This window comes from Sorex araneus, chromosome 1 (genome assembly GCF_027595985.1).
Source record: "Sorex araneus isolate mSorAra2 chromosome 1, mSorAra2.pri, whole genome shotgun sequence".
NCBI lineage: Eukaryota > Metazoa > Chordata > Mammalia > Eulipotyphla > Soricidae > Sorex > Sorex araneus.
In genome coordinates this window covers 46116377-46250686 of record NC_073302.1, presented here as the reverse complement: position 1 = coordinate 46250686, position 134310 = coordinate 46116377, and the positions used below count along the sequence as shown (strand labels likewise).

The window sequence follows — 134310 nt, the reverse complement described above, 5'->3', positions numbered from 1 at the left end:
TTTACCCAACTTCAAACTGTACTAAAAAGCAACAGTAATTAAAATAGCATGGTACTGGAATAAAGACAGAACCTCAGAGCAATGGAATAGAATTGAAAATCCAAGGACAGATCTACAGGTAGTCAGTTAATCTTCATTAAGGAAATAAATTTTGAAACGGAGAAGAAAAATCTCTTCAATCAACATGTGGTTTTCGGAAAACTGGTAGCCCATATACATAAAATTAACTGAACTCTAACGCTTTGCACAAAAGTCATATCAAAATGTTCAGGTGAAAGACCTTGATAACAGACTGGAACCCAGAAGGCACATAGAGGAATATATAGACAGAACCCACTAGAGCATTGAAATTGGAGGACATCTTTAAGGATGAAATACAACTAACCAAGCAAGTGGGAGCAATGATTAACAAACAAGGCTACATTAAATAAATTTTCCCAACTCAAAAGAAACGATGACCAGAATAGACAACCCAAAGACTGGAAAAAACTCTGTCCACCACTCATCTGAAAAAGGGTTAATATCCAAAATACATAAAGCACTGGTAGAACAGGAAAAAAAAAATCAAAATCCCATCAAAAAATGGGGAGAAGAGATAAAACAGAAATTTCCTCAAAGAATACAACTTGCCAAAGGCAGATGGAAAATTCTATGTATCCTTAGTCATCAGGGAAATGCAAATCAAAACAATGGGAGGTTACCATTTTACACATAACAGACTGGCACTCAACCAATTGAAAAAAAAAAACCAAAACACCTTAACCAAATAAGAACAGCTCAATCAAAAAAGAACCACCAGTGATGGTAAGGATTTGGGGGGAAAGGGATCCTCATTCTGTTGGCGGGAAGGTTGACTGACTCAGTCTTTGGGAAGCCAATTCAAAAAATGTTGCAATTGAACTTCCATAAGATCTAGCAATCCCATTTCTCAGAATGTACCCCAAGGGTCCAAAAACACGATGTAGAAAAGCCATCTGCATTCCTATAATAACTGCAACCCTATTCACAATAGACAAAATCTGGAAACAACCCAAGTGCCCCAAAACAGATGACTGGATAAAGAAACTATGGTTCATATACACAATGGGGTACTACTTGGAAGTAGAAACTATGGTTCATATACACAATGAGGTACTACTTGGAAGTAAGAAAAGATAAAGCCATGCAATGGCTGTTGATGCTATGTGGATGGATCTGGGGAGTATCAAGTTAGTCAGAGAGAGAGGAACAGACACAGAATGATCTCTCTCATATGTGGGATATAAAAAACTTTCATAAGGGAATAACAAAGTCCAAAAGGCAATAGAAATGAAGAATAGAACTGTTCTTCAGAAGGAAGCATGCCGCTGGATTGGACATGGAAAGATAGATTAGGGAAGGGAACATTAGGACAGTGGTGGAGAGAAAAAGTGCCTGTGAGAGGCAGGACACTGGTGAATGGATTGGTGTTGGAACACTCAATACCTGAAACTTGATAATGAATAACTTTGTAATCCTGTAATACAGTGACCTAAATTTAAAAATTATCTTATTTCAAAACAAAATATATAAATATGGCAAAGTTTTAACTGTATAAACTTAGACCAAGCAAGCTATAGGCCAGAGCTAGTTAAACATTTTTCACTTTTGATCTATTTTCATCCAAGAAATCTGCCTTTGAGCCATGCCCACCAGTGCTCGGTGCTTACTCCAGACTCTGACTCTGCTCAGAAATCATTCCTTGCAGTGTTCAGAGGATCATATGTGGTGCCAGGGGTCAAACCAAAGTCAGTCACATGTAAGACAAGTGCCTGAATGCATATATTATCTCTCCAGCCCCCCAAGGAAAAAAAATGTATCTGATCCTGAGGATACAGAATAGGTAATAAACCATTTATTGATAAAACATATAGAAATGTATTTTAAAACAAATTTTTGTTGTGATACTAAAAATGGCCATGACACACACTTTAAGAAGTTAGACTATATTGCCCCCACAAATTAATACATTAAAATTTACTCCCAAATGTGACATTAAGATGGGACCTTTGGAAAATTGTCATGAAGATGAAGTCATCATTAGGGAGACCCCCCCTTCTCACCCCAAGATCTCCCTTCCTTCTGCCACAAAGGACCTAAGGAGAAAAAAGCAATTAAGAACAAGAAAGTGAGTCTTTAAGAAACACTTAAAGATGCTGGTTCCTTTTCTGTAGAAAAATACATGAGAAATTAGGAAGAAAATAAATCAGTGGATTGGATAACATTTCTTAATTTCAACTGGGTAACCTATCTCAAGATGTCTAGGAAGTGGGGCCAGAGAGGTAGGATAGTGGGTAGGGTGCTTGCTTTGCATGCGGCTGACCAATTCCTAACATCCAGTATGGTCCCCTGAGCCCTGCCAGGAGTGATCCCTGAATGCAGTGTCAGAAGTAAGCTTTGAGCACTGCCAGATGTGACATAAGAAACAAAATGTCTAGGAAGGATGAGATATTTTAGTTGATCCTCTAGACATTTTGTCATTTCTTCACAAAATGACCTCAAATAGTTATCGCTGCTAAGGAAATTGTATCTCAAGAGTTTTGGTTTTCTATTCTATCATTTGAAAGAGAGGTAAAGGTGGTTATTATTTCTATTGACTTTTTGGATCACACCAAGCAATGCTCAGGGGTTACTCCTGGCTCTATACTTAGGAATTACTCCTGGCAGTCCTCAGGGGACCATATGGGAAGCCAGGGATTGAACTGGGGCTGGCTGTGTGAAAGGCAAACACCCTACAGCTGTACTATTGCTCATGTCTCCTAGATAAAGGTTTTATGCCTTATTCTTTACTTATATATTTGGCTAGATACAGGGAAAAAGTAATCAACCATGCTCATGAAAAAGAATGTAATAGGTTAATACTTATGAAATAGAGACAAAACTGCATAGTTCTTTTTCAGGCAACTTCAAAATGATATTAACGCAAGACTTTTATCCCTGGAGTGGATTTGGTAACACATATTAAGTCTAAGATGTGTTTAAGAACTGTTAACCATATATAACATGTAACCAAAAAAACTAGTAAAACACTTAAAATTTACCATTTGGTAGGGGGTTGGTGGGGGAAGGGGGTCTGGAAAAAAAAAAAAGATTTACCACAACATTATTTACTAGGTGAAAATGGGAAGCAATACTAGATAATAGAAAATCAGTATATCATGTTTATTAAAATTTTAGGCAATTAGGCTGGAGAGATAACACAGTAGGTAAGCACTTGCCTTATATATGGTTGAGCTGGTTTGATCCCTGGCACCACACATGGTTCCTCATAACTGCCATCAGTGTGTAGTTCCCAATCCTCCCCCAAATTTAAAAAAAAAAAAAATCAACCCTCATGCTATTGAAAAATAAAAAAAAAAAAGCTTAAACATCTATTGGTACATATCTACTGATATGCCACAAGACATTAAGAATGGTTCTCTCACATTAAGAATGGTGGAATTACAGGCAATTTTAATTCTTTTTGTGTATGTCTTGTCCAGCAAATGTATTCATTTTTACAATCAGAAGAAAACAAAGAAAACCACATAAAATTAAAAAAAAATTAAATATCAGTAAGCCGTCTTTCAATGCTCTTATTTTTAGTATATTCCTTTAGCTAAACTGCAGACTGCAATAGTTCACTATAAAACATGAAGTGATACAAAAATGTTTTTACAAACAACTCACATTCTGGAAGTAAATGTTTTACAATTTACAACCCAGTACATTTAAAAAAAAAACATTTATTTTGGAACACACACTATCAGGTGTTGCTCCTGATAGTGCTAAGTAGACAATGCTGTGACAGGGATAGAACCCAGACCTCCTGTATGCAATTCAAGTTCTATGCTCTTTGAACTATCTTTTCAGCCCAATCCCTTAAAGAGTAAACTCAAGATTCTTAACCAAGATTTACAGCTCAAAGATATCTAATATTTTCAAAATCCTACCAAAATTGCTTGTACTTGTAATCACATGCTAGACTTTGTATATACCACAAAAGCACTGTATAGCAGTGGAACCAGAAGGACCAGGATCAACTGTTTTGGGGTCACAACTAGTGATGCTCAGGGCTTACTTCTGACGGGGATGGGGGGGGCGTGTATATGGGGTGCCAGGGATCCAACCTGGGTCGATCACATGCAAGGCAAGAGCCTTACCCACTGTACTCTCTCCGGCCCCTGAATCAACCTCTTATTTTTGCCATTTAAAATTGTCTTGACAACCTAAATCCCAATTCAAAAAAATAAAAATAACACTAAAGGGTCCTACTGAGACCACAGAGTATTTCAAGTTTGGCTACACACCAGAAAGTCACAATTTAATATATAGTAAAGTACAAATCCTCTTGTACTTTACCTACTTGCTTTGAGAGTTCAAAATTTTTTCTGGATTTAATGGTTGTTTTTCCCAACCATTATGTTAGTTGTCAGATACAATTCTGTGATTTCCTTTTCTTGAAAATATAGCATGCCTGTACTTTTCTTTCCCCTCCTACCACGATTCATTTCATTATCCTTACTTTCATAAATACTGATACCACTCTTCACTTAAGGGGTTTTGACAATTTAACATCAAAATGATAATCACAGTGCCTGGACCATGTTAGGGGCTCCAAAATACTAATTTCACATGAAAGGCTCTGGACATGCAAATGGCTTTGTTTGATAGATGTTTTCTTGCACAACTGCCTAATAAGTGCAACACATTCTAAACCCCCTTTAAGAATAAAAATGACCAAAAAATAAACAAAAAATTAAGACTAATGAACATTAACATTACTTCTAAGAATGAAGTATAATAAACTGAGTCATATATCGACGTACAGTTAACTTGAAGTCAATCTGAATTGATACACAACCTAACACAGCTGAAGTCATTTCCTTTTGCTTCATCTAAAAATGATCTATCAAATACATTTTCTATTTACAAAATTATTTATATGTAATATAAATTATATACGAAATACTATATAACAAAAATCATAAATTTTTTGTAAAGGCGTCATCATAAAATAAGACTTTGAACTGAGTCTGTACTGTTGAAGGAAATCAGGAATGAAAATGCATAGAACAAAAAGTAGAGATAACCAGTAAGTTAACAGTTTAGGGCACAAGAGAAACTATATTGCATAAATAAAAGCCCTTGTGCCTGCTCCTGTGCAGCTAAGGTATTATGCCACTAAGATTGTTGATTATAGTTCATTCTTAATTTGTTTACAAGGTCTTAAAAACCTACCCACATTACACAGGAAAATCTCACAGTCATCAGTGCAAAAATTTTATTATTCCTTTGTTTCACCCTCCCCCTTACAAGATCTGAAACTTTTCTTAATCCACAGCATTTTTATTTTCATCATATCATCAGTTATGTAAAATGTGAGGAAAAAAACACTAATCAATTTAAAATCTCAGCCCTCTTCCCCAATGTTACAGCAAATTTAGGATAAGTCTACAGCATTCACTTACTTTAGCTGGTTCTGATACTGAGGCATATTTTTTTATTTGCGAATCAACGCCTAAAGATTTGGCTAATTGTACAGCATTTGTATCATCACTGATAAGTGTCCCAAGAGCCACAAGAAGTCTAAAAGTGGCTTCGAGGTCTTGTACAACTTCCAGGATTGTGCTAATTACAGATAAGCACTGAGCTTTCCCTTCAATGTTATGGTCGTTATGAAAACAAACAGAATAGTTCAGGGCCAATGTAGCAAGAGCAATGTGAATGTTCTTATTGCTCCCTGATTTCAGTTCTATTGCGTGGGACATTAGTGATTCCCTCTGGGACATCATGAGCTTTTGTCCTGCCTGGCCAACAAAACAATTGCAAAAAGTCCTGAGAGCAAGCAGCTGGTTTGCTGGCTTTCCTTTTGGGTTCAGAAGATTGATAAGGTGACTGCTGAACTGAGCCCCTTCCTTTTCATTGCAGAAGTTGTCATTCACACTGGGATGCTTAATTGACAACCGAAGAATGTCAAGTGCAGGAAAGACAATATCTGTTAGGAAAAAAAGTTCATTAACACTTATGAAAATTCAGAAAATTCCTATGACAATTACTCAATCTAAAAAGACTTTTTGTTTTTGTTTTGAGGTCACACTCAGCAGTGCTCAGGGGTTACTCCTGGCTCTGCATTCAGGAATTATTCCTGGAGGTGCTCGGGGAACCATGAGATACAGGGATGGAATATGGGCAGTCATAAGCAAGGCAAATGCCCTACCTGCTGCACTACTAGCACGAAGGATTGTACTTTCTTGATACAAAATGAACACACTACCATTTCAGATGTTAAAAATCACGAACCAATCCCATATGGTCCATAATCCCCTATGAGAGGTTCAAGTACTTGCCTTTGCACATGACCAGCCCTAGTCTGATCCCAGGTGCCACATGGATGGTCACTTCACACAACAAATCACTGCATGTGGCACCAAAACCACCCACTCCAAGGAACAAAAAATTTTCAACACAAAGACTTAAAAAGTGGTTTATGACACTGTATGACTGAAATGCAAGCACGAAAGTCTGTAACTGTACCTCATGGTGATTGACTATAAAAAATTAAGAAAAAAAAAGTGGTTTATGAGAACTAAGTAGACACCACCTGGATGAATCTATTAGTTAATCTTAACATCAATAAAATACATGCAACCTGTATATCAAGAAATACAGTGGCATCAACTGTAAGAGATATGCCTCATAAACCAAAGAAGAAAATAAACCAAAAATACCACTGAACCAAAATCTAATCATAGCAGGTAGGAATGAGAAACAGAAGAACAAATGAAGTGATCAGTCAAATCCATTACTACAAATTATGCAGCTGAATTTCCCACATTTGGGGAAATTGCATGAGTCAGCACATCAGGAGTGCAATGAACAAGATATGTCCTGAGAAAACCACCTTCGTGATAATGGTATCTCCCAACAAGGTAAGTATATGAAAATTTAATATTTAAGTGAATGAAAAAAAAAAAAGGTGCGGGGAGGCAGGGAGTTGGCATTAAGGGGTGGAAAGTATGTGTGGATCCATAAGTATCCACAGAATCTCCGACATTGCATGTACCAGATTATCACCAGGTATTAACACTAATGCCCCCAAGGACTGCTGGGGAAAAAAGGCAAAAAGCTGTTAGCAAATGTTGGTATCCTAGAATTAAATGATCACAAAGAATTTGTTGGATAGCTTGTTGACAAATGCCCTGAAAATATACAAAATGGTACCTGTATGGCTATATTAATTACCTTCGGGTTCTCTTACAACATATAACCAAATAATACCATGGATTACAGTGGTAGAGATTTCTTTTTGTCAAGTTTTTTACAATGGGAAATATGACTCAGTCAAAATTTTATTCAATCTAGAAACTCCAGTAATTTAGAAATGTGAAAGTGTGCTTTCTACTTTTTCTCAACATCTTATTTTTTTATTTTTTGAGCCACAGCTGACCATGTTTAGGAGCCACTCCTGGCAGTGCAGGAGATCCACAGCGTGCAAGGATTGAGCCAGGGTTGGCACTGTGCTAGTCAAGGGTTGTAACGCCTGTACTCTCTCTCCAGCCCTTTACTGAGACAGAAAAACTATTAATATACCTTCAGGCCAGTTAATAGCTTTCCACAAAATCTGCAGTTGCTGGGTCGTGGGTTTTTCTGAAGAACTATCACATATTAGAGACAGTATTTTTTCAAGAAGAATCAAGTCATCCTCAGTTAACTTCTTTTCTTCTGGTGCAGTTCCATTAAGTTCCTTCAGTTTACCTAGAACCCCAAACCAAAACTTTCAAAATTCTCTTACTGTATGCAATTAGGTAAAGATTATACATAAAAAACTAACATTTTATGTAAAATAATCAATATGGACCATGGGGAAGATCATAAAGACAAGACTCAGTAGTATTTCCAGAGGGCCTACGCAGAGTCACTAATGTCAGGGCCTTGTGATTGGCACTGCTTGCAGCATGGCTCAGTCCCTGGGGTTTTCCAGGGATAAACCTGGCAGAGCCTGGGGTCAAATCTGAGGCCCTTGGATGCAAAGTACATACTCTAGCTATCTGAGCCACCTCTACATCCCATAAAGAACTGCACTATAACTACAAATATTGTAAAAGGTTTTCAAACAAAATCATGTCATATACATCCACACATATCTTAACCCCTATTTTTCCAGTGATTAAAGTTTGTATAATTTTAAGAGCTTTCAGTCAACGTATGCCAACTTTCTGACTATCGATGAAATAATCAGTCAAATGTCTTTATGTAGTATATAATTTGATTCCTTATGTGTACATTTGATATCAAATTATCTAAAAAAACACTTAGTGGAATACCTATTTACCATATTTCCATTTCATACGACAATTTCCTTCACCTTTTTCACATGTACCTTCAATATGGACATCCTTTTCCTCAGTGACATTTCCCCAAAATACTTACTTCAAAGAATAAAAGATCAAGAGTTTTTAAAAGTTTGGGAGAAAAAAATTTTTTTTCAGAATTTGTGTTTTTTGAATAATCTTAACAGAAAATTTCCTCAATATTCTTTGGTACAAAAGATCTTATTGTATATTAAGATTTCAGGTTTCAAAGGACTGGAGAGAGATCCCAATGGGCTGAACATGCATGCATGCAGGAGACCCAGGTCTGATCTCTAACACTGCATGATCCTGAGACCAGAGCAGTAGTACAGTGAGTAGGGCATCTGTCTTGTGCACAGCCAATCTGGGTTCGATCTCTGGCACTCCATATGGCCTGAGCCCACCAGGAGTGATCCCTACGTACAGAGCCAAGAGTAAGCCCTGAATATGGTGCTTTGTCCTCCTCAGAAAACCCCAAACATCATGGTCCCAACCAAGTACTGCCAGGTATGACCCTGGAACACTGTATAGGGAGCAGAAACTGAGTTCTACTTTGTGTGGCCTCAAAACTAAATAAAGAAAAATTCAAACAAATGCAAAGAGTGGGGCTGGAGAAATAGTACAGTGACCAGGGTGCTTGCCTTGCACACAGCCAAACTGGGTTTGATCCCTGGTACCCAATAAGCTGGCCTGAGCACCACCAGGAGTGACCCCTGAGCAGAGCCGAAAGGAAGCCCTGAGCAATGTCAAGTGTGGCCCCAGAATTTTTATTAAAAAGAGAGATAAATGCAAAGAGGCTTGAAAAATAAAGTGTGAGTGTGTATTATTTATAAAATATAGCACACTAATGATTACAAATTACTACAAAGATTACCACCAATTTTTAAGGAAATCACATATTTTGGTATGAATATTATCTTTATTTCAACTAAATTTCTGGGGCTAGTGGAGCTTTTACTCTAGAAACACCTATTTTGTTTTGAATAAACAAGTTAATAAAAGCCGACTGAGAAGGTCCTTTTTAAGTGGCGGTGGTGATTTTGAAGGTTAAACCTTGAGTCTCACACATGCAAGGCAAGGGCTCTCTTGCCGGTTATATCCATGGTCTACAGTAGTTTCATCCACTCATTCAGCTGTCACACCAAGCAGTACCCTCAACTACTCATCTCCATGTTAGGGTTGCTGCTCAAGGAACTCAGGGGACCATGCGGTGCTAGGCCTAGAACCTGGGCCTTCACATGAATCACGTGCTCAACCCACTAAGCAATCAGTTTTATTTTTTGGTCCTTTTGTTCTTAGCCCATACTTGGCAATGCTCAGAGGTTACTGCTAGCTCGGCACTCAGGAATCACTCCTGGCAATGTTTGGGGACCACATGGGATGCCAGGGATCAAGCGTGGGTCATCCATGGAAGGGAAGTGTCCTTCCTGCTGTACTATATCTCAGACCCCATCAGTTTCATTTCTAATGGCTAATTTAGTCTGTTATTATCTGAAGGTTCTTTAATTTTTAACTTAAGCTTTTTGGAGGTGGGGACTGGCCATTCCTGGCGGTGCTCAAGGATTATCTGTGGCAGTGCTCAGGGGAACACTTGTAGTGCCAGAGACTAAACTGTGTCCATGTATATGTAAAGCAAATGCCTTATCCTCTATCTTCCTGGCTTATTATTAATTATTACGAGGCATTCAGGCAGAGTCTCTTGCCCATGTTCCTGGCTGTCTCACCAGGGCCGCTTGGAGAGGGTGGGTTGAGTTTCCCTCCCTGCCCCGAGCAGAACCCCAGCAGCCAAAGACCTCTGGAACCCAGCCACAGCCATGCTCAAGGCCCCTCTCCACATGTTCAGATGAGCCTCACACATAAAGGAACTGGAAGAGGAACGCAGGTGTGCGGGATCTGGAGCTGAGATCTCCAAGCCTGCTTGGATCAGGACTGGGCCTCCTCCACCAGAACCCCCCATTTTCCAGTAGCTTGGCAGCCATACCTACAAAACCCTCACACCCACCCCCCCACAGCTGTGTAATCCCATCAACGGCCAAGATACACAGACTATAAAACAACACTCCCAGAATCCTAGTTCTCCCTCCCAGAGAACCTGGCAAGATACCGAGAGCATCCTGCCTGCAGAGCAGAGCCTGGTAAGCTCTCCATGGCCTATTCGAAATGCCAAATACAGTAACAATGATGGGTATCATTCCCCTTAACCTGAAAGAGCCTCCAATATGGCACTGCTGGGAAGAACGAGTAAAAAGAGGCTGCTAAAATCTCACGGCTATAACTAATGGAGACTTACTGGCGCCTACTCAAGCAAATCGATGACCTACGGGATGACAGTATTACAGTGAAACAGTGAATAAGCCAGGAAGATAATTATTATGAAGGCTTGGAGGCCACACTTATTAGAGCTTGGGGACAGCCCCTTATTATACCACAGTATGTCTTCAGCATGAAAACTCCTGAAATAACATCTATAATAAATTATTAAAATACACTTACCTAATATTTGTGTAGGGTTTGCCTGATCAAAACTGACAGCCTCCTTTTTGGGGAAATAAATATTCACTGTTTTAGATGTAGCTGATCGATAGGCACTATTTCCTATTTTCAGAAGAGAAAATGATGAAAATCATTTAATTGCTTAGCTTTTCATAATTATTGATATATAATTATTCTGTTCACCCAATAAAATAACAATCAACATGAGAAATTAAAGAAAATAATTGTGCACAAGATTCTATTATTTACTGTATTTTTTCTCATAAACAGGTTTGAAAATTTAAATTTAGATACAAATCAATGTCTTTTAATAGTTTTGATTGTTTGCTTTTGGGCCACACTGGCTGTGCTCAGGGTTTACTTCTAGCTCTATATATACTCCTGGTATGCTTGGGTATTGAAGCCGGGTTGACCTTGTGCAAGGCAAGTGCCTTACTTGCTATGCTACCTCTTTGCCCCATCAATTTCTAATCTCTAAATTCTTCCATAAATTTAACACTAAATCTAAATTATAATAATTTTAAAAAGAAAATAAAAGTTAGGAAACTTTCCATTCTCATCTTCTTTAAGACATAATGAACTATTTTATTCTTTTGTTTTGCTTACTTCAAGTATGCATTGTCATTGTCTCAAAAGCCATTTTCTATAGCATTTTAGCAAATCCTTTCAAGTTATATATTTCTCAAAGATCTAGGCTCTTAGTTTTTGATACATTTTTTACTTCCTTCCAACTCCCTTATCATGGTTTCCCAGGACTTGGGCCTATCAGGATTTCACTGGCTCCTGTGGCAAGGGGCATAAGATAACCTGACTCAAGCTTACCCTGGACAGTTCTTTAAGCCACTGAGCCATCTTCTGTGTCCTCTCCCAAGAAGGCTTCCAAAGAGGATTGCTTCGGTGTGGGCAAGCGTTATGGAAGTTTGAACTAACTCGTGGCCTAAAACCACTGACTCATCTCCCAGGGCCACATTTTCCCTATTTACACTATTTAAACACTACCTCATACAAAAGGCAAATGTTCTACCACTGAACATCATTCCAGGCCACCAAAGTATTTTTTGTGTGTTTTGCTCCTGGGCCACAATGTCTGGTGCTCAAGTGTTACCTAGGCACAGGCACTATTGTCTCAGCTTACCACAAGGGACATACAGTGCTGGGAATCAAATCTGGGCCTTCTGCTTGCAAAGGTATGTGCTTTCTCTATGGTTCCAAAGTACCAGGCAAAGGGCAGTTAGGACTGAGAAGGGACTGTTATGACATTCATCGTTAGAAATGATCACTCTGGACAAGAAATAAGTGTTGAAAGTAGGTAAAGGGATATACATGATAACTTTTCAGTATCTGCATTGCAAAACCATAATGCCCAAGGGGAGGGGTGAAGGGATCGAGGTGGGGGGAGACAGAGACAAAGGGAGAGAGGGAGAGAGAGGGGGGGGGGAGAGAGAGAGAGAGAGAGAGAGAGAGAGAGAGAGAGAGAGAGAGAGAGAGAGAGAGAGAGAGAATAAAAGAAGAAGAAAAATATGCCTACCATAAAGGCAGGTGGGGGTGGCGGGGGGAAACTGAGAACACTGGTAGTGGGAAATATACACTGGTGAAAAGACAGGCATTGGAACATTACATGACTGAAACCCAATAATGAACAACTCTGTAACTGTGTATCTCAATACAATTACAAAAAAGAAAAAAAGAATTCCCCAGGTATGTAACAATAATAAAATTCTGAGAAAACTTGAGAAGCCAGATTAAGGTAAGTTTTGGTCTTGATTTACTTGACATAGAAAGTTCTGAACCAAGAAAGAAGCTAATTTCACAGTCTTTCATTCTGTGAAAGTTTCAATAAATTGTTTTGTTTGTTTGTTTTGGGGCCACACTTGTCAGTACTCAGAGCTTCTCCAGGCTCTGTGCTCAGGGCTTACACCTGGTGTAGTACTGAGGATCAAACTCAGGTCAGCTACATGCAAGGCAAATGTCCACCTGTTGTACTATCATATCACTGTGGCCCTTCAATACATTTTTAAAAGAAGAAGAAAAAAAAAGAAACAAAAATATGTACCTGTAAAGGGATCAACTCCAGGCATGGTAGCTCCCATACTTGCAGAACCTGGCACGTAACGACCACTACCTAAAATACAACAATACTACAATAGTAAACAAAGGTAACTGTATGACAAAGTTCAAATTGCTCATGCTGTACACAGAATACGTTATTTTAATATTAGTCAAACTATGGCATTTTATACACAGAGGAAATTGTACATTTAATCCAGAGAAATGCTCTGAAGGGTACCCGACAATGTATAATACCCAAAAACAATAGTCAGAAAAAGTAATTCTGAAATGACAAAATGAACATTAGAGGTCTCATACATTATAAATACAAAGTTTAATAAATTACAAAGCCATTAGTGGATTAGTAAGAAAGTAAAGAGAATAATAAAAATGAAACACTACGCTACTGAAATAAGGACATAGGAATGTTGGCAAAAAGAACTGTGAGACAAGTGAGAAAAGGAAACAGTTTGGGATGTTATGACAGTAGCCTAGTCTCCTGTTAGAGATAAACTTGTGGCTGTCTCATTAGACAGGGAAAAGAAATTTAAAAACAAGTGTTGGGAGAAGTAGGACATATTCACAGTCTCGATTACCCTTTGTGGGGAAAAAAGAAAACAAGCTACTTTTCAAAATCATGAACATAAAGTTTAGCCCCTCTGGGTTTAAGAGCTAGGAGTTCGTATTGCTGGTGTGACTCAAGGAGAAAAAACAAACACAGATGTAAGTAAGGTTAGTTAAAATAATTTTAAAAAACACTAAGTGGATTTGTCAAGATTTTTCTATACGACAACTGGCATGCAAAATTCATCTCATATTCATATATTCATTTAACTATGAGAAACATTATTATTCACATTGTTTTAGAAGAGTAAGGCAATAAAAGGCATTGAAAGGTAGTGATGCACAACATTTTCCCAAATATTCTGTGACTTCTGGAATAAATCATCTGGTCAACAAACAGATTTCTAGAACCTGCCCATATCATAACAGCCTAGTGATTTTCCAATTGGCTTCACTTCGGAAACTCAGGAAACTTTATAAACTACTTAACAGCAAACCACACTCACTATCATTTCATCAAAATCTCTTACTGATAGACCAATGTATCAATATTTCTGATGTCCTCACAAATGTGTGTGCATAATCCCTGTGGGTAAGACCTGATGATAAGTATTTAAAATACGCATTCAGATTAGACATTTGAGAATCATATAAATAAGGAAAAGAAAAAAAAGAATTAAGACAATTACTTAAGCTGTAATTCAGATGGGAAAATTTTTTGGCCCCCATATTACTGGTAAAATTGGGGAAGCAACATCAATAGTCGCTATCATATAGTGACTGCTTATATATTCCAGCCTTTGCTAAACATTTAACATATACCATACCATATAATTCATAATGACTCAATATACTATTGCTACCTATTTTTTAACAGTGTGGTTTAGATATTCTAATAATTTTAATTTCCCTTAGAAATGTAGTATGCTACCTTGCCCTATCTACATAATCACTACATCTTCAGATTTACTGACACTGTGCAACCACGAGACATGCTCCTATTATGGAGGCCCAGGAGTATTCTTGATTTTGTTGGTATTGTTTGAAGGTTGGTATGTTCTTTCTGGTCAAAAGAGATTTCTGCCAATGAGAGTCGGGATCTCTGTTGTTCTAAGTTTCAGAGCATCACTGTGCCTGAATATGCTGGTCGAGAAAGCCGTCCTCTATCTACTCTTCTGATCCTCACTATCCGTCCAAACTGCACTGTCCTCCAAAACTTGCTTCACAGCCACTGTACCATCACAACACTTAGCTTCAGTTGGTTATTGTAAGACACTGGTAGCCAACGCACAGGGTGAAGCTATTTTCATCTGAGCTCTCAATTCATTCAAGGAGAAAAGAAGTTCACGGAGAGCAACTGACCCAAGGCTGTGTGCCAATTAAATCTATGGCTGAGACAAAACTGCACATTGTCACTTTAGGAGCAATCTGGAAATTTAACAGGTTCCATAAATGTATGAATCTCTTCCCAACTTGGGCATATTGTTCAGGATTGCTGGCTGAAGATCCAGCCACAGCATCATAAATTATACCCAAAGCTATTCTGAAAATAAAGAATTCTTCGGCTGCACTGAAGTCCAAGTCTGACAATTTTTTTCCAGTAGTGGTGATGCCGAGGCATGCATACCTTGGTAATTAAAGTCACTTTGAGGAGATACACCAACAGTTCCAGGGCTTCATGGAGGCCACTAATAAGTTAGATTAGGAAGACTAGTCCTGGATAGCTGTGTGGACTGCCTCCTTCCATGCTAAGGCAAATATGCCTGGGCAGACTTCTTGATTGCACTGCTGCATCCAGTATCAGGGACTCAACATGGATCCTCTGTTCGTGAAGCAGCTCGCCAGTGAGAGCACTCATGCTGTGTCTTGGCTGATGGGTTCCCCTATTATCTAATTTCACAGATAAAAAAAATAGGCTCAGACAGGTTAAGCAACTTGCTGACTTCTCATAGCAAGTAAATGGTAGAGCCAGAGTTTGTACCAAGTCTGTCTGACTCTAACACCTATGCCTTTAACTACTCTGCTCTGCAAGAAGTACCAATGCAGAAAACGATGTGCTCTATTAATATTTAAAGTCATGAGGAAAGCTACAAAATCCCCCAGGAAAAGGTAAAAACAAAAACAAAAAAAACAAAGGAGAAGTTAAAAGGAGATCCGTCAATACAGATAATAGGCAATTATCGGTTATGAATTACATTTCAAAATGTAAAACCATACAAATGCTATGAAGTTATCGCAGAACTGTATTGAATCAAAACTGCATCCCACCTGTGAAAGGGTCTGCTCCTGTAGGCACTGTGTTAGACGATCCAGAGGAAGAGCCTGGAACATACCGACCACCACCTGTGCACACAGAGGAAAAGCTGATATAGGCCGAGTATTTGAATTTCACAAATGGCTAAAAGCTCTCATAAGGAAAATCTAAGTTTTTTGGTTTTTTTTTTAATAAAAAGTTTATTTTATTGAATCACCGTGTGGAAGATTACAATGCTTTCAGGCTTAGGTCTCAGTTATACAATGCTGAAACAACTATCCCTTCACCAGTGCCCATATACCACCACCAAAAAAAAAACAAAACACCCACACAGTACACCTCCCATCCCGTCCCCCCACCCCCTACCTTGTAACTGATAAATTTCATTTTACGTTCTGTTTACTTTGGTTACATTCAATATTTCAACACAAACCTCACTATTGTTGTTAGGAGTACCCCACTAGATTCAGACCTACTGTGAAGATAAATAAGGTCGCGCGGCCGCGCAGGAAAATCTAAGTTTTGAGAAAAAGAGAAGAGCAAGACCACATGATAGACTAATAGACTGGAAATCATTTAGTTCAAAGGACTAGTGAGAATCTAAGATTTCAGTGGGTATCTCAGTTCCATCTTAATGTTGATACAGCTATGACTTAGCTCCTGCACTTACACATTACGATAATTAGTAATTCAACAACAAAAACATTTTTATACGTGGTCTCTGACCTATGAAATATACACACAAAATCAACACTTATTCCTATTCAAACCCACTAGAATTCCCACTGTCATTGTTGCAATAAAACTACAGGCATTAAATGATAATCTTTTATAGATCCCTTATATTCATTAATTCATGTGTCAAACATAACATTCAGTATTTTGGATCCAGCGGGGAGTAAGATTGCTTGCATCCACCAAAGCTTACAAAGTACTGGAGAACAGAATTATAAATGGGAATGCCACAAAGGAAAAGGATTTCTACATATACATTTACAAAAGTGTGATGTGTGTGAATATGTTTTGTTAGAACCTTTAGGAAAACAATCAGAGGCTGCCGTAAAAGGATAGATGCAAAAATGCTTATATTTCAAAGAGCAAAATAAAAAAAGTCAAACAGTTGCCATATTTCCCAAGCTAACTGATTTATTATCAGATGTCTGCCCTAAAAAACAGCTTACATGATACTATATGTAATCTATGTTTATGCTTTTTGCTATGAAGGAGGGACTGAGCCATACCTACATGACTGAACCAGCTGTTCTCCAGTGCTCTGAACCACCTCTCCTACCTATACATGCTCTTTTTTCTCTAAAATACCCCTAATGGTGGACTTACATTATTTATAGTGCAGAAATGCTAACTGTGTATTAGATAAATGCTCCCGTTCATGTTAAACTTCCTCAGTGTAGTAACTGCATCGTGGAGGTGATAAGTGGAAGACTTGCAAAAATATTTGGCGGCAAAGGAGAATTAACAGCTTTTTTTCCTCAACTCCCCAGGAAAATAAGGGCATAATGCATGTTTTGGGGTATGGGGGAAGAGCAGGGCGTGGGAGAGAGATTAAGTGGCAAAATGTTCACAGTTGAATGTGGGCCAACTGAAGTTGACAGAGGGGGGTGGCAACTTTTCTATAAGTTCAAAAACAAAATTTTAAAATGGAGTTTCTTGAGTGGTCGAAAGAAAATACCATGATTCAAGTGCATGCCGGGCATGTGTATGACTTGGGTTCACAGGGACCCCGAGCATTGCTGGGAGCGGCCCTGGAGACCCCAGACATGCTGGATGATGCCGGTAATCCCCAGCACTGCAGAGCCTGAGCAGTGCCACCTCCTTGGGTTTGGCATTGGCCCCTGGCCCACTTGGCCGAGACTCACTGGATGGCCTCCCCCGGGCCTCCCGTGCAGCACATTTTTGCTGGGGCGGGATGGAGCCTCCCCATGGAACACTGTAATTTCCTAGTACCTCACTAGATCATCATCTCTATGTAATGCTCCCAAATCTGTACTTTTAGCAAGCTTTCGAGATGATGAAGCACTCTAAAATTTCACCTGGACTTGAGGGGGGGGGCATCTGAAAGTCTCACTTTCAGACTAGAAAGAGTATACAGAGGTCCAGATTCTTGCCTGGCAGATGGTTGGCCCCAGTTTGACCCCCAGCATCACTAGGCACTGCCCATTCTCACTCCCGAATCTTACTTTAATCATTTTATAATAACCCATTAAGCATTTTATGTTTGGTTTGGGGGCCACCCACCCAGTGATGCTAAGGGTTTCCTCCTGTCTCTGTGCCCAGGGATCAACCTGGCCAGGCCCTGGACCATATGGGGTGCCACAGATGGAACCTGGGCTGACCATATGGAAGGGAAGCAAATGCTCTATCCACTGTGGTATCTCTCCAGCCCCTATTAAACATTACAGTTATGGGGCTGGAGCAATAGCACAGTGGATAGGGCATTTGCCTTGCACATGGTTGACCCGGGTTTGATTCCTCCGTCCTACCTGGAGAGCCTGGCAAGCTACTGAGAGTATCTCGCCCACATGGCAGAGCCTGGCAAGCTCCCCGTGGCGTATTCGATATGCCAAAAACAGTAACAAGTCTCACAATGAGACGTTACTGGTGCCCACTTGAGCGAATCGATGAGCAACAGGATGACAGTGACACAGTGACAGTGCAGTACTAACTCAGTCTCTAAGATTCTAAGTCAGCCTACAGGTGAGATCAGTTTTAAGATGTGAATGAGCAACAAATGTGAATGAGCAACAGAATTATGAACTAGGAGAAAAAAGTAATTTGAGAACATAAAGTATTTCAAAGAGGAAAAAGGCAGACCTATATAAAAACTTAAGAGGGAAAGAGGGGGCTGGAGCGATAGCACAGCGGGTAGGGCGTTTGCCTTGCACGTGGCCGACCTGGGTTCGATTCCCAGCATCCCATATGGTCCCCCAGCACCGCCAGGAGTAATTCCTGAGTGCAAAGTGTAACCCCTGAGCATCGCCAGGTGTGATCCAAAAAAGAAAAAACAAAACAAAACAAAACAAAAAAAGGTAAAGAGGATATGGGTATAATGACAACAGGAAAACATTAGCAACAAAGTGTAAATTTCAAATTGTACCTATACCTAAGAGGAAGCATTTTACTTCTCCTGTACCTTGTCTTCAGTTCTCAGAACACAAAACAGAAAAATTCTACTAGGATTATAATTTATGAACTGGTATGGGAATATAATCCTACTTATAACATTTTAGACTCTAAATAGAAGCTAAAAACAACCAACAGGTTCAGTGCTAGATTTTCTACACAAATTAGCCTCATGTGAAAACTACTTCTATTTAATAATCATGCCAAAACAGACCCCCATTTGGGTAGCAGAGATGAAACCCAGCATATTATTAATGCAAAGCATTCATTCTACTGAGATGCACTTCACCCCCCGAGTCATATAAATGCCCTACCCCCTCTGACTTAGGGCCACACCTGGCAGAGCTTAGGGGTCACCCCCAGCACTATTCAGAAAACCAGAAAATCACGTGGTGCTGGTAACTGGTAAAGCACTCACTCAGCTTCTGAGCTATCTCTTTGAAGTAAATAAATAAATAAAATGAAATGTAGCACTGTGAGACTTCTTGTTACTGTCTTTGGCATATCGAATATGCCACGGGTAGCTTGCCAGGTTCTGCCAAGTGGGTGGGATACTTTTGGCAGCTTGCCAAGCTCTCCGAGAGGGACAGAGGAATCAAACCCGGGTCGGCTTCGTCCAAAGCAAGCGCCCTACCCGCTGCACTATTGCTCCAGCCCACAATGGAGAAATTACTGGTGCCTGCTTGAGCAAATCAATGAGCAACAGGATGACAGTGACTGACTGAAATGTGGCAACAGCGCCTAAATGAAAATTGTGGGGTGAGGGGGAGTAGGGGCTGAAGAAGTAGAACAGAGATCCAGTTGCATTCCTTGCATACAGCTGACCCAATTACATCCCCACAATAAAACTGTCAGAGTAGACCGAGTAACCCCGGGCCCTGCAGAAACGGAGTCAGACCTCATTCTTCGGTGCTCACGTTGAAACCTTGCCCAGTAGGGTGAGCACTGCCAGGACAGGCCCACAGCCCTCCTCAGCCTCGCTTACAAAACACTCTTGAAAAGTAAAAACGTGCTGTAACTCTTGGTATTTACACAAGCGTCTAATTCTAGTGAGTGTTAAAATGCATCAGAAAAGGGAAGAAATACCAACATTTATGGAAAACAAAATAAATCCCAACTTACCTGTAAATGGATCTGAAAAACTGGTATTCCCAAGTCCCAACATTTGACCCTTTGTGTTATCAATAATAAATTTAGCCACTTGATCCAAAAACATAGGATTCAAATCATTCTTCTGTAAGAAGTTGTATGCTGTTAACCAGGGGTCATCACTGATGTTATAAGGCAATTTATAAGACGGTCCACCTTCATTAACATCAATTGAGAAAACATAATCAAATTCCTTAAGAGGAATATAAAAAGGAGATAAATGATTACCAACTTATCTGTTCATATATTTTCATGGCATACATACACAGATGTCATATGGTCATTAACAATTAAACTCTCTCATTCTTGTCCATACTGCAATACTACATTCTACTTAGCATATAATGACAATATTAGCAACTATCTGCACTTGTTGCAAAATTCTTATTTCACTGTATGTGGTATTGAGGAATCTTAATTCCAAGGCAAAAGAAAAATTTGCAGTGGCTGATTTCAGGTCAATAATATTAGTCAGTAGTAGCTGATTTCCAGAGACACATTTTCAACTATAAGTTACCATGCCCCAGTAACTTAAAAATGTTGGGGTCATCAACACCCTTCATGCGCTGTCAAGTTCAATATGATCATTTAAGTATTAGACTAAAGATGCCACAGAAAGTCCTACCCCCAATGGTTGGGAGTAGCTTATCCACAGTAACACCTAGACAAAAAATGACTAGGATGTCTAGCAAATGCAGCTCTCCCTCTGTGCAGAAACTTTCATACAATTAGGAAAGAAGAAAATCCTTCACACAAATGAATCATGCAGAAAAAGGGGAAAGGAAAGAAAGCCTTTAACATTTTAAAACAGAGATTCCCAAATTCAGCTGCCTTACCGCCTGCTTTCCATAAAACACACATAAATAATAATTTAGTTATTATTATTTAATGATAATAAATAAATAAATAAATAAAAGCCGTCCTTGGAAATCTACCTTCTTTAAGGTAACAGAAAATGTCTCCCACCACAAGATCTTCAAGGCGGTTCCTGTGTCCCTCCCACTCAAAGCTGGTACTACATATTTTAGAGATATATTTAATGATAAAGATGAAGAGAAAAATAAAAGGCAACATACTTTTCCTTCATATAAGACTTTTCCAGATGTTTGTTGATTAGCGCCTGATGAACCAACAACGTCACCGATTTTTATCCACCTTCCTTCACTAACACTCCACTGATAGGCTTCAACTCTGTCTCCATCTCTGATTAGACGAGTCTGACCTTCTCTAGAACCTTAAAATAAAAATTCAAGACTCAAAGAATGGTAGGAGTAAAATTCAGAAATAGCTAGAAAAAAAATAACGTTAAGATTTATACAATGGGACTACATGTCTTTTGTCTTAAAAGAAAATTTCATTAAACTGAGAATTTTATATTAAAACTCTACTAGACAGAGCAAGAGCAATAGTACAGCAGGTAAGGCGTTTGCCTTGCATGTGGCCCACCCAAGTTCAATCCCCAGCATCCCATATGATCAGTTTTATCTTTAAAGTATGAATAGAAAACCAAATGATCTATCCATTTCCATCACAATCTACCAATCAATACAAGCCACCATGGACCAGTCAGACTGATTCAATGGTCCTTGTGCATTCTATACACAGAAACCTATTGCAAAGTTTAAGGAAACTCTAATTTGTCCTCCATCTCAATTAGTTACAGCCTACAAGGGCAAATACTGGATGTTCCCTTCATCCTCTCTGACCTCATCTCCCACTTTCCCTCTCCTTATCCCATCATCCCCTTCAGCCAGGGAGTTTGCACTGGCTATTTTTGTTACGTATAATACCCGTCACACAAATATTGCTCCATTACGTCCATAAGAACTTGAGTATTGCATTTCAGCAAGGTCTTAAGAGGCAGAAGTAGCTGATTTCCAGACACATTTTCAACTATTGCATTTAAGCTTTTAAAACAGCCATAACCCTTTAATTCTCCCATAGTTCTTATCATGTGACAAATTAGCATGCTCACTCGTTTTAACTATTTATGTACTGTAAAGTTTGAATTTGTTTTGTTAATTCCTGGCTCTGTGCTCAGGGATTAATCACTCCTGGTGGGGCAGGGATAATATAAGGGATGCTTGGTGATAGAACCTGGGTCTGTCCTGTACTGAGTGCCCTGCTCACTGTAGTATCACTCCAACCCCGAAACTTAAATTTGTTAAAACAGACTTTTGTCCTGTTTAACCTACTGTATTCTTAGAGTTTAGAACAATGCTTGACATGCAATAGGTACTTAGTAATATGTATTTATTAGAAAAATTACTTTTGCTGGTGTCATGGTTGTTAAACCCAGGGTCTCATACAAACAAGTGCTCTATTACTGAGCACTGATTCTAACCTCTGAAGTACAAATGTTAACACAAAGCCAAGGGCTGGAGTGGTAGTACAGAGGGTAGTATTTGTCTTGCATGTGGCCTACCCAGGCTTTATCCCTGACATCCTACATGGTACCATGACCACCACCAGGAGTGAGTGCAGAGCCAGGAGCAAACCTGAGTGCCACCAGGTGTGGCTCAAAAAATAAATAAATAAATATAAAAACCAAAAAAAGGGCGTGGGGGGGTTTGGGGTGTGAGGGGGCGGGGTGGAGCTATACTGGGATTCTTGGTGGTGGAATATGAGCACTGGTGAAGGGATGGGTATTCGAGCATTGTATAACTGAGATTTAAATCTGAAAACTTTGTAACTTTCCACATGGTGACTCAATAAAAAATTAAAAAAAAAATACCAAAAGCACAAAATAACACCAAAATAAAATAGAACAACAAAAAAACAGCAAAAGATATAATGTACAAGTTTTACGTCAAAAGATAAATAATGCATATTTGGCATTATAAAAATTTTGATTCTTAGGATGTCACAGAAAGACCTAAGAATTCTCAGAGATCCCCAAACAAGCTCTGGAAACAACCAATCAAATGCAAGATTTCATTGGTGACAATGGCCACCACCTGGTATTATTACTATTTTTTTTAATTGTGAGGTTTATGCAATCCCAAGCATGGCCTTGAATCTGTGAGGCCTATTATATTCTATCACCGGAGCCATACTCCCCACCCCATCCTCTGATTTTAAACAAATGACTATAATTCTTTGATTATTCTACTTTTTTTTTTTTGCTCTGTTCAATCAAAAACTACTGAAAACTTAGTGTCTTCTAAGCACCTAGTACACTTGTGCTGAATGCTGGGAGATTTGAAGAATAAAACAAAGATTCATTTTTATGGTGAGCTTAGTATAAAGTCTAAAATAGAAGCAAAATCATGATTTTTCATAATAATTGTGCACGACAGTGAATGTTCTCAAAAATCAATACATGGAAATACAAATAACAATTACTAGTAAAACAACCATTCTTTAAAGCCTCACTAATAATTCCAAAACACAAATATATAACTTTTTCTGACAATCACAGATAAGAAAATATTTACCAGGTTCATTTAGATGTTCCCTCCCAGGAAGCTGTTCAGCATTAATGTCCCCTAAGTCACCAGTTTTGGAATCAATGGTTGCCTGAGAGAGTTCTTTTTCAAAAGCCTTGATTTCCTCAGCACTTGCAATTCGATCCTCTGATTCTGTAAACACTCTAATAATACCATCACTGAAAGGTTAAAAAAAAAATTATAAGGGACTATAGGAACACTATAGGAACACACTATAGGAACATTATCATATCTGACTGCTTTTTTGCCAAGTATAGCACTATACTAATCTAGTGAAAATAGAAGTTTTACAGGGAAAAGTTGGTAGCAAAGGGCAGGAAAAATATATATATATATATTTTACAATATTCAATTCCAATTAAAATAATTAACACCTTAAAAATCCAAAGGTAAATTGTATATTGTTATTTTCGGGGGGTGGGGGAAGCGCTGGGTGCACACCTGGCTGTGTGCGGAGCTTAATTTTGGCTCTGTGCTCAGGGTTTACTCCTTGCAGGGGATGCAGGTGATCAAACCCAGGCTGGCCATATGCAAGGTAAGTGCTGCACTATCTCCCCTGGCCCAAGTGTACACTTTTTTAAACAGTTCCACAGATTTCATGGCATAAAGAAAAACAGTAGCTGGCTTACTCAGAAGAGCCTAAATTATCCACTAAAACACTTAAAAAATAGCAGACAATATTCATTAAGAAAACATGAAACTTCACTATGCCATTTACTAGCAATAAAAACAATTATTTTGTTAAAAAAAAAAAGCAACTAAAACAAGTGAGGGCCAGAGAGAGAGCACAAAGTGTATTACAATTCAATCCCCAGCACCACATATAGTCCTCTAACACAGGGCCAGGGATAGTCCTGGAGCATGACTGGCTGTGATCCAAAAACTACCCTCTCACACACAAAAAGGGAGTGTCGGGGGTGATGAGACGGGTTTGGACTAGCTGGCAGTCTTCAACCTTTATTCTCAGAAAATTACTTCATTCCATGATTATTTAATTCTAAATTCTGGGACTGGGGAATAAGTTAGCTATACTCAGCTGAACTATCCCTACCCAATCTACAGAATGATGTCTTCCTTAGTTCGTTAACAGCAATTTTACTCTTTCAGTAGGAAAATTTTTCAATATAAATATGCCTATGAGCAAAGGAGCTTGGTTGGAGAACCTGACAAGCTACTGAGAGTTTACTGCCAGCACAGGGGAGAGCCTGGCAAGCTTCCAGTGGCGTATTCATATGCCAAATACAGTAACAAAGATGGGTCTCACTCCCCTGACCCTGAAGAGCCGCTAATGCGGCACCGTTGGAAATAACGAGTAAAGAGAGGCTGCTAAAATCTCAGGGCTAGGATGAATGGAGACATTACTGGGCCCACTCAAGCAAATTGATGATCAACAGGATGACAGTGATGACAATAATACAGTGATAAGGAGCAAAACTAAAATTAGAAGTGAATCTCTTCGATCTATCCTCTTGACCCTGACAGTATCCTGTCTCATTAGATAGTATCCAGAGCCATCAGTCCTTATTTCATATCTCAACTACTATAACTGTCACCAGTTATTAAAAACTACATATGAATTAATCTGCAAGTTCTTATTTAGTCCTCTCACTTTTTGAAGAGCTGCAACTTTTAAGCCCCAAATACTAAATATAAACAATGCTTAGCATAATTAATCCCTACCTTAACTACTACCTACTATTCCCCAATATCAATGCTCCACCATTTTCCTTCATCTTTTTTTAAAGATTTTTTTATCTGCTTATTAATAAAAATATGGAAGGCTTCATCTTTCATATACATCATTTTCACTCTCATTCACAACTTTATAAAAATTTCCATTTTCTTTTGCTCAAATTTCAATTCTCACTTCTCAGAAATGTTCTCCACACTAATCTTCCAAATGTATCAGCTGCACGTATGTATCATTAGTGAAAAAGCTGTTATAACTATTATTGTTTTATTAACAATTTATCAGCTGAGATAATTTATAACTATTAGAGATAATTTATCTCTATTATCTCTTAAAAGCTACCAAAGGCCTAAATACATTATCAAATGCTGGACTGGAATATAAATACCTTGCACCAACCACGATATCACCATTGTCCAGCACACAGCAGCACCATATAGACTGAGCAGGAAGTCGAATTGTTTGAGTACATTCTCCATGTTTCCAGATTCTCAGAGATCTGTCTTCTGCTGTTGTCACAAAATCTAAAATTAATGAGTACAGGAAAAATGAGTTTAAATAAACAAAATAAAGTATTTATTGCATATCTTACATACTCTTCACTAATAAGTTACACGAAATCTTTTCAGACATTCCCAAGAAAGTTTTACAGCTAAACCATCAAACCTGAATTAATGTAACAGAGGGTAGTCTTACCTTTACAATTTGGAAAGACAGATATGCTATAAATATAATTTGTATGTCCATAATATACTTCAAGACATTCGCCAGTGATCTGCCACCTTCTAATACTAGCATCATTTGCACAGGAAAGAAATTCTGTTTCACTCAAAATTGCCAAGCCCCTTACACAGTCTTCATGTCCTGCATTAAAAAAAAAAAAAAAAGTCAACAAAGTGACTTATTTGATCACTAAAATGATTAAACAACAGTGGGTAGTAAAACTGAATTTTGAATTACAGATAAGTTTTTTTCTATAGAAAACTGGTAGCAAAATTAGAAAATTTAGATTTATGTGGACTGGAGTGATAGCACAGCGGGTAGGGCATTTGCCTTGCATGCAGCCGACCTGGGTTCGATTCCTCTGTCCCTCTCGGAGAGCCCAGCAAGCTACCAAGAATAACCCGCCCAAAGGGCAGAGCCTGGCAAGCTACCCATGGCGTATTCTATATACCAAAAACAGTAACAAGTCTCACAATGAGACGTTACTGGTGCCCACTCAAGCAAATCAATGAACAATGGGACGATAGTGCTACAGTGCAAGATTTTGTGATACTTTTATCACCAAAAACGGCATTTTACATATGTTATCTTCTCTGAATTATTTTATATTTTTGTGTTGTGAAGTGGTAAAGTTTTTACAAAACTTATTTAGAAAGATGTGAAGGGAGAGAAAGGGAGAAGTACATATTCGAAAGAGAACACTGACTTCTCCAGAATGGAAATAAGCACGCAAAGAGATACAAGTTTAAGGGAGAAAAAGGCTAGAAGAGCAAGACTCTAAATCATTTCATAATATACAAAATATTTATCCCCACAATTTTCCATTTTTACCCAGAAATTATTTTTCAACTTTCCTCCAATGACAACAGTAATTAGGGCTAGAAAGATAGCTCACAGGGTGAGAGTTCACGCCCTGCATGTGAAAAGCCTAGGGTTTAATTCCCTGAACCAAATGGTTCCCTGAGTGCTAAGAGTAACTCCACCATCCTAAAGCAATGAGCAAATACAAAGAAATGAGATTAGGAAAGTTGCTTACACTGATCTTACCTGAAAAAGTTCTCTCACATCTACCAGCTTTCCATAGTTTAATAGTTTTGTCTGCTGATCCAGTTAACATTAAGCCTTGTTCAGGTAAGATTTTTACAGCCCATACTGCAGCTGTATGACCCTGCAAGTAAATTGGGTATTATTAGTGCCTACAAAATCATCATATTTAACCCTCTTAGTTCAAGATTGCAACACAGGTGAGCGCTGCCAGCAGCACACTGGAACCACTAAGCAAATGATTTTCAATTCAGACTTATCACTGCCATTTTCAAAAGCATTTTACTATTGTTACATGGGATCATGACCAGAAAGATGCACAAAGAATGACTGTACCTGTAAGGTCATCATGCATTTGTCATTTAGCCAGACTTTAGCAGTGGTATCCCATGAGCCACTAAGTAATGTCCCAAATTTTCCAGATGAAAGACTACAAACTAAAGAGAGAAAAAGGCACAAGTTAACATATTATGATAGGAAACTGTTCAATCTGATGAGTAATTAAAGATGGCAACTTAAAATCTATCTTAAGAATAGACTATCAGGGAATGAGACCAAGCAGAGCCACTCATAATCTGAGGAACTGAAGCAGGGCTTCTACAATCACATTGGCAGGAATTACAAGGGGCTCAAAGTAACACATGGGGAATAAATGGAAACTGTGTTCTTGACACGTGGGACATGTAAGTATATACAAGTTTTAACAGAGCATAAATTAACACATAACAAAATACAATCCAGCTCCCTTTGACTTCTCTTTCCATACTTCAGAGATCAGTTGTTATGTTTAGATTTAAAATTCCTGGGGCTGGAGCAATAGCACAGCAGGTAGAGCGTTTGCCTTGCATGAGGATGGCCCGGGTTCGATTTCCAGCATCCCATATGGTCCCCTGAGCACTGCCAGGAGTAACTCCTGAGTGCATGAGTCAGGAATAACCCCTGTGCATCACCGGGTGTGACCCAAAAAGAAAAAAACAAACAAAAAAAAACAAAATACAATCCATAACCCTAAGTGTTAACTAACCTAACCCTAACCGTATTCTGATGACCATAATCCATGAAAAAACTACCACTTAACCTAAATTTAAATTTAATAATCCCACTTTTTTTACCTGCATTTTAAACTATGAAAACTGAAAAATCTAACACCTAGACCTAACCCTAAAACTAATCTTAATGGTAAACCTGATTTATGCCAACCATGATAAACTCAAACCTAAGCATAGCAATCAAAGGTGAGCAATCACCCAATACTTAAATTGCATTTTTAATTTTGAACACAGCAGAAGTTAACACCTAATCCTATAGAATCCCTAACCCTAGCCCTAGGCCTAATCCCAACCCTAGCCTAAAGTACATCTGACTGTAACTGGTGTCAAAAATTACCAATTACCCTAAAATTAACAATCGTCTTACACATAACTTTAATTTTTAACTAGAAAAAACGTACACCTACACACTAAACAAAGGAACCCTAACCCTAAATCTTTAATAATTACAACCTTATGCTAATCATAACCCAAGTACAGGCAAAAATATGATATTTAGTTAAAATCTAATATTTGCCCAATATTTTACTAGCATTTTAAACTTTGAAAACAGCAAAAGTTAAAAGGTAAGCCCACTACATGGGGCTGGAGCACTAGCCAGTGGGTAGAACATTTGCCTTGCACGTGGCCCACCTGGGTTTGATTCCCAGCATCCCACATGGTCCCCTGAGCACCGCCAGGGGTAATTCCTGAGTGCAGAGCCAGGAGTAACCCCTGAGCATTGCCAGGTGTGACCCAAAAAGAAAAAAAAAAAGGTAAACTCACTATAATTTCAAACCCTAACTTTGGCCCAAGTCCTAATCCTAACCCTAACCTATAGTAAACCTAACCATAATCAATGCCAAAAACTATGAATTAGATTGAATTAGATTAAATAGCGCCACTATTAACATGCAATTTGAACTCTGAACATATAAAAAGCTAACACCAAACCCCTACACAAATCTAATCCTAACCCTAACCCTAACAATCACCCCCACACTTAATTTTTAACTGTGAAAATCCTTCAGATTTTATTTTGAAACCGCCACTTCCACAGCCCAGAAGACATTCAAGGTAACCCTGACCTTATGCTAATTATGACCTAAGTCCAGGCCTAAACAAAAAAATTATACAAGGCAAAGGACCTACTGCTGTGCTTTCGCTCCTGTCCTCCACGTACTAAGTAGTTGAAAAAATCCAAACCAGAAAGGACATCAAAATAATAGTGCAGTGCTTTTCTCTTTTATTTTTATTTGGGGGGGGGGCTCACACCAGGTGGTATTTAGGGCTTACTCTGTGTTCAGGGATCATTCCTGGCAGTGCTCAAGGAATCATGGGGTGCTGGAGATCAAACCCTGTTTGGCCACGTGCAAGGGAAGTACCCTACCCTCTGAACTATCTCTCTGGCTTCCAATAGTGCTTTTAAAAGGCTATTTCCTATATTTTTATAGAACTCAAACCCGAGGGATAACGCCAGGATTCCTATCTCAGTCCCATCTCTTCTCCCTTGACTCCAAACCTAATACAGAAACAGGAGCTGGTCCTCTTTCCAGATCCCTGAGTAAAGTCTCTTTTGTTCCTAAAAGTCCAAATAAATTGTGAGCTAAGAACTCAAAGTACTTTAACTACTGCTCTTCTCCCATGGAGCAGGGAAGACCCTTATGGATCCAAAAGACATAGTATTAATTATAATTGTTTTATCCTTTTTGTCTGTTGAACTTCAGGCCCTACCAGCACACACGCCATGGTTCTTGAATGTCTGCTGTGCAGTGCAAATGGAGGGCTCAAAATAAAATCTAGAAAGAAGTCTTAAACGCCACAACAAAATCACTAAAGTGCCAAGCAACATTCACTTATCAGTGTATTTGTTGTGGGTGTTTCCTGTCAGGTGAAAACATTACACTTATTTCCTTAATTGTACTGACTTCAATGTCCATCTCTTTAAGAGATCATGTGTTCTTCTCATCCGTCATCCTGCCTTTTCCCACCCTCCTAATAGGAAAAAGAAGTCTCATCAGGAGGGGTATCCAGATAGGGGTATCTTCTTCCTTCTTGTTCTCTTGAGCAGAAGGAACTAGACAACACCTTTCCTCCTTCTTTCTTAAAGTTATTTCTCCTTTAAAAAGCTTAGCTGGCTTTGCTGTTCTTCTCAGACATCCATATGCTTCTAAATTTTAGTGTCTTAATAAGAAAAAAGAGGGTTTTTAAATGCACCACATTGTAGGCCAGAGATGTGATTCAGTGAGAGAACACATACTTTACGTGTGTTATACTCCAGGTTCAATCTCCAGCACAAAAAGTAAACAAATAAATGCACCAAGCTGTGTCCATAAACACACACACACACACACACACACACACACACACACACACACACACACACACACACACACACACACACACAAACACCTGCCATATAATTATATAATTACTGGACAATATGATAGTAAACATGTCCCTAAATACTTTTTAATACTGCACAAATTTGTTTTGGGGCCACACCTAGTGATATTCAGGGCTTACTTCTGGTTCTGCACTCAGGGATCACTCCTGGCAAGGCTCAAGGACATACGTGGTACCAGAGGATCAAATCTGGGTGGGTCGTATACCAGATGCATTGTACTATTGCTCTGGCCCCACAAATGGTGTTCTAATCATATATTTCTCCTTACTATGATGATTTGTTTAAAGAGAGATGTAGACCATCTTCCATTTCATGGAATCTTTTTTCTTTGTCTCCTTTCCGTGTCTCTCTATCTTGAAAAGGAAAAAAACAATCAAGACAGAGGGTGCTAAAGATCCCTTTGAATAGAAGCAGAATGAATATTTTATGAAAAAAAAAACTTTCAATGAATTATATTGTTTATTATATAAACACTTATATAATAATAGCTTAATTGAGGAAATGGGTATATAAATTTTATTTCCAAGGATGAAATGCCTTCAACTAGAAAAATGCCACAGTACTACTCACCAGTATTTTTGTGACCTTTTAGTATATAGAGTGGTGCTGGACTGTCCAGTGAGTAAATACAAATATTGTGGTCATTTCCTCCAGTGGCGATTAATCCATGAGGGTATGTGTCACTTGAAGGTATGATGCATACACAAGATACGAAATTGGAGTGGCCGCTCATACAGTGCATTTCTGTGAAGCCCCTGTTAGGACTGAAAATATAATTAAATTAATATACAATTATCCTTTAACTTAGCCAGGACATAAGTTGTTAATCTATGTCAGTCCTTCATTTTTCACTTAGTATTTAAGCAGAACTTTAGTGCATGCTATTCTAAGGGTCCATTATTTTAAACTAAATATTAAATTAGGAGTTAAATGAGTATATTTAAATCAAGTATCAAATTAGGACTTTAGTGTTTCACTGATAAGAGAATCTTTTTTGTTAAGTTTTTTAGATGATGATGATGATGATGATGATTAGGGCTGGAGCGACAGCACAGCAGCAGGGCATTTGCCTTGCACGCGGCCAACCCAGGTTCGATTCCTGCACTCTCTCGGAGAGCCCAGCAAGCTACCCATGGCATATTCGATATGCCAAAAACAGTAACAACAAGTCTCACAATGGAGACGTTACTGGTGCCTGCTCGAGCAAATCGATGAGCAACAGGATGACAGTTGACAGTTGATTATTATTTTGCTTTGGGGGGTCATACCCAGCGATGCTAAGGGGTTTTCCTGGCTCTGCACTCAGGAATTACTCCTGGCGGTGCTTGGGGGACCATATGGGATGCCAGGGATTGAACCTGGGTCCTACCCTATATACTGTTGCTCAAACCCCAGTGATCTGAGAATCTTGACAGTAAGAACAAGAAAAGAAATGGGAGTCAAGACTCTCCTTTGTCTTATCAGTGAACATGCTATCTAGACTGAGGTAATCCTAAAAACCAAAGGGCCAGGCCGTCAACATGCCAGAGCTGCATCAGCAGGCACCAGAAGCACCCAGGAGTTCAGGATAATGCTGGTGGCATCATCACTACAGATCAACTTTACCAAATATTATCTAAGTTACTTTGGGAAAGTGGGTATGAGGCTTTATCACTTAAAGAGAAATCAAAGCTTCTGCCCAACTGTCCATCTTGATAAACTGTAGACCTTGGTCAGTGAGCAGACATGGATTAATGCTGCCAAAAAAAATACTGGAGCAGCTCCTATCACTGATGTCCTGTGACTGGAGTACTACAAAGTTCTGGTCTGGGGAAGGAAAAGATCCCAAAACAACCTGTCATCATGAAAGCGAAATTCTTCAGCAGAAGAGCTGAGAAGAAGATTAAGGCAGTGGAAGGGATCTGTTTCCTGGTAGCGTGAAACCAATTAAAGAAGGTTCATTAAATGCTGCAACCGAGAAAGAAGAGAGAAGAGAAGAGAAGAGAAGAGAAGAGAAGAGAAGAGAAGAGAAGAGAAGAGAAGAGAAGGGAGCGGAGGGGAGGGGAGGGGAGGATAGAAAAGAAAAAAGAAAAGGGAGTCACCAATATCCTACCAATATCCTAAGTGGCTTTTTCTTTTTTCAGGGCAGTGGGGCACACCCTGAGGTCCTCAATGGACTTTCCTAATGGTACTAGCAGGGAGCCAAGTGGTACTGAATATCAAGTTCAGAGTCCCTGCATACAAATCATGTGCTATACAACCCCTGAAACAACTCCCTGGCCCCTAAATAGCCTTTGCTTTTTTTGGGGGAGGGGGGGGTTGGAGAGGGTGAGGGATGCATTTGGGCCACACTGGCTATGCTTAGGGCTTATTCTAGGCACTGTGCTCAGGGGTCATTCCTAGTAGTGCTAGTAGTACAGAGGGATGGTATGTGGTGCTGGTGAATGGACCTTATTCCTGTACTCTCTCCAGTCCCATCCTTATCTTTCATCTTTATTTCTATCTCTCATCAGTGACTGTTACTCTATAAAATCCCCATTGAAGTGATGCATTCATACAGTCAGGATAATGGAATCCACCACTAATAAGTCTAAAATACAGTGAAGACATTTCATAATCTAGATGATTCATTTATTACCCATTGCTGCATTTAAATATCTAGAATATCATTCATTCTCAATATGCAAATAAGAATATAAGAATATTTAATGGTTATTCCAGAGAAACTTATTAATAACTGTTTGGGACTAGAATGATTACCAATTTTCTATACTCATCTGTAATCCAGCATCACTACCCTAAATAACAAGTCAAACAATAGATTATGATTTCCTACTACAAAGCAGGAAATCAGTGGCTGAAAGTCATATAATGACTCAAGCTAAATGAAGAAAATACAACAACTGTGCATAGAAAGATAAAACTTGGGGCAGGAGAGAGGGTAGAACAGGCAAGGCACATGCCTTACACAGTCACCAGCACTACTTACTGTCCCCCTGGAGTGATCCCTGAGCACTGCTAGGTGTGGCCCCAAAACCAAAACAAACCCAAAAAAACAAAGGATAAAACTCTCACACATAGACTGAATACACTCAGGTGTTTTCACTTTCTTGCTAAAATTTTCAAGTATGGGCTGGAGCAATAGCACAGCGGTTGGGCTTTCACCTTTCACGCTGCCGACCCGTGTTCGATTCCTCCGCCCCTCTCGGAGAGACCGGCAAGCTACTGAGAGTATGGAGCCACACGGCAGAGCCTGGCAAGCTACCCGTGTGTACTGAATATGCCAAAAACAGTAACAATAAGTCTCTCAATGAGACATTACTGGTGCCCGTTTGAACAAATCGATGAACAACGGGATGACAGTGACAGTGACATAGTATTGCTAACTCTTAAGTCTTTGAAGGATTCATTGATAAAACGATTCTCTTTCTCGTTGCCTTCTCAGAGTAAATTTTTGTCAGCTTCACCTAATCATATGTAAACATATACATACATATATATCTGTAAACACAACTATACACACAATATATGTACACATACCTATATTTTTACATGGATATGCACTTTCAGACTTAAATCCACACAAAGAGAAAAAGAAAAAAGACCAGGAATATAACTGAACACTCAAACTCACAGAAAATTAACAGAGGTATTAGAAAACCTGAGAAAATGAGTTCTAACTAGGCAGCGGTACAAGTAGAAAACTGATTTACCAGGGGTGAAGAGGAAGTACAAGGATTTAAGCACAGGCCTTGCATGCATAGCTCCCACTGATTCCAGGCACCATGAGGTCCCCTGACCACCACCACGTGCAGTTATGGAGGTCCTAAGAGCCACAGGTGTGGTCTTAAGCATTCCAGGGTCCTTTCACTTAATCACCTGTCTGGTTAGCTGAAAAATCTCCAGTTGGGCACCCCAACCCTCAAAAGAAAAAAAGAATCTACCAACAGATCATGTAACGACTGAGAATTGACAGTACATTACTGTCTCTAGACATATCTCTAGACAAACAGGGGAGAAATCTATTATTACATGAAGCTATTTGTGTCCCTCAGTACCTTCCACTTCAGATGTTTCTCTTTCATTATAGTCTGTGAAGTTCTTAATACAGACAGCAAAGCCCAGAGCTAGATCCTTTTATCTTCCCACGTTCCTAACACAATGTTCTACACAGTAAATATTAAGTATATCTTGAATGAATGAAAAACTAAAGGGGGTGGTGGGAAAGCGTGGGGCCATGAGAGGTCACTCAAAAGGCTGGAGGACATGCTCTGTATGCAGGAGGTCCAGGTTCCATCTCAGCATTGCATCACTCCCAGAGCACCATAAGGACTGATCAAGACATAGCCAGGAGTAACCTCCTGAACACAGCAGCCCCGGAGGGGGAGATGGGGGGTGAAGAAAAAAAAAAAACAACCCCAAATACCTAAACATCAGAGCAAAATAACTGTCCTTTTTGTACCCCGTGAAAGTCTGAATTTCTTCCTTTAGGAAAGGTGACATTCTTTGACTTGGGTGACATAACTATGCCTTGGAGTATGAGGAACCGATGTACATTCATAATGGAATCCAAGACCACCTAAAAACAAATCCTGGAGGCCTGGCAATCAACCCCTTTGCTTAGGCAAATTACGATTCATCCAAAAAACCCTACTATGAAGCTCTTAGCCAGCAAACCCTCTTCAGGCTTCCCAGGAACTTAGTTTTCTCTAAACTAAACACTGAGCACAAAATATGGATTACGAGGGCCCAGAGTGATAGTACATAGGTAAGGTGTTTGCCGTGCACGTGGCCAAGTTCGGACCCAGGTATGATCCCCAGCATCCCATATGGTTCCCTGAGCATCACCAGGAGTGATTCCTGATCACAGACCCAAGCATCATCTGAATAAAGTGTGGTCCTACAAAAATAAATAAGAAATCAAGGAAGAAAATACACAGAATGTTAAAGGATAATGAAAAAAAGTCCAACTAATACAAGAGGTCCTGAAGATCCTGGCTGCCAGGAATGATCCCTGAGCAGTCCTGAGCACAGCTGGGTGTGGCCCCAAAACAAAACAAAGAGAGAGAGAGAGAGAGAGAGAGAGAGAGAGAGAGAGAGAGAGAGAGAGAGAGAGAGAGAGAGAGAGAGAGAGAGAGAGAGAGAGGAGAGAGAGAGAGAGAGAGAGAGAGAGAGAGAGAGAGAGAGAGAGAGAGAGAGAGAGAGAGAGAGAGAGAGAGAGAAGAGAAACTGTCAGGATGTGCCATCCTCAAGAACTTTCTGTAGGCAGAATCTCCTGACCCTGCACCAGGCTGTCTTCACCAGGACACCTGGGAGGAGGGGCGGGTTGAGTTTCCCTCCCCGCCCCAAACAGAAATCTGGCAGCTCAAAACCTCCAGAACCCAGCCACAGCCATGCTCAAGGCCACTTTCCACATGCTCAGACAAGTCTCACCAATGAGGAACCCAGGTATGTGGGATCCGTGGCTGAGATCTCCAAGCCTGCCTGGATCAGAAATGGGCCTCCTCCACCCAGCTCCACAGTTTTCCAGTAGCTTGGCAGTCACACCCACAAACAGGCCCCGGAGCCATGGAATCTCATCAATGGCCAAGATTCAGAGACCATACAATAAAACTCCCAGAAAGAGAGTGATGCAGTATTTCCTGGAACATGGCAGCATTTGTGGCCACCTGACATCTTATACTCTAGCCCATTGGGTAATTAAAGTAGCACACATCTGTTTGGTCTTAATATACTTGCGTGTATTCTGGTGTATACAGGCTTAATTTGCTCCAGAATGAAATACAACAACCTTCATACACATCTTTCTTATTGTGGTGGGAAGATGCTCACTGGTGGGGTGGGTTTTTGAATATTATCTGTAATGAACCATTGTGAACTACTTTATGAAAATGAAATGTATAAAAATCTCAAAAATAAGAACTTTCTGTAACACTAAAGGCATGGTTGAGACACCTCACACAGTATGTGTAAGAGGTTCATCTCCCACTGACTATGTATGTTCTAACCCGAACAAGTGTAAATGTGACTGATAAATGAAACTGATCTCACTAGTACCTGAATAAACATGTGAATAAATTTTTTAAAAACACCAACAAAAACCAGCATGAGTTGCATAAAAAGAACCATTTTTCAAACAGAAGATTATTTTAGCCCCAAATCACTCAGTTCCTGATAAATGCACTGTAGTACTGTCCTCCCGTTGTTCATCAATTTGCTCGAACGGGCACCAGTAACATCTCCATTGTGAGACTTGTTACTGTTTTTAGCATATCGAATACATCATGGTTAGCTTGCCAGGCTTTGCCATGTGGGTGGGATACTCTTGGTAGCTTGCCGAGCTCTCCGAGAAGGATGGAGGAATAGAACCCAGGTCAGCAGCATGCAAGGCAAACACCCTAAATCCTTGATAAACGCATCTCCAGTAATTTATGCATTGTTCTAATCTACAACAGTCCAACAAAATATGTGTAAGTTTAATGAGAAGATTCAATTATCAAAAACACATCCTGCAGTTACTGCTTACTGCAATGTTTACAGTTTACTAAGCATATGCTTCCACTGATCTCAAGTTTAAGTACAAGTTGAACGAACAACTGCACTCCAAGAAAGTTTTGAAAACCCACAAAAGTTCCATAGTAGTATTACTAAATGGTCTGGAGAACCTCAGAGTTACAAAGGCCTTCAGTACTCATCTAAGATTCAACATAGAAATCTGCTCTAAGAGATCCTCAGTCTAACCTAGGATCCTATCTTGGCTGCACTACGGCAAAAGTCTCCAAATAAATCTACCTTCCACAGTTGTGTCATTGCAATCCAACGTCTCCCAACTAGCAGAAACTTCCCAACGGGTATGTGAGATCATGCGGCTTCCTGAAAGAAACTTTTTGAAGGTGTATACTTACTAAACCCTTTTCTAGGCCCTCTTACCACCAGCATCTATGCTTCCCCGCCCCCCCCCCACACACACACACAGCTTTTTCCTCTTCCCTCTCCAGAGTCTTGTGTCTTGAAGCGCTTCTCCAATATAACCCTCATGGCTCCTGGTTCCCAACGGCCAGCTCCATCTCTAGCTAGCAGCCCTTCTGAGGGGCTTTCTTCTTTAACTTGTCTCTCCTTTCAACGCTGTATACTTCTTTTCTTCATAGGACACATGCCAACATGCAATTACTTGTATGGCTGGCTTTTCACCCTTCTTCCCTCCCAGGTGTACGAAGGCTCTCTCTATCCAGGGAACATGTGTACACATGAATCAATCCATCAGCGGGCACTGGAGTAACACCCCAACTAACTCACCTCAATTCTTCTCTTCCCGAAAAGAAATCGATTACCCGGGTTGTAACCAAATTACAGACGGAAAATAGGTCGGAGCCCCCCCCCCCGCCCATGTTTATAAAACGTTTCAGGGGGTTCGCCTTCTCTACCAAGCCCACCACCTACCCCGCTGACCCGGACATCCAAGAGAGGAGCCAATGGCAATCTCTTGCCGTGCAGTTTTGAGAAACCAACGCACTCAATCAAACGCGAGGGAGAACGGGTGGGAGGAAAACTTTTATCTCCAACACCTGCCAGATGTTCCCCACTCCTCCCAGGCAGGCGATGCATGTGGCATCGAGAAAAATTCCAAGTCTGGAAGTTAACCCAGGAGATCGTCGTCCAAAGAGGAAAGCCCCCCTCCGCTCCCCCCCGCAAAGGTACAGAGGTTCCCACCAAGGTCACCCCACACGTTCCTAAGAGTCCAGCTGGCCGAGAAAGGAGAGAGACTGTCGGCGGGTCCTCCCGACCGAGCGCTCGCCGGCTTCTAACCGCGCGTGCCCGGCGGCCCAGGCACCGCAGCGGCGGGAGGGCAGCGAGGAGCGGCCCGAGACGAGGCGAGGCGAGGGGGCGGCCGGGAGCCGGGGAGCGTTACGTGTCCCCGCCCGCCCGCTCACTGCAGCGGGGCACGAGCCGAGTCGCGGCGCTCACCTGTCCGGGGCCCAGAGGCGGGTGGTGCGGTCCCGGGACACAGACACAAAGGCCCCGGGCGGGTAGAGGCAGCACACCAGGCCCCGCACGTCCAGCTCGTGGCCCGAGAGCGAGCAGCTCAGCCGGTAGCGGGAGGCGCCGCTCGCCATAGCCCTGGAGAGTCGGGGCGCCCGGGCGCGGGCACCTCGCGAGGGGACTGCGCGGGGCGGGGGGCCGGGCAGGGCGTGCGCCGGCCCGCGGCTGGACAGGGGCCTGCAGGTGAGGGGCCGTCGCACACCGGAAGAGCCCGAGTGCCGGCGCGGAAGGGCGGCCGGGAAGGGGCGCGCCGAGCGGGCCGAGTGACACAGCAACCCTGACAGGCAACACCGGAATTCATCATCGGCCCCGGCCCGCCATGACGCACTGCGTGTGCGTCTCGACTGCGGAAGTGCGGGCGGAGCGGAGGCTCGCCGCCCTCCTGAAGCGCCGCTAGAACCCCCCCACCCCCGCTAACACAGATGCGGGGGTGTTGGGATCCCCGCCCCGCCCCCCATCTCGGGTTCTGGCGGTGCCCGAGTGTCCCCGAGCCTCGGCGGAGCTGCGGGTGGGAGGGCGGCCGCGCGCGCGGGGACTACAAGTCCCACAATGCCGCGCGCACGAGGGGCGTGAGCTGGAGGCGCGCGGAATCCCGAGATTTTTCAATCTGGTTTTGCGACGCTGGCGTGCTGAGGCTGGGGGCCCTGAGATGGCGTTGGGCTTTCGTTGGGATCAGCCCCACTCCTCGTTGCCCACCTCTCCTCTGCAGTTTCCTGGGATATTTGCACATCGCCTTTAAAAAAAAAAATTTAGTTCGACTTTCGATCTTGTGTTTTAAACGAGAAGTGGGGCAAATTGGAAGCGACCATTTGCCATTGATTCTGCTAACTGTAAACACGGGGCTTCTCAGTGTTTAAAAATATATTTAAGATCGTTTCTTACAACGGTTGGTCACACACATGACAAAATTCTGCCGACCCGCACCACCGCCATATTGTCTGAGGGCAAGAGAAGAGAAAAATTATTAGTAACTAACTTTTCGTTTGGTCAATATATTAAGCGATTGCCGACCAGGAAAAGTACCCTATTCTGCTGACCCCTCTAGACCATGTGACAAGGTAGACGGAGAGAAACACACTAAATTAATATATACATTAATATAATTATTAATGTATATATCTCATCCAAGGGAGAAATCCAGGGATGATGACTCAAATTGGGAATAGAGCTTGGGTTTCTGTAGCAGGTAAATTAGAGAAAGGACAAAAAAAGCTCAAGTCTCTTATGGCAAGGCAAATACTCGAGGAAGCGACTGGTATACAAGGGCCATTTAATAAATTTGCTATGTAATTATTCTCTGCTGCAATCTTTTGGCTGCTGTCAGGGATGAATACTCATCATCTCTGATAGTGGGAGTATGGGGAGAGGCTTTGGAAATATGTCCTGTTTGTGGACAAAGTCTTATGGGAGATTACATGCCATCTCTCAGTTTACCATTTCTAAGTGCCTTTGTATTTGGGGACAACATATTTCGGGGTGGCAAATTCACTACAAAGCAACCGAAAGGAGAACAGATGACCACTAGGAATATATTGGGGCTCAAAAGAGATGCCGACATGAAAATGTTTTACAAGTTTTGAGTACTCAGCCATAAGACAGTTTCATGTTGGATGGTACTGATTTTAGAGCTACTTGGAGGCGTAAAGAATGAAAAGATAGCAATCATGTAAATAAAAGACAGGGCTCAAGTGCTAGAAGCCCAGTGTGTGTCATGATTATGGCTACATTCATTTAAGCTAGTGAGTTGAAAATTACAGGATGCATTTATTGGAGATGGAATTTGAGATGAAGTTTCTCAATTTTGTTTCTCTCTCTCTCTCTCTCTCTCTCTCTCTCTCTCTCTCTCTCTCTCTCTCTCTCTCTCTCTCTCACACACACACACACACACACACATTTTAAGACCCTTCTGTTTTCCTCACAAATTTGGAACAAAAGAACTTTAAAGAAAACTTTCTTTAGATGTGACGTTTCCAGTGGGAGGATCAGTACAAACAGTACCAGAATCTTATTCCGATTCAGTGTTATATTGTGTACTGTCCTAACAGGAAGAAAGTGATCAGAAGTAAAAAAACTCACCTACCACAAAATACTGTCAAGCAATTGTTTTCATTGATGGGGGGCGCGGAGTGAGTTGGCAGGGTTGGGTCACACCTAGCAGTGCTCAGGATCACTCCTGGCGGTGCCAAAGATCGACTGCTTTCAAGGCGAGCATATTAACCCCTGTAAGCGCCATCAACTCCTGCATGACCCTATCAAGTCAACTCTTACTTAAAAGGATAACGATGTAGGGCCCGACCTATAGTGCAGCACGTAGGGCGCTAGCGCTTCATATGGCCGACCTATGTTAAACCCACGGCACTTCCAGTGATCCCCCAAACCCACCCTGAGTAATCCCTGAGCTCTGCCGCTAAGCGTGGCCCAAAAACCAAAAAAAGAAAAAAAGGATGACAGATGTGAAGTACTCCCACAGTTCTCTCATTCACACGCACATGCATCCACGCACGCACACACACACACACACACACACACACACACACACACACACACACACACACACACACACACACACACACACGTCTCTTTTCTGGTCAATTTCAGAAATGCGGAGAGGTAGTGGGAAAAACTCAAAGTTAGTTTCTCAAGTCTCGCGACAGCCTTTTTCCTCTCGCTTCACTTGTAGGTATCAGGAGCCGACGTGTCTCATTGGCAGATCGAGAGGAGGGGTTCCGCCCCCGCCCCGCCCCCGTTGCCAGGGTAACGATGAGGCGCGCGGCTGCGGTGGCTAGGCCCGAGGGCTTTAGAGACTGTTGGTGTGGGAGCCGGTGGCCCTTGCGCGTCTGGGAAAGAGAAATCCGCGGGCTGCTGAAGAGCGCGGCCTTCCTCCTATTGCAGCGGCCGAGGTGAGAAACCCCGGGTTCTCCCTCTCCTTCCCTTTCTGCCTTCTTCATCTTGACTCTTTCCTTGGAGATAGCGATCCTCCAAAACGAAGTGCAAACTCGAGCCCTTGTTTGTGTTGCTGACTCCAGCCTGAGCAAACGCTTTCCCGGAGACCACCTCCTTGCTGGGAGCAGAATGAGCAGAATGGGTGATCCCGGAGAGAAAAGTCACAGGCTGAGGGATTTGACTGAACGCTCTAGATTTCTCTGTTGGTCGCCGTGATTGCTAGGAGGGAAAGCAGGGCAACTGAGAAGTACTGAATCATTTGGGAACCAAAATACAGGCTTGCTTCTCAAGCCCGTGTTCTCCCTTGAACGTGTCTGTCACTAGCTTTTCTTTGTGCTTCTTTGCTTGCCTGTTTCCACTCTGGAGAAGCCTGTGTTCTCTTTCCCACACTTTCCCCTTCACTCCTCTCATGTCTTTCTACATAAGTTTCAACAAAAACTATCTGGCTTCAGAGAGAGAAACACAGATACACACACACACACACACACAGAGAGAGAGAGAGAGAGAGAGAGAGAGAGAGAGAGAGAGAGAGAGAGAGAGAGAGAGAGAGAGAGAGAGAGGTAGTTGGTAGATCTGAAACAGACTAAAAAGATTTTAGTTGGCATGGAGGAAAGATAAAAGACCTATAGCGTAGTAGTGGTATTCCTTGGCCTTAAAAAAAGAGCCCTTTTTAAGATTTGAAAAAGCAATGCTTCGAAAGTGATACTGAGGAGAGAGAGCCGTGATGCACACTTCTTAGTTGCTTAGTTGCTTTGGAATTGTGAAACTGGAAGCTAACCTACCAAAAGGACTTTATGTAGAAACAGGATTCTTTAAGACCAGAAGTAAAAAGTAGCACTGCCTCACTGCCATCTATCGTCCCGTTGTTCATTGATTTGCTTGCGCGGGCACCAGTAATGTCTCCATTGTGAGACTTGTTACTGTTTTTGGCATATCGAATATGCCACGGGGAGCTTGCCAGGCTCTGCCATGCGGGCGGGATACTCTCAATAGCTTTCTGGGCTCTCCGAGAGGGATGAAATAAAAAGTAAATAAAACAAAATAACGTTTGTTATAAGACAGACTATATAAGAGGTTAATCACGTTAATCAGGACTCAGAAAGTATAAAGACTGGGAAAGAAGAAAGATATGGAAAGTGCCAGGAGAAAAAAAGCACAGGAGATAAGTAGAGAGGCTTACATTTGAAAAAGATAATAGGAAGATTAGGGAGGCATTTTATAACAAATGATCTTATGTTTGTGTCTGCAAAGTTGTTTTTTTCTTTTTTGCTTTTTGGATCACACCTGGCAATGCACAGGGGTTACTCCTGGCTCTGCACTCAGGAGTTACTCCTGGCGGTCCTCAGGGGACCACATGGGATGCTGGGAATCGAACCCGGGTCGTCCTCATGCAAGGCAAACGCCCTACCCGCTGTGCTATTGCTCCAGCCCCGCAAAGTCATTTTTAATTGCAAGAAATTTACTTTGAGAGATGTGAGAGGCAAGGGTGGCGAAATGCCCGGTTTTATGTCTTAAATCCTCATTCTGTAACTTTGGGGGTATGTAGGGGGACACCCATGTTGGTACTCAGGACTTACTCCTGGCTCTGCATTCAGGGATCATTCCAGGCAGTGGTTCAGGGACCATATGTCATGCCCAGGATCAAACCACAATCTGCTTTGTGCAAGGCAAGTGCCCTGTATGCTGCATGATCACTCTGGCCCCTGGTCTGTCACCTTTCTACACCTGCAGAATGGCACCTGCCCCCCACATACACGTCCACGGAGGGGCAGTTCAGAGAACTGCGGTAGACTAGAGGTTTCCAACCTTTCTGCCTCTGTGGACCTGCACCTGGCTGGAAACAGGCAGTTGGCGACCACTGTTGTCAGTGAAATCTGAACTGACCGATGTGAACCAAGCAAAAGCAACCTTACTCTTGTACCTGAAATAAAGTTGGTGAACAGAGTAATGAGGAATTGCTTGAAGTGAAGAGGATATGAATAAGTTGCAGAGTATTATGTGAGTCTTGCTCTAAAGATATTAAAGGAGAAATGTGCTTTTTCTTGTTTTCAAACAGTGGTTAAAGTAAACCATGGCCAGTAATCACAAACCTCCATCGGCTCGCCCTGTTTCCCGAGGTGGAATTGGGTTGACAGGAAGGCCTCCTTCTGGGATGAGACCCCCATCGGGTAGTGTTCGAATGTCAACTGGAGTAAGTTTCCATTGCATTCTTGTAGATAGATACTGGGAATGGTTGAAGACCCTGCCTAATAAGAGTTTTCCTTTGTTGTCTCATCATTCTGTAAGTATATTACTGTGGATGTTTATTTGAAAAATGTCTAGCAGTATTAGGAGTGGTAGAATGCCTCAAAGACAGCATTTGAGAGCAGATGCCCACTTGTGCTAATACTCAAATTTATTTTAAAACTATATAATGTAAGTGGCAGAATAGAGTAGAATGGAATAAACCAGAAGCAGAATGAGACATGTGTAAGAATTTAATGGCTACGGGGACATTTCAAATTAACGAAAAAGCATGAAAAATTCATGTGTATTTAAATAATTGGTGGATGAAATATTGATCCTAGGACCAAAGGAAGACTACAGTGGGTAAACTGATTGCTTTTACCGCATGTGGCGAGCTCTGATTTGATCCCTGGCACCATATTTGGTTCCTCAGGCACCACCAGGAGTGTGATTCTTGAGCACAAAGTCAGGAATAAGCCCTGAATACTGCTCTGTGTGTGTGACCGTAGGAACAAAATCAAAAACAAAACAAAAATCTTCGTTTTACTTAACCAATACATAGAAAAATGTAGGGTTTTTTTTTTGTTTGTTTTTTGGGTTTTTTTTTTTTTGCTTTTTGGGTCACACCTGGCAATGCATAGGGGTTATTCCTGGCTCTGCACTCAGAAATCACTCCTGGTGGTGCTCAGAGGACCATATGGGATGCTGGGACTCGAATCCGGATCGGCCGCGTGCAAGGCAAATGCCCTACCCTCTATACTATTGCTCCATCCCCAGAAATGTAGTTTTTTTCCAGTTGAGACTATAATTTCTCTGCATATGATAGTAAATTTTGAAGAAATATGTTTTACAACCATAGTTTTTTTTTGTTATTTATTTATTTATTATTCTTTTATTGAATCACCATGTGGAAAGTTACAAAGCTTTCAGGTTTAAATCTCAGTTATACAATGTTCAAACACCCATCCCTTCACCAGTGCACATATTCCACCACCAAGAATCACAGTATACCTCCCCCCTGCCCCCCGCATGTGTAACTGGTAAATTGCACTTTACTTTCACTTTACTTTGATTACATTCAATATTTCAACAAAAAATTCACTATTATTGATTTGGAGTTTCTCCCCCCTAAAGTCGACCTGCTGAAAAGAAAGCATTTGATAATTTGTTTTCCATTGCTGAGAATGAAGAGATATGAGGTCAGGAGGCCGCACTAGCAGCTGCACAGTTTTGGATTTCTGTATTTTAGTATTTTAGTAACTAAGTCCAGAGAAATATCGGCCAGAAATGGAAACATTGTAAGCTTGTACCTCTTACTTATGTAAGCCATAGTTTTAAATGTTAAAAAAGCATTTATGTTTTGTGTTTCATACATTGAAAAATCAGAAGCATGTGTGACAAATTGTATAAATTAAAATTTTTCAATTTCTCTTTGCAGTCTTAACAATGGTAGAGAAACAGCATTTGTCAAGTTTACAAAAATTGAAATCTTGTTTGCCATTTAGATACCACCTGGAACAGCAAGACCGGGGTCTCGTGGTGGTCCCATAGGGACAGGAGGTGTTCTTTCTTCTCAAATCAAAGTTGCTGACCGTCCTGTAACACAACAAGGTTTGAGTGGAATGAAAACTGGAATAAAAGGTATCAATTTTAAGAAGATGTATATGTTTTACATCATTTCAGGAAAAGACACAAGTGGCATGTATCTTTCAAGGGTAGATGACATTCACATGTAAGGCCCTGGGCTTGACTCCTGGTGCCTCATGGTCCAATGCACACCACCTAGAATAGCCCTTGCCTTCCAGTACCACTGGGCTGTGGTCCCAAAGCTACTACTGAGGAAGAATTGCTGTAAGAGTTAAATTCCATTCCCTTTGCTGTTGGGATAACAAGTCATACCCAAGCTTCGCTAGGAACTAGCACATTTAATGCTTGCCAGGTGTCACTTAACAGATTGTGGCATGGGCACACTTGCTTGTAGTACTCACTGAGATTTTACTTCTTTCCTTCTGATGCCTAATACTTGTCAGGGGTCTCACTCTTTAGTTGAGATGTGCAAGGCGTGGTTGTGCTCGGTGGGGCTCACTGCAGTCCTCACATACAGGGCATCACACTTGTTGAATGTGATGCTTGCATATCTTTGTTTTTCTCTTTTGGTGTCCACACCTGGCAGTGTTCAGGGGCTACTCCCAGCTTAGTACTCTTGGAGCAACCCAGGGATCAGATCAGGCCCACTACATGCAAAGCATGCTCTCCAGTCCTTGGAGCTATGTCCCTGCCCTGCACATCTTTTTAATTGTGGGGCTCACCTGCAATATCACACCTTTGAGATGTTTCCACGTCTGGCTGTAGTGCACTGAAAATTTCTTGTGGTGGCGGCAGTCACAGACAACACAACTGCCGGTATCAGGCTTCATCAGGTGGTGACGCTGGATGTTTGAACTTGTGGACATACAGTTGAGTGCACTTAGGTGACCTATTTCTGCTTCATAATTCTGAAATGGAACTTTGGGATAATTGGAAAAATTTGAAACAACTTTAAGACTAGCTCAGGACTGAGATCAGGTTTCTAGGACTGGGAAATAGCAAGAGCCCACCTGGGCTCAACCCGCAGCCGCACCTGGTCTCTCGGGTAGTGTTGGATACAGCCTGGAGGCCCCTGGACACCAGCAGAGTGCTCTTGGTGATCCCAGCATCTCAGGCCTGGAGCAGCACTGCATGCTCAGGCCCTCGCAGTGAGTGCTGGCCTATTTAACCAAGTATTCCAGCATACCTGGCACCAGCTGGGAGACCAGGGTGGTTGGGGAGAGAATTAGATTCTAGTTTTGTGTAGAATTACTATGAAATACTTAAAAAAAAAATTCCCTATCAAGCTGATACTCTTAATGAATCACTTTGATATGAAGGTATTTGTGTATATATAAGAAGTAAGTCAGGAAACATTACCTTTTTTGGCTTGTTCTATTTCTGGATTTGGGGTCATATTGGTGGGTTACTCCTGGCTCTGCACCGGGGGAGCACTTGAAGCTGGCTCAGGTCCATGTGCAGTGCCGGGGATCCTACTGGGTCTGAGACATGCAGGGTGAACACTGACCCTCTGTACTATCTCTCAGACTCCAAGAAATGTTACCTTTTATGATAAAAATGAATATGCCATTACTTTTAAATAGGAAAATGACACCATATATAGTTCATATCTCATTATGCCTCTTAATGTGTAGAAAAGGCATAACAATTAGCAGTATACTATGTTATGATTAAAAGACTGGGTTGTAATATAATTAACAAAATGATCCCTCTCCTTCACCAGTAAGCACCAAATATTTTAAACTCCTAAGAATTGTTTTTGTTTTACCATTTTGTCAATTGAGCATGTTTGGGTCATTTATAGTCCACATATGAGTGAAGCCGTTTAGTATTTGTCTTTCACTTCCTGGCTGTACTCTTAGCATATTTATGTCAAGGTACATTCTTATTTAATGGACAACTTCATCTTCATTTATTTGGCTTTTTGGGTCACACCCAATGATACTCAGGAGTTACTCCTAGCTCTGCACTCAGGAATTACTTCTTGGCAGTGCTCTGGAGACCATTGGGGATGCTGGGGATCTAACCCTGGGCTGGCTGCGTCAAAGGCATATGCCCTACCTCCTGTACTGTCACTCTGCCCCCAGAACTTTATCTTTAATAGCTGGGTCCTATACCACAGTTTGATTCATTATTTCAGCACCTACCTTTTTCTCTGCTTTACTGACTTGAAATACCTTATTCTAGGCTTTCACTATGAATCTGTGTTTTTCCATAAGATACTAGTTTCTTATATGCATAATATAGATTTATTCTGCCCTTTTTTTCCCCAAAATAATGTCTTCAATTTTTCTTCTGTATGACTCTGCTTCAGATTTTTGTTTTGTGAATACCTTAAGATTTTTTTGCCCTCCAAAGTTCTGCAGTTCATTCAACTATCATGCCACAAAATCCCACCTACCTCTTCCAAAATATGTGAACTCCCACCTACCCTTCCCTATTCACCCAGCGAATAAGCTTATGGGTACCAACAAGCTTTCAGGTACCAACTTTCAAAAATGCAGTTGCTTGGATCAGATGCCCCTCAGAGATAAACTGATGCATATTGTATGTGATATATAGTTGATTTCTAGTTGTGCTTCTTAAATTTTTTTGTGGAGGGCGGGGCATACTCAATGATGCTTCAGGGCTACTTCGGGCTCTTCACTCAGGAATTATTCCTGGCAGTGCTTGGGGGACCATATAGGAGGCCAGGGATCGAAACCGTGTTGGCTGTGTGTAAGGCAAATACCCTACCGGCTATACTATCTCTCTATACTATCTCTCCTTGTGTTTTAAGGTGATTTTTCCCTGGCATGGCCTGTTTCTCTACTGCTGAATTATTTTATAATAAGTTTTTTATTTTCTGTCATGACAACTGAATTATCAAGGATAAGGATACTTTACTGTATAAAATTGTGAGATATTGTACTATTTTTTGTAATATAGTTTTCTATACCTTTTAAGAGACTTAAATATTTTTTATTTGTGTTACAGTACCTCTTGGTTAATTTAATGTTAAAAACTAGTTCATTTTTATAAATTCTTAATAATAGTGTGAAACATGTCAGTTATTTAAAATATATTTATCAAAATGTTGCATGTTTATTATTAAAAGTTAGAATAAAATACAGAACATGATTTCTAATTATTAATTAAAATCCATAAATTATGATTGAAAAGTTTATAGAATTTTATTTCTTTTTTGCTTTTTTGGATCACACCCAGCCATGCACAGGGGTTACTCTGTACTTAGGAATTACTCCTGGCAGTGCTTGGACCATATGGGATACTGGGAATCAAACCCAGGGTGGATGCATGCGAGGCAAACTCCCTACCCACTGTATTATTGCTCCAGTGCTAGTTTATAGAAAATTGGACATTTTAACACTATATTGGTTTCTACTTCAAAGCAGAACCAGTATCATTTAACGTAGTTTCTGTCATTATACATCAAAACCTTGCCTAAAGATTTCTGGTTGCTACCACTATGTAACATTCTCTGCTGCCATCTTTTTTTCTTACGTTCTCTGGTACCTCCAGCACCCACTTAAGAAAATGTTCTGTATCTTGTCTCAGCATCGCCTTCACAGTCAGTACTCCTTAACTTTACCTCTCCTACTTTCTAAAGTACATCATCCCTCTCAAGATTTGGTACAGTTAACCTGGAAATGATTTCTAGTTTTAATGAGATGTAAGACTAAGCATTACTTGCTTGTTTTTGATTCTTTATGTTTCTAAAAGTGTCTTACACTAATTGTGAAAGATCAGAGTCTTGCACATTGAAAGATTCACCTTCTACTGCACTCATTTGTGGAGTATAGAATAAAATAATATGAGACTGACACCCAAGGTCAGTAGATACAAGGGCCAGGTGGATTGCCCCATAGCTTGAAGCCTGCTTGATGAGCGGAGGGGAGAAGGCAGATGGAATAGAGAAGGGAATCACTAAAAAACTGATGGCTGGAGGAATTAGTCGGGTTGGGAGATGCGTGCCGAAAGTAGATAATGGACCAAACATGATGACCTCTCAGTGTAAGTGTTGCAAGCCATAATGCTCAACAGTAGAGAGAGAGTATGGGGAATATTGTCTGCCATGGAGGCAGGGGGAGGGTGGGAAAGGGAGGTATACCAGGGATGTTGGTGGTGGGGAATATGTACTGGTGGAGGGATGGGTGTTTGATCATTGTGTGATTGTAACCCAAACATGAAGGCTTGTAATGGTCTCACGGTGATTCAATAAAATGAAAAAAAAAAAAAAGATTCAACTTCTAAAGCTTCAGTTCCATTTTGATAGTTGATAGCAAATGTAACATTTTTTTTTTAATTTTAATAAATCACCATAAGATACAGTTACAGACTTACAAATTTTTGTGATTACATTTGGAGCACATGTTTAATCAAACAATGTTCGGGTACCCATCCCTCCATCAGTGCCCATTCTCCACCACCAATGTTCCCAGTGTCCTCCCACCACCCCCAAATGTAACAATTTAAATTAATTAAAATTAAGTAAAATTTAAAAATATAGCTTTTTGAGAGGTTTTGGGCTACACCTGACAATGCTCAGTTGTTGCTCCCAGCTCTGCATTCAGGAATTTCTCCTGGCAGTGCTTCAGGGGACCCTATAGTATAGTATGCCAGGGGGATCATATGGGATCCCAAGGATTGAACCTGGGTTGGCTGCATGCAAAGCAAATGCCCTACTCATTGCACTATCTCTCTGGTCCCAAAGTAAATTAAAAATTTAGTCCCCTGTAAGTACCATACCAGCAAATTTCTTGTCCTCAGCGATCCCTTGTATTGGAACAGGCTAAATAGATTATTTCTGTTGCTGCTTGAATCCTTTTGGGTAAGCCTGTTTTGGGACTCCTTACACCAGATTACATTCAAATTGACCTTTGAATCTATTATCTTAACAGCCACACCTTTTGTCTGGTACTTATGGCCTTAATTTTTATTAAGAAAATTAAATGGTCTTACTTTCTCATTATGTCATGATGGCATAATCTCATTTCCCTCTTACTGGTTCTTCTTGAGTATCACATTTGTTGCAGCATTCATAAGGAATATGAGAAAATTATGTAGAGTAATTCAGATTGTACTTTAGATTTGCTGTCTTGGTGACATTTCCAAACTGTACACTAACACCTAAAAAACAATTTTTTTAGGTCCGCAGAGACAAATTTTAGACAGATCGTACTATCTTGGTCTTCTTAGGTATGTTAAATAATTTTTTCCCCTATGCATGATCATACAGTCTTAATTATGGTAATTATTGGCAATTAGGTATCTGCAGATTTCTAGAATTATTTTATATTGTAACAGTTAATTTGGTTGTGCTACAAAATAGAAAAAATTAGGCTGAAATTTTAAAAATTTTATTTGTTTCCATATAGTTTATCTTTTTATCTAACAAGAATGCTGTTTTATACTTTTTGGTAATTAATTTGAAATTTTATTTATGTTACTAAAATGTCACCAAGTATATTTAGTAAGAAAGAAAAACATATTTACTTATTTATGATATATTTAATTCATAATTCATGCAGAATTTTACATATTTAAGTTTTGGTCATTTGTTACAAATATGACAATTTTAATTAGTTTATAGTTTTTCTTTTTTTATTCAGAAGGCTTTGTTTTTATTTTTTTTTTAATTTTTGGTCACTCCCAGCAGTGCTCAGGACTTTCTCCTGGCTCTGCAAACAGGGGTTACTCCTGACAGGGCTTGGGGGCATGCGGGGTTCCAGGAATTAAACCCAGGTTGCTTTGTGCAAGGCAAGCACCCTGCTCACTGTACTATCTCTCTGGCCCTGCATCTATTTTTCTTTTTTTTTTTCTTTTTTGGGTCACACTCGGCGATGCCCAGGGGTAAATCCTGGCTCTGCACTTAGGAATCACTCCTGGCAGTGCTGAGGAGACCATATGGGATGCTGGGAATCGAACCCAGGTTGGTCGCATACAAGGCAAACACCCTCCCCGCTGTGCTATCGCTCCAGCCCCTAGCATTTATCTTTTTTAATACTATGGAACCTATGTTAGTATATTATCATTTGGGATATGCAACTATTTTTTCTTTAATGTATCACAAGAGTGCTTCATTTCTTTCCACCATTGTCCCAAGGACTAGCGCCTCCCCTCCCCTGCCCCACCCCGTGTAAACTCAGTTTTATAGGCAGAATCTTCAATTCCAGTGACCTTAGCTCTTTGTTGTTTCCTTAGTACGTTTCTTTATATCCCATATATGAAAAAGAACATTTTCTTTTTTTTCTTTTTTTATTAGTGAATCACCATGAGGTACAGTTACAGAACATTTTACTTTATTGTGGAGCTGGTGACACCTATATACATAGAGATGAATAATGCTTAATTCCTGAAATTCCACAAAATCATAAATAAGTTGATACTCTTACATGTTTTTCAAAAATTATAATTTTTACAGGCATATAAATTTTAAAAGTTAATATAAATCTATGCTACTTTTAAATTTTACATGAGAGAAATCCTACAAATGCAAAATTTAGTAAGAGAAGAGAAGGAAATTTTAAGAGATGAAATAAGCTTCTTAAATTAATTTTTTAGTGAAATTTTACAGTTTGTTGATAACTTATTAGTTACACATTTATGAAAAGTTTGTTCTGTTTGACTATGCCCTTTTGTGGAACAGAAGTATTAATGATTTTCTTCTTTTCATTTAGAAGTAAAATAAGTGAACTTACAACAGAAATTAATAAACTTCAGAAAGAAATAGAAATGTATAATCAAGAGAATTCAGTGTATTTGTCATATGAGAAGAGGTAAGTAATTTTCAAGTTGAAATATGCATGGTTTTTTTAATTTAATTTTTTTTTATCGAATCACCATGAAAAAAGTTTCAAAGCTTTCAGGTTTGAGTCTCAGTCATACAATTATCAAACACCCATCCCTTCACCAGTGCACACGTTCCACCACCAAGAACCCCAGTATACCTCCCATCCCACCCACTCCCCGCCCATGTGGCTGATGATTTTCACTTTACTCTTTCTTTACTTTGATTACATTCAATATTTCAACAGAAAACTCACTATTATTATTTGGAATTTCCCCCCAACAATCAGACCTGCCGAAAAGGCATCATTTGATAATTTGTTTTTCATTGCTGAGAATGAAGAGCGCATGAGGTTTCGCGGTGTTCCGACTGCATGGTTTTGGATTTCTGGTATAATAGTAATTAAGTCCAGAGATATTTCTGCCAGAAGTTGCGTCACTGCAAGCTCATGCCTCCGGTTAGTGGGCTCTATAAGATGGCGCTTGCCACACCGCCGCAGAAAGGGAAGGCCAAGAGAGAAAAACCTCCCCTCCCAGGACGGCATGGGGCCGTAGCTCAGTTCACAGTCTAAGACATTTCTGCAAGAAGCCGATGGGTGCTGAAAATATTTAGTGGGCCTCTGGGATCATGGTCTTTTAGGAGCCGAAATATGCATAATTTTTATTAAGTAACATTTAATGTAATGTACCAGCAATATAATACTGGACTTGTTGTAATCTATAATGTTTTTAATGTTATCAGTTTATTTCTGGTTTTGATTGTAGAGCTGAGACTTTGGCTATTGAAATCAAAGAGTTTCAAGGACAACTGGCAGACTACAATATGGTATTTGCTCTTAAGTTTTGGAGAATTTGTATATTTTTATTGCTTTTTACCATCGTAAAGTGTATGATTTAAAAATAGCAAATAATACCTGAATATGTTTATTATAGAACATTGAGATCTTTGAAAACATAAATATTAAAGTGTTCCTTTGCTTTCCTCTTCTAGAAGTAATTTGGTTTAATAAATTGATAAGAATTTCTCCAGTTTTTAAGAAAATAAATTCATTTATAAATATTAAAAATGTTATAGATTTTCCGTTTAACAGTGTTAACAATTAAAATGTTTAAAGTAGTTGAAATATATTGGTTACTAACAATGTCATTGATTATAAAATATATTTACCTTTCAATGGAGTTTTTAAGGAAAAAATTGTTTACTTATGCAGATTACTTCCATCTGTATGTTTCATTCAAAATAAAGTATTTGCATTCAATTATGACTATGTAACATCTTAGATCTACTAGTGATATTTGTGGACTTGCTGAAATATCTAGTAGTAGATATTTGTGGATCTAGTAGTAGATATTTGTGGACTTGCTGAAAAAATAATCCCTTTGGCAGTGTTGATAAATGCTCCAATCTTGACCCCAATGAAAATTTATAGTGTCAGTGTTTTATTTCTAACTCAATAGGTACTTTTCTCTCATACCCTGTAGGCACTTTAGATAACAGTGGTATCTGAATTCAATGAAAGAAAAGTTTTTTCAACTCACTCCTATTAAAAAATTATGTTCTATAAAAATACTGAGGGATAGTAACTGAGGACACCAAAACCATATATGTTAACACTATATAAACATGTGACCTAAACTATTAACTAAAATATTTTTAAGATAGTGAAATGATGAAATTTATCGTGAAGAATAGAGTTGGAATTTCAGTGGTAAACTTAATTTATTGAATATGTTGTTATTTGAATGATGCAAACTTGCAATTTATATAATTTAATTTATATTGTTAGTTCAATAAAAATTTTAATTTAAATTTCACTGTCACTGTCATTGTCATCCCGTTGCTCATCGATTTGTTCGAGCGGGTACCAGTAACGTCTCTCATTGTGAGACTTATTGTTACTGTTTTTAGCATATCCAATGTGCCACGGGTAGCTTGCCAGGCTCTGCCATTCAGGCGCGATACTCTCGGTAGCTTGCCAGGGCTCTCTGAGAGGGGTGGAGGAATCGAACACGAGTCAGCCGCGTGAAAGGTGACTGCCCTACCGCTATGCTATTGCTCCAGCCCAATTTAAATTTAATAATCTTTTTTTTATTTTTCAGTAGAAACTTTACTTGAGGTTCTATCCAACAAAACTTGTGCATTAAATATGCTTTTGGATAGAAAAAATATACATAAATTAAAATTGTATTTAAAAAATTAGGAAAGATTCTACATTAATGGTTAAATTAGTTAGAATTTACTTACTTGACATTGTTGTACTGAACTTTATTAATCACTTTTTTAGGATCAGTTATACCCAACTGGTTTGCCCTTTTTTTCAAATTCAGACGTCACAATTTATAAAGTTTTTTTAAATCTCTAAGATGTGGACAGTAATATCTAATTCATAGGATAATTGTCAGATTAAGAATTAAGTATATCAATACATTTAATGGGCTCAGAACAATATTTGGTGCAAGATAAATATGTTACTATTGCATACATTTTCTGCATTTTAAAAATAGTAATACTAGTGTTCTGTTTATGCCTTATTTATGTTTTTTAATATTTAGTATCACTGTATCACTCTCACTGTCATTCTGTTGCTCATCAATTTGCTCGAGCGGGCACCAGTAACGTCTCTATTGTGAGACTTTTTGTTACTGTTTTTGGCATATCGAATACAGTGCGGGTTGCTTTCCAGGCTCTGCCATGTGGGCATTTGCTGCCGTACCCGCTGTGTTATATCTAGTAGCCAAAGAAATTATTTTGCATTTTCTTTTTTTGTTCGTATTTGTTTTTGGTGGTATGGGGGGGCATCACACTTGATGAAGCTCAGGGGTTACTCCTAATTCTGAGGTGCAGGAATTACTCCTGACTTTGCTCAAATTAGATGCTGGGTATCAAACTTAGATCGACCATGTGCAAGGCCAGCGCCTCACCCATTGTACTATCACGCTGGCCTTCATTTTGCTATTTCATTGGTATAAATTAAATTTATAAATTGTTAACACTGTCTCATGGAAGGAGGTGGAGAAACTTTTTTCTCTGTTTTATATAATCTCAGACAATAAACTGGCAAAACTCTTTGAGCTTTGATTTGCAGAAAGTGTATTTTGTTACTGATCTCTTTACCAATTTAAACTGTGAAATGTTGTTTGTTGAATGGCCTAATATATAGTATATGTTAATATATGTAGCGCTATTTTTTAAATTTAAGAGTCAAAAAACATATAATAATATTTATGTGACTAATCATTTGTAAGATAGTATATATACATTATTAATTTTTTAGAAAATATATAGACTTTAATAACAACGTGTTTTTAATGTTTTCATATTTAGTTGGTAGATAAACTTAATACCAATACAGAAATGGAAGAAGTAATGAATGATTACAACGTGGTAAGAAAATTTTTAAGAATTATGTATGTGAGTGTTATTCTGCAAAGCAAAGCATTTTTGTCTACTGAAAGTTTTATAAAACCTGTGGACATTAAGTATAGCTATTACTCTATAAATTATTTACTTCTTTATATACATTTTTTCACAATATATTTTTTGCTACACCCAGCTATGCTTAGGTCTTACTCCTGACTCTGCTCAGAAATCACTCCTCATGGGTTAGGGGAATATATGGGGTGCTGCAACTTGAACTTGGTCAGCTGAATGCAAGATAAGCACCTTACCCACTATACTATCTCTCCACACCCCCCCAAAATAAGTTAATTTTTGTATTTTTTATTTTAATTTTTATTTCTGTTTTTTAATTGAATCATCGTGGATTACAAAGTTATTCATGATTTGAGTTTCAGGAGTACAATATTTCAATAGCAACTCCTTCACCTGTGTTCACTTACTTCCTTCTACCAATGTCCCTGGTATCTCTCCTGTCCTCATCCTGCCTCTCTGACAGACACTTTTTTCTTTATTTTATCCTAGACTCTGTGGTTTACAATACTTTTACTGACAGGGTCTCATGCATGTCACTTGACCTCCTTTCAGCCCCTGGTCATGGTGCATAGTGACCTCTTCCCCCCATCATTATTGTAGTGGTCCCTTCCCTAACCTATCCACTGTCCTAAGTATTTCTAGGATAGTTGAGTCCCTCTTCCCCTCATTTTAATTTTTGGGCCATACCCATAAGTAATCAGTGTCTGCTCCCCACTTTGTGCTTGGAAGTTGCTTCCAGCAGTGATCAGGGACCTTGAGGTGCTAGGGATAGAAACCAGGCTCCTGCATGCAAAGATCTTTGAATTCTCTCTCTCTCTCTCTCTCTCTCTCTCTCTCTCTCTCTCTCTCTCTCTCTCTCTCTCTGTGGGACTTTGAATTGATCTTGCTCTCAGTATTTAGAAATTCTCATATAAATATCCTACTTTGTAAATTAATTTGCAGTACGTCTGGCTTAGTATTTATACAACTAGAAGTAGATCCTCAATAGATATACTTTTATACCTTTACATGATTTTTTTTTTTTTTGGCTTTTTGGGTCACAGCCTGCAGTACTCTAAGGTTACGCCTGGCTCTGCACTCGGGAATCACTCCTGGTAGTGCTCGGAGATGGGATGCCAGGGATCAAACTTGGGTCAACTGCATGCAAGGCTAATGTCCTCTGTACTGTACTACCACTCCAGCCCCAATTTTATTTATTTATTTATTTATTTATTTATTTATTTATTTTTAATCACCATGTGGAAAGTTACAAAGTTCTCAGGTTTATGTCTCAGTTACGCAATGCTCAAACACCCGTCCCTTCACCAGTGCCCATATTCCACCACCAAAGACCCCAGTATATCTCCCACCCCCCACCCCCCACCCCCACCTGCGTAACTGATAAATTTCACTTCCATTTTCTCTTTACCTTGATTACATTCCATATTTCAATACAAAACTCACTATTGTTGTTGGAGTTTCCCCCCAAAAAACAGCCCTACTGAGAAGGAAGCATTTGATAATTAGTTTTCCATTGCTGAGAATGAAGAGATATGCAGTCTCTATGCAGTCTGTATTTCAGGATTTTTGTATTTTAGTATTTTAGTAATTAAGTCCAGCGAGATTTATGTTAGAAATTGCATCATTTCCCTTCCTGGGGCAGCATGGGGCAATGGCTTAGTTCACAGTCTTGAGACATGGCTGCAAGCCCTTGCTGGGACCAAAAGTAGTCTAGCTGGCCTCTGGATCTTGGTTGATCAGCAGCAAAACGGCCACACAAAAGCGTGGTCACCCGGGTCGAATGTCGGCGGAGCACGAGCCGGTATTGGCCCCGGCCCGAGACTGCCCAAGCATCCGCTGTTTCAAGTTCATAACACATTTTTTTTTCCTCCTTCCCGAGCCACCAAGTTCATACCTGCTTAGTAGTCCTCATAATATGGCGGACGCCACACTGCTTCTCCCCGAAAGGGGAAAAAAAACGAGAAAGAAGGATATTTCCCCTCCTCGGCCGCCGTGGGGCTATGGCTTAGTTCACAGTCCGAAGACATGGCTGCAAGCCCTTGTTGGGACCAAAAGTAGTCTAGCTGGCCTCTGGATCTTCCAGCCCCAATTTTTTAAGAAAGAAAAATATGAGCCAGGCATAACACTACTTTTTATTGTCAAAAATCTATGTTCAAAGTTGTTAGACTATATGGTAGAATATAACACATATTTTTATAACTTACTAGATTCCAGTTTATTTGCACAATTAGAAAGTTTTCTGGAAGTTTAAACTCGTAAAGTGACTCTTTTTTTTTTTTAGTGTAGAAGTGCTGCTATTTTATTCAGCCATTGATTAAACTGATTGAACTGGGCATGAATTCCACATTACTCTTTTTTTGATTTATTTTTTTTTTGCTTTTTGGGTCACACCCAGCGATGCTCAGGGGTTACTCCTGGCTCTGCACTCAGGAATTGCTCCTGGCAGTGCTTGGGGGACCATATGGGATGCCGGGGATCGAACCCAGGTCGGCCGCGTGCAAGGCAAACGCCCTACCCGCTGTGCTATCGCTCCGGCCCCTTTTTTTGATTTTTTTTTAAATTGGGTGTCCGTGAGATAGACCATACAAAGTTGTCCATAATTGAGTTTCAGTCATACAATGATCCAGCACCCATCCCTCCACCAGTGTACATTTTCCACCCGCAATGTCCCCTATTTCCCCACCACCATCCCCCAACCCCTCACCCCTACCTCCAGCTTCTCTATGTGGGAGGCACTTTCCTTCTTGCTCTCTCTCTCCTTTTCCTTTTATGCATTATGGATTGCAATACAGGTGCTAAGAGCCCATGGTGTTTGTTCAGGGATTCGGTATTCTTATCAGGATGGTAAGGCTGGAGTAGCTTTTCAGTTGGCAGCTTTGGGGTGTGGATGTGACTGCCGAGGCTTCGGGACATACAGGGAGGTGGGGGAGGTAGCCCATCTCGACCCCAAGAAAGCCTGGAGATTTCAGTCACAGAACCCGCATGCCAAAATTATATCTTGGTGAGGTCCGTTCTGAGACCGTGGAGAAAGTGACTCCTTTTTAATTTGAGTTACTAAAGCATAATTAAAGTGAATTTTTTCATCATGTTAGAAATCAGAAAAATTCTCAAGTTAAAATCTTTAATACCAAGTACAAAAACCAAAAACTTCTGTTATGTTTTATTGGCTACTATATTGACTAGGTCCAGTTTTTATACTGAATTTGTGCAGGTAGAGACAACTAGCAGTACAATGGGGAAATTCTGAATAATTTATGATTAAAACTTGTGTTGAATTTAAACTCAGCTTGTTAATAATTTATTTTTACTGAATTCCCAATATATTCTTGAAATATTATTTATGTAATTTAAGGTTAGTGTGAATTATTTGATATCACCAATGAATAATGGATATTTCTGCTATAAGATTATACTGCCATAAGAAAACTTTTGTCTTCTAGCTTTTTGTTGTTAATTTTTATTAATTTAGTTGTAGTTTTTAAAGTTTATTTTTATTTTTTAATTGAATCACTGCAAGATACACAGTTACAAAGTTGTTTATGTTTGTGTTTCATGCACTATTCTTACACCCATCCATTCACCAGTATACATTTATCCCCATTCATGTCTCCAGTTTAGTTTGAAAAAGTGTTTTTACCTTTGCATGTGACATTTGGTTTATTATTATCATCTCAATTCATAATCAGAACAACCTTTAAATAAATACTTTCATTAATAGTTTTTTAATTAATTTTCATGTTAACATTTTATTCAGCTTAAAGCTCAAAATGATCGAGAAACACAAAGTATGGATGTCATATTTACTGAAAGACAAGCGTAAGTATATTACTAAGTATAATCATTTAGTAATCACATTTACTTGTGAGCTATTTTATGGCCTTTATTTTTAAAGTAATTTATGTAATTTATTTCCTTATGCATTTTCTTTTTTGAGGCAGAGTGGGACAGACCATACCTAGCAGTGCTCAGGATTTATTCCTGGCCCATGAGTGACCCTTCACGGTGTTCAAGAGACCATTTATGATGTAGGGATTTTAATTGATTCAGCTGGTTGTAAGGCAAACATCTTAACTCCAGTTCTGTCTCTCTGCATCCTATTTAAAGATCTCCAGATCTCTTTAAAGAATTTTTCCATGTGCTTTTTTAATTTTAAAAAATGGCAAACTTATAATACAAAATTTATTGTATGAATATGTACTATATTTATTTGTCATTAATGCCCAAATTCTGCATAAAGAAAATTATGTTGATTAAATAAAATATTTCTATTTATTAATTTAAAATTTAACATGTATAAGGTGTATAAGAACATTTGATGTATAGGAACATTTTATCTTTACCATTTATGGTTTTAACCTAACATTTTAACCAGTTTGATTATTAGATTTAGACTTAAGTCTAATGAAATACATATAATTAGCAAGCTACTTGCAGTTTTTTATTACAAATTATGTTAGTAAGCTGGATAGACAGTGCAAAGTTCAAGGCATTAGCATTGCATGTGGTCAATACCAGTTTGATCCCCCACACTGTGGTTGGTTCCCTGAGCACCACTGGAAATTACCTTTTTTTTTTTTTGGCTTTTTGGGTCACACCCAGCTGTGCACAGGGGTTACTCCTGGCTCTGCACTCAGGAATTGCTCCTGGCAGTGCTGGGGGACCATATGGGATGCTGGGAATCGAACCCAGGTTGGCCGCGTGCAAGGCAAACGCCCTACCCGCTGTGCTATCACTCCAGCCCCTGGAAATTACCTTTTTTTTGTCAGAACCAGGAGTAATTCCTGAGCATCTCTTGGTGTGGCTCCAAAACATAACAAGCAAAAGTTATATTAGTAAACTATAACATAGATGTCTAATTTAAGTGCAACTTTATATGCGTGTATAATATAAAAGACTCCTTAAAGTAACTTTGTCTTTAATAAAGTTGTGATAGTGATAGTGATGCCTGTTACTATCAAGTACATGTACATGTGAAATAGAGGTCTTAGTTGTTTTAGTTACTGTAAAAAAAATGCAATAAATTGAGTATCTTACAAGCAATACAAATTTATTGTTCAGGAACCTGAGTCATAGTAGTGTGGATAGGGCGCTTGCATTGCCTGCAGCCAACCCTGGCTGCATATGGTCTACAAGTATAGTCAGGAGTAATTCTTGAGTGCAGAGCCAGGAGTAACCCCTGAGCATTGCCAGATGTGACTCACCCCAGTCCACCCAAAACATTTATTATTCACAGTTCTAGAAGATGACAAGTTCAGCAATGGGGCACCAACATGATCCTATTCTATTGAAAGCACCTTTCAGTGGTTCATAATTAGTGACCTCGTTTGACTCTGACCCTTTATGATGAAAAGGACTACAGAATTCTAACATCTCTCTATCAAGATATTTTTTTAAAAAATTCTGGCTTTTTATTTTATTGTATTCATTTTATTTTATTTTGGGGTCACACCCTTTTGGCTCTGCATTCAGGAATTACTCCTGGCGATGCTTGGGGGACCATATGGGGATGCAGGGGATTGAACTCCTGTCTGCCTCATGCAAGGCAAATGCCCTACATGCTGTGCTATCACTCTGGCCCCTATCAAGATACTTTTTGACCTTCATCATTAACATACATTTGTCCCCCAAATTTATCATTATTAATGACTTAAAAAGCAAGGATAATAACCAAGTTTACTGAATTCTCTAATATCAAATATACTGCCATTTACCCCTGCATATATTGTAAATATTTGACAAATAGTATATTAAAATAGTGATAAAGGAACTGGAGTGAGAGCACAGTGGGTAAGGAACTTTCCTTGCATGTGACCAACTGTAGTTTGATTCTGACACCCTGTACGTTACCCTTCAAGCAGCAATCCCTGAATGCTAGAACCAAGAGTAAGCTCAGAGTAACAACCAGGTATGGCCCCCCAAAACAAACAAGAGTAATCAATCAATAAATAGTAAAATAATAAACATTTGAAATAGAAATATAATTTTGTGCTTATTAAAAGCAAAAGGAGTTTCTTTTCCTTTATATTATTCAATACTGTAATAAGGTACAGTTAAAAACTACAAATATTGGAGGTCTCTTCTATTTACATACAAAATTCCATATTCAGGTGATCAGCCATTATTTTGAAAATTCTCTAGTTATTGCAGTTATTGTTCCTGGCAAGCAACTGAGAGTATCGAGCCCGAACGGCAGAGCCTGGCAAGCTACCTTGCGTATTGGATATGCCAAAAACAGTAACAATAAGTTTCTCCATGAGAGACGTTACTGGTGCCTGCTCGAACAAATTGATGAGCAACCGATGACAATGACAGTGACAGCGTTCTGTTTTTAAATTATGTAGCAAATAGTTATCATTTACTGTGTAGTACCCTAAGAGGTATTCTAATAATACCCTTGAGAGCATCAAGGTGATAATAGGTCTTTGATGATCAGGATGTTTCTTACCAAAATGATCACTTTGTAAAAATTTATGAGATTTTTTTTTAATGATGTATGAACTCTTCTGCATGTATGATATATGTTAGTAAGAATGAACTTGAGGGGCTCGAGTGATAGTACAGCAGATACAGCGTTTGCCTTGCACACGGCCAACCTGGGATCTCCGGCTTTCCCTATGGTCTCCCAAACACCGCCAGGAGTAATTCCTAGGTGCAGAGCCAGGAGTAACCCCTGAGCATGGCTGGGTGTGACCCAAAAAGCAAAAAAAAAAAAAAAAAAAAAACTTTGAAAGGCTTGAGAGATTACTCAAAGGACTGGACACATGCTTTGCATGCAGGAGTCCTAGTTTTGATCCCTGGAACCACATGGTTCCATGAACATCATTAGGAGTGACCTCTAAGCACAAAACTGGGAATATTCAAATATTCCCTGAGTGCCATCAGAAGTGACTCAGACTGTCCCCAAAATGATTTTACTTGGAAAAAAATAAAAAAACTTCCCTAAATACCTAAATAAAAAGAAAATGGTAGTCCACTGAAGACCTTATAGGTTTTAGCATATTTAAGTTTAACTTATTATTTATCTATAAAGTTTTATATTCCCAGGTCTATTTCATAGATAATAGATGTGAATATTTTAGATTCATCATCCAAAAAATAAAACTCATATTACAGTTTAAGAATGTTACAGATTTTTTTTTGTTTTCTTTTGTTGTTTTGTTTTGGGATCACATCCAGTTGTTCTCAGAGCTTACTCCTGGCAGTGTTCATGGGGCCATGTACAATGTCAAGGAGCAAGCCTGATAATCTATGTACAAGGCAAGAACCTTACCCACTATACTATTTCTTCAGCTTTTGCAATATTGAAGATTTTATGTCCTTTTCATTCATTTGTAATTTTAGTACAGAGTAATTTCTAGAAAAAAATCTTAAAGTATGGTAGATTTCTCCTGAAAAAATCAGCAGTTTCAAAACTTAATTTTAGTAGTTTATAATTGAGTGTTTATAATTTAGTTTATAATTAGCTTATAATATAGTGTTTATAATTAGTTTATAATATAGCTTATAATTGTAATTTATAATTTTGTTCATTTCCTGAGGAAAAAAAAGTTATTTTTCTGAAGTTTATTTTTATATGCAACAAATGGATAGATGTCATGTGTAAAAATGACCATTATCGCCATCACATAAAGTGTACACATTCTAACAGGCTATAATTTGAAAAATATTTTAAGATGTACATTTTCACTCTCTTCGCTTTTAGTACCACTGTGTAGTGTGTTAAGACTCTGATTTACATCCCGTTATCAAAGTCCATTGATTTCTCTTCCTTCCCTCTATCCCCTGATAACCACAGCTCTGTAGTACACAAGTTTGTTTCCGTTGACTTCTGTATGTTCACTTTATTTCTATATATCTGCATTTAAGTGAGATCTTTGGATATTTTTGTTTCTCCTTCTGACTTTTCTCACTATGACACACTGCAGTCCCATCCATGTTGTCACAAAAGACAAAATTTCATTCCTTCTTCTTCTCTGTGTGTGTGTGTAACGTTTTTTAAATCCATTTCTTTGTCTTTAAGCGTTTTGACTTTCATATCCTAGCTATAGTAATAGATCTACTTTATAATTCAGCAGTTTCACTTCCTGGGTCTAACCAAAAAACATAAAAAGCACTAATATTAGTGTCTTTCTTTATAAACTGAAATTAGTTGTAACTTATTAGGGATTGTGCTTAGGCATTGTGCCTATGATTTAACTTGCTTCTACTATTCAAAAATATTCTTTGCTCTCACCAAGCATTTAAAAATTATTTTCTAATTTCATTATTTTATCATGTGAGCTTAAAAACAAGTTTTGGTGTATTTCTGTTACTCACATTGATTTCATGACATAAATCTAAAACTTATTTCTTTGCTAACTGGTAAAATTTAATATAATTAAATATATTTTACAACCAAATTCTGAGCTAACTTGAGATTCATGTCATTTTAATTAGTGAATGGTTCCTTGAATACTGCTGAAAATAATAATCTTAAGTACTGTAGCTACTATCTATCCTGCAGTGTCAGTCACTATGTCAGTGGATCTACTGGCTCAAATCTAGCACAAAGAACATAATTTAATATTTATGTCTATTGCCATTAATATAGTTTAGTATATCATGTACTAAAGTATCCATGTCTATACTGTCAGTGAATTAATAACATGATCAAGTGAATTAATACTGATGGAAATTACTTTTCTTCACATAGTTCTTGAGTATCTATATATTTATCTTCAATAAATCCATCATCATCTACCACAAATGAATTTAGTTGTTTAAATATTATTGTTTCTTCAGAGTTTGCATCTTGTATCTGTGGAAGGGAACTTGAATTTTCAGTAAAACCATCTGTGCAGGTTTCTGCTTCGTGCTCTTCTAGGCGATGATGTTGGTAACTAAGCAGAAAATTATACCACACTGGGCATTTGACAGCAATAAAAATGACGAGTGAAGTCACCAACACAGTGACTACAACACTGACAAGAAAAGCCCAGCTTTTCCCAATAGGTTCATGTTCTTAAGTTGGGGGAGGAAGGAAAAGAGAGAAAAAGATATTATTAAATTGGCAAAAAATAATGATGATTAATGTTAATGTCCTAATATTTTCAGTATTAGTTTAGAAATAATGTGCATTATAATTTCTTGAGACAATAGCTACTAAAATTCTAATAAATTAACATTTCACTGTATTGTGAGATAATGCCCTTTTTTAGAATATATGTAGCAATTGTTTCTTCATTTAGGGACATTTTGTCTTCTATCTGGAAGAATTATTACCTTATTAATGGAAACAAGACTCAAAAGTTAATTAATTTGTATAATGTCAATTGGATGACAACTAGCAGAGCCTAGTTTGAAAATCTAGTGTTTTGTAAATCTTTCATTGATATGAAGAGTTATTTTATATTATTTCTAAAAATTCAAAATGTAGAAAATGAGTTACCTCGCTTATTCAGTATCTTACCTTCAGCACTATTAATATTCAAAACTAGAACATTACCTGAATTTCTTGTTAAGTTGTTCAGAGAGCTGTTAAATGTTGAATTACTAATGGATTGAAAATTAATATATAGATCTTCAGTTGCAGATGAAGGAAATTGTGAGTGACATTCAGCTGCAAAAGGTGCTGTTTTGATACTGTAGCTCTTCAGGGTAGCTGGGTAACTGCATGTGGTGAGGTTCTCATTTTCTAATAAACCACAAAGAATAAATTAAAATTGTAAGAAATAATACTTATAATTAGCTCTTATCCTTGGTATTTTTAACATATCTTTAAACACATAAGAAAAAAATGTTTATATTGACCTAGTGCTCTAATGAGGAAAGGATGAAATAAAATTTCATCACAGAACAGAAATAACATTTCCATTATTAAATTTTTTATAAGTACAATTTAAGTGCAGTATCTGTTCATTATTTAGTTTGCATGAGTTAGTGATTAAAATTGCTTAGAATATTTGGATCTTACAAAGCATGATTTGCAGTTAACACAGTAGAGCATTTTTTTATCTACTACTTTCTGCCCAAATATTCTAAGACTAAATGTTTAAAGAAATATAATTAGTCTCATGTATTAAAACAACAAACTTTATCTCAGATATTTCAAGCATTAAAATTTCTTGGGGAGCCGGAGTGATAGTACAGAGGGTAGGGCTTTTGCCTTGCACTCGGCCAATCCGGGTTCAATCCCCAGCATCCCATATGGTCCCCGAGCACCGCCTGGAGTGGTTTCTGAGTGCAGAGCCAGGAGTAACCCCTGAGCATCGCTGGGTGTGACCCCCCAAAGATAAATAGATACTAAAAAAATGGGGTGGGGCTGGAGCGATAGCACATCGGGTAGGGCTTTTACCTTGCACGCAGCCGACCTGCGTTGGATTCCCAGCATCCCATATGGTCCCCTGAGACTGCCAGGAGTAATTCCTGACTACAGACCCAGGAGTAACCCCTGAGCATCACCAGGTGTGACCCAAAAACCAAAAAAAAAAAATTTCTTGGGTTTTTTTCTTGTCAGGAGGAGGACATCTGTCTATTCAAAAACTGTTCCTTCCTGTTTTATTAAACAGGAATTATTCTTATTTATCTTTAAACACAAATGAAACAAAAATGAAACTTCTGGAGTGGAATAGTGAATAGTCAGTCATTTTGATTTGAATTAAGGTATGATTGCTTACCTACCTAGTGTCACATGTGATGTGTTCAACCAATTGAGCAAATTCAATAGGCTGCAAGAGCAATTCCATGGATTTCCATCTAAAGTTATTGATTCCAGATGAAACAGTTGTGGTAAATCAAAATAGCTTATCAAATTGCTTTGGAGATTTAGTAGTGTCAGGCTTTGTAATGGTACAAATACATCAGGATTCAGTTGTAATATTTTGTTTTGACAGAGATGTAACTGTTGTAGTTTAATTAAGCCTGCAAAGGCCTCCTGTTGTATTACATGGATGGAGTTACTACAGACATTTAAAATTTCTAGATTGGACTGGTTACCAAAACTATTATTTTGTAAGATAGAGACTCTATTCTTAATCAAATAGAGTTCAGTAAGTAAAAGGTATGTCTGTAGAATCCTTATGTCTGTAATGTTCAGAGTAATTTGGTTGTAACTGAGATCCAATATTTTAACGTTTTTATCAACATCTGCTGGAATCAAAGAATAATTCTTTTTAGTAAAGTTATATTTGAAGTCCTAAAAAAGAAAAATATATTAGAAATGCATTAATTGGCAAAATTATGTACAGAATTTCCTAAAACCTTATACCCAGACACTTAAACATTGTAGAATAGAATTTTATGAAACGACTACTAATTTTATAATGCGGTAGCATAAAAAATGGTAAACCAATACTTTTGCCTAATCATTTTTGTTTTGAGGCCACACTCAGTGATGCTTAGGGGTTACTCCTGGCTCTGACTTTGGAGTCATTCCTATTAGTGCTTGGGGAGCCATATGGGATGCCAGGGATTGAACCTGGGTTAGTGCTTGCAAGGCAAGCACCCTGCCCACAGTAATACCTATCCAGCTCCAACTTTTGCTTAATATTAAGGAAATTTTGATACATACAACTGAAAGAAAAGATGGTACTTTCTCCTGCTGTTATCTTCCAATTGTTAATACATAAAGATTACAGAAAGAATTCTCATATATGTAGAAATATATGATAAATACTACTTTAACTTAGTATTCCAATATGGAAATGATGTTTTTGTGAGAAAATTTCTTTGGGACATGTAATTTTTTAAAAATTAGAGGGGGGCTGGAACGATAGTACAGCAGGTAGGGCATTTGCCTTGCATTTGGCCAACCTGGGTTCAATTCCCAGTATCCCATATGGTCCCCCGAGCACTGCCAGGAATAATTCCTGAGTGCAAAGCCAGGAGTAACTCCTGTGCATTGTCAGGTGTGACCCAAAAAGCAAAAAAATAAAAATAAAACTTAGAGGTGCCCAAACTAATCTTAGAGACTAATCTAAATTAAAAAATAATACCCAACTGTGGGGTTAACAGTTCAAAATTTATGCTTAAGAGAAATATTTGTCATGAAATAGATACTAAACCAAACAACATGATAAATTGCATTCCATATGTGGGTATAGATCCAGAACAACTGTTTTTATTTTGACTGTATTTACAGGCAAATGCCCACCTTCCCAAAATAATAATAGTGATACTGCTATTCCCTGATGAATGTATGATTTTTAAAGAAGATTCCTACATTTAATATCTGGTTTTTATATCTTACAATTTATTTCTTATTTTATAATGAAAATTTATAGGTTTCTCCTTTAGCTTTTCAAGAACTCAGTTTTAAAAAGGAAAACTTTTTTTTGAATCAAATTAGAATCTGGTTCTGAAGTCACATATTTATACATAAAGTATACCTTTAAAATTATTTCCATTATCTATATTCTAAAAACTTACTATTTTAGAGGTCTGACTTTCTTCTGACAATGATAGCATTGAGAAGAGGGGCCAAAGCAAGGTGCCCATCATCTTCATATTGCAAACCTGAAAGAAAAGTAATTTTCATCTTAGTAAGAGGCCAGGACTTTAGAGATTACTGAAAATAAGTTGATCTTTTTCTCCTTTTAAATCAGTTTTTCATGTTTAAAATATTTGGAAATTGGAAACTATAAAGTAGTGAGTGAATTTTTTTAAATAACTATTGCAAAATAAATAGTTTTTAATTGTCGTTAGGTAACTTATACTCCCAAGCATTATTGTCTCCCAAGCATTGTTTCAGGGGAGCCACTCCCAATTGTTTGAGTCTGTTGGTTTAGTGCTCAGTCCCACTGTGCTGGGGACCTCCAGGACTACATGTGACCTGTCTAGGGACCATATGGTGCCAAGGCTTCTGCTCTCTTGAGCCCTTTATTATCTCTTGAGTCCCAGTATCCACTCATTTGGAATTTTCAATTGGGAGCCAGTTTACCTGGAATGGCATCAATTCATATTTTTATGACTGTGTACTTCATACTATAGTAGCAGTAAATAGATTTACAATAAATTCAAATATGTGAAAAATAAACAAGTTTAATTTATAGTTTAAAAAAAAGTTTTTCCCTTAAAATACATGAAATATGAAACAAGTACAAGTCCCTTGACCTTTTCCCCACTTATGTCCATTCACCTTCCAATCTTAACTAACTAGAAAGCTTCCTTGGAGAATGAAAGTATTTGGGGTGTGTTATTTTTAACTCTATTGAAAGAAACAATTGATGTGGTTTTACATATAAAATTTTCAGTATTTGTCCTCAAAAGAAAGTTAACAAGAATGTATAATTATGCACAATACAGTACAATATGTCCTTGTATTGTTGCTTCTCAATTTTTCAGTTTTAGGTGTTTTCAATTACTGCTATTCCTTGACATAACTGTGGGAAGCAAGAGTTTTTTTTTTTTTTCAGTTTAATTTAGTTTTCTTGTTTGTTTGTTTTGTGGGGAATTGAGAGGCACCTGAACACACAAAGTCCTGTGTGTTCAGGGCTTTGTCCTGGCTCTATGCTCAGGGATCACTACCGGTAGCGTTTAGGAGACCATTTGTGGTGTTCAGGATTGAACCGAGGTTGACCACATGAATGGCAAGTGCCTTACCCTATACAATTGCTCTGCAAAGTTTTCAACCTTTTTTATTTCTTTTGGGTCACATCCAGTGATGCACAGGAGTTACTACTGGCTCATACATTCAGGAATTACTCCTGGCCGTGCTGGGGGACCATATGGGATACTGGGAATCGAACTAGGTCGGCCGCATGCAAGGCAAACACCCCACCCGCTGTGCTATCACTCCAGCTCCTCAACCTTTTAAAAGCAAACTCCCGTCTTCAACTCCATCACATCCTGTCTCTTTATTTCCACTGTGTTTTTTTCTGGGAAATAATTTCAGTTTTATCTTTGAATTGTTTTAGTAAAGTTGTCTTTCTTCTGTCAGTTTTTAAACTCAATGATCTCTCTTTGACACTATTTTTTTAATAGTATCCCATGCCCCAAATGTATTACCTTTTATTATTTCTGTATGTTTCATTTTTCCTTGATTAACCTCTCTGTTATCAAATTATGCTTTTTTGTTTGTTTATTTGTTTGCGTGTTTTGGGTCACACCTGGCAGTGCTCAGGGCCTTCTTCTGACTTGGGGTAACTCCTAGTGGGGCTTGAGGATCATATGGAGTGCAGGGGATTGAACCTGGGTCAGCTGCGTGCAAGGCAAGTGCTCTATTCTCTGTACTATCTCTCCAGCTCATCAGATTAAGTTTTTTCAATTTATTTTGGTGATAGTCTATATTAGCAGCTTTCTTCTGTTAATATATGGGCTGGACATATGAGTGGAAAACTAAAAGACAGATTGGAAATTATTCTCTCTCCTCTCCCTTGCCCCTCTCTCTCCCACCCCGCCCCCCAGCATTGGGTGTTGGGGTTGGGCCACACTTTGATGCTCAGGGTATATTCCTGGCTCTGCACTCAGGAATGACTCCTGGTGATGCTCAGGGGACCATAGTGGTGCTAGGGATTCAAACCAGGCTGACAGCCATCACAACCACACGCAAAGCCAAGTGCCTTAACTTCTATACTATCTTAAACCCTGAATATGATGCATTTCGTAGGTCTATCAATCTAGACATTTCTCTAGATTGAGCTTGTCAAGGACTGCTTAGGGAATCGCTAACTGTGAGCTCAACTGCCAGTGCCACACGGTCTCCCAATTATTGGCCAGCATAGACAGCCCACAAGCACCGCCAGGTGTGGCCCAGTCCTCCTCCCCAGGAAAAAAAGTTAATGAGAACATCAACATGCTCTCTTTCATCAGAAACTGCCATTTACTTGACTGATCTGTTCTTGTTAAATAGTTATATTCTATATATATAATCATTTTCATAGTGGTCTTATTCTCTATTTTTGTTTTCTTAAAGTCAACGTTAGAAATTATGCTGTAGAGGTGCTTTCTGAAACAAATTCATTTTTATGGATAAATACTACTATTTTCTTAGTGTCTTCTTAAAAGTTAACCCTTTGAGCTTTATTTCTTTTCTCAATTTTACTATCGATACATGGTTTACAATATAGTTAATGATAGTTTCGTGCATAACATATTCCCACACCACACCCCCCACCAGAGCGTCCACTTCCCTCCACCATTGTCCCAGCTTTCCTTTTACCCTGTAACGGTGACCTATTCTCCTTCCCCTCTCTTCCCCTATGGTAAGCTTTCTTACTGAAGACCAGTTCCCAGCTGATCTTGCCTTTTGAGTATAGGTTATACCCCTACTTTGTTTCTTTGTATTCCACTTATGAGTGAAATTATTCTTTGTCCTCTTTCTGTCTAACTTCACTTAACATGATAGTCTTTTGAGTCTTTTAGAACATTTGTTACAATTAGTTAGCCACATATATTTGAGTGTGCATGTGTCTGTTTATGTGTGTGTATGTGTGTGGGAGGTAATAAAGCTTTACATAAAGCAAATGGTAGATATTGAAAAATAAATAATATTCCTCAGAGTGCAGTTTTAAATACAAGTTACTTAGGAGCTTTTGGTTATTTTTGTATATGACTTATATACTTGAGGAAAAATATGCTGCAATTATTTTGTATTTACTAAATAAGGTGGATATATGGTTTTGTCGTTATTTCACTAGGGGCCACTCCTGCTGGTTCTGTCTTTCCAGACTGTATGGTAGGGCCTTTCACGTGGCCGACCCGTGTTCAATTCCTCCGCCCTTTTCGGAGAGCCCAGCAAGTTACTGAGAGTATCTCGCCCACACGGCAGAGCCTGGCAAGCTACCCGTGGCATATTGGATATGCCAAAAACAGTAACAATAAGTCTCACAATGAGAGACGTTACTGGTGCCCGCTCGAGCAAATCAGTGAGCAACGGGATGACAGTGACAGTGATGGTTGAACCGTTAGGATCCAAGGAAACAGTATACTTGGACCCTGAAGTGCTGGGAACTACCCAGACTACTCAATAGGGCTCCAACCAGAAATGGTCTGGAGAAATCATGATATCGGGAGCAAACCAGCGTTCACACACATGCACCTTTGGACCTTGTATTGTCTCTCTGGTATCAGTTATATTTTGAAGAATTTATTCCATCAGAGAAAGTAAAAAGCTATTCAGAATAACCATTATTCATTTCAAGTTGCTAGATCTGTTGCTTTAGGCAATGAGGAATTTATTATTTCAGTTCTTGTCTAGTCGACTTCTTTATTATGTTCAATTCGTTGAGCTCTTTGTGCTTTATCTCTCTTCCACATATTTTCCTTTCTTAGTTAAATCAGATTTGTTAGGAATAGTCATTGTTCTTTCTGAACTTTATACAGCTTGGGCATAGATTTTTAGAGTCAGAGATGAGTTCAAACTATCATTTATTTCACACCATTGCCTGCAAAAGGGAAATCATGTATTAAAGGTACTTTACCTGTGTTTGATGATCATAGAATAAGTGTGTAGCTTCTTCAATTATTTGATTTGGTATTTTTAGTAATATATTAACCTCTGTTAAGATTTAAATGTGGGTACAATACAGTGGTGAGGGAGAATTGGAATTCTTTTAGAAATAGGACTTATGAGAGGAAACAGAGACTACAAAGAAAATTAACTAAACTTTTAAGAGTTGGTATAGAATAGAAGCAGCTGAAGAAGGAAAGGCGGGTCCATATGAAAAGGATACGGAGAGTCATCCTATATTATCTTTATCACTGACTGTCTAGTGTGCTAAAAGAAATAAGTTTTTAGGGGCCAGAGCAATAGTACAGCAGGCAGGACGTTTACTTAGCAAGCAGCCAACCAGGGTTCAATCCCCGACATCCCATATGGTCCCCTAACTATCACCAGGAGTAATTCCTGAGTGCAGAGCCAGGAATAACCCATGAGTATTACTGGGTGTGACCCAAAAAGAAAAAAAAATTCTTTATCCTTTCTATTGGATAAGTATTAAAGTTAAAAACTATATATAATACTTAAGACAGATTCTGTACAATAAAATATTCAGCATATCTTAAAGCACTTATTAGGTCCACAGTTATGAAGTACTTTGATTGACCCGCATGTCTAAGGGACTTTGTTTATATGTGGTTTTGAGAAAGAAGTATTCAGAAATGGAGTGAATATTGATTATTTCTGCACTGAATAGAAAAATCCCTAAACAGAAACACTGCTAGCTTTACTGATTATCTTAAGAAAATCAGTTTGGCAGAATAGCAAGCCTCTAGTTTATGTAGAAATAATCTCTGAATCAATTTACTATTTTAAAAGTTGGGTTTTAAAAAATGTTTTATTCCTTTCTAACTTTCTGTTTTTAATATTTTAAAATATTTGGCTCTGATTTTTTAAATTATTTTGCATCATTCAGTGTTATCTTAAATAACCTAGGACCTACTATTATTTCATCATGGTAATAAAGTTTTACATAAAACAAATGATAGATATTGAAAATGAAACAATATTCCTCAGAGTACAGTTCTAAATGCAAGTCACTTAGGAATTTTTGGTTATTTTCTTTATATAAGTTATATACTTAAGATAAAATATGCTGTTTCTTATGATGATTCAGTTAAAAAGATAAAAAATAAATCACAAAAAAATTAAAAATTAAAAAGTGGAAAAAATTTTAAATTAAAAAAATATGCTGAAATTATTTGGGATTTGCTAAATAAGGTGGATATATGGTTTTGTCACAATTTGAGATATGTCAAAATTCAGTGTATTTGAAATATGAGATTAGTAATTCACAGCAATTTCACTTCGTTAATCATTTAAAAAAAATTTTTTTTTCCTTTTTGGGTTATACCCGGCAATGCTCAGGGGTTACTCCTGCTCTGAACTCAGAAACTAATTCTGGCGGTGTTCAGGGGACCATATGGGTTGGCGGGAATCGAACCCAGGTGGGCTGCGTGCAAGGCAAATACTTAACCTGCTGTACTATCACTCTGGCCCCGGTTATTAATCATTGTATAGACTTTTTTCAAATATATATTATTCAAAAACTATAATGTAAAAATATTATAATTAAGGAGAATAGTTCCCACCCACTTTCAATAATTATCAGCTGATAGGCAGGTTTTTTTTTTATCTTATAAGTGTGTTCTTAAGTTAATTTCCCTTAAAATGGGATTGGTCATTAATATTTTTATAAAAATGAAAAAAATCTTATGGTTTGACTATATAAAACTTTAAGCTTTCAAAAGGAAAACAATTATTTTGCATTATAATTTAGCTTTATTTGAAAAAACATGCTTTAGTATGGCCTAAGTTATTATGTCTAAGGTGAGTCATGTGGCAATATAATATTTTCTTCTCTCTCATCACTAAAGAAAAATGCAATCATATAGACTTAACAAACTATACTACAATTTTTGTTTGATTTTTAGACAATCACAACTACCACCACCAAACCTTTAAAAATAAAGAATCTTACCTTTTACCTTTTGCTTTTGTCTTAAAGAGGGATATGCTAGGGAATCTATCCTGTTTCTTCTACACCATTAAAAAAAAAAAGTGTGTCATATGATTGCATTTCACTTTGTTTTAACCTTTGTACCCTGTGAACAAGTGATTAAAAAAAAGTGCTCTAAACTTCCTTAGCAAAAGATTGACTAGAAGAATAACTTCTTAAAGTCATCTTTGACTTTTTTCAGTGTAACAAGCCAGGTGGTTGATATTACCTTGTGTTTCTTATTCATGAAAGCCAAAATTAATTAATGTCATTTTGTGAATTAACGTATATTATATTTAAAAATCATGCTTTGAAAGAGATATTGCTGAAATGATTTGAAAATTAACCTGAACAATATTTTTTGTTCAGAAAGACTCAGGTTGAAAAGATACCACTTTTACATTCCAGAGTTTCAGCTTTGTTTACTTATTTTTATGATACCATCATTTGATGGTTTTACTGCTAAGTTATAATAGGAGCAAAGTGCTCAAAGCATCAAAAGAACTGACACTTAGCCATTTATTTTGTGGCTTAAAGAAAAATCAGTTACCGTCCTTGTAGTGTAACTTCTCTTCTATAAATTGGAATACAGTACTCCATTCGTACCCATTTAACTGCAGTAGACACATTAAGTCAAAATGTGGCTTCAAATCATTGTTTGGACTGACTGATTGTGAAGTTCAAAATGAGTTTCAAAAGATTTCTCTGGGACTCAGGATCTTTAATCTATAAAACAGAGATTGGAATGGATTCCCCCCCCTGCTTATTATAAACTATTTATTCATGGTAGCATTAGCAGAAATATTTACTATTCAGGATTAAATTTTAGAGCGAAGACATCACTCTCTAACACAGTGGGTCAATGTAATAGAAATTTCAGGCTGATTATTTCATTTATTTAATAACGTATGCAGGGAAATAGCTTAGTGTAGATTTATTCTAGTAGTAGAGTATGGGTGTGAAAAATTTGGGAGATACATAATATATATGCATGGGTAGGCTGTGGTTAGTAATTATGGAAACAGTTTCTATGTGTAAGAAAGTAAATTGCACTATATTAATTATGAAAGTCAAAAATTTGTGACTGAGAACTTTATTTTTGTGCAAGATTCTTATATGTAAATTTTGAGATACTTACATGATAGCATCTTGTCTATTTATTTATTTTGGAGGGGTTTTATTTGGGGGCCACATCAAGCGATGTTCATGGGTTACTTCTGCCTCTGCAGTCAGGAACTACTCCTAGTAGTGTTCGATGGTTTGTATTGGATGCTGGGGATTGAACCCCAGTTGACTGCATGAAAGGCAAGTGCCCTACCTGCTGTACTATTGCTTTGGCCCCTTTTCTATTTTTATTCAGATTTTTTTCTCCTCGGTATTGATAATTGACCTTACATAGGTTATAAGAGGGATTCTTGTGATTATATGATAAAGATAAGTCATAAATATTATATTGTTATTATTTCTCATCAAGTTTATTTCAACTGCTATTACTACTCTTACTTTTATAAGATTATATACATAATGTTCTTTTTTATTTTGGGGATACCACATCTGATGCTGGTCGGGGGCTACTCCTGATTCGGTGCTTAGAGATCATTCCTGATAGTACTCAGGGGACCATGCATGTCACATATATAACACAAGCTTCCTGCGTACAAAACATTGCTCAGCTTGTTGATTTCTCTCTGGCTTTTTAATGTTGTTATTTATATTCTTATGGAAATTATCTATTTTATGGCATTTTTAATGAAAAGTAAGTTTTATATTTGATAATATGTGGAATATCAATTTAATGTGTTGACATTGGCACTGAAATCTGTGTTAATTAAATAAACCACATCTAAGTGTGAGCCACTGATTTTACATGTGTTATCAGCATTTTAAATCTATAAAACAGAGGTTGAGGAAGACATATTACTTTAAAGTTACGATTTTTTGGTGGTGGGAATGGTCTTGAAAAAAATAATAATAAAGTTACGATTTTTTTTCTTTTGCATTCACCAGGGATCCTCTTTTAGTTGTTCTGTGTTTTGTTTCATTCTGTTTTCTGTGCCACTCCTGGCCATGCTCAGGGCTTACTCCCAGTTCTGTACTCAGAAATTACTCCAGGTGGTGCTCAGGGTGCTTTATGTGGTATCAGGGATCAAAGCAGAGTCAGACACATGTAAGCTAAGAGTCTTACCACCATATTCTCTCCAGTCCCAGACCTACCTAGGGATCTTAAGCTCTGCCACTGAACTAGATATTGGACAGATTGTTTTTAATTAAATTTCACTTTAGTTCCACTGACTCCATAGTTATGTGTTACTTTATATGATTTACAAACTAAACATTTTATGTAAGATTTCATTTAGGTTAAATAATTCTGTATCTTAAAGATGTTTATAAACCACTGTAAAATCATATTTGTCATGAGTGTGATAACAAAAAGTACAAAGATATATAATGTATGTTAAATTCTAAGGATTTTCCTGACAGTACTTGTGTTTTCCTAGAAGAATGTGAATAAGCAAACTTAAGGATTTGGAGGCTGAAAAGAGAAACACATAAAATAAGTTTGTGCTGAGGGTCCCAAAATTTTTACGGGCCAAATGGGATGTTTTTGTAGAACTATAAGAACTTTCCCATAAGAAAAAACAGCCTGTGGTTAAATAGCTTTCAGTATGCTATTAATTAATTATTATTATTGTCACCTTAGCATTGCACTACACTGTCTGTAGCACTGTCATCCTGTTGTTCATCAATTTGCTTGAGCGGGCACCAGTAACGTCTCCATTATGAGACTTGTGACTGTTTTTGGCATAGTGAATATGCCACAGGTCGCTTGCCAGGCTCTGCCATTTGGGCTGGATACTCTCGGTAGCTTGCTGGGCTCTCCGAGAAGGACGGAGGAATCGAAACTGGGTCGGCTGTGTGCAAGGCAAACACCCTACCCACTGTGCTATCACTCCAGCCACCTTAGTAAAATTAAATTTTCATTCACTGTAATAAGAGGAATATTGCATACTTTGGATTTCAGGAAAGAAAAACAAATTAGAGGTGTTGAAGAAGAAATTGAACAAGAAAAGCAAGCCGCAGATGGCATTATAAAGAATATGCCACCCGAACAGCAAGTGAAATACATGGAAATGAAAGCCACAAATGAGAAATTATTGCAGGTAACACAGTACAATACTCTCATAAAAACAGTTTTGTTATTAAGAAGTGAGGTCTGAAGGCAAGCAGTATCCGCACCCCTAAAAGCATGAATAAACCTGATCAAATCATCCTTTTACTTTCTTTACATCACGGGCAGGGTTGGGGGAGGCCTCCCAACTCGTGCTCAGGAAGTTCCTCACGGGACTTTAGGCCAGTTGGGCAATTTAGTGCAAGGACGGGAGGATGTGTCACTGCTCAGCTCAGTGCTGCCCAGGCAAGAATTCCACAGGTCACACAGCAGAGTTCAGGAACCTCCGATGCTCCACCTCGTAGCGCTCGGGGTAGCAAACCAGAGCTGACCACGTGCATGGCAAATGGTCTGAAGCCCCTCAAAATCTTCGTGTTAAGAAGGTCCATAAATGATCACGTGAACATATAAATTTTGGAATCTCTGATCTAGAAATCTTCATTTTCTTTTTATTGTTGTTGTTCATTCCTCTCCCCTCCCCCATTTTATTTTTGTCATGGTGTCTGGAGATCACCCACCCTTGATTGCTGTGTTCACATGCTTTTGGCTGTAGTGCTTGACTGGGGTTGCCAACTTGCTCGTGGTACTTAAACACTTAGTTTTACTGCTTACCAGGGGTCACATGCTTTAGTAGCTGCATTTACACACACTTGGTTATGATATAATAGTAATCAGACACTCTCGTGTCCAAATGTCCCTTAACCAAATAGTGAAAGGGAATTAATTCTCAGATATGCCAATAATACTTGTAGTTTTGGTTTCTTGGGTATTGTCTCTTTGACAACTTAATGTAAATTTTAATTTTAGACAAGATGAAATGGCTCATTTTTTAAAAAAGTATAGAACATATCAAAGTATTAACAAAATATGGTCTTTCTTACAGTTGGGCTTCAAATGAGTAATTAAATTAAGGGTCTTATCCCTAGCAGTGAACCATGTAAATTGACTTATCTTTTGGCTCTAAAAGAACCTAGACAAATTATATAAAAACATGGTAACATTTTTTTAAGTTAAAAATCATAATTTTAAATGACTTTAATTTGAAGATCTATAATATTTAGTGTTCTTAGAAAACAGCACTGTGAAAAGATCTGACTAATTTTGATAAGTCATTATGTGTTTGTGTGTGTGTGTGTATGTGTTTGTGTTTGTGTGTGTGTGTGTGTGTGTGAGAGTGGGGGTGGAGTGGAATCTAACCCAGGATCTCATACATGCAAGGCATGTGCTGTGCTTTTGAGCCACATCCTTAAATATTTTTTTTTTTTGGTGGAGGGGCAACTCCAGCCATGTTCAGGGCTTACTCCTGGTTCAGCACTCAGGAATTACTCCTGGTGGTGCTCCGGAGACCATCTGGGATGCCTGGTATTGAACTCAGATTGGCCATGTGCAAGGCCAGTGCCCTATCTCCTGTACTAGCAATCAGGCCCCACATATCCTAAAACTCTTATAATGTATTTTAAAATTTCAATTTTTTTGTTTTCAGACCACACCTGTCTTGTGTTTAGGGATCACTGCTGGTGGTGCTTGGGGGATCATATGTGATACTGGGTATTGATTATCCAAAGTCTGTGGGGTACAAGCCATGTGCTTTACAAACTCACCCACCCCCAACTCATCCCATCTCCTTGGCTCTCGTAGTGACTTTCATTTATCTTTTATTTTCTTTTTCTTTTTTTTTATGGTGTATTTTAATGGCCATATTATGGCAGGGCTTTTAGGAATAACAAAAGAAATTAGGGGGAAAATAATGTTTGTAAATGCTACTTAAATTACAAGTATGACTTGAAGATGTTTGTAAGATTTATTTTGCCACATTTATTTTTGAAATTTTAATAAGCAGAGAAACATTATTGTAACTTGAAATTTTTTGCTTTTTCCTTTTTTAGGAATTGGACACACTTCAGCAACAACTAGATTCACTAAATATGAAGAAAGAGAGCATGGAAACTGTAAGTATAAAAGCAAACATGAGGGGCTGGAGAGATAGCACAGCGGGTAGGGCGTTTGCCTTGCACGCGGCCAACCCGGGTTCAAATCCCAGCATCCCATATGGTCCCCTGAGCACCGCCAGGAGTGATTCCTGAGTGCAGAGCCAGGAGTAACCCCTGTGCATCGCCAGGTGTGACCCAAAAAGCAAAAAAAAAAAAAAAAAAAAAAAAAAAAAAGCAAACATGATGTTCTCTTGTCCGATCACAAAAGATGATTTATCTATAAATATGAATGGAAATTATCAGTTTATTTATTTAGAGGTTATAAATAATTATATACTGAATTTTCCCCACTTAGAACTAGAAATATCCTATTTTGGTGAGAAATTAGGTTCAGTTATTGAGTACAAATCATAACATACAACCTAATGGTAGATTTATTTTCTTTCAGTCTAAATGTTTATTTTTATTTTAGTTCACTCTTTTGATTTCTTTTGATTTCTTTTTATGCCTCATCTGAATGAAATCATTGATATTTATCTTCCCCATTTCAACTTACTCCACTAAGTTTCTCCAGATGGGGAAAAAACGTAAGCATAAACTTATAAAGAAAGAGAAAGACTTTAAACCGCAAAAGCTATAAGATGGAAGATCTTAAACCATAAAATACATTATAAAATTGCAGGCAATAGTAGGTTCCATGGTATTTGTTTCTGTGATGTCTTTGGAGACTCAACTTCAAAGAAGACCAAAAGCAAAAAGAAATGGAACACCAAGCTAAAAAACTTATGGATCGATCACAAAAATAAGTCATTAAGACAAAAAGACATTGTATTAAAGAGGGAACAAGTCTACAAGTTGTTCACTCATGTCATCCTGAATAGAATAGGCAGAACACTAGGCGAAGGACAACCATGCGAGCAAGCCAGGTTCCGAAGGGGATTCAACACTATAGACCATATCTACACAGTGACCAAACTCACTGAAGTTTCACGAGAGTTCAAGATGCCGCTCTGTCTAACGTTCATGGACTTAAAGAAGGCCTTTGATTGTGTTGAGACTGAGGCGGTCATCGAAGCCCTGGCCAAACAGGGCATTCAAACTCAGTATATCAAAATCCTGCTTGAGCTGTATTGTGGATTCACCACCAGGATCTCACCATTCTACAAGGAAGTGATCATTGATGTAAAGAGAGGGGTGTGGCCGGGTGATATCATTTCACCAAAACTCTTCAGTGCCACCCTCGAGAACATCATGCGATGACTGGAATGGGAAGGAATGGGAGTGAAGATAGACGGTCGGCAATTACACCACCTCCACTTCGCTGATGACATCGTTCTCATAACACCAAACATTGGCCAAGTGGCACAAATGCTGGCCTACTTCGACCACGAGTGTGGAAAGGTCGAATTGCAGCTGAATCTCAAGAAGACGATGTTCATGAAAAATGAACTGGTCCCTGAAGCTCCATTTGCTCTCAGTGGAACGAACATCTCCGAATGCAGCAGCTATGTGTACCTGGGTTGAGAAATCAGCATGAGAAATGACTTGGTGCCAGAACTGCGCAGGAGGAAGAGAGCAGCGTGGAATGCCTTCAAGAGCGTCGAAGAAGTGGTTAAGAGAACGAAGAACCTCCGACTCCAGGCACATCTTTTTGATTCCACCATTCTTCCTGCACTAACATGCCTCAGAGATCTGGGCCCTACGCAAACAGGATGAGAAGGCTATTAGGGTATCCCAAAGAGGAATCGAAAGAGCTATGCTAGGAGTATCACATCTCACTCAAGTGAGAGAAGGAATCCGGATTTCTGACCTCCGTCGACGGTCAAGAATCAGGGACGCTGTCTCGTTTGCCAAGGCATCAAAAATCAGATGGGCTGGACATGTAATGCGATTCAGAGATGACTGCCCTAGTCTCTGCTCAAGACTAGAGCTGTCACCAACTGGATTCCACGAGACATCAGAAGACCTCGTGGCCGCCCACCAACTAGATGGTCAGATTTCTTCGTCAAATCCCTGAATGAATGATTTGAGGCTCTTCCTGTGCCTGGATCAAGCAGATATCATTGGGCTGCACTAGCAGGGGACAAATGGAGACATTACTGGCGACTGCTTGAGCAAATCGAAGATCAACAGGATGACAAGTGATACAAGTGATACAAGTGATTAAAGATGGAATGAGTATTGTACAAGGAGCTAATATTTAAGATATATATAAAGAACATATAAAACTCAAGAATAAAAAATACAAGTATTCCTCATCCAAAAAAGGACAGAAGAGCCAAACACACGAGTGTTCATTTAAGCCATACACATCGCCAATAGGCAAATTGAAAAATTGGTCATTATCACTTTATTATTAAGAAAATGCAAATCAAAACTACATCACCTCACCTCTGTGGAAATTACCTATGTCAAACAACCAGAAGCAACAAGTGCTATTGAGGGCATTGAGAAAAGGGAATACTTGTGCTTGTACTCTATGAGAATGCAAAATGTTCTAGTCTCTGTAGAAAACCATTCAAGTTTCTCAAAATATTTCAGATGTGGCCTAGCCATTTTACTCCTAGCTATCTAAAAAAATACAAAAGAATATTAAAGAATACAAAATCACTATTAATTATATGTATATATATACACACTCATGTTCAATGCAATTCTATTTATAATAAACAAAATATGGAAACAAACTTTGTGCCCAATGATGGGTAATTGGGTAAAGAAGTTGTGGTAAACATACAAAATAAAATACTGTTCTGCTGCCGTTTGATAAGATGGATAGAACTGAATGGGGTTATGCTAAAAGCTTACCTTTCATACAGTCATGAGTCTGACCCTGGTTCAGTCAACAATGCTGGTTATTTCAGTCCCCCTAGCCAGTGATCCCTGAGTGCAGAGCCAGGAGTAAACCCTGAGCATAGCTGGGTGTAACCCAGAAAAAAAAAAAAGGGTTTTGTAGCATCAGTACTATAGATGTTTGATATCTATATTTAAAGATACTGGTGGTTTAAACTTTCTTCATCTCATAAACTGAAACCTATTTGAGAATAGTTTTGATAAAAATACTGATGAAATTTTTCCTTTTAAAAGATTTGTGTTCCTTTCAGGAAATAGCACACTCCCAAGTGAAACAGGATGCTGTATTGCTGCATGAAAAACTTTATGAATTGGAGACCCATCGAGATCAAATGATTGCAGAAGACAAAAACATGGGATCACCAAAAGAAGAGCGAGAAAGATTACTTAAGCAGGTAGAAAAAAGAGCAATAATGTGCATTTTAATGTATCAGGTCCTGGTATATGTATATATTTGTTTTATTTAAGAAATGCAAATTGACCAAAAAAAACAGTATTTTTATTGTTCTAGAAACAGTGAAAAGTATTGCCTAAATTAATATGAGCCGCTTGCTAAGAAAATCTAGTTTTTCATATTAATTATTTTTATTTAAATATTATTTTAATATACATAGTCTTCATATACATTTGACTAGTTTTTCATATTTTAGTTTTTTGGTGAGTAATGGAGAGTTGGTTTTGGGCACTGAGTGCCCCACCCAGTGGAGCTCAAGGGCCTTATGCCATCCCGGGAACCAATAGGCGATCAGCTTCCTGCAAGGCAAGCTCCTTAACCCCTGTCATGTATTTTTATCTCCTGTTTTGGACCCAGCGCATATGTTTTGGATTCTTTTAGGAAAAACTTGAAACTCTATTGGTCAATAATTAGTCTTATTTAAGATCTATCCTATTATTTGTTTTGGGTCTGATATCTAGAAAATTAAGTCTAGTGACTTGTTATTCTTACTATCAATGCCTCTGTGAAATTAATAAAGTTGAAATGGCTTATGAAATCATGGTATATCAAAGGTCATGTGACTTAGTAATTTTTTGCTATTCCAAGGATGACTTTTATAGTTATAATTGTTTGTCCTGACACACCCTAACTATATTGTCCTTAGAACAGCTTTTGTCATGAGTCTATAAATAGCATTTGTCTTAAACTGAAGCCAGTGGATTTAGAAGAATCTTAGGTATATCTCAACTTATTTAGGTATAGAATCATCTAACAAAGGCATTAAAATCTAGAACCTTAGAAGTTCCTTGTAAAGAGATGATTAGAGGTCAAAGAATAGGACTATCATAAAATACAGAAAGACGAATTAAATTTGAATTTCAGATAAACAATGAGTGACCTTTCAAAACAAATTTATATATAAGGACAAATAGCACTGTAGCACTGTTGTCCTGTTCTTCATTGATTTGCTCAAGCGGGCACCAGAAACATCTCCATTGTGAAATTTGTTACTATTTTTTGGTATATTGAATACGCCATATTGAGTAGCTTGCCAGGCTCTGCCATGCGGGCTGGATACTTCCGGTAGCTTGCCGGGCTCTCCGAGATGGGCAGAGGAATTGAGCCTGTGCAAGGCAAACGCCCTACCTGCTGTGCTGTTGCTCCAGTCCATAAGGACAAGTATATATCAGATATTGTATCGTATGTTACATGGCCTTAAAGTTACTGTTTATCTGAAATACTAATGTTATCGGGAATGCTAAATCTTGAACTTGGCTTTGTGTTTGTATATTCATGTACATGGGGTGGAGAGGGATGTTGGAAGAGACTTTCTCAGAAATTCTACATGTTTATATAAATTAATTTTAATGTCAAGATGGGCTGGAGCAATAGCACAGTGGGTACGGTGTTTGCCTTGCACTTTGCCGACCCGGGTTCGATTCCTCCGCCTCTCTCGGAGAGCCTGGCAAGCTACCGAGAGTATCTTGCCCACCCGGCAGAGCCTGGCAAGCTACCCATAGCGTATTTGATATGCCAAAAACAGTAACAAGTCTCACAATGAAGACGTTACAGGTGCCTCTCGAGCAAATTGGTGAGCAACGGGATAACAGTGACAGTGAATGTGAAGATGTATTAACTTCTTAATGTCATGAGTACAGGTATGGGCATACCAATAACCACCATTCCTATAAGAAAGAAGGAAAAATCTATGAATAGGATTTTCTCTTTATGATAGTCTTAACAATGAGTTATGCTATAAATCAGCATTGTTCAAGCTTTATGTACCTGCAGACCGGCTCCTGTCATACATACTGCTCCATTAACCAGTAGTTAATAAAACCAAGACCAGGGACCAGTGTTTTCATTTTTTTTCTTTTAGACAGGTGTTTTTCAGCTTTCTACACTTGTGGACGTGCAGTGGATCTGCAGACTGGTATCTGAAGAACGTTGCCTTAACTACTACTTTCTTTCTATGCTTTCATAGGTCAAAGAAGATAATCAGGAAATAGCCAGCATGGAAAGACAGTAAGTACATTCATACTAGCAAAATTTTACATGCAGTTTGTCAATTAAATTTTTTTCAATAGTTTACACTATGAATAATCACGCAAGTTTCAATATTATTCACAGTTTTAACTATTTTTTGTATATGTTTAGTTAAGAACTCCTGAACAATATAGTTGTGGGGCTTTTTCCAAAGCCCTTTTTTTGGTAGGGGAGCATGGGGAGGTTGGTTGGTTGCTTGCAGGGGCGGGGGTGGGGGATGTTTGTTTGGTATTTTGGTCACATCCTTCACTGCTTGGGCTACTCCTGTGCTCAGCTTGGTGTCCAAGGGATGCCCTGAGAGTCTTGGTTTGGATCTTGGGATCAGAGTTTGGCCTTCAGCATGCTCAGTGGTGCGGAGCTACCCCCAATGCAGTGCTGGAGGCCACCCGCAGTGGTGCTTGGGAAACCAAGCCTAAGGCTCTAGCATACAGTGCATCACCACTCGCCTTTTGAGCCAACTCACCCTCCACCTTTTAACATTCTTTGTGGTTTCCTTTCAATCACAGAAATTTTGAATCTTAATTATATCAATCTTGTCTATATTTTATTGCTAGTACTTTTTTTGTCTGAATAAGGAAATAGCATGACTACTTATACCTTTAAAAACTTTACACTGTTTAGATCTATGATCATTTTATAAGTTAATATACATGGTTTGAAGTTGGATTCCAGTTTCACTCTTTTCTTTATGCATATTGAGTAATCCCTGCACCATTTGTTAAATATTTTTTCAGTAAATATTACTATTGCCTCCCATTTAGTTATTTGGCACCTTTGTTAAAAATATTATAAATAGATCCAATATTTTATTTCTTTACTAAACAATTTAATTCCACTTTTACATATGTCTATTCTTAGTCCAATACTACACTATTTTGACTTCTATAGCTTTGTAAAGAGTAACACTTCGAGCACAAAAATGTATAAATCTGTAACTGTACCCTCACGTTGACTCACTAATTAAAAATAAACTATTAAAAAATAATAATAAAAAAAATAAAAAAATCTACTTGGAATTCATTGTATTTTATTATGCTAAAATAACATACAGGTTCCTAGACCATCAAATTTAATATTCAAATGCTATTTAAAGTTAATGTGACTTAAAAGTTATCTATTCACTTAGGAATTCCAATGTTCAATGGTGGACTGATGGATACTTGATCATTATATGACTGAAACGTAATTACAAAAGTTTGTAAATCTCTAACTGTATCTCACGGTGATTCATTAAAACTTTTTTTAAAATAACAAAAAAGAATAAACAACCACTTCTTCCTTGACCTTATGAAAAAAAAAAAAGAGTAGCACTTCTTTTTTTTTCCTTTCTTTTTTTCTTTATGAGTCACACCCAGCGATGCACATGGGGTTACTCCTAGTTTTGCACTCAGGAATTACTCCTGGCGGTGCTTGGGGGACCATATGGGATGCTAGAAATTGAACCCAGGTTGGTCATGTGCAAGGCAAACTCCATACTAGAGTACTATCGCTCCAGCCCCAAGAGTAGGATTTCATTATTTATATTTTTAACACTTCCATTTTCTACCAATGGTAATTTTTTTTATTTTTAAATTTTCCAACTTAGTTTTATGGAGCTGTAAAAAGAATATTGCTGAAGGTTTTTTGTTTATTATAAATCAAGCTCAAAGAAGGCTAAAGAACACTTTGTTGTTAAAGGCAGAGAGTCTGAAAATTTATTGAGACCCCAATAAGATTCACTGTATCACTGTCATCCCATTGCTCATCGATTTGCTTGAGCGTCACCAGTAACATCTCCATTGTGAGACTTTTTGTTACTGTTTTTGGCATATTGAATACGCCACGGGTAGCTTGCCAGGCTTTGCCATTTAGGCGAGATACTCCTGGTAGCTTGCCGGGCTTCCAAGAGGAATGGAGGAATCAAACCCAGGTCGGCCTCGTGCAAGGCAGACGCCCCATCCACTGTGCTATCGCTCCAGTCCAATATAACATTAAAAAGGATTAAAAAAATTTTCTTTTAGTTTGGTTTAGTATTCCCAGAATAGAATATGTACCTTAGAAAAGATTTAAGACTTACTGAAGTCAACTATTTTTACTAAATATTTAAATTTTTTCATGACTTCATTAAATAATATTTTCAACAGGTTAACAGAGATAAGAGAAAAAATTAATCATTTTAGTGAAGATATTAGACAACTTGACATGGATTTAGAAGAACATCAAGGTAATTTTTCTGATATTTATATGTAGCACTGTAGCACTTCATCCCGTTGTTCATCAATTTGCTCGAGCAGGCACCAGTAACGTCTCCATTGTGAGGCTTGTTACTGTTTTTGGCATATCAAATACACCATGGGTAGATTGCCAGGCTCTGTCGTGCGGGCAGGATACTCTCGGTAGCTTGCCGGGCTCTCCAAGAGGGACAGAGGAATCGAACCCGGGTCAGTCGCGTGCAAGGCAAACGCCCTACCTGCTGTGCTATTGCACATAAATAAATTATCTTTTTGGTCTTGAGTACTATTTGCTAGAATATATAAATGAAAATAAAAATTAATACTATTGTAATTGTTATAATTAAAAAATTAATACTATTATATAGAAAAATAAAAATACTAAGGTTATAAGTAATGTTCATGATATCATATCTGGTTGAAAACTTGGAATAACCTAAAATAGTTATAAAATGACAAGAATTTATTTTCTTCAAACTTTAAAAAATTAATTATTTAAACTTATTAAAGATTTCTAAGTTCTATATTATCATTCTAGTCAACAATTAGTTAAGTAGAATAACTGTTATAGTTTATGGAAGTGTGAGGATAGAGCCACAGACACTAACTCAGAAAGAAGGAATTTCCTTGGCACTTCTAGTAATGGGTCTACATGGTGTGTGGTAATATGTATAAACATTTACTTTCTTGTATATCATTGATCTTGGCTGGGTTTTTTTGTTTTTGTTTTTTGCTTTCTGGTGTTTTGAGCCATACCCAGAGCCATACCCAGCCATGCTCAGGGCTTACTACTGCCTTTGAGCTCAGAGATCACTCGTGGCAAGGCTCGAGGGACCATAATGGGATTCTAGGGATCAAACCTAGGTCTACCAAATGCAAGGCATGCACTCTACTCACTGTTCTATTGCTCCAGAACCTGTAAAACATTGTTTTATAGATGAGTGCATGTTTTTGCTGAGTGTAAACAGTTATTATGACATCATCATTGTTATTGTTGTTAAATAGTATTTGCTCTATTGACATTTACATTAAATTTTCATCATTCTCTTTCTATACAGCAACATATATAGTATGTGAAAGTGATTTATCAATTGTACTTACTATAAATGTATTAGTTTTTAACTAATTCTTATTAAAATTTGAAAAAACACTAAGGCACAGTGGTTTAGATAGTTATTCATAACTGAGTTTCAGGTGTATAATGTTCCAACAATTCCACCACCAGTATCAACTTCTCTCCACCAGTTTCCCAGGTTTTTTCTCACCCTCAGCATGCCTCCTTGACAGGCACATTTTTAAGTTTGGCTGTTGTAGTTTGGATCATATTCTTACAGTATTGTTGGTTCTTTAGTATATAGTTTTTTCCATTAAGATAATATCAACTTCTAAAAGTTCTAAAAGACCTGATCTGTAGTATGACCATAATCCACAAGGTGGAGCTAATTTTCTAGACAGCTACATAGTAGACTAGCCCAAAGCTAAGTTCAATGATATTTCTTCAAGGGAATTTTGGGTGTTATTACAACAAATAATCCCTTCATTTTTTAAACTTTAAATAGTTTAATTTTCAAACAGTGTCTAAAAATGCAGCTCATAAATTTGATTTCGAGCAAAGCAAGTGGGATTTTACACAAAAAATAAAATCAAGAATTTCAAGGCATAGGACTTCTGTGCTTCAAAATCACTGCTAAACTAGAACAAGAAAGCTTGAGTTACCAGGAATAATCTCAATTTGAGTTGAAGATTCTCCAAGTAGAAGTTACCTATAGTGTGCCATTTCAGGTATAGTCTATTCAGCTTGCCCAAAACATCTACAGTTGCCTATCTGAACGAAAAATACTAGGTCAAAATAGTTCAATACAATTAACACTCAGCGTATGAGCCCATGATGATTTTCTGGTATGCCAGTAAAAGAAAAATATTGTGTTATCATAGAGATTGTTAATTCCTTATTGTATTCCCCTTCTATAATATCATGAGGAGAAAATATATATATATTACTGCAAAAAAATTTTATATATAATTGTCATGAATGTTTGCTAGTTATTAGTAAATACTACCAATGCCATTATCCAAATGGCATGACCATTTTATTTCTTCAATGCATTTCTGTATTTACAAACAGAATTTTTACGACTTAGTAAATTTGTATCTTCAAGACTTAGTGTTAAAATGCAATCTAGCATCTATATTAACCTATGTTTTGCAGATGGTAACGTAGATGTATTTCCAAACCTTCCATTTGAGGAAATTTATGAAAGATAAAAATTCTAAGTCTCCAAGGGACATTTAAAATGCACTTAAAGAAATGGTTATAGGTAGTGAAAATTTTAAAGAACATCTTTCATTTCCACATCATGTTAAAATATCTGTCACATTCTTTCCCTCCAGCTGCATTTCTTCACCTCTAAGAGTGACATAGATAAAATGGATATTTTGCTTTCTTTGATGTCCTCAATTTTCTGTAGTTTTAAATTTTGCTTCAACCTGTTCATTATAAATTTAGTTTGGCGTTTCTATTTAATCCCTCCTAATCTCTTCATTGCATCACTAATTTTGTTCCAATCCTCTTGCTGGTACTTGATAGGTTCATTTCTATATTTTTCAAATTCAAATGAATTGTCTTCTGTAAGCTCTTTACCAGCTGCTTTCCGGAATATTTTTGTTCACCTTACTTAAGAGAATTTCACTTCTTTTAAAAGTTTATACAACCCTTGTATTTACAGAATCTGAACACCTTGCAATCATTGTGAAAGAATATCACGCAGTGGCTGTGGTAGATAGACCCTGAACAGAATTCATGTTGCCCACCATCATTCTATTCTTTTCTTTTTTTTTTTTTTTTTGGCTCTTTGGGTCATACCCAGTGATGCTCAGGTGTTATGCCTGGCTCTGCACTCAGAAATTTCTCCTGGTGGTACCTGGGAGACCATATGGGATGCCGGAAATTGAAACCAGGTCAACTGCATGCAAGGCATGCACCTTACCTGCTGTACTATCACGCCCGACTTGTCATTCCTGTATTTTTAAGCGCACTATGTATTCCTGAAGACCAGCTAGATTGACTTGTATAAAAGTGAATATCATATGATTATTAACATAACACCAAACATAAATATCTTACTGCTATGTTGTGGTAAATGTATATCCTAATAATGTCATGATGAAGTACCATAAAGTCATTATATTACTATTTTAAGCTCTGAATGAGCTCATTTTAACTTAATATGTATTATTCTTTTTTCAAGAAAAATACAAAATACTGATATTGGTTTTTTTGTTTGTTTGTTTGTTTATTTGTTTGTAGCATTCTTCTTTCTTACTCAGTTCCAAGCCTGGGTCAGGTGCTTTTATTCTTTGGTTGTGTTCAGTAAAATGGAATATAAAATCTAAATAGTTTTGTTCATGAGCACATATTCTACAACTAGAATGCCTAGATTCAAAACTGGGCTGTGCTATTTTACTTATATGTACATACTACTTGACCTTCCTATACCATTATTTCCTCATCTTTAAAACATAATAATAGTTCTTCTTGCCTGTTAAGATTATTGTGGACATTAGATGAATAGAGTATCTGTATATGTATAACCCAGAATAGCATGCAATTTAAAAAGTGCACACAAGGCGTTGGAGAAATAGCACAGCGGGTAAGGCTCTTGCCTGGCATGGCCCAATCGGTTTTCATCCCAGGAACCCCAGAGAGTCCCCCACTCCCTGCCAGGAGTGATCCCTGAACACAACCAGGAGTAAGCCCTGAGCACCAAATGTGGCTCAAAAGAACAAATAAACAGAAAAGTACACACAAATGTTAGTGTCTATTAGTAGTTATGCTTTTTATGAACTGAATAAAAATTATGCGGCTTCACTGAAGACATTTCCTAAAACAAATTTTAGAACTATTTTCTCCAGAATATACACAAAATAACCTATATAAATTCTATTATTTAAAATTTCAAATGGCATTTATTACTATCCATATGTTTCTCAATATGCATTGTGAAAAGTAGGAGGGAGGTAGGCTGAATGTAAAAAACTGGGATTTTATTGAACTTCTACCAATATTTATTGAACCTCTACTATGCCAAAGAACATCCAGTTGGCATGCCGCACCCGCGGAGAGAAGGCATAAAGTTTATTATGCTAAAATCTCAGGGCTGGGACAAATGGAGACGCTACTGGCACCCACTGGAGTAAATCGACGATTAATGGGATGACAGTGCTACAGTGCTACCAATATTAAAATCGGAGTGGGGGAAAAGAATGTGCCCTGACTAAGTAAAAGATGTGAAAATATTAGAGGAGTTTTATGTAATGGTTTCGTGTTAATTAGTAAGTGATAAAGCTCCCAGAATAGATGACTAATAAGATAATTACATAAGGACTATGAGAAATTATTGACTGTTTTTTTAGCTTTAAAATATGAATGAAGGGACCAAAGAGAGAGCCCAACAGGCTAGAGTATAATCTATGCATCCAAGAAGGCCCAGATTTGATCCCCAGTACCACAAGGCTCTGAGCACTGAATTGAGAGTAAGAACCAAGCACTATTAAGTGTGACCCAGAAGCAAACCAAAGGATGTTTTTTGGAGGATAGTATGTATACATACATAAGGTCTATGTTTAATCCCTAATAGTTTTAAAAATAGAAGTATTAGAGAAGAACTATAACTCACAAAGAGTGAAATGAGTAGAAAGATTGAGTGACTGAAGCCATGTCATATATGAGAAGTAGTGGGAGACTTGGGTCACCTCAGAAGGATCTTAAGCACAGAAAGGAAATCGTTGGGATGTGTAGTATCCTGGGTTTATTCTTACCCCACCTCTAACTTTATTTACTTTCTCTGCCAAAATCTCCAAAACCAGTAGGTTTTATACCCATGCTTTGCTGTATACTGATCATGAGAGAAAACTGGGGTAGTTTTCCGTTTTGGAAAAATATCTCTCCAGAGTCAGAACTACTTTTCAGCGTTGAAAGTTCTGTAAGCCCTGAGTCAAGACATTATCATGTAGTGTTTAAGAAGTAGAGTCACATGAACTTCTTCCCAAAGAGGACAGAAGTGGTTATGGTGGTAGTCAGCCCCCGTGGTAGCACAAGAGTGTAACTTCCTTAGTCCACTCGCTGCTGATAGCAGAGAGTAACAAGAAGCTGTGTCCTTTCTGCAATACCCCAACTATTTTGTAAAGGTCTATACCATTTCTTCTTTTATTTCTATGAGAGAAAAATTTAATAGTGACCTAATTAAATTTAAAAAATTAATAGCCTGAACTAATAATTTAAATCTTTATGTATTTATGAGGGTTTAAAATTTTTGAAGAATATTTTGTTCATCTTTGTAATTGCTATAATACCCGTTAAAGTATCTTGCTTTCTTCGTAAGAATATCCTGAACTCTCTTGACCCATCTAGATACCAGATTACTTCTCACATATCACAGATATGCCACTCAAATTGCACTCTATCTACTTGCTTATACATTCCTAGTAGATTATAAGCCTTTCTACAGTGGAGTATTAGCTATATTGTTTATGTTCATATCTCTGGCACCTGTTATAGTATTTGACACTTAGATCAGAGATGTTCAGCAAAAGCATAACAAATTATGTAGAACTATTTATGTAGAACTTAGTTAAATTATGTAGAACTTAGAATTTGAGAATAGCTCCAGACAACCCTAATTTTCTCAGCATCTCTTTCTACCTCTTCTTTATCTCTTCCTTCCTGATCTTAATACAATCAACTATTTTGTTCGCTTGTTTTGCACCTCCATGTGATATAGTGACTAGCTACCTCCTATATGCCCCCTTCTTACAATAATCTAAAGGTAGGTTTGATAACTGTTCCTGCATTTTATCCCATTTTAGGGTTGCCACATTTTATATCACCTTTCATGTGCTGCTCAGATATTAATTCTGCAACTGAAAAATCACAAAATAGAGGAACTCACTATTGCCTTCTATTATATTCTACAAAAAGTGATGTAGGAGGAGCTTTACAGAGCTTCAGATATGTGGAAATACTGTTCTATCTAATCCAGCTGGCCAGCTGTGCAGCAGGAGACACAGACCAGATATGCCTTCCAACTCAGACTGATGACTACTAGGAATGTCGATTTGTAGAGAGATAGAGGCGGAATCTCTGGGTGTTGTGGCTTGGATGGTATGCACAGTGAAGCTACTTCCAAACAGTAGGGAATGCAAAAAGGTCTAGACTTTCAAATTTTGAATATACTGAGTATTGGTATATCCTGAAAGAGGTTCGCTTGATTTTGCCAAGTGAGCAATTGGATGCAACAATATGAGAATTGGGGAAAAGGTCAAATTTGAGAATCCTTAAGCCACAAGTATGAATGGGATTTCCTTGCATATAGTGTAGCGTTAGAAGTAAGTTTACCACAGAACGCAGAGCTTAAGTGGAGACAAGAAATTCTTAAAGAAGACCGAAGAGGCATAATCTGAGTTAAGAAAATCCAGAGTTCAGCTACCAAAATTGAAAGAAGTGGGACTGAGTCGGTAAATCAAATATTGTTTCACTAAGATAAGGACTGGAAATTTCTTCCTTGAATTTGATGGAATCATAATGTTACTGAGGATGATGTCAATAAAAGGCCAGAATTTTTTTTTTTTTTATAAATTAAGGTTTAGTTGCTAGGTTAGGGTCTGGCATAGTATGTGCAGGAAATTCTCTTAAGTTCAGAGGAGAAAAGATGGAATAGTTAAATTGTTATGAAGCCTATGATATAGGTCTTCCTCATTATTTCTTATTACCTGACCAATCTACCAAGAGTGTAACTTCTCAGAGAGCCAAATCAAGGAAGTAGATTGTCATTGTATCTTAGTGTCAGTGTCAGTGTACCTTAGTAACCTATGCCATGAAAAGTTAAGCAGATACTAGTTTTTCTTTTACTCAAATGGTATATAATATTTACATGTGAATCATCCTCCAATGAGGCTATTCCACATTCTGTATGCTAAAACTCTAACTCATTCTCTGTTATTCTCATTTAAAAAAAAATCATTGGGAAAAAAATTGCCATAGCAGTGACTTTTTTTTTCTCTTTGGTTTTTGAGGCCACACCCCAAACACAATTCACAGGGCTTACTCCTGGCTCTGCACTCAAGGACCACTCCTGGCAGGGCTCAGGGGACTATATGATGTGCTGGGGAGTGGGACTCGGTCAACCATATGCAAGGCAAGTGCCCTGGCCACTGTACTATCTCTTTGGCCCCTAAATGGTGACGGTTTTATTCAACTAATTTCAAATCATGTACAGCAAAGGTTTCCAGACCTGTCTGGCCTATTTCTCACTTTTTAAGGAAAAAAGTTATTTGGTGCTCTTCTGGAAATCTACCTTCTTAAGTAAAATAATAGAAAGTGTCCTACTATCACCTCCTTTTATTTTATTTTTTAGCATTTATTTGCTAGCATCAGGGGTAGGGAAGGAATGAGAGGATGGTATTATTACCGTTGAGAAATACTCATCTATAATGTTTTTTTTAAAATGTAAACATATATACATTTTGTTCCCATAACTAATTATCTCTCCCTTCCCCATCACAACCAATTGTGCTGTGTCAGCCCATTCTGGGCCCTTGTTGATTGCAGTAAGTAGTCATTTGAAGTGAAGTTATCAATGCATCATAGTCTTACTCAACATGGACCCAGCGTTTCCCTTTGATTCTGGGAGCTGCCTGGGTAGGTATTCATGGCCACTGGATACTTATTGTCTTTAGATAGTGACTTTCCTTTTGAGTCACTTTGAACTTTCTACTACCAATACTGCTTTGGCAGCATTGGCAAGATTTTCTCTCTGTCAGGGATGACCTTCTGTGTTTAGGAAAAAATAAGGCCGAGAAAGCTAGAAAGATAATAGCTAATTTGATTTCTGTTTTTGCTATCATCTTTGTGTACTCATAACTCATTTCCCCACCAAATCTTTTATGCTGTTGTAGACTGTTTTAAGACGAAATGAACTCTCTTGAGAACTTGTTTTCCTTTTATTTTTTTTCAATTTTTATTTAGCTACTATGATGTACAATATTGTTTTAATGAAATTTCAGGAGTGTACCCAACACCAGAGTGTCAGTATCCCTCCACCAATGTCTCAAGGTCCGCTGCTACCCACCCCCACCCCACCCTCCTGGTAAATTCAGTTCTGTAGTAGGGCGACTTTCAGCTTCTGTAGCCTTTGGCCACTTGTTGTCCCCTTACTATGTTTCTTTGTTTTTTGGGTCATACCCAGCGATGCTCAGGGATCACTCCTGGCTCTGCACTCAGGAATTACCCCTGGCCGTGCTCAGGGGACCATATGGGAAGCTGGGAATCAAACCTGTGATTTGCAAGGCAAATCTCCTACCTGTGGTGCTATCACTCCAGCCTCATACCCTTACTATGTGTCTTTATATTCCGCATATGAGAAAGACCATTCAGTATTTGTCCCTCTCCTTCTCACTGACTCCACTCAGCATACCTGTAGTTCTACCCGAAGAGCAGCAAATCATGTGATTTCATCTTTCTCATTGCTGGGTTCTATTCTAGTATGTGATTTTACCATAGTTTCTTTGCTTAGTCTTCTGTGATTGGATACTCGTTTGTTTCCATATCTGAGCTATTGTGAAAGTGCTGTATGAACACAAGAGTGGGGCTAGGTCATGCAGTGGTAGGGCACTTGCCTTCTATGCTGCCTACTGAGTTCTGTCCCTGGCACCCCATGTTATTCCCTGAGCCTGCCAGGAGTGATCCCTGGGTGTAGAAGTAGGAAGTAAGCCCTTAGCATCACAGGGTGCTAAAATGGACATAGAAGTGCAAATGCCTTGGGGGCCGGAGTGATAGCACAGCGGGTAGGGCGTTCGCCTTGCACACGGCCGACCTGGGTTCGATCCCCGGCATCCCATATGGTCCCCCAAGCACCGCCAGAAGTAATTCCTGAGTGCAAAGCCAGGAGTAACCCCTGAGCATCGCTGGGTGTGACCCAAAAAGCAAAAAAATAAAGAAGTGCAAATGCCTTTTCCAGATAGTATTTTGGGAACCTCATATAGATGCCAGTTTCTTATTACTGATAGTGTTCATAATTGAATACCCCTAGTAGGGAATAAAGTATTCATCATAAAATCTTTAAATCCTTTCTAGTCAGGAAAAGATTTCCCCAAATAGGCATTTAGAGATTGCTATTTTAAGAAACTGTAAACCAGGGGCTGGAGTGATAGCACAACGGGTAGGGCATTTGCTTTGCACTCAGCCAACCCGGGTTCGATTCCCAGCATCCCATATGGTCCTCTGAGCACCGCCAGGGGTGATTCCTGAGTGCAGAGCCAGGAGTAACCCCTGTGCATTGCCAGGTGTGACCCAAAAAGCAAAAAAAAAAAAAAAAGAAAGAAAAGAAACTGTAAACCAATGTGAAAGAATTTTATATTAATGAAATATTGAATATTAGATGATGAATGGTATATAGAGCACCTAAAAGATACTTCCAATTTGTTTGTTATTTAGTTAAAATTGGCACCTGACAGTATAATTTTAAGTGAACGTAATTAGTGTTTTTACTCAATGCAAAATTATCAACAAAGTCTAGTTACATAAACCTTCATCACCAAGTATAGGTCCAAAGTCATATTTCTAATTTAGAGCAATATTTGGTGTCTTTGAAATTTTTTTAATTTCATTAAAATTAATGCTGTGTTTTGTATCTCTTATAGGTGAAATGAATCAGAAATACAAGGAGCTTAAAAAAAGGGAGGCAAATATGGATGGTAAGTGATAATATTGTAGATATGTAAATGTCATATTCTCAAATAACTATTAATTTTACATCAAATTAGAGACAGTTCATTTTTATGAATCAGATTCAAATCAGAGAACTAATGCTAATAATAAATTTCTTAGTATGGAAATTGAAAGCAGTTTCTTTTAATACTAGATAGGTGACACAAGTTCGGCATGGGTAGAGAATTCTGTAAACAGTTCTTAGATATGTATTTATGTGTATATGATTCTGTGTTGGGGATAGATTCTAAAATTGGTCTTCACTTTCATAGTCTGTATAGAGTGTCTGTAGACCACTAATTGCTTTCTTTTGTATGTTTCATTAGGTTCACCTTTAATATCTTTCACTTTAAAAAATTTTTTAAAAAAATATTTTATAATATATCTCATTTATTTGCCCTCATAACAGATCTTAACTTGATTCTGTCACTATCTGTGACTTTAATAGCCTATTGTCACATTTGAAAAAGTCTTAATTGGGCTTTATGAATAGATCTTTACTTCCACTTACATTATATATCCAGAAACGTTAAACATCGATATCTATTATCTGCATTTAGTTTCCTTCTTTAAAATGTTTTTGGGGGACACACTCAGTAGTGCATAAGAGACAAATGTTGCTGAGGATTGAATCTGGACTCCTACATGCAAAGCAAGTGCTTTAATTTGGGGGGCCATCTCTCTGGCCCTATTGATTTCTTTAATTATCATTTTGTTAGAAATGTGTATGCATATTTATGTGTGAGTGTGTGTGTGTGTGTGTGTGTGTGTGTGTGTGTGTGTTACCAGGATCAAACCAAGGTCCTTATACATTCAAAGCATGGGTTCTATCATTGAACTTCTTCCCTAATAGAATCTGAAGTTTCATAGGTTTGGTATTCACTTCCAACAAGAATATTATAAAGCAGCAATTGCTGACTCTTGACTTAAGAGCATCTCAAGATTTCTATTAAATTTCAACAAGTACCAAAAAAATCTTAATATTAATTCACTATTCAAAGCTAACAGTGTAATTATTTTTACCTGTAGGTTTTATTTTTTGGCAGGTACAGAAATAGCATAAAGTTAAATACCTCCTTTTTAGCAGTAGAATTTTAGAGTGTTTTCTTTAAGACTATTCTTTATTTTCTATGTCATATCGTTACATTAAAGATTTTAAATATATTCTTTAAATACCTTTATATTTTCCATCTATATGATACTGCTTTTTATTTTCTTCTTAGTTTGGTAGTTTGGGTACTTGCTTTCTTTAATTTGAAAACCTTGCACAGAGGTTTGTCAGTTTTATTCATCCTAAAAAATAAGTTGCTATCATTAATATAAAAAACAAGATACAGTATCTGTGAAGGGAGAGGTTAGGTTAGCAGTTTCTCTTCATGGGAATAGTATTGATCGAGGTTTCTGGGTTATGATAGAATTATTGATCAAGATGCTGCTTATAAGAATATTAATTTTGAAAATTCTTAGAACTCTTGGGATACCTGAATTTCATTATATATTATTCAATAAAAATAAACTTGACATTCTTAAAAACAGATTTATTTTACAATTTGAAGAATGTAAATAAATTATGTTAAGAGAAAGGAAAATAAATAAGAAAAAATGAGAATCTGAGTTTTAGCACTTTATGAATAAAATACTCATTTTTAGGTAAAATAGATATTTGGTAATATTTTCAGAGATAAGAATAGTGACTAGGGGCCGGAGCGATAGCACAGCGGGTAGGGCATTTGCCTTGCACTCGGCCAACCCGGGTTCGATCCCCGGCATCCCATATGGTCCCCCAAGCACCTCCAAGGGTAATTCCTGAGTGCAAAGCCAGGAGTAACGCCTGAGCATTGCTGGGTGTGACCCAAAAAGAAAAAAAGGAAATAAATAAAATGTGATGCACTAATGTTTTTTTTTTTTAATTTATTTATTTTTAATTAGAGAATCACCGTGAGGGTACAGTTACAGATTTATACACTTTTGTGCTTATACTTCCCTCATACAAAGTTTGGGAACCCATCCCTTCACCAGTGCCCATTCTCCACCACCCGTAAACCCAGTGTCCCACCCACCCTCCCCAATCCCATCTCCCCCCCACCCCACCCTGCCACTGTGGCAAGGCATTCCCTTCTGTTTTCTCTCTCTAATTAGCTGTTGTGGTTTGCAATAAAGGTGTTGAGTGGCCGCTGTGCTCAGTCTCTAGCCCTCATTCAGCCCGCAACTCCCTTCCCCCACATGGCCTTCGACTACAATGTAGTTGGTGATCGCTTCTCTGAGTTGCCCTTTCCCCGGAACGTGAGGCCAGCCTCGAAGCCATGGAGTCAACCTCCTGGTACTTATTTCTACAGTTCTTGGGTGTTAGTCTCCCACTCTGTTATTCTATATACCATAGATGAGTGCAATCTTTCTATGTCTGTCTCTCTCTTTCTGACTCATTTCACTCAGCATGAAACTTTTCATGCCCATCCACTTAACTACAAAATTCTTGACCTCCTTTTTTCTAACAGCTGCATAGTATTCCATTGTATAGATGTACCAAAGTTTCCTCAACCAGTCATCCGTTCTGGGGCATTCGGGTTTTTTCCAGATTCTGGCTATTGTAAACAGTGCTGCGATGAACATACATGTGCAGATGTTGTTTCGATTGTACTTTTTTGCCTCTCTGGGATATATTCCCAGCAGTGGTATTACTGGGTCAAATGGGAATTCAATATCTAATTTTTTGAGAGTCGTCCAAATTGTTTTCCAGAAGGGCTGAACCAGTCGGCATTCCCACCAGCAGTGAAGAAGGGTCCCTTTCTCCCCACATCCTCTCCAACAGCGGTTGCTTTTGTTCTTTTGGATGTGTGCTAGTCTCTGTGGTGTGAGGTGGTATCTCATGGTTGTTTTGATCTGCATCTCTCTGATGATTAGTGATGTAGAGCACTTTTTCATGTGCCTTTTGGCCATTCGTATTTCTTCCTTGGTAAAGTTTCTGTTCATTTCTTTGCCCCATTTTTTGATGGGGTTGGATGTTTTCTTCTTGTAGAGCTCAACCAGTGCTTTATATACCATTGATATCAACCCCTTATCTGATGGGTATTGTGTAAATATCCTTTCCCATTCTGTGGATAGTCTTTGGATTCTGGTCACTGTATCTCTTGCGGTGCAGAAGCTTTTTAGTTTAATGTAGTCCCATTTGTTGATCTCTGTTTTTACTAGATTGCTTAGTTCCGTGTCACCTTTGAAGATACCTTTATCTTCAATATCGTGGAGGGTTTCGCCGACCTTGTCTTCAATGTACCTTATGGTTTGTGGTCTAATGTTGAGGTCTTTAATCCATTTTGATCTGACTTTTGTGCATGGTGTCAGGTCAAGGTCTAAACCCATTTTTTTGCATGTGGTTGTCCAGTTGTGCCAGCACCATTTGTTAAAGAGGCTTTCCTTGCTCCACTTCACATCTCTTGCTCCCTTATCAAAGATTAGATGGTCATACATTTGGGGTTGTGTGTAGGGATATTCCACCCTGTTCCATTGGTCTACGGCTCTGCCTTTGTTCCAGTACCATGCTGTTTTAATTGTTACTGCTTTGTAGTAAAGTTTGAGGTTGGGGATGGTGATGCCTCCCATCATCTTTTTCCCAAGAATTGTTTTAGCTATCCTTGGACGTTTGTTATTCCATATGAATTTTAGGATTGCTTGATCCATTTCTTTGAAGAATGTCATGGGTATATTTATAGGGATCGCATTGAATCTGTATAATGTTTAAAAAAAAAAAAAGAATGGTGACTAATTATAAATGTTAATAATTATAAATGCGTCCAGGAGATTCTATGTGAAAAGTTTTTTTCTATAAAATTTTAGTTCATTTTGTATTACTATTAGAATACTAAATGTAAAATAATATGTATTCTTATTGAGCAATTACCATTGAATTAGCAATTAAACCTTAGTTTAAAATTTGTTTTGGAATTCTAAAATGCAATCTTCAGGCCTATAAAGCAGAATTCATGTAGTTTTAATTCTATCAACAGTAGCCTCTCATTAAACTTTCTCCTCAACAGCTTTTATTGAGACTTTTGATGAAACCAAGAATCAAGAACTGGAAAGAAAAGCACAAATAGAAGCCAGCATTGTTGCACTTTTGGAGCATTGTAGTAGAGTAAGTATCATGTATCTGTCGTTGTGTAATTATTTTTATAAAAATTATTTTTCCAAATACAACTCAATTACAATAAGGGTCATTTAAATAGTCCCTGCTCATTTAAATAGTTTAAATTCCATTGCTTGTTATTTAAGCTACTCATTTTTAAAAATTTTCTTTTATTTTAATGAATCATCATGATTCATTAAAGTCATTTATAGACTTACAGACTTTCAGGATTGCATTTCAGTCAAACAGTGTTCAAGTACCCATCCCTCCACCAGTGCACATTCTCCACCCACAATGTACCCAGTATGCCTCCCCCTACCCCCACCCCTTCCCACCTCCTGCCTCTGTTGCAGGCACAATCCCTCTTACTCTCTCTGTACTTTTGGGTGTTATGGTTTGCATTACAGGTAATAAGCAGCCACCATGTTTGGTCCATAATCTACTTTCCTTTTTATTTTATTTTATTTTATTTTATTGAATCACCCTGAGATACAGTTACAAGCTTTCATGTTTGAGTTACAGTCATACAATGTTCAAACACCCATCCCCCCACCAGTGCGCATTCCCCACCACCAATCTCCCCAGTATACCCGGCCTTTCCCACCCTCCCCTTGTCTCCCTGGCAGACAATTTCCCACATACTCTCTCTCTACTTTTGGGCATTTTGGTTTGCCACACAGATACCGAGAGGCCATCACTTTTGGTCCTTTATCTACTTTCAGCACACATCTCCCATCCCTACGATCCTTCCAAATATTATTTTCTTAGTGATCTCTTCTCTATTCTAGTTGCCTTCTCCCCTACTCATGAGGCAGGCTTCAAACTATGGCGCAATCTTCCTGGCCCTTGTGTCTGCCATCCTTGAGTGTCAGTCTCATGTTATTTTGAGTGCAGTCCTCCTGTGTCTGTCTCTCTCTTTCTGACTCATTTCACTTAGCATGATACTCTCCATACCTATCCACTTATAAGCAAATTTCATAACTTCATCTCTCCTAACAGCTGCATAATATTCCATTATGTAGATGTACCAAAGTTTCTTTAACCAGTCATCTGTTTTCAGACATCAAACCATAGTCTACTTTCAACATGCAGCTACTATCCAAGTGATCCCTCCAACCATCATTTATTTAGTGCCCCTCTTTCCATCCCAGCTACCTTTTCCCCCAGTGCATGAGATTAGCTGTCAAGCCTTGGGACAGTCCTCCTGACCCTTATTTTAACTGTCCTAAGGAGTTAGTCTCCTATTATGTTGCTTTATATTCCACAAATGAGTGCAGTCCTTTTATATCTGTCCCTCACTTTCTATCTCATTTCAATTAGCATGATACTCTCTATGTTGATCCACTTATATGCAAATTTCATGACTCAAATTTTTCTAGCGGCTGCATAGTATTCTATTGTGTAGATATACCAAAATTTCTTTAACCACTTGTCTGTTTTCAGGCACTCGGGTTTTCCCCAGATTCTGGCTATTGTAAATAGTCCTGCAATAAACATACAAGTGCATACGTTTGCAATACAGATAAACATATGTTTACCTGTACTTTTTTGCATTTCTACTGTACTTTTTCGCATTTCCGGGATATATTCCCAGAAGTGGAATTGCTGTGGCAAATGGGAGCTCAATTTCTAGTTTTTTGAGAAACATCCATATTGTTTTCCAAAAAGGCTGGACCCGTCAGCATTCCCGCCATAAGCTACTCACTTTTATCTTTCATCAAGATTTAACTAATTAGGATGATAGTTGAAAAGGGAAGGACCCATAAACATCAATATTGTATATAAAAGTGAGGGACTAATTCAGAATATTAATATTTACATTGTTAATCTTAGGAAACTTTTAGAAGTAATGTTTGCATAGATATCTACAAAGTTTAGGGATCTTATTATAAAATTTCAAAAATTTTTATACTGCAGTTTATATTATACATAGAAGCAATTCTTGTAAGAATGTATTATAGTATTAGATATATAATGCATATCATGGTTCACCAAAAAATATTTATTGAGGCGCTATTAATATGTAATAATATAGAAGGAAAAAATTAAGGTTCCTTTTCAATATTCTATTAGTTTTAAGTTCTCCAATGAATACCTATAATAGTGTAGTGAATTTTTTCCTACAGTGAAATAAAAAATATTTCTTATTTTTTGTTAAGCCTCTTTTTGAAAAAACATAACTGAATTTCACCGTTTCTCTAGAAATATATATAAACAAAGTATCACTGTCACTGTCATACCGTTGCTCATCAATTTGCTCGAGTAGGCACCAGTAACATCTCCAATATGAGATTTGTTGTTACTGTTTTTGGCTTATTGAATACACCACGGGTAGCTTGCCAGGCTTTTCCGTGCAGACGAGATACTCTCGGTAGCTTGCCAGGTTCTCCAAGAGATGTGGAGGAATCGAACCCTGGTCAGTCGTGTGCAAGGCAAATGCTCTACTGCTGTGCTATCACAAGATATATTTCTTTTTTCTTTTTGAATTACACCTGGCGATGCGCAGGGGCTACTCCTGGTACTTGGGGGACCATATGGAATGCTGGGAATCAAACCTGGGTCAGTCACGTGCAAAGCAGACACACCCTACCCACTGTACTATCTCTCCAGTCCCAAAGGATATATTTCAGAAAAGATTGCCTATTATAAAAATCTCATACTTTGATTGGTGAGTTTTTTAAAATTTTTATTTCTTTACAAATACAGAACATAAATCGTATGAAACAGATATCCTCTATCACCAATCAAGAGCTAAAGATGATGCAAGATGACCTTAGCTTTAAATCTACCGAAATGCAAAAATCTCAAAGTACAGCTAGGAATTTGACTTCAGGTAAGAAAAACAACATAGATTTTAATATTCTTTTTTTTCCTATAGCAAATTTAAATTTAAAAATATCTATTAATGTTTTCTGATTTCTTTTTAAATGCTGAGATGGTAATTTATGACTTACTGTTACCCTGGTCATTAGTCTCAGAATTTTATGACTTTTTCTTTTATTAAATACTTGTCCCATGCCTGTTCGACCTAGTGGAATGAAATAATTAAATATCATGAAACAGGCCAGGGAGAAAGTAGTAGGTAGGTTTAATGGTGGTGGGATTGGTGTTGGAATATTAAATGTAACAAATTATTGTGAACAACTCTATAAAAATTTTAAAAACCAAATCTGACATGCACTGTGATTAAGCTATTCATATGCATTTATTAATTTTTAGTTAAATCACCATAATTTACAATTTAATAATACTGTTAGTGACAAGGGTTTAATGAGTGCGACATTCTGACACACCACTCTCCATCAAAGTGTCCAGTTCCTTCCACCGGTGTTTCAGGGTCCCTCTCAGTCTCCTTGCCCTACTCCCCTTATTTTACACCCTCCACATCACACTTTATTTATTTTCTTTTTTTAAAAAAAAGATTTTATTATCGAACCACTGTGAGATAGACCCTTATAAAGCTGTGCATGATTAGGTTTCAGTCATACAGTGTTCCAATACCCATCCCTCCACCAGGGCACGTTTCCCAGCACCAGTAACCCCAGGTTCCCTTCCATCACCCCCCACCCCCAAACCCCCCTGCCTGCCGCACTTGTCCTCTCTCTCTCTCTCTCTCTCTCTCTCTCTCTCTCTCTCTCTTTCTCTCTCTCTCTCTCTCTTTCTCTCTCTCTCTCTCTCTCTCTCTCTCTCTCTCTCTCTCTCTCTCTCTCTCTCTCTCTCTCTCTCTCTCTCTCCCCCTCTCTTCCCTCTCCCTCCCTCCCTCCATGCCTCCCTCCCTCCCCCACCTTCCCTCCCTTTTTCCCTCCCCTCTTTTGAACCTTGTGGTTTGTAATACGGATACTGAAAGGTTATCCGGTATATCCTTTTACCAACTTTTACCACTCAGCTATTGCCCAGCACCATAATTACACTTTAGTGTTTCATCATGCTTATCTGTCAAGGGATATAATGTGATCATGAAGGTGGTTTTTCCAGGGCAAGGTTTATTCATTGCACTCCAGATGTGCTGACCCATGCAATTTCCCCAAATGTGGGAAGCACGACTGCATAATTTGTGGTGTAGTAGGTGAGTGCATTTGTGCTCTCACCTAAAAAAAAAATCAAAGAAATATTCGTGTACTTGATGACAAAATGCTACCTCAGACCTCCATAGGAAATTTTATAATTAGTATGTGCACTGTTTTATTACTAAATTCTGAAGAATTCTGCATCTTTAAAGCAGTTGTCTAAGGACGCAAATTAATTTAATTAAATTTGTTGCATTTCTGTATACAATCAATGAGTCTGGTAAAAAGGGAAATTAAGAAAACAATTCCAGGTCTGAGTGATAGCACAGAAGGTAAGGTGCTTGCCAGAATTATCTCTGAGTACAGAGCCAGGATGAACCCTGAGCATTGCTGAGTGTTTCCATCCCAAGAAGAGTAAGAGAGAAAGAGAGGGAGAGAGAAGGAAAGAGAGTAAGAAAAAGGCAAGGAAGGAAGGAAAGGAAGGGAGGGAGGGAGGGAGGGAGGGAGGGAGGGAGGGAGGGAGGGAGGGAGGGAGGGAACAATCCATTTATAGTTGCATCCAAAAAGATAAGATATCTGACAGTAAACTAAAAAAAAAAAATAAGATGTGTGATAGCAAACCTAACAAAGGAGGCAAAAAACGTATACCCTGAAATAAGATATTATTAAAAGTAATAGAAGAAATGAAGAAATGGGAAAAGACCCATGTTCATGGATTAGAAGTATAAGCATTGTTAGAATATTCATTTTATCTAAAGTAATTTAGAGTCATTGCAATTCCTATCAAAATACTGATAGAAGTTTTCAAGGAAATAGAACAGTCAATTTTAAAGTTTGTGTGTGATAATAAATGACCCCACCAAAATTGACAAAAGAGTGAAGTACATACAACAAAGAAAGGAAAATGCCTTCAGTGGTGTTGGTAAAACTTGACAGCCACATACCAAAACAAATATCAAACTGGAATACTATTTAATGTCTCTCTCTCACACACACACACACTCAGAACAGAGTAGACTTGGATATTAGACCTAAAATCATAAAATCCATATTAAACATAAGTGACATACTCTCAAACCTCAGTTTTAAAGATATGTTTGAAGATTCAACTCTATTGAGAAGTGAAACAAAAATAAAAAATTAGCAAATGGAACTTTACCTGAAATTTGAAAACTTTTAATCAACAAAAGAAACCATTGTAAAACAAAAAGTCACTTAGCACCTAGCACTTGGAAGATATTTGCATATCATATATCTGAGGAAGATGATATCTAAAATATATAAACTATGCATGCAACAAGGAACCCAGTTTTTAAAAAGACCTATTCAGGTTTTTTGAATGGTGAAGTCTGCAAAGAAGATGACTCGGACACAGCGGGGGAAATGTTCAACATGACCCAATGTCAAGGAAAATGCAAATCAAAACTGCAATGAGATATCACCCCATACCAGTAAGGATGAAAAGACAGTTTATATGTAAAAGATAGAGAACAACAAATGTAGGCAAAAGTATGAAGAAATAGGAACCCTAGTACATAGTGGAAATATATATTAGTGCAGCCTCCAGGGAAAATGATATTAGAATCCTTAAAAAAATAAATATGGAAATACAACACACATTTATCTGAAGGATATGAAAACACTTACAAAACTAATTTCACTTACAAAACTAATTTCACTTCTATGTTTATGTTTGTTATTTTGGAGGGAGGGGCATACCTGGCAGTGCTCAGGATTATTCCTGGCTCTGTACTCAGGGATAACTCCTGGCAGGGCTCACGGAACCATATGTGGTACCAGGTATTGAACCAGGGTTGGCCACGCACAAGGCCAGCACTCTACCCACCGTACTAGTTCTCTGGCTCTCTGCTCTTAAGTTTATAAAAGTCATTATTGCCCAAAAGTAGAGAAAGAGTAAGAAGGAAATTGTCTGCCAGAGGGTGGGTTTGGATTCTGGCACATTGGTGGTGGGAAATGTACACTGTTGGAGGGATGGGTGTTCGATCATTGTATGACTGAAAATCATGAAAGCTTTGTAACTGTATCTCACGGTGATTCAATAAAAAAGAAGGGGGGGATAAAAAATTAAAACATCATTATTCACTGTAGCTGAATTCAAAACATGAGCTCAACCTTAATACCTATCAGAAGATTACTGGAAAAGAAGCTGTAGTATATATACCTGATGAAATACAACTGTACTCTCAAAAAAAAATTACTCGGCCATTTGCGACAAAATGAATGGGACTTGGATATATGACTTAAGTATTTTTAAATGTTTATTTTCTTTTGCCTATATACTTAAAAATTTTTATGGAAAACCTCTTTTTCTGCTTTATACCATAGAATTTTATGGAAAACCTGTTTTTCTGCTTTATACCATATCTTAGGTCAATAATAATTCCACAAGTCTTTTACTCGTTTATGCTAATCTTTGCATGACTGTTATAACCAAATGTTTTTTTTTAAAGTTAATTATAAATGCCAGGAAATGGATTTAATAACCAGGACTTTATATTTTGTCATACTTTTATACTTTGCATTTACATTTCTTTTTAAAAACTGGTCTTACTTCCTGCAGAGATGTGGAGTTGTAAAAGCATGAGAATTGGCTTCAATGGAGATAAAATACAGCATATTACTATGATAACATTTTATTAAAAAATTTTTGTTAAGGTTTATTTATTGACTCCTACAATTAATCTCACCTATTATTATTTTTATATGCTAATTTAAGGCAATCAAATAAATTATTTTACCCTCTTAGTACAAGAAAATTTTGTAGGTTTATAAATATTTTTGGTCACCTTTCATAATTAATGGATTTTGTGTTCACTTCTTGTGGGTTGCTTTCCTTTTTGCCATCAAAGTTATAAAACTCACCTGATTTTCTTAATGTACTCATTTTGCTTAAGAGAGTAAAATGACTTCTTAGGGAACGATAACAATTTTAGATAGTAGAATGATTTGTGGTCCTCCAGAAACTTACTGTACATAAATAGATATGTTATATCTGTAATATAAGAATTTCTGGGAGGAAATTGGGGAAAATAGCTTTCAAAAGCCTCCTTAGGGAAACTTAAAAAAAAAAAAGCAGATGGAGAAATACTGGTGTTACCACATTAAATAAAGAGGCAAGCAATCTGTCAGCAATAGTTTGTATTTATATATTTGGAAAGGAAACTCCAGGGAATAAACAAATGCACTGATGGCAGAATAACTCAGAAACATTTCCCTAGGTCAAAGTGGTTCCTTCTGAGATTTTGCTACTATGTACACACTGCTTGGTAAACTTTGCAACTTCATAGCATATCAGAAGGAACTAGTCTGCATCCTCTTCCTGTCTCTTCCCTTGGAGAAGCTTTAAGCTTTATACCGGAGACCTGCTGTTAAACAAAGATAAACTTTACCCTATACCATTCCACCATTTCTCCTCTGGAGGAGAAATTTTGCATAGCTCCTAAATGTATTTACTAAATGTACACATCTGTATTAAGCTCGTGTTAAACTAATTCAACTTATTTTTATTTCACCAGCCAAAACAGGCAAGCTAAGTATATTTCCAGTAGGAACACCATAAACCTTAGTGACTTGTTCAGCACTTTGATTCTTATCTTAACTATTTTCAACCTTAGTAGAGCTATAAATTCAGCGAAGCAAAACCCTTTCAAAAACATTGAAGTATATTTTAAAGCAATAAATATGTCAAGTAGGTTGAGTCTTAAGGGATAAAAGGAAACATTCAAGGAATGCTATTCTAAATATACCTCAACTTTAAAAATAATTTTTAAAAAATCAATGACTTTGAAACATTGTTTTTTGTTATATGGTATTTTGTACTTATGTAATAGTTCATAATATGAGATATGCTCACTTCTACAGATTTTTATCCTAACCTAACCTTCCAAGTATATCTTAATCAATAATCTTTCCAGAGAGGAAGGCTTAAGAGCAGCTTTATATTTGATTTTCAATTTTAGAATCTGTACAGCTAATAAAATTTAATTTCAAGTAAATTTTTCTAAATTGTGTATGACACCAACCAACTGATTTCCTGTCTCCTGATACGAAAAAAACAGTGACAAAATTTGCATAAATTCCACCTAAATTCTAACTTGACTATTGAACTATGTGTGTATTGGCTAGGTTTTAAGGAAAAAGTAATACAAAAATGAATTACTAGAAGTATGAATACATAATTATATATTCATAGTAATTCATTGTATATGAATACAAAAAATAAAAATGAATTAGCTAGATGTTGAAAGAACTGAATATAAAATTTCATATGTTTTTGTAGAAAAAGAAAATTTTAGAGTTTAGCAAAGTTTATTGACTAAGTATAATATAAATCAGTACTCAAAGGCGCACAACAGAATTCATAATATTTAAAACAAATGTTACATAAACAAATGTCATTTAAAATGTTATGCTGTAAAATATTTATAAAACATGAATAGAAAAATGTGACTCCAGGGGAAAAGTTGTCATTATACCCTGAACCTGAAATAACCTAGATGTAGAAATAAAAAGAAAAAGTCTTTAGAAATTTATATTGGGGCTAGGTAGAGCAGATCCTATGCAAGAATAAGGCCCTGATTTTGATCTCGATTACAAAAAGAAAAGAAAAGAAACATCCACCAAATAAAGAAAAATTCATTAACAGTGTTAAGAAGTTAAATAGATAATATAATAAATTAGTCATATAGAGGAATGGAAATTTTTTTAAAAATTACAAAAAATCAAGTAAAAATTCTAGACTTAATTAAAATGAAAAATTTAATGATAAAATTTTAATGACAAAATTAAAGTGAAAAATTTGAGGCTGAAGAAATGGTATAGCAGATAGGTGCTTGCTTTGCATGCAGCAGACCTGGGTTTGGTCCCTTGCACCCCTTATGGTCCATAGGCCACCACCAGAAGTGATTTCTGAGAATTAAGTTGGGAGTAAGCCTTGAGCACAGCCGGGTATGGCCCAAAAGCCAAATTTTTTTTAAAAATTGTTGAAAGACCTTAAAGGAATATTGATGCATCAGAGTCAGTGATGACTGAGCAAAAGCTCTATGATTAGCAGTATTGTAAACCACAGTGTCTAAGATTCAAAACTAATAATAATAATAAAGGATCATTCTCTGCCTCTGTCACCAAGTAACTAAAGAATGAATAGGGTTATTGTAATTAACTCTGGACTGGATCAATAGCACAGCAGGTGAGGAGTTTGCCTTGCACAAATCCCACCCTCCAGGAATTTATCCATTTCTTCTAGATTCTCTTGTTTTGTGGCATACAGACTTTCAAAGTAGTCTCTGATGATCTTTTGAATTTCTTTGGTTTCTGTTGTGATGTCCCGCCTTCCATTTCTGATTTGGTTTATTAGAGTTCTCTCTCTCTCTTTCTTTGTGAGTCTTGCTAGTGGTTTATCAATCCTATTTGTTTTCTCAAAGAACCAGCTCTTAGATTCATTGATCTTTCGGATTGTTTTTTTGGGTTTCCATAAATTTTTTTTCTGCTCTAAATTTTATTATTTCTTTCCTTCTGCCTGGTTTGGGCTCCTTTTGTTTGACTTTTCTAAGGTCTTGAGCTGTGAGATCAGATTATTTATGTGGGCCCTTTCTTCCTGAGATATGCTTGCAGAGCTATAAATTTTCCCCTTAACGCAGCTTTAGCTGTGTCCCACAGGTTCTGGTAGCTCATGTCTTCATTCTCATTTGTTTCCAGGTACCTTTTGATTTCTTCCTTGATTTCCTCCCTGACCCACTCATTGTTCAACATTGAGTTGTTTAGTTTCCAGGTGTATGGTTTGGTCCTCAGCGTCTGTGCATGATTAATTTCTATCTTCAGTGCATCATGGTCTGAGAAGATAGTTGATACAATTTCTATCTTCCTGATTCTATGGAGGTATGCTTTGTGGCTCAGCACATGATCTATTTTGGAGTATGTTCCATGTGCACTGGAAAAGAATGTGTATTCTTTTTTATGGGGATGCAAAGCCCTGTATAGATCTATTAGCAGCAGAATGCTGGGTTCAGTTTTTGAATCCATTTTGCCACTCTGTGTCTCTTGATGGGTGAGTTTAGACCATTGACATTGAGAGAGATTATTGTCGTGGAGTTTTGTGCCATCATTCTGTAGAAGTGTGTTATGCTTGTAGAGGTTTTTCTTTTCTTACAGGAGCCCCTTTAGTCCTTCTTTTAAGTTTGGTTTTGAGTCTATGAAGTTCCTTAGCTGTTGTTTATCCATGAAATTATGTATGGTTCCTTCGAGTTTGAGTGAGAGTTTAGCTGGATAAAGTATTCATGGTAAGGCATTCATTTCATTGAGTTTTTTCACTATAGCCCACCATTGTCTTCTGGCTTGGAGGGTTTCCTCTGGTAAGTCTGCTGTGAATCTAAGGGGTGCTCCTTTGTATGTGATTTCTTTTTTTTGACCTTGCTGCTTACAGTATTGTGTCCCTATCTATGGCATCCATTATTCTGACTGATAATGTCTTGGAGTCTTTTTATTAGGGTCTCTTCTAGCTGGCACCCTTCAGGCTCCTAGGATCGGAACATCTGCATTATCCAGCTCTGGGAACTTTTCAGCAATGATTTCTTCAACTGTGGCTTTCTCGTTAGGGTTGCCTCTCTGTCCTTCTGGAACTCCAATAATTTTTATGTTATTTCTCTTGGCATCATCGCCTAGGTCTCTGATTCACCCTAGAACTATTTTAAGGTCTTTTCCAATTGTTTGTTGTAGCCTGTGGGCTTTCTGCTGCTCATCTTCAAGCTCACTAATTCTATCTTCAACTGTAGCCATTCTACTGTTGAGGGCTCCCACTGTGTTTTTGATTTCGTCTACAGTGTCTTTTATTCGTAACATTTCTGAATGTAGCTTTCCAATTTCTGCTCTCATTTCTTCCCGTTATTTCTTCGCTGACTGCTCCACCGTTTCTTTAAGTTCAATGAACATTCTCAGAATTTCTTCTCTGAATTCTTTATCAGAGAGATCACATTTGTGGGAAACCCCTGATGAGGCTTCTAGACTCTTTTCTTCGTCCTTTCCTTGCAATGGGGATTTGCGCGGTTTCTTCATGCTGTCATGATTGTATGGCGGTAGGACCTTCCTGTTCACTAGAGCTAATCTCTATTTTTGTGAGTTTTTGATATTTTGGTGCAATTGGAGTAGGCTAGTGGTTTATTTAGCCTTTTGTGTTTGAGGTAGCTGGGGAGATCTCCACAAAGTTAGTTAATGGGGATTGAGACGTCTGTCAAGTATACTGGAACTTGACAGGGAAAAGAACTGCCATGGCCCCTGAGACCACACCCACTGAAGCGGGGCCACGCCCACTACCAAAGAGGCAATGCCCTTTCTGGCCACTGGACATTGGGTTGAGATCAGGTCAGATCCCGCTGAGGGCTGGGATGTTCAGTGAGGGGATCAGGGGCACCTGGATGAGGAAGCAGGAAGCGCAGGGTCAGTGGTGGTGAGGGGTGGGGTCCCTGCCCGCTGGACACTGGTTTGAGATTGGGTCAGGGGGACGGTGGGCTGAGAGTGCGGGCACCGACGGCTGGGATGCTCAGTGAGGGGCTAGTATAGATTTTTTTTAATTGACTCTAACTACTTTACAGCTATTTAAAAAATATGTATATATGTACATATATATGTATCTCAAACTCAGGAGTGGCATGGAAAGAAAAATATCAAACCCAAGGCCTATAGAAATGAACCTTAGGTAATAAAATATATTAAATAGTATTTGTTTTGCCATAGTTCACTGTTGCTCATATGGGCATCTTTTTTGGATCACAGAATTATACTGATTACCTTAAAAATGCCAGACTCTGCCATGTGGGCGAGATACTCTCTATAGCTTGCCAGGCTTTCTGAGAGGGACGGAGTAATCGAACCCGGGTCGGCTGCATGGCAAGCTACCCGTGGCGTATTCGATATGCCAAAAAAAGTAACAACAAGTCTCACAATGGAGATGTTACTGGTGCCTGCTCACGCAAATCTATGAGCAATAGGATGACAGTGACAGATATGATGAATAATATCACTCAGCACCAAATCCTAATAGTTTTTGACTGTGGGTAAATTACCTTTAAAAGCATCAGTTTCCTTACATATAAACATTTGCCCTCAGGATCTATTATGAAAAAAGTATGTCAGATTTAAAAAAAATAAAGCCACACTTAAGATAATTCAGTAGTGTTGGTTACCTTCTGTGTAATATTTTCCCTGTAAAAAGGAACTTTTAACAAACAGAATCACAAAGTCTCTAAAAAAGAGGATGTAGATATTGTATAATTCTATCACAGGAATTTAAAAAATATTTTATACAAATGTTCTTTATATTAAGAAGAATTTGGGAGCTAAACTAATAAATAAGAATATCTAAAATAGAGGCTCGAGCGATAGCACAGCAGGTAGGGCATTTGCCTTGCATGCGGCCGACCCGGGTTCGATTCCCAGCATCCCATATGGTCCCCTAGCACCGCCAGGGGTAATTCCTGAGTGCAGAGCCAGGAGTGACCCCTGTGCATTGCTGGGTGTGACCCAAAAAGCTAAAAAAATATACATATATATATAAAATATTTGTGATCCTGCTCACTCTTAAAACTTTAGTATTATCTTTTTTTATTATTTTACTCCAAATGAAAAAAATGAAAGACCTTTCTTTTTTTTTTTTAAGAATTTTATTTTATTGAATCACCATGTGGAAAATTACAATGCTTTCAGGCTTAAGTCTTAGTTATACAATGCTGAAACAACCCGCCCTTCACCAGTGCCCATATCCCACCACCAAAAAAAACAAAACAAAACAAAATACATACACCTCCCATCCCGCCCCCCTACCCCCCCTTGTAACTGATAAATTTCACTTTACTTTCTATTTACTTTGGTTACATTCAATATTTCAACACAAACCTCACTATTATTGTTAGGAGTACCCCACTAGAGTCAGACCTGTTGTAAGAGATATGAGGTCGCACGGCCGCGCGGTTTTGGATTTCTGTACTTTAGCAACTAAGTCCAGGGAGATTTCTTCCAGATATTGGATCATTGCAAGCTTGTAAACCCGATCTGTGGTTGTCATAATATGATGGTCACCACACCCTTCACCCCCGGCAAGGAAGAAGCGAGAGAGACAAATACCTTTCCCCTCCTGGGCGGGCATGGGGCTGCGGCTTAGTTCTCAGGCTGGAGACATTCTGTGAGGAGCTCCCCATGTCGAAAAATTTAGTTGGCGTCTGGAGTCACGCTCATGCAGCTGCAGAGAGGCCGCACATGTGAGAGGCCGGGATCACATCTTGGCGGCCGAAAAGACCTTTCTGACTATGTTTACGGCAACTAATTTTTTTTAATTTCAATGGTTCTCAGCCAATTTTTTTACTTTGTTAATGCTTAATTCTATTTTTTTTAAATATTGTATAAAGTAGTTCACAGTATTTGATTACATTTGATAAACAACCAAGTCCACCACCATTACACCTTTCCATCACCATATTTCGGATGTTTCCATCTCAAACCCCAATCCCTGTCCCAAAGCAGAACTGAAGTAATATATTTTGTATTATTTGTTATGAAAGACCGCTGAAAATGATACAATAAAACTATCCTTAGAGGAAAAAGTGTGAAGGTAGTTATATTTCATCCAAGGGCCATTAAACCCTTTTATAAGAGATCACTAACATGTTGTTAAAGGTTGAACCTTCTGTTCCTTTATATATATATATATTTATATATATATTTATATATATAAATTTATATATATTTATATATATATAAAGGTTGAACCTTTATATATTATATATATAAATATTTATATATATAAATTATATATATTATATATATAATTTATATATATAAAGGTTGAACCTTCTGTTCCTTTATATATAAATATATATATATATTTATATATATATATATATATATATATATAGCGCAGTGGTAGGACATTTACCTTGCAAGTGGTCCACCTGAGTTCGATTCGCCATCCCTCTCGGAGAGCCCGGCAAGCTACCGAGAGTATCCCACCACGCGGCAGAGCCTGGCAAGATCCTCATGGCTTATTCGATATGCCAAAAACAGTAACAAGAAGTCTCATAATGGAGATGTTACTGGGGCCCGCTCAAGCAAATCGATGAACAACAGGACAACAGTGCTACAACAGTGCTATATATCTCACTTGTCACTTGTATCACTTATCATCCCATTGTTGTTTGTCGATTTGTTCAAGTGGGCGCCAGCAACATCTCCATTTGTCCCTGTTGCATGCTAGTGTAGCCCTATGGCATCTGCTCGCTCCAGGAACATGAAGAGCCTCAAACCGTTCATTCAGGGTCCTGACGAAGAAGTCTGACCATCTCATAGGTGGGCAGCCACGCAGTCTTTTGACATTCCATGGAATCCAGTCAGTAACAGCTCTAGTCCAGTGGTCATCTCTAACTCACATTGCATGTCCAGCTCATCTGATTTTTGACGTCTTGGCAAAGGAGACAGTGTCCCTGATTCTTGATCGTCGACGGAGGTCAGAACTCCAGTTTCCTTCTGTCACTTGAGTGAAACGTGATACACACACACACACACACACACACACACACACACACACACACACACACACATATATATATAATCTGATTTTATTGGTTGTCTCCTACTTTGTAACCCATCAAATGTGGTGCGGTACTTTTGGTGTATGGAGTGGTGTGTGGTATAAAGTGTCTAGGAATAGGTTCACTCATGGGTGAAGCTCAGCCCGAGTATGTGGGAAGTGGCCATGAACATTGTGGCAGTTGGGTCTGAAGGTTTTCGGCTGCTGGGTCTGGGTCCCTTAGGGCAGGGAGGGGTCTCACCCACCCCCCCTCTTGGGCGCTCCGAGTGAAACAGCCTGGTGTGAGGTCCAGCAGCATGGTTTTGATGAGGGTCATGTTATGCTCCTTTCTGGGAAAGGACATGCGATCAGGATGGTGGCCGATGATGAGATTATCTAGCACCAGCCAGAGGTGGCTTATGGGAATGACTGCTGAGTCACTGGAGACGGGAGGGGGGTAGGGGTAGGGGCAGTGGATCTCCATTCCCAGTCCCGTTGAACCTAGAGTTCTCAATCACAAAGTCCCACTTACCTGGGCTTTCTGAGAGCTCACTCATGGGTGAGGCTCAGCCTGAGCTTGTGGAGAGCGGCTGTGAGCATGGTGGTGGTTGAGTTCTGGAGAATCAGCCAAATTTTTAAAACTGTTTTCTAGGTTGTGTGTGTGTGTGTGTGTGTGTGTGTGTGTGAAATCTACTGTCAAATATATCACAGTCTTCTTGGTCAGTAGATTTAAAGCATATTTTGCAGTAATTAAAAAATAATTTCTTCTGGCACTCTTTATTCTTGAACTGGCTTTTCTCTCTGACTCATGTTTTCTCTTATTTCTCTGGCCTTTTCTTAGTTACCTTTATGGGAAACTTCAGAATGTCACTTTGTTCTTCAAAAAAAACAATCTTTTTGATGAGCAATAAAAATATCTTTTTATTGCTTCATTTGTTCAGAGACCAAACTCGGTGATATTCATGGTCTACTCTTAAGCTAGGTATTCAAGGGTCACTCCTGGTGCTCAAGAGAACATGCAGTGCTGGAAATTGAACCCAGGTCCTCACACATAAAAGGTTCTACCACTGAGCCACATCCCAGGCCACCAAAGTATCTTTAGACCTCACATTTCTATCTGCTCCAGTGATGGCTGCTATGACACTTTGGATAAACTTCTGGTTCTCTACCTTGACTGAAAAGACCTTTGATGAATTGAAAGCTTTCTGATACTTAGTTTGTCTCCAGCCACCAGTACTGTGAATTTTGAATTCTCCAGCCACCAGTACTGTGAATTTTGGATTCTCTTTACTAAACCACTATTAATTGCTCAAAAAGTTAGCTTTTTCAGTGGCATGGCGACTGCCATCTTTTAGAGCCCACTGAACAAAGGTATGAGCTTGCAGTGATGCTACTTCTGGCAGAAATTTCTCTGGACTTAATTACTAAAATACCAGAAATCCAAGACCTCATATGCTCTTCATTCTCAGCAATGGAAAATAAATTATCAAATGATGCCTTTTCGGCAGATCTGATTGTTGGGGGGAAATTCCAAACAATAATAGTGAGTTTTCTCTTGAAATATTGAATGTAATTAGAGTAAAGAGAGAGTAAAGTGAAAATCATCAGCCATACAGGCAGTTTGGGGGGGAGTGGGAGGTATACTGGGTTCTTGGTGGTGGAACATGTGCACTGGTGAAGGGATGGGTGTTTGATCATTGTATCACTGAGACTTAAACCTGAAAGCTTTGTAACTTTTTTCATGGTGATTCAATAAAAAAAAAAAAAGAACCCCAGGGACTTGGCACACCGCTGGGGTGACATAAATAGATTGATAAATATTTTATACGACAAAAGACAACAAAATTAAACTGACTTATTAGCAAAAAAAAAGTTAGCTTTTTTTCCTTACCTGTAAACAAGACGATTCTTTTCTCTGAACAGTTACTTTCTTCTTTGGCTAATCCCTACTTGTTTTTCTGTTTAAAAGTCATGTATTTGGAGAGACCAGGGAGGTAGCATAAAGGGGTAGAGTACAGATCTTGCATGCACAATGCTTGTAGTTTGATATCCAGTACCTCCAGATGTAGCCACAGTGCCCCCAGAACACTGCAGGTCAAGCTGAGGGTTGTAGGGAGTAATCACCGGAACACCTGAGTAGGGCCCTGTAGAATTAAAAAGAAGAGAGAGGGAGAAAAGCTTGTCATTACACACTTTTTGACTAATGGCAAAGTAGTTATCTAATTTCCACAGTAGTTATCTAATTTATTGTAAATTTTTATTTGGTTAACGTAGTTCTGCCTCTAAATGTAACTCCTTAGGTAAAAATTGCCTTCATATAGTTTCATTATATCCTAACACCTGCTTGTTTGTTAGGAGGACTTGGTTTTTTTGGTTTTTTTTTTTTTTTTTTTTACTTTTTGGGTCACACCCGGCGATGCTCAGGGTTTACTCCTGGCTCTGTACTCAAGAACTACCGCTGGCGGTGCTCAGGGCACCATATGGGATGCTGGGAATTGAACCTGGGTCAGCCGCGCGCAAGGCAAACGCCCTACCCACTGTGCTATTGCTCCAGCCCCTTGGTTGCTTTTTTTTTTTTTTTTTTGCTTTTTGGGTCACACCTGGCGATGCATAGGGGTCACTCCTGGCTCATGCACTCAGGAATCACCCCTGCAGGTGCTCAGAGGACCATATGGGATGCTGGGATTCGAACCCGGGTCAGCCGCGTGCAAGGCAAATGCCCTACCTGCTGTGCTATCACTCCAGCCCTGCCCCTTGGTTGCTTTTTAAAGAGACACACATATGCACTTTTATTTATTCAACACTCATTACTCATGGATTATATTTCTGTGATCTTACCTAGTCACTAAAATTAAGTTTTAATCTCAAAATCAGTACTTGTATTACAGAGCTGGAGATAGAATACAGCAGGTAAGGCACTTGCCTTGTGCATGGATGACCTGAGTTAGATCCCTAGCAGTGTATATTGTTCCTGAGCCCTGGCAGGAATGATCCCTGAATGTAGTCAGGAGTAGCCCTGAACCCTACTGAGTGGGACCCAAAACCAAAACAAAACAGAAAATACTTGTAGTGCAGGCATTTGTGGATAGGTGCATAGTGGTGAAAATTTTCAATGCCTGACAGGTGTATTCCTAGTGGAGGACAAATAAGGAAATACCCTGCCTTAATGTTTTAGTTTTTATATTATAAGCAAGTTGAACTGGAGCCTGGCAGAGCCTGGCAAGCTACCCATGGTGTATTTGATATGCCAAAAACAGTAACAAGTCTCACAATGGAGACGTTATTGGTACCTGCTTGAGCAAATCAATGAGCAATGGGATGAAAGCACTACAGTGTATTATAAGCAAGTACCCATTTTCTGATATCCACATTTTTCCTGAATTTTTGTGCTTTTTGATGATTTTTGCCCATTAAGAATCCCAAAGTGCTGAAGTCCTAGACTGTAAAAGGCTTTGGCGTGTCTCATGGAGAAAATATATTTGATGATCTTTATCAGGCATAAGTTAAATTCTGGACCATGAATTCAATGTGAACTCAATATTGCATATTAAATAAAGTGTCTTTAAACAGAAATATACATAAACAAGATAACATCTCAGTTGATGAAATTATTATGAACAGAGCGTGTAGCAATCTAACTCTAAATTTTCTCTAAAATCAATAGTTCAGTATTTCACTACTCATTGTTGATAGCGACTTGAAAGAATATAACTGCCAGAAATGATGATTGACTGCAATTCTAAACTGTTACTCAAAAATATATTAATTGTTTCATTAACTTGCTTTTTGCTCTACATAATTTGTGAATGCCACTTAAATGTCACATATATTTGCTTCATATGTTATTTTCCCCCTGATTTAAATTTTAATAAAGTAGTTCACAGTAATTTACCGTATTCAGTATTCCAACACCAATCCCACCACCACACCTTCCCACCACCTTTAGTTACCCTCCCCACCACCCAAGCCTGTCGTATGAAGGGGAGTATAAAAACTCGTGGCCACACGCTCTGGGGATTCTGAGATTTTGGGTAGGGTGATACAACTTGTGGCTCTGTTGCAAGATTTATTTGTCAGTCTCTGGATCATGGTTGTTAATGAGTTTAAATGGCACCAAAGGTGGTTCCTGGGCATGACTTCTGGGCTCTGGGAAAACAGGGATATGGGTGGAGGTCGCCCATTCCAGACTCCAGAGTCCTGGGGAGTTACAAAAGCCTAATACCTGGGGTTTTCAGCGGATTTATTCTCATGCATAAGGGGCTTGACTTGAGCCTGTGGAGATCATACATTATTCTATTAAGAAAAACTTTGTTCTTATATATTTTGTATGACTATAGAGAAAAGTATGACTAATATAAGTCAAATTACTTTGCTTATATTACATCTCCAAGGTGAAAAACATTTCATTTAATTAATTAATTTATTATTGAATTTCCGTGATACAGTTACAAACCTTTCATGATTGAATTTCAGTCATACAGTGATCTAACACCCATCCCTCCACTAGTGTACATTTTCCATCACCAATGTCCCCAGTATTCCTTCCACCACCATGACCCTACCCCAACCCCTGCCTCTTTGGCAGGCACCTTCCTTCTTACTCTCTCTACTTTTGGGCATCATGGTATACAATACAGATACTGAAAGACCATCATCTTTTGTCCTTAGTATACTTTGAGCATACATCTCCCATCCCGAGCAACCCCTCCAACCATCATTGACCTACTGGTCCCTTCTCCATCCCAACTGCCTTCTGCCCCAGCACAAGAGGCAGTCTTCCAAACCATGGAGTGACCCTCCTGGCCCTTGTCTCTACTGTCCTTGGGTTTTAGTCTCATGTTATCTTATATTCCACAAATGAGTGCAATCATTCTATGTCTGTCTCTCTCTCTCTCTGACTTATTTCACTTACTTGATATGCTACATGTCCATCCACTTATAAGCAAATTTCATGACTTCATCTTCTCTAACAGCTGCATAGTATTCCATTGTGTAGATGTACTATAGTTTCTTTAACCAGTCTTCTATTGGGCATGTGGATTGTTTCCAGATTTTGGCTACTGAGAACAGTGCTTTAATAAATATCCAAGTACAGATGTCATTTCTACTGTTCATTTTTGCATCCCCAGAATATAAATGGAAAACATTTTAGTTTACCTTGTATTGGCTCACTTAATTGGCACTAACATTTTATTTGCAGATAGTTTTGTAAAATATGGTACTTAAATACAAAACATGGCTGCATTACATTTCCACATGTGAAAGTAATACCATTTTGAATAATTTGGGTCTTGAATTTTCTTCTCTTCAGATAGTCAACGTCTACAGTTGGATCTACAGAAAATGGAGCTTCTGGAAAGTAAGATGACTGAGGAGCAACAATCTCTAAAGAGTAAGATAAAGCAACTGACAGATGATCTGGAGACATATAATGATTTACCAGCCTTAAAATTATCAGGTGAAGAAAAGAAAAAGGTAAATGCTAATAGTGTTATACAAAATTGCAAAAAGTTCAAATTACTTTTTCTTGTTCCAGTTTAAAATATATCATTTATAATGCTGGGGGAAAAGGCAGCTCAGATAGAGAAGAGAACAATAAGTATGGGGTGCTTGGAGGGCCCACTCAGGATGGGAGATGTGTGCTGAAAGTAGACTACAGACTGAATTTGGCCATTCAATACCTCTATCGCAAACCACAACACCCATAAGGAGAGAGAATGAGAGCAAGAGCAAAAGGGAATGCCCTGCCACAGAGGCGGGGTGGGGTAGGGGGATGGAGTGGAAGTAGTGGGAGGGATACCGGGAACATTGGTGGTGGAGAATGCGCACTGGTGAAGGGATGGATACTTGATCATTGTGTGACTGATACATAAGCACGAAAGTTTGTAAGTCTGTAACTGTACCCCATGGTAATTCATTTTTTTAAAATTTTAATTTAATTTAAAAAATAAAATATATAATTTATTGATTTATTGTTTTCAGTTTTTTATTTGATATGAAGTAACCAAAAATGAAGATATTATGGTAGGAATTTAGAGCTTTTACAGATTAAAAAGAAGATAAATATTAAGGCTGGAGAGCTAGTACAATGGGTAGGACCAGCTTGCGTTTGATTCCCAGTACCACATATGGTCCCCCAAGCCCCACTTCAGGAATTATCTCTGAGCCCAAAGCCAGGAGTAAGCCCTGAGCACTGCTAAGTGTCAATACAAAAAAGAGAAAGAAAGATAAACATTGAAAAGCAAAAGGGAGCATTCAATAGGTAGAAACTTTGTTATATGCAGATTTGATTATGACTTATGTAAATTTTGTCACTGGTTTTTAATTGCCACTTGCATTAATTTAAAGTAAACTTTATTTTAAACCAAAGATAAATTTAGGAAAGTTAATATAGTAGGGTAAGAACCAATAGAGCAGCTTTATATTATAATTAATATAGTTGATACTAACTCAGTTTATTACAACTCACATTATAGTTTTATTAATATTTTGAGTATTTATAGCATTAGTAGAATTTTATCAAAACACCATTGAATTTATTTACATCAAATGAATTTCTATTTATATTGTTCTGTTATTTCCTTCTGTTCGGATTTATCTAGAAATTACATCAGGAGAGAACAGTGTTATCAACTCGCAGAAATGCCTTTAAAAAAGTAATGGAGAAGCTAAACTTAGAGTATGAGAGTCTAAAAACACAGTTACAAGAAAACGAGACACATTCTCAGGTAAAAATTAAATGGAAAATCGTTAATTTTTTTATTATTTTCAGATTCTCTGCTTTAGTCTTTTCATTTATCTTTTCAAACTCTGCTTGTTTATAAATTTTAAGTATTGTCACTGTATCACTGTCATCCTGTTGATCATCAGTTTGCTTGAGCGGGCCCAGTAACGTCTCTATTTGTCCTAGCCCTGAGATTTTAGTAGCATCTCTTTACTTGTCCTTCCCAACAGTGCTGCATTAGAGGCTGTTCAGGGTCAGAAGAATGGGACCCATCATTGTCACTGTGTTTGGCATATGAATACGCCCCAGGGAGCTTACCAGGCTCTCCCGTGCAGGCAGGAAACTCTCTGTAGCTTACCAGGTTCTCCGAGAGGGAGAACTAGGCTATAAGATATTGCGCAGCAGCAAATGCAGCCATGCGCTTCTGGGAGCTTGGTTTTGTAGTCTCCGGATGTTGGCTATTGTGAGATACACAGCGCCGGGGGCAGTGTCTGAGTGTGACCGCCTAGCTACTGGAAAATGGGGGACCTGGGGGAAAAAGGCCCAGTCCCAATCCGAGCAGGCTTGGAGATCTCAACCCCGAGTCCCGCACACCTGAGTTCCTCTGCTGGTTCCTTCATGTGTGAAGCTTGTCCAAGCGTGTGGAGAGTGGCCTTGAGCATGGATGTGGCTGGGTTCCAGAACTCTTCAGCCGCCGAGGCTTTGCTCTATCTGATGGCTATTGGGCAAATTTTTTTCTAATCTTTGTATCTTGGTCACTGTTTCTTTGGAGGTGCAAAAGCTTTATGGCTTAATGTGGTCCCATTTATTTATCTTTGCTTCCACTTGTTTGGTCAGTGGTATTTCATTTTTAAAGATGCCTTTACTTTCAATGACATGGAAGGTTCTGTCCACATAACTTTATGGTTTCACTATGTATCCTATGGATTCAGGCATCACTGTTCACAATAGCCAGAATCTGGAAACAACCCGAATGCCCAAGAACAGATGACTGTATAAAGAAACTATGGTACATCCACACAGTAGAATAGTATGCAGCTATTAGGAAAAATGGAGTTATGAAATTTGTTATAAATGGGTGGACATGGAGAATATCATGCTGAATGAAATGAGTCAGAAGGAGAGGAATAGAAATAGAATGACTGGACTCATTTGTGAGATATTAAAAAAAAACACCCTAATATAGCCCAATACTCAAGGACAGTAGAATCAAGAACCAGGAGAATTGGTCCACAGTTGGAAACCTACCTCAAATGCTGTGGGAGAAAAGACAGTTGGGATAGAAAAGGGACCACCATGGCAAAGAGAGTTGGAATAATCACTCTGGATAAGAACTGTTTGCTGAGATTCTCAAAAAACTAGAGGTTGAGCTCCCATTTGACCCAGCAATACCACTGCTGGGAATATATCCCAGAAAAGCCAAAAAGTATAGTCGAAATGACATCTGCACTTATATGTTCACCGCAGCACTGTTTACAATAGCCAGAATCTGGAAAAAAACTGAGTGCCCTAGAACAGATGACTGGTTGAAGAAACTCTGGTACATCTATACAATGGAATACTATGCAGCTGTTAGAAAAAATGAGGTCATGACGTTTGCATATAAGTGGATCAGCATGGAAAGTATCATGCTAAGTGAAATGAGTCAGAAAGAGAGAGACAGACATAGAAAGATTGCACTCATCTGTGGAATATAGAATAATAGACTATAAGACTAACACCCAAGAATAGTAGAAATAAGTACCAGGAGGTTGTCTCCATGGATTGGAGGCTGGTCTCTCATTCTGGGCAACTCAGAGAAGGGAACATCAAGTAAAATGTAGTCGGAGGTCATGTGGGGGAAGGGTGATGCGGGCCAAATATAGACTAGAGACTGAACACAATGGCCACTCAACACCTTTATTGCAAACCACAACACCTAATCAGAGAGAGAGAACAAAAGGGAATACCCTGCCATAGTGGCAGTGTGGGGTGGGGGGAGACGGGACTGGGGAGGGTGAGAGGGATGTTGGGTTTACTGGTGGTGGAGAATGAGCACTGGTGAAGGGATGGGTTATCGAACTTTGTATGGGGGAAACATGAGCACAAAAATGTATAAATCTGTAACTGTACCCTCATGTTGATTCACTAATTAAAAATAAACTATTAAAAAAAAAGAACTGTGTGCTGAAAACAGGTAAAGGAACAAACATGATAACCTCTCAGTACCTGTATTGCAACCATAATACCCCGAAGTGAAGAGAAAGAGGGAGAGAGAGGGGGAGGGAAAGGGAAGCGTGAGGGAGAGGGAGGAGAAAGGAAAGTGCCTGCCATGGAGACAGGCTGTGGGGAGGGTGGCAGGAAGGAAAGCTGGGGACATTGGTGTTGTGAAATGTACATTGGTGGAGGGATGGGTGTTGGAACACTGTATGACTGAACCTGACCATGATCAGCTTTGCAACTCTGTATCTCATGGTGATTCAATTAACAATAAATAAATAAATATATATATGGCTACACGGGTATCATTTGCCTTGCATGCGGCCAATCCAGGTTCAATTCCCAGCATCCCATATGGTCCCCTGAGCACCGCCAGGAGTAATTCCTGAGTGCATGAGCCAGGAGTGACCCCTGTGCATCGTCAGGTGTGACCCAAAAAGAAAAAAAAATTAAACATTTAGGAATAGATTGTGGTTTAAATTTTTTAATTATTATAACAATTGGGCTGGAACTATAGCACAGCGGGTAGGACATTTGCCTTGCACGAAGCCGACCCAGATTTGATTCCTCTGCCCCTCTCAGAGAGCCTGATAAGCTACCGAGAGTATCTCGCCCGCATGGCAGATCCTGGCAAGTCTCCTGTGGCGTATTTGCTATGCCAGAAACAGTAACAAAAAGTCTCACAATGGAGACATTACTGGTGCCTGCTCGAGCAATCTGATGAGCAACGGGATGACAGTGATACAGTTATATATAAAGAACTTATAAGAGACCTGTTAAATAAGTTGTAGGAAAAAGATATTCAGACACAAACTTGTGCCTCATTATATCCTGGAGAAGCTGCTGATTTAGGTATATAAAATAGAAGGAATTTGACCATCTGATATAATGTCACTTTTATAGCATTATTCACATAGCACTTAAGAAGTCTGCTGTATTTATAAAGGCTACTTCTGAGTATGAAAATAAGGGGGAAGAGGTTAGTACTTGACTTAATCTAAAAGATTACTAGAGATTTTTCTTTTGTCAAAAAGTGCTGACTGCTTCCTTAGATCAGTCTGGACTTCGAGGTCCTATATGAGGAAGCTAGATCTGATTTAGTGTAGTGTTAACACACAGCAATTTGCATAATGTATTATAATTCATCCTATATCTCAATTTATCTTTTAAGGAAACAATGAAGTGGATGCAATATTAAGACTGAATTTATGCCCTGAAAATAATTTAAACATAAATGTAGAAAGAAATATTAATCCTGTTTCAATTGTCAGATATTTCGATTGTTATTACTATTTGAAAATGTCTCATTAGAACATTGTCTCATTTTTCAGATAGTTGCTTTCTGAGGAAAAAAAAAAACTATGTGCATCTTAAAAAAGAAAGACCGTAACCTAGAGTTACAAGGTTAATTAAATCAGAAAAAACAGTTTAATTCTATAACAGTAAAATTGTCTTCTGAGGAAGCAACCATCAATATAATATCCACATTAGCTTCCTGTTGATGCAAAAATTATTGTAATGGTGCCAGCTTTTTACCAGCCTGCTTATAATCTTCACACTGCAGCTCTGTTCTTATCACAACTTGTGGAATTAGACAGGAAATTTAGCCCTGGAAATAAGGAAGTTTTTCCTATATAGCTGAACCTTTGACAGTGTTAGAATATATATTATAATCGTGACATTAAACTTCCAGATTTCAAGGAGCAGTTCCCATTATGTCCCATTCTTTTTTTTAACTTCTTTTAGAAATGGGGAAAATCTCAAATTGTCTCTCAATTGGCATATTAAATGATACAATACATTCAGTATTTTGCAGTAAAGTAGACATGTAGAGTAAAACTTACTGTTTAATTCAACATTATATTTATTAATATATTTACTATTGTTTAAACTTTTATAAACCTTTTTTTGTCTACCATGGCTTTATCTCAATAAAATGAAAGGAGTTGATAAGATTTAAAGTTCAGTGTTTTTTCCCTCCTTATCCTCTTTAAAAGGGTGTATAATTGTTTTGCATATGAGCATTGGCTAACATTTTTCTTTTGTGTTTTTAGCTTACAAATTTGGAGAGGAAGTGGCAACACCATGAGCAAAATAATTTTGTAATGAAAGAATGTATCCTTTAAAAAGCTACAAGTGAATCTCATTATGTTTTTCTAGGAAATTTTTTCAAGACAAATTCATTTTAGCACATCTACCTAATACAGACAAAATATTGAGCTAAACTATAGGAGAAATAAGTAAAACGTTCTACTCTGCAATAGCTAGGTGTGTGTACATATGTGTGTGTGGTACACTGGTAACAAACAGAGTATGCAAAGTCATACTGTGGCTTGTAGAAGCATGGAGACTAAGTACATAGATTTAGTAGTTAGAAAATCTAATTTTATTTATTTTATGTTTGCTATATTATTGTGGTAACATTGCTTATAATAGTGTCAATGTTTATGCTTTTGTTGTACAAAATTACTGCACCTTCAGGGAAATCTAGATTTAAATGTTGACTCTATTATATACAAATTATGGACCATGGACAACTTACTTAATTTGTTCAACTCTGAATTTTATCATAAGTAGTTAATATTTTCTTTTCATAGAGTTGTTGAGAGAATTATGTATAACCATATATGTCTGATGTATATCAGCATTTCTATAGTTTGTTATTATTTATAGTGCTGCTTCTTGGATATCTGCACAGGAAAATGAGATAAACAAGTAAGGTCATAAGAAATTTAACCTTCAAGCTTATGTCAGTCACTTCAACTTGATCTTATTTTTGCCAAGATGGTACTTATGTCCCATTTTCTTATCTTTTGGTGTGATCATAGGAGGAAGCAGATGCTGAGGACATGTATTGTGGAATTTCAAGAAACATTTCCTCAAAAGTTGTTTCCTATTCCTTGCTTTGACCCATTCATTCAAGGACATTTCTGCCTAAGAGGATGAGATTCAGCCTTGTTGGTAGCACATTTTCTCTTCTAGAAAGAGGGCTTGCTGAACTTGAGTGCAGAAAAGCATGGACTACTCCTGGCTTACCTCCAGATGAGATGCTTTAGAGGCTCTCTCCCAGTGATCATGCAGTTCAGTTTGAAAGAATACTTCTATTCACAACATACAAAAGTCCAGCACTCTAATTTTTGCAGCATAAAATACATAATTTTGAACAGTGTAGTGTTGTCTGAAATTCTTAATAGTACTCTAGAGAACATATTTTTGACCAACTAAGACCAGAATTATTAGATTGAAATGAATAACATGTTAATTCTAAAAATATGGTCCAGAACAATAGTACAGCAGATAGGGTGTTTGCCTTGCACATGACCAACCCGAGTTCTATCCCTGATGTCTCATATGGTCCCACCAGGAGTAATTCCTGAGTGCAGAGGCAGGAGTAACCCCTGAGCATTGCTGGTTATAACCCAAAAAGGAAAAGAAAAAAAAAAAGTTCCTACATTTGGGCAAACTTTAAAAAAAAAACAAGTTTTGCTTGATGGTTTAGATTTCAGTTGATAAGTAATTTGCTAAAATAGCATTGTTAAAATTGTTAAAATGTGTTAAAATTCTCATTGTACTTTTTCTGTGCTATCTTCAATTTTTAATCAAAAGAAATCCCAGTATTACTTGGTTCCTTTCGGAGTTACTGTTAGATTGATAATTTAATTAAATGGTGTTATTCTTAACTTAGATAATTAATTAGTCATAGCAACCAAGAGTCAAGAGAGTGATTACCAACCAATTATGAAGAATGTGACCAAGCAAATTGCAGAGTACAATAAGACCATCGTGGATGCTCTACACAACACAAGCAGAAACTGAATCTAAACCAGCTGAAAGACTAAATGTCATCTTTCTGCTGATCTTCATATAAGCTGACTGGAAAAATAGCTTCCTCTTGTATAGTTTTGCATGTTCTTTGAAGAGTGATATTTAAAATAGTGTAATGGTTCAATAGAGTTTGCATATAAGAGTATTATCAACTTTCTGTTTTGTTATGATGATTTAAAAAAAAAGGTCTCAAAGAGGGGCTGTGAGAGCTCAGAGGACTAAATACAGGTTTTTCAGGAGGAAAACGTGGGGAAGCCTGGGCTTGATTCCCAGCACCGTATGGAACCATGAATATCATTGAAAGCAACTCCCAAACACCACCAGGCTGGCCCAACACCTCCTCGCCCCAAAAAACAATCTCTCTGCCCTGCACCTTATATATTTTTATTTTGTCCCATATGTGACAGGGAAACCTTATGGTTTGAAAGGTATGCTGTTGGGCCAGAGTGTTGCTGACCTGATGGGGCACATGTCTTACTTGAGGCTCAGGGTTTGAGCGCCAGCACCACAAACAAACCAACCAGTGAGCATTAAAAGAAATACTGTAGTGAAATGTGGTTATTTTGGTCTATGGCTGCTGCTATTTCTGCCCCAGAGTTTGATGAGAATTTGCTTTTTCATATGGTAGGAGTACTTAACGAGGTTAATTTATAAATATTAACTAGAAAAAACTAGAACACTTACAATTGTGTAGTATAAGTCTGGGATCTCTTATTGTATCTAAAGATGTATGCTTTCTTTTGGAGCCAGGAATTTGTTGTCTTGGCCAGCATAAAATATTCATTAAAGATATTCTTCTACTGATCTCCTGTTGTTCACCAAGTTAATCTATTTGGCATCCCTCTTATATGTATATTGATTTGTTTCTTGGGGAGAGGGAAAGTGGGAATCTTTCTTTAGATATTTTGCGTAAATTGTCTCAGGCATGTTCTTTTCTGAAAGTAATATCACTAAATATTGTGGTGTAGAAGGATGAGCCCAGGTGATACATCTATTAAAGTAGTATTCTTAAAGATGTGCTTTGGTCCTAACTTGTAGTAATAGAATGAATCACAAAAGTTGTTGAAACCAAGGTAAATTGTTTCCTTTTTCTTGGCTGCTCAGAACTCTAAATCTGCTATTGTGCCATAAGTTCAAGAGTAATATATACTGTTAATAATGGCTGCTGTTTATGTGAGTAGTAGGATTGTGGGTATTTTTTTTTTTATTTTTTTGCTTTTTGGGTCTCACCCGACGATGCACAGGGGTTACTCCTGGCTTTCCACTCAGGAGTTACTCCTGGCAGTGCTCAGGGGACCATATGGGATGCTGGGGATCGAACCCGGGTCAGCCGCGTGCAAGGCAAACGCCCTACCCGCTGTGCTATCGCTCCAGCCCCAATTGTGGGTATTTTAATCTTTCTCAAATTTTGTGTACATTTCAAAAGTATGATATATACCTATAATTCTTAGAAATGCAATGAAAATGAAATTACGCAGTTAGAAACTTTTAATATAGTAATAAAACCAGATTCTAGTCCTTGCTCTTAACAAAAACTGAACAAATCTTCACCCAGAAAGAAAATAAAAATATTGGCCTTTCCATTAAAAAACACTTTTATACCATATCAATTAGAAGTTTGGCAGGAAAACTGAAAATTTCTTACAAAACAAGTCAGGTGTCTGACTTCTATTCTAAATTACTTTAAAAATTTTTTGTTAAATTACCATGACATATAAACAGTTACAAATCTGTTCACGATTAGTTTCACTCATACAATGTTCTAACAGCTGTCCCTTCACAGTGTACATCTAAATTACTCTTATATGATAGTTGGGAAACATAATTGAGCAGGATTTCTTTAAACTAAAATGTGTTATCTGAGGGAAATTCTCACTAATGTCTCTTCCTTCCTTTCAGAGCCTTCCAGCCAATCCAGTGGAATATTCTGTCTGCTAGGACAGGTCTGAGAGACTTCTATCTGCACCAACGGCTCTTCCTTAGTCACATTGCCCAGTGGGTTCCATTAGTGCTAAGAAAACATCTCGCAAGTCAGATGGAAAGAAGCTACAGACTGAACAAACAAGCTGAACAGTTTCATTACTGAAGATCAACATGGGAAAGTTAGCAAGTCTTTGTTTTTCCCACCTCATTCTGTATCTTTATAAATAAATATGATTTCTCGATACACTCGTTCACTGGGGCTTCTCTCATTTAGACTATATTATGGTATTATGTGAAAGTAAACATTCAGGGCAGATTTGATGTATTAAAAATGCTGAGTATATTATTCATACAGAGATGCAGGATCAGTTAATAGGAGTTCCAGTGGTTCCTGTCTTCCTAGGTCCAATTTCTCTATACTCTTTTTTTTCTTATATAGCTCCTGCATTACAACCTTAATAAATAGGAATGTTTAGACTTAAAAGTAAGAGGAAATTTAGACTATAGAAGCTTGCGAGCTTTAAAATTGCTATTGTAATTTTAATTGCCAACCTTGGCTAACGTGGCCAACCTGAGTTTGATCCTTTGCCACCCCCCCCCCCCACTACTTTAAGCCATATCAAGAGTGATCCCTGAGTATAGAGCCTGGAATAAGACCTGAGCATCACTGGTTGTATTCCCAAAACAAAAATTGCTAATGTAGCTTTCATTTACCCATATCTTTGAAAAGTAAAAGATATGTCTTTAAATTGTTCAATCCATGTGAGATTGAACATCTTTAAGAACATAATAATTATTAATACAAGGTACAAAATTTAGGACAAACAAAATGAAGAAAGAAAAAATAAATTGCATTCCTCACCAGTTTCCTTAGATCTGTATATACAACCAATCACACAGATTTATATTTATGTATTTTAATGAAATTAAGATATCACTGTCAGGCCATTGCTCATCGATTTGCTCGAGCGGGCACCAGTAACATCTCCATTGTGAGACTTGTTACTGTTTTTGGCATACCGAATACGCCATCAGTAGCTTGCCAGGCTCTGCCGTGTGGGCTGGATACTCTCAGTAGCTTGCCGGGCTCTCTAAGAGGGAGGGAGGAATTGAACCCAGGTCGGCCTCATGCAAGGCAAACACCCTACCTGTTCTGCTATTGCTCCAGAAATTAAGATATAACATTTTAAATTTTCTTATGCTATTATCTTGCAAGTAATTTTTCTATATCATATATTCATTTTTATTTTTATAACTGTCAATCACAATCAGTCACAATATCCTGTTAATCACCGATTTCTCGGGCAGGCTCAGTAACATCTCATTTCATCCTTTCTCTGAGATCTTAGAAGTCTATCTCGACTTGGCCCTCCTAACGATGTTGCACTGGGGGCTCTTCAGGGTCAGGGGAATGAGATCCAGCTTGTTACTGGATTTTGCATATGAATACACCATGGAAAGCTTGCAAGGCTATCCCATGTGGGCAGGAAACTCTCAGAAGCTTGCCAATTTCTTCTAGAGGGAGAAGTAGGCTAAAGATATTGTGCGGCCGCAAAGCGGCCAAGTGCTTCTGAGAGCTTGCTTTTAAGTCTCTCTCTGGATGTTGGCTATTGATGGGATTACACACACCTGGGTTCCTCTGCCGGTACCTTCATGCATGAGGCCTGTTCGAACGTGTAGAGAGGAGCCTCCAGCTTGGCTGTAGCTTGGTTCCGATGGTCTTCAGCCGCCTGGAGCTCTGCTCGGGGTGGGGAGACAAGCTGGAGCCCATCCCCTCCGAGGGGCCCCGGGGAAGACAGCCAGGCATGCGGGCAAGAGACTCTCTGCTTTTATAGATGTACATTTGTATAAATGTATTCACAATAATTCAATACATTTAATATTCAAATACCAATTCCACCACCATTGCACCTTCCCACCACCACATTTCAAATGTTTCCACCCCAAATCTCAAATTTTGCCCCCCAAAGCAGAACAAAACATTTTTATATTGCTTGTTATGAATAATCCATTAAAAATAATCTAATAAAGTTAGAGGAAAGTGTGTGAAGATTGTTGTATTTCATCCTGGAGCCAGTAACTTCTTGTATTAGAGATTACTAACATTTTTGTTATACCCCATCAAATATTGTATGCTATTCTTGGTACTTTAGTGGTATAGAGTATGAGAGGTTGCTCCAGGAATTCTAAAATTTAGAATACGATTGATTATACCACAGATTCACTTATGGGTGAGGCCTATGTTGATCTCTTCCGGGAGCTTTATTTCAGTCTGGATCATGGCTGTTGTGGCACCAGGGGCAGTTTGTGGTTGTAACTGCCAAGTTACTGGTAAACTTGGGAGATGGTGTGGGAAATTCATTCCTGCTCTGACTGAGCATAGAGATTTCAAATACCTGGGTTTTTCTGCAGATTTCCTCATGGGTGAAGCTTGTCTGAGCCTATGGAGAGCATATATCATATATTCTTAAACGACATGTTGCTATATATTATTTTATCAGGAATGCTTTCTTAAAAACAAGCATCATACTATGGAATCCAGTTTATTGTATATGATTAGTGTAAATTTTGGATTATGTAAATGTGGGTTTGAATCCCAATCTCTCAGAAGAGGGATTTTTTTTTTGTATGTGACTGGAAAATTAGGCTCTCTGAATTTTAGTTTTTTTATGTGTAAAATGAAATCATAGTGCTTGAAATAATACAATAGTGGTTCTCAAAAGGTGGTATGATTAGCAGTGCAAGTGGACTCACTCCTTTGTGCTCTCACCAACACATATTGAAAATCTACTACCTTGTTTTAGATCTTTTATTAAAAAAATTGAGAGTCTGTGGTTTATAATTCTTATTTTGTTTGTTTTTTGTTTGTTGGGGGTCACAGCTGGTGGTGGTCAGGGCTTCCTCCTGGCTCTGTGCTCAGAACACCACTCCTGGCATTGTTTAGAGGACCATATATGCGTCTGGAGATTGAGTCTGGATCAGCCATATGCAAGGCAAGCACTCTACCTGCTATACTGTTGTTTCAGTCTGTTTTTTTTTTTTAGACAAACCAAAGTGCTTCCATTACAATTAAAAAACTTTAAGTATATGTAAGATGTATTTTATACTAAAAAGAAAATAGAATAAACTCTGGTTTTACACTTTCATTATGTATTATATATACGCATTATAGCTTTGTTACAACAAATGCTCATAATTACTGTTTAGAAGACTATGTGAAATATTGTAATTTATGTTGTAATGAATTACTACTTTGAGAGCCTGTGTGTATGTGTGTGTGTGTGTGTGTGTGTGTGTGTGTGTAAGACCTTTAAGGAAATGACTAGTTGTGTAAGAAAAATCTGTTATGAGGGAAAACAGCCACTTTGGAAAGTACACAAAGTTTGGAGGAAGCTTAAGTCAGAAGTGTAATGGTCTCGACCTGAAAAATCATTCACAAGAGAAGTATGAAAACTAAAATGAAAGCTTCAGAATTAACTTGTTTTCTTCCAAAATCTTTCTATTAAAGCTATATTTTCACTGTGATAACATAATGGCTATATCATAGAAGAAAAGCAGATGAATTACATTTGGCATAGGATCAAGAAATAACTTCTTGGATAACTACAAGAAATAACTACTAATGAGAGTGAAATATTAGTTCATTTTCTTTGTTATCATTCCCAACAGATAAATTCATCCTATTAGAGGTTCAGACTGACACGAAGGTGAAAGCATTTGATATAGTTCAGAAGCTCAACTGAATTCTTTTCATCGAAGGAAACTATAGTTTAAATTTAAAGCCTTTGTCAGACTTTAATTAGCTTCTTGTTAAAATGAACTTTCCCTTAGTTTACTATAATGGGAAGAACTGCCTTCTAGGTAGAACCAGCTCTCCACCCATTCCCGAACCCCACCTCTTCCTCCCACCCCCTCTACCCAACACACCCCCACTCCCCAGCCAAGGACAAAGCATGGCTCTTGTGCTGCAGGATTAGGGGAAATGGTTAAGAAGGAGAGGAAAAGAAAATTGCTTTTCCAGCTTCTCTAACTTCCCGTGTAACCTATAGAGAAAAGCAAGCATCCCTTGGGAGGAAATAACAAAAGTGCCACAGTAGATGGATGGATGGATCCCGGCGGTATAGTGGAGCACTTGCCTTTCTAATATCACAGGCCCAGTCCAGTGGTTCAAGGAACCCTCGAAACTATTTCTTGGTTCAGATCCTTTTCTACCAGAATTACCAAAATGAGAGAGTTTGGTGAAACTATGAAAACCCCATCACCTTGATTTTCTATCCCTAGGACACACTTTAGAGTTTGTTTGATGATAAGCAATATGACTCCATAAGTGATAGCTAATTGGAGTCAGCTGGGAATGGATATCATTGTTAGAACAAATGTCTCATGTTAGAGCTTTTTAGTTCAATCTGTAGCTTTTTAGGATAGCTAACTGGAAGCATTGTAAGGTATTAAGAGACCGGCGGGCTTATTATAAAATCACTCTCCCCTATATAATCTCAAACGTTGCAGTCACTAAAGGAAGGGGGGCGGGGGGAAGAGGAGGGGGTAGGTGAGTAGGTGTGGGGAGTGGACAGGACCAGGGGATGGGGGACTAGGGCAATGTGGCTCTAAAAGTAAAGCAGATGGTTTATTATGTATAGCCCCCACAATAAAACCCAACTCTCTTCTGGTGTCTCTGGGGATGGGGAATGTGGGGGAGGGGAAGTCCAGAAGAGAGAGAGAGACAGGAGTGATAGGAGAGAGACTGGAGGCTTCCTTTTATCTGCTGTTATCTCCCAA

At 38.2% G+C, this 134310-nt stretch overlaps 3 protein-coding genes and 2 non-coding genes across 5 annotated transcripts; 2 read left to right on the top strand and 3 right to left on the bottom strand.

Annotated features, from left to right (window-relative positions):
* Window positions 1-3451: 3451 nt before the first annotated feature.
* On the bottom strand, window positions 3452-38725 carry PLAA (phospholipase A2 activating protein). Its single transcript, XM_055131069.1, has 14 exons — window positions 38287-38725; window positions 30913-31106; window positions 27244-27344; window positions 26911-27031; window positions 25837-26004; window positions 25529-25664; window positions 23439-23608; window positions 21078-21235; window positions 19975-20194; window positions 15726-15800; window positions 12898-12966; window positions 10845-10946; window positions 7591-7755; window positions 3452-5995 (listed from the first exon to the last, which is right to left on the bottom strand). Exons 1-14 carry the CDS (start codon window positions 38433-38435, stop codon window positions 5430-5432), a joined length of 2394 nt encoding a protein of 797 aa, XP_054987044.1. The 5' UTR covers window positions 38436-38725; the 3' UTR covers window positions 3452-5429.
* LOC129401084 (U1 spliceosomal RNA) lies at window positions 6778-6937 on the bottom strand. The gene has a single exon (XR_008628099.1). It is a non-coding gene; the product is annotated as a U1 spliceosomal RNA (small nuclear RNA).
* A 2397-nt stretch (window positions 38726-41122) lies between the features above and the next one.
* Window positions 41123-128816, top strand: IFT74 (intraflagellar transport 74). Its single transcript, XM_055136419.1, has 20 exons — window positions 41123-41261; window positions 43361-43495; window positions 45036-45171; window positions 50268-50316; window positions 51798-51896; window positions 52672-52732; window positions 55232-55291; window positions 59094-59155; window positions 76775-76913; window positions 78808-78870; window positions 81957-82100; window positions 84126-84166; window positions 86311-86390; window positions 96094-96147; window positions 100192-100289; window positions 102987-103113; window positions 120172-120335; window positions 121463-121588; window positions 125838-125898; window positions 127481-128816. Exons 2-20 carry the CDS (start codon window positions 43376-43378, stop codon window positions 127597-127599), a joined length of 1803 nt encoding a protein of 600 aa, XP_054992394.1. The 5' UTR covers window positions 41123-41261; window positions 43361-43375; the 3' UTR covers window positions 127600-128816.
* LRRC19 (leucine rich repeat containing 19) lies at window positions 64014-67822 on the bottom strand. Its single transcript, XM_012936087.2, has 4 exons — window positions 67745-67822; window positions 65999-66512; window positions 64824-65012; window positions 64014-64339 (listed from the first exon to the last, which is right to left on the bottom strand). The coding sequence occupies exons 1-4, from the start codon at window positions 67820-67822 to the stop codon at window positions 64014-64016; spliced, it is 1107 nt and encodes a 368-aa protein (XP_012791541.2).
* On the top strand, window positions 104206-104371 carry LOC129400911 (U1 spliceosomal RNA). The gene has a single exon (XR_008627964.1). It is a non-coding gene; the product is annotated as a U1 spliceosomal RNA (small nuclear RNA).
* Window positions 128817-134310: the final 5494 nt, after the last annotated feature.

Coding starts and splice junctions, on each gene's coding strand:
- PLAA (XM_055131069.1), bottom strand. CDS start 38,435: ATGGCGAGCGGCGCCTCCCGCTACCGGCTGAGCTGCTCGCTCTCGGGC. Junction 31,107..38,286: donor CGCCTCTGGGCCCCGGACAG/GTGAGCGCCGCG, acceptor TTATATTTTCAG/TCCTAACAGGGGCTTCACAG. Junction 27,345..30,912: donor AAAAGGTCACAAAAATACTG/GTGAGTAGTACT, acceptor TTCTCTCTTTAG/TTTGTAGTCTTTCATCTGGA.
- IFT74 (XM_055136419.1), top strand. CDS start 43,376: ATGGCCAGTAATCACAAACCTCCATCGGCTCGCCCTGTTTCCCGAGGT. Junction 43,496..45,035: donor GTGTTCGAATGTCAACTGGA/GTAAGTTTCCAT, acceptor TTTGCCATTTAG/ATACCACCTGGAACAGCAAG. Junction 55,292..59,093: donor TAATGAATGATTACAACGTG/GTAAGAAAATTT, acceptor CATTTTATTCAG/CTTAAAGCTCAAAATGATCG.
- LRRC19 (XM_012936087.2), bottom strand. CDS start 67,822: ATGAAGATGATGGGCACCTTGCTTTGGCCCCTCTTCTCAATGCTATCA. Junction 66,513..67,744: donor AAAGTCAGACCTCTAAAATA/GTAAGTTTTTAG, acceptor TTTCTTTTTTAG/GACTTCAAATATAACTTTAC. Junction 65,013..65,998: donor CACATCACATGTGACACTAG/GTAGGTAAGCAA, acceptor GTGGTTTATTAG/AAAATGAGAACCTCACCACA.